Source organism: Nannobrachium achirus, assembly GCF_963921795.1.
Source record: "Nannobrachium achirus genome assembly, chromosome: 7".
Taxonomy (NCBI): Eukaryota; Metazoa; Chordata; class Actinopteri; order Myctophiformes; family Myctophidae; genus Nannobrachium; species Nannobrachium achirus.
The window spans coordinates 40640844-40785022 of record NC_137816.1 but is presented as its reverse complement, the minus strand read 5'-3'; the positions used below and the strand labels follow the sequence as shown (position 1 = coordinate 40785022).

The 144179-nt window shown below is 43.0% G+C and overlaps 4 protein-coding genes across 4 annotated transcripts; 2 read left to right on the top strand and 2 right to left on the bottom strand.

The window, feature by feature from the left end:
* Positions 1–4158: 4158 nt before the first annotated feature.
* On the top strand, positions 4159–8244 carry LOC308288760 (cytosolic 5'-nucleotidase 1A-like; the record flags this gene model as incomplete). Its single annotated transcript, XM_080730230.1, has 3 exons — positions 4159–4163; positions 6159–7161; positions 8239–8244. 3 exons carry the CDS (start codon positions 4159–4161, stop codon positions 8242–8244), a joined length of 1014 nt encoding a protein of 337 aa, XP_080586356.1.
* A 3626-nt stretch (positions 8245–11870) lies between these two features.
* LOC308288759 (mRNA export factor-like) lies at positions 11871–12968 on the bottom strand (the record flags this gene model as incomplete). Its single annotated transcript, XM_080730229.1, has 1 exon — positions 11871–12968. The coding sequence occupies one exon, from the start codon at positions 12966–12968 to the stop codon at positions 11871–11873; it is 1098 nt and encodes a 365-aa protein (XP_080586355.1).
* A 1663-nt stretch (positions 12969–14631) lies between these two features.
* LOC308288758 (zinc finger protein Pegasus-like) lies at positions 14632–15702 on the top strand (the record flags this gene model as incomplete). The annotated part of the gene is made up of 1 exon (XM_080730228.1): positions 14632–15702. One exon carries the CDS (start codon positions 14632–14634, stop codon positions 15700–15702), a length of 1071 nt encoding a protein of 356 aa, XP_080586354.1.
* Positions 15703–26286: 10584 nt separating this feature from the next.
* On the bottom strand, positions 26287–131040 carry LOC308288343 (semaphorin-4B-like). The gene is made up of 17 exons (XM_080729760.1): positions 130823–131040; positions 99679–100083; positions 73557–73717; positions 72822–72884; positions 67875–67973; positions 65103–65214; positions 54673–54789; positions 51280–51437; positions 38850–39031; positions 37089–37239; positions 35018–35228; positions 33289–33404; positions 31367–31524; positions 28622–28710; positions 28057–28234; positions 27312–27578; positions 26287–26661 (listed from the first exon to the last, which is right to left on the bottom strand). Exons 2-17 carry the CDS (start codon positions 99800–99802, stop codon positions 26319–26321), a joined length of 2529 nt encoding a protein of 842 aa, XP_080585886.1. The 5' UTR covers positions 99803–100083; positions 130823–131040; the 3' UTR covers positions 26287–26318.
* Between the last annotated feature and the right edge of the window lie 13139 nt (positions 131041–144179).

Here is a 144179-nt window from a genome sequence, read left to right as displayed (position 1 = left end):
GCCTTAGGGAATTTTTTTGCACTAACCAGTTTAAAAGCACCAAATTTGTCCCAGATGTAACTAACTTAAGTAGGGCATGCTCTATAGGAGGAAGGGTGCCCATGCAGCGACTCTTGGGGTTATCATAGTGGCCAAATCCGATGGCCACCATCTCAAAAGTTTTTTTTTTTTTACTATAACTATTGAACCAGAGGTTTTTGACCATTAGAAACATGTTGGAATACTTATCTTTATGACTGGGTGTATCTCAACCTCGATCTTTTAGTATCTACCAAGCTTTATATTGTATGTATGTGCAAATGAAGTATGTATGTATGTGCAGGAGAATTATTCATGTATGTGCAGAAGTATAGCCTACATGTATGCGCAAGTTGATTATTCAATTCTGGCCTAAACAGTTTCTCAAATTTGACCTTTCACTCTGTACTTGGTCTGATCTTTCTTTTTTACCTCTCAACCAAACCTATTTGCCAAAAATAGCCGATCTACAACCTCTCAACGAGGCGTCCAAGAACTACAGACTGGAGGTGATACTTTTGAGGCCATCAGGCTGAGGCAGTGAGTCACTCTGCTACACTGGCATTAACAATACAAAAATTGAATTGCATTGAATATCAAAGTAAAGGGGGTTACAGACGGAGCGCGGTTGGATCAGCGGCGGCTGCACCGCAGTGAGACACAAACAGTAAACGCTGCACGGTATTTCACAAAGATGAACACAATCCAGCTCTCGCCACCTGCGAGCGCATGCACGAACGAGCACGCGTGCAGGGATTTCACAGGACCGTGCCCGCTCGCTTGGCCGCCTATAAACTTCTCTGCGCGGCCAAAATAGGCCTAACCGCCCGCCTCTCATTGAGAATGAATTACTAGGACGCTGTGACCGTGTACCGTCTGGAAGGCGCTTATATGGCTTAAGTATATAGAACTCCTATATAGGACAGCGAAAAGCCTTGCTTATTTAGCACATTTGGTTGGAGCCCGCAAGTGTCGTTGACTGACACAAAAAGGGCATAGCCTATACATATACAGTATACATCAAGGTTACCATGACATATCTAAGAAGCAGAAGTTGCACCTACAAGAACATGGCAGATCATTGATACAGTGTGACCTCACTGTAGCCACAATACCACAACAATCTCCTCACAAAATAAAAAATATATCCTCAAAAATATCATCATCACTATCGTAACTAGTAAAAAAATTATTACAATATTATATTTGGTAAAAAATGTTATTAACATTAAAGGTAATACTGATAACATTTAATGTAAATAAAAAAATCTTCATTGGCAAAATCACTGGTGAAAAATGAAATAAAAGTAATGTAAAATATTGTCAGAATTATTGTTTTGTTTACAGCCGCCATCATCTATGTGTGTTTCTATTTCCACTGGGTAAATACCTTTTCCCCTAAAGAGATGTTCTGAGGCTGCCTTTGCACCACTATGTTGCAAACGGAACGACTGCTGCCTTGTAGACTTGAATCCGGGAAATAACTAAGCTTATGCTAGAGTTGTTGACATCTAATGGCAGAGTGCGTGTGGAAAGAAAACTAAATAAATGTACATGAAAACTAAAATAGAGATTAATACAAATAATTCATTGGTAGTAGAATATTTTCTTAAGGGTGAGAAAGTGCGAACATCGGAGCGTGGGGGAGAGGACAGACTAACATTAAACTCGCACCAAGCAAAGCGTAGAAAACACAACATTAACAATATTTGTAGTAGAGTCAGTGATTCTCAAAACATGTTAAAACTAACAAATAGTAATGATAATAAGTCCTGCTTCTAATATTATTAGCAGTTGCACCACCTACTACTGCTCGTATTAGAAGAATCCTATCATTGACAACGATAAATTAAACAGATAAATTAAAACAATTTCAAAAATCGTAACAATTAATAAAAGATAATCTAGGTCTACATTGGTACACTTTCGAAATTATTTGAACACAATAGCATACTCCTACGGGGGAACAGGCCATGTCCGCCTCAATGATCTAAACACAGGAATATATGTAATATGAAATGTTTGGAATGACATCTCTTCCTTGTAAGGGGTATTCATCTAATATGTTCACAGGCTTATCTTAACTTCTAACTGCACAGATTGTATGAATGAAAAAACAACAAACGTGAAAAAAATAACAAAATTATAAAATGGTATGAAAGGATACAAATGTGCAAGAAAAAAATATTTTTGAAAAGCATAAACGTTTTGGGAGAAACATAATAAAAGAGGATACAAATGTGCAAGAAACATACTGTAATAAAAGCCCTCTCCTGGACATACTGTAAGGGAAACAGACAAACTCCCCTGTCCCATTTAGGGCAGGGCGACACGGCTATGGAAGAAGAAATTCAACTGAAGCCTTTAAAGACTAGGCTGAATGCAACATCAGAGCAGCCATGTTGTTTTAAAAGTATCACATTGTTTGTCAAGAAGGAATTCCATTTGGGTCCTGGTAACTGGGGTCAGTGTTCCTCGCCAGATTCACCAAGTCGGTCATTCCCATCCACGTCCGCCATTGTCAATGAAGATAATTTGCTGGCCAGGTGACCTTGTATTTCTGTATTGTCCTTTTGTTTCGAATCGGAAATCCGAACTCCCTTTCTAGATGTTTTCATCTCCTCCACGTTGAGATGCCAGTTGCCACGGAACAGTATGGGCCTATTGTTGAGGATCTGCTGTACCGGTTCAGAGTCGTCAAACACCACAAAGCCAAAGTTAGAGACCTTCCCACCAGTCCTGATGTTGACCTCCAGGACCTTACCAAACTGCTCAAAGAACGCTGTGAGCTCAGCCTTGTCCACGTCGTGAGGGATGTTTCCCACAAAGAGTTTTTTAGTTTTCATCACCTCCACATTGAGATAGTTACCTCGGAACTTTATTGGCCTCTTACTGAGGATCTGCTGTATAGGTTTTGAGTCATCAAACACCACGAAGCCAAAGTTAGGGAGCTTCCCACCACTCTTGATAATTAGCTCCAGGACTCTACCGAATTGTCCAAAGAACTCAGTGAGCTCAGCCTTGTCCACGTTGTGAGGGATCTGTCCCACAAACAGTTGGTGGTCAGAGTGTATCCTGACATGAGACTCGCCCTGCTTGCCTTCACACACTAGCCTGGGTTCTCTATGTACAGGTGGAGTGCCAGGTCGCTGATCTCTCAGTGTCTTGAGGACAGGGGTTTCCAGCATGTCCTCCGTCACCACGTTCTCCCTCTCCAGCACCGTCAGATTCCTCTTCTCCACGTCCATTATCATGGCTTTAGCTTTCTCCTCTTTCTCAGCAAGAATAATCTCCACCTCCCTCAATGCCATCTCCCACTCATCTAGATTGTGTCCCCAATCCTTCAGTCTCTTTTCTTCCACAGACGCAGGCTTCGCCGGCTTTGCCGCCTTCTCCGCCTCCGCTGAGGATCCAGGACTGGCAGCCGCCGCAGAATTCAACTCCTCCTGATCGGCACTCGGTCTGGTGTCAGAGCTAGGTTTCTGTGCATGGGTCGCTGAGCCCTGTGGAACTCCGTTCATCGTTGACCTAGGTTTCATCTCCTCCACGTTGAGACGCCAGTTACCGCGGAACTTTATGGGCCTATTACTGAGGATCTGCTGCACAGGTTCAGAGTCATCAAACGCCACAAATGCAAAGTTGGGGAGCTTGCCACCACTCCTGATAATGACCTCCAGAACTCTACCAAATTGCCTGAAGAACTCCAAGAGCTCAGCCTTCTCCACATTGTGAGGGATGTTTCCCACAAACAGTTGGTGGGAGGTGGGTTTGATGGCCTCTGATTCCCCCTGCTTCCCTTCGCACGCTGGCCCGGGTCCTCTGTGTACAGGTGGGGTTCCCGGCGGCTTCTGATCTCTCTGTGTCTTGGATACAGGGGTGTCCAGCATTTCCTTCTCCCTCATTTTCTTCTCCCTATCTATCAAATTCTGCTTACGCTTATCTACCTCCGTTATCATGACTTTAGCCTTCTCCTCCCTCTCCTCAAGGTTCATTGCCAGCTCCCTCAGTGCCATCTCCCGTGCATCTAGATTGTGTCCCCAAGCCTTCAGTCTCTTCCCCTCCTCCAGGATTTTCTCTTCTTCCTCCATCTTACTCTCTAACTCCAGTGCCTCCTTGACTGTGCCGTTCTGACAAGTCGTCATGGCGTAATCCCAGTACATTTCCATTGCTTCTATCAGTTAATTCTTCTGAGTTGATACTCTTTTCTCACGTTATCCTTCCGCTCGCATCACAGCTTGTGGGATATATACAGATCAATTTAACATGCAATGACGTCACCAGCTCTGCACATTATAGAGCTACGAGTTTCTATTGAACAACACATATCATCAGTGGTGGAAGAAGTACTCCAAATGTTTTACTTAAATAAAAGCAGAAATATTACATGTAGAAATACTTTGATACAAATAAAAGTCCTCAAGTAAAGTACACAAGTATTGGCATCAAAATATACTTCTGGTATGGTCCAGTAGTTTACGAGATTAGCTCCAATATGAGGGTGAATATAATATCAAATAAACGTTTGGCTTTATGAAAAGCATGTCTATCCTTAACAAACCATACAGACTATCTTGCCTAATTGGCTTTTCTTTTTACTATTTTGAAAAAACATTTTAAAACAAAGATACAATTGGAAATTGCAAGTGTGGTTGCAGTTGACTCTAATGGGGAGCCAATCAGAGAGGGGGGAAAGGGTGACATCACAATATCAAGGTATTGTGATGTCTGATTGATTGAAGGGTTACAGCAGATGACGGGTAACTCGGACAAGTACTTCAATGGGAAAACCCTTAGAGAAAAAGGTTACATCACATGATGAGAAAGCTAAACAAGAACCATAGTCTGGTTGCCCCACAGACTGCACTCTGTCGAGGTGCCAACTTGCTCCTTGTGCACTCGTGGCCATATATGGCCTACTTGTGCTCCAGCAGAGCGCACAAGTACACTTGCGCCATGTTATTTATATCAGGTCGCACTTGTTGATGGTGACGTCACCAAGAATGTTGGTCCCTCATTGGCTGTTGATGATGACGTCACCATGAATGCTGGTCCCTGATTGTCTATGGGTGTAAACACAAACAAAGGACGTGACAGAAACACCGAACGCAGTACTAGCACGCTCTGCTGGCGCAAGTAATAACAATGAAAAATGAAAATAACTGATCTACATTGACACCATGTGAGCTTGTAGCTCTTGAACTATTTAAAAGAATTTAAGAGGGAGAAATGGCAGACATTTAGGGATTATTAGAAGTAGAGACATATGCGGGAAAGGTGGGAAAGTAATAAAATGCCAGAATTCTGTTTGTGTCAAGTTTGAAGGCAATTGGATAACTGGTGTACTATGAGCTGGTACTCAGCACACAGACCCGTGGCCAGCCTAATCAGCGCTCTCTGCCAGCTCTCTCAAATGCGCCTCTCTCCACTTGCGCACACGCGATTTTCGGCGGCGCCCCCCTTGAGATTGCGCTCTATGCGGTCGCTTACAGTATACAGCTTATACCTAAACGCAAATGAAAAGAATCTGTGCATGGATTTCTCCGGCCTCGTGTGGTCTACTCCTCTGATAGAGCTCTGGAGAGAGAAACCAATGCTTTTTTCTGTAGAAATATTTGTCTGGTGAGCAGAGAAGGAAATTGAAGTGGGCCTTACATATCTCCCAAATGTTTGCAGCAGATACTGTACAGCTGGGTTAATATTAGTAGAAATGAAATGGTCATTGTGTCTATAGTAGGTTTAATAGAAATCTTGGTCAGAAATCCTTGCTAGTTAATTAATGAATTTCTAATTAGGTAATTTGAACGTATAGATCTACTATTGTAACAATATTTTAAATAGGTCTTAAGTGGTTAATTCATAATGCATCTTTTCCCCTTCCTACTGTAGAAATAGTAGTGGAGTCAAAAGTTAAATATTTGTTTTTGAAATGTAGTGGAGTGAAAGTATCCAAAGATACGAATACTCAATTAAAATGCCCATACAAAAAAGATATAAAGTACAGTACTAACTGTTCACTACTGCTGGTGACGTAATATTATACATCACAAATGATCTATATACTGTATATACAGCCCCTAGCTAACAATCACCACTTTCTATATACGGATACATTTAGCAATCACTTGCTAAGCATTGTCCAGACCTGGCACCGTGACGGCACTTTCGACGGATTCGAAGATTGGAACAATTGGTCTACAATATCTTCAAACAAATGAGGAGGACCAAGAATGGCATGCGGCAAAAGCCTTCTTCGATACCCTCAAAACAAAACTCCCGCTGCCACCCAACCCGCACCATGCTGTTACCATATCCATCTCCCCTCAAACCCTTTTCAACATGGAGGCGGAGGACAGGGTTTATGAGATGGAAGGCCTGGAGAGATACTTAGACTATCAGGTGGAGCACGAAGACAAGCCTTTATTGCCAGGAGATGCTTTTCCATTCGTCAAGGCATTGATGTCGGTCAACGTACGGCTGAGGGAGATCTACCCAGACAGTGAAGAGTTGTTTGACATCGTCCTTATGACTAGCAGCTATTCCCAAGTGGGAGTCCGATTCATCAACAGCATTAGTCATTACAATTTGGCCATCGAGAGAATCTGCATGACTGGAGGGCAGGATCTTATTGACTACCTGAAGGCTTACAATACCAACCTTTACCTCTCCAAGGACACAGAGAAAGTCACTGAGGCTATTAAAGAGGGCATTGCCGCTGCCACAATCGTGTCTCATAACACTGATTTTGAGTTGAGTGAAACCCAGCTGAGAGTGGCCTTTGACGGAGATGCTTTACTCTCGGACGATTCTGAGATCACTGTGGACAAGCTCTTTGAGCACAAGAATGAAAACGAGAACATGCCACTTGCCCTGAGTCCCTTGATGGGTTTTCTGGATGCCCTGGGGAAACTCCAGAAGAGGTTCTATGCCAAGGACAAGCGTGACGTCTGTCCCATCCGCACCTTTATGGTCTCAACCTGCAGTGCCTCCAGCTCGGGGAACCGTGTCCTGAAATCACTGCGAAGGTGTGGCGTGCAGATCGACGAGGCTCTCATCACGGGTGGGGCCCCCAAGGGAGTGCTCCTTCAGAAAATAAAACCCCACATATACTTCAATGACCAAATGTTTCACATTCGGGGTGTCATGGTACAGGAACCCTTTAGTACCACGCTGGGATTGGACAGATTGCAAATTACAGATCGGGGAACCTCAACGAGTAGCCAAAGAAGGAGGAGTGATCCTTCACAGGGAAAAAGAGAACACCAAATAAAAAGACAAACTACACAAAGCAATGTAAAGGTACAGGGATTACGTGGTAGCTGAGAACACCTCGGTCAAGGAATCATGGTACTTGGAAAAGGATCTTGGATCTAGGATCAATGGGCTGTTTTTGTTGCCATTTTTAGCACACTACTTTGATGTTTAAGAAGGTTAAAAGAAACAGACGTATTTTAACACTGAAACATGATGGAGTTATATGCTTTCACTTTACATTTTGTGCAAAGGCAAGCCGTCTACATGTAGAAGACGATCTGTGAGTCTGTCTGTAAATCCCGCTGAGTGTGTGTCAAGGGCTAACCCCGAGCTATTAACGAGCTATGCCAGATTACTTGTGCGCTGCCAATAGGCCAAGGAAGTACCTCCACTCATTTTTGTTCACATGTTGTGAATTGTTTCCTTTTTGTTATACTTTTTTAAACTTAAATGTAGTACTGGAAGTCACTGGAAGTCGAATCGAGCTGAACACTGCCCAGATATGGAGATGAATAGACCAGATGAAGTCTTCCGTGCCACGAATAACAGTGGAGAGATCTATTTTTGAAAATTAAATTTTATATTATGTCTTCGATTGCACTTATATCTGAAGGTTTTTTTTAGGGTGGTGGAAAGCAATGACCCTTTGGGCACCCAAAGCAGCAGCCCTGACGGCTGCTGCTGCTTTGGGTGCCATGCTTTTGTCTTCAAAGCATGTTAGTTACGTACAGTACATTCTGTACTCATTTCTTCGCATTGTTATTGAATGAAAGATATTTTACGCGTTGGGTATTAGTTGAGGGCAGGCAAAGCAGTGCTGCATTGTTTGGTCTGTACAGGTGGTTGTGCCACCTTTTATGAAAAGGATATACATGTATTTGTTTTTATTTTTTTATCCCCGCCAGTGCCCAGACAAGGTGGAGGTTATATGTTTCTGCTCCTGTCTGTGTTGTCTGTGTGTCCGTGCAGGGCTAACTAATCTCACAAGCCGCCGGACCGATCAGCAGCCACGTGCACACATAGACATCAAAGGGGGCTTGAGCCGCTGCCCTTTTACCTGTGCCCTCTCCAGACCATGAATGCAGTTTTTAATAGGGAGAAAGAAACGCAAATGCCATCTTTCCATGACATACCTGAAGGCAGCATTCAGGAGAATTGCCTTGTCCGAACTCTCCTGAACTTAAATGCAGCATCTTATGTTGAAAGAATTGCCCTCACTGTGTAGAAATCCATGCCTTTACGCCACATATCCAGTATTGACTTGATTATGCTTATTTCAGTGTGGTATCACGCACCGAAAATAGCCGACCTCCAGCTTGGAGGTCGGCTATTTTCAATATTTTCACCAAAAGCCCTTTAAGAAATTTCAGCCCCTGCCTCTCTAACATTCTCTGCACGTCTCTGCCGATCAGTGTGCATAAAGTTTGTGTGCACACTGCCAGACGCAATTTTTTGACATGTTTGTTTTGTATTTTTTTTAATTACTTATCTTTTTAATGGTCTAATCTGACTAAAACGTTCCTATATGGAGATGTGCCAAATCTTTTATGGACGCTGCCAGTAGGAGCAAAGAAGTACCTCCACTAATTTTGAGTGGTGCTAACAGCTCATACATCTGGCTTTGTTTGTATGTACGTACAATATGTACCACACATTTGCCAAGCTTTGTGGGATGCTTAACTCATAAAAAGCACTGCTCACTTCACACTGGATGTAATCTTATGTCTTTTTGAAATATTTTTACAATGGAAGTCAATAGGGTTGTGATTGTGCTGAAATCGTGTCCATAGTTGGCTCATAGTTGTACCTAACCTATGTCATCATCTCTTTATGAGTAAGTAGTATTATGCATAATTATAATGAACTAGTAAGACGCCTCAGGGCGACAAGTGACCTGAGTCACGCCACAGGGATGTGGACATCAGGGATCTCTATATATGGGCATAAAAGGGATTTGTTTCCCTGGCATCACAGGGATCTCCATATATGGGCATAAAAGGGATTTGTTCTCCCTGGCATCACAGGGATTCTCTAACAGGGCATCATTAATATTGATGACATCGGGGAACTCCATATATGGGCATAAAAGGGATTCTGTTACTGTGACATCACAGTGAAGCCAGAGCGTGATGTCAGATCGGCAAACTCATTCTGGTAGAGTGGTTCCCCTGACATCACAATGACATCAGAGCGTAAAAATGTGTTCACATCTACACGAACACGGACAAGCTGTGACGTTTCTCATAAACTGCGACCTTCGGTCGCAAAATAAAGCAAATATTGTACAACTTGCTTTACAGATATAGAGTTACAAAGCATACATGAACCATTTATACTTAGGCTATTTTTCAGACATTTTGACTAAAAATTTTGTGCAAAATTTGAGTACCTTTGCATTTGGTACTGTAAGTATAAGATGCCAATATTTTACTCGAGTAATATTTTGAAATGTATGGTTCTGTTCAGAAGCAATCACATCAGTGCCTTGCATACATGTAGGCTATGTCTCCCACTCACCACCAGGTGGAGTCATTGAATAAAGTAGGCTACATCAGGGGTCTTAAACGTTTTCAGGCCAAGGACCCCTTAGTTGAGAGAGATGAAGCAGGGACCCCCACAACCTTTTCATAGATTCCATATAGTTTCATCGTTTGACAGCACAATTATCAGTCAATTTGTGTTTTCAGATATTTAACCACTTGAGCCGTCATTACCTAATACACTTGACCTTTTCTCTGTAGGCCTACTTGCTCTTTTTCCTCTCTACACCGAAAAATACCGATCTACAACTTTTTGGCTACAGTTCTACAGTTCAGAATATGGACACTAGGGTTCAGGTTGTTAATATAAAAAGGATTGGAAGATTTGGAGGACCCCCTAGGGGCCCGGGACACCCTGTTGAAGACCCCTGAAGTAAATCAGGGCTTATGAATGTGTCTAAATCAACAGAGTAACCATCTGCACAGCAGTTGAAAGATGGCAATGAAATGCTTAGTTTACAGTAGCCTATATCTACACTAACTATCTTATTAGTTATTACTTCAATCGTTTGAAATGTATTGAGTTTCTTGCATTTTCTATCAATATGCCAATATTCAATATGCTGGGGGGTGGGGAAGTCCTAGCTCTGGTCCATAGCGTTAAAAGGAGTTCTCCTTTTAAGGCTATGTCACGAACCATCCGCTGCGGCAGGAGCAAAGCCTGTGCACCTTCTCGTCTGGTCCAAAAGTAACAAAAACTGTTCGCTACTCACAAAAAAAAGGTATCAGTGGCGAGTTGAAAGCTTACTCTATACTGAGTGGAGTCAGTGGACGCACTGTGGGCGCCCCGGCCACCACACGCCTAAAATACATTTATAGGGCGAAATGAAAAATAATCCTCCGGACTACCTCTTCTAGTATTGTCCTCGCCATCACGGTGCAAACTCACTACTGAGTGTCTCCGTCCAGTAGATTATTTTTCATTTCGTCCTACATTTTCAATTTAGATTTAGGCCCTTATATAGAGTTCAGGGCTTCTACAACCCTCACAACTACGTTGCACCGCCAAACTGACTGATATGCCCATGTAGGCCTATGGATATCTCTGTATCTGCCAATCCTTGTCCGTTTTATACCCATATATGGAGATCCTTGATGTCATCAGTATATATGGCCATATACGAAGCAGACTGATTTGTTTGTGCCTGATGCCATGATGACACATTGAGGTTAAACAACGCACTCCATATTTCGGCGTAGCTGCATTGGGAACTCCTTATATGGTCATGGTGACATCATGACCATATCATTTTAAAATAGGATAACTGTCTGATATGCTTCTATTTGGAGATCCAAAATGACTTTTTTTTTCTATCGATTACTCACCCCATGGATACTTGAATTCATGTTTTATTTTTTTGTCGCATTCCTAAGACAATAATTTGAGGAGACTCTTTGTGTCATCAAATTATTGGCTTAGGAATGCGAATTCAAAATATCCATGAATTCAAGTCTCCATGGGGTGAGTAATAGGAAAAGAATCACCCAGTGTGAAGTGAGCGGTGCTATTTATGAGTTAATTTTATTAAGTGTCCCTCCCGCGAAGCTTGGCCAATGTGACTGACCCTGGGCGTACAAACAGATGTTACCCCCGAGACGTCAAGCATGGCCAAGTAGGTTCTGATGGCCATAAATACCTAATGGGTTCGGCCGTTCCGAGGTTGTCAGATTTGAGCGGGTCCAACTAGGTGTTGTGCCGAGCATTCTTGTATTCAGGTCATAGTAGGCCTAATAGTAGTGGCGCCATTCACTACGCTTTATTTTGAAGAGCCCCGGAAGCCACGATCGTGTCCACGTTGCATCATGGGATGTGACATTTTTTTTTGCTCACCAGCCGCCGCCGCAGCACCTGTTTACCTGCTTACCATGGTAACCAGCTAACACATCCATGGACATGATAACGGGACCGTGGTGTTGCACCACGACAATTCTTATCCCGTTCCTGGACGTTTATGGCATCAGAAGTGTTTAAACAAAACCGAGCATTTCTTCCAATTCTGCTTGAACGTATAAACCCTGTTTTCCCCCCACAAGAGATGCAACCTGACACGGCCAATCAAGCTACTTCTTGGGCTTCAGTTCTTCTGTGGCGTCTCGAAGGAAGATGCCGCTCTTCTTCTGGGGGTTATTGTACTCGTGTCCCTTGGACCAATCATAGCTGGAGGCGTAGGCGAATATTTTCCCGTTGCTGCTGAAACTGCAGGCAGTGATTGGCTGCTCCAGTGATTCCAGCGTCTTGGGTCCGAGTTTGGTGCGCTGGTCTTTGTCCCAGAAGCTGAAGCGTCCGTCTGAGCCCACGGTGGCCAGCGTGCCGTGTACAGGGTGGAAGGCGATGTCGTTGACAGCGTAGATGTCCTGAGGGGAGTTGTTTGTTGTGTTCCTGTGACACTTGAAGGTGAAGTTATCCCTGGTTGGGTTGACGGGGTCGATGTAGTGGATGGCAACTCTGCCCTCGATGCTTCCCAGGGCAAAGCCTGTGGGCTTGCTATGCTTGTCCTTGAAGATGGCAACGCATCTGTGCTGGAACTTGAGGGGAGAGTCTATTTTACGAAAAAGAGAAGGCTGGTTTTCTAGCCAGTAGACGTGCAGCCCTCTATCGGCCGTGGCCACCACTGCCATGGGGTAAACCACGTCGGCAGAGTGGCACCGCTCCGGTAGCTGCAGTGACAAAATGGGGTTGGGGGCGCGGGTGTCCCAGAACTTGAGCGTTCTGTCCCAGCTGCCCGTCATGACACAGCTGTAGTTGGGGGCTTTGATCCAGTGGACGGATTTGATGGGGCCGTCGTGTTGTGCAATCTGCATCGCCGTGTTGCTGTTCAGGTCCCACATCTTGGCCGTCTTGTCGCAGGAGGCCGTGAACACTTTGCTCCCGTCGTCGCTCCAGCAGACGTCCAGCACGGGACCGGCGTGCGTCTGACTGGCTTTGAGGACGGTCTGGCCGCGGTCCTGGACCTCCCAGCACCGCACATCGTTGGCCCAGGACCCGCCCACAAGGAAATTCCCTGGCATGGAGGCGGGACTGAACTCCAGGCAGCTGATGCTGTCGGTCGGGGGTGAGGCTACCTCAATGTCTGCTGGTCTGCTGTCTGCTGTTGATGGGCTTCGAAAGAAATTGCTCCCTGGGGACCCAAAGTTAGTGCTTGACCCAAATAAACTCATGGTGTAGCAAACTTACCAGTAAGACTGCAATGTGTGCATATACTGTGCCATTGACTCCACAATGGGAGCTCACGTCTCAGTAAGACACATAAATAGCACAATTATCTGAAACCTGCTCTATGTCATAGTGATGATGTCAGAGTCATCTCAATATTTCTTTGCATGGTATCAAACATGACACATGTGAGTGTGTGTACCGTATGTAAGTTGGTCTACTCATTTCCATATGCCATTGTGTCTGTGAGTGCATCAGCTATGTGTATATGCTTTCAGTAGCTAACAAATAACAAAAGTAAGATGTATTTGTATCTTAATTGTTATCTTGTATCCTATTTGTTTTTTGAGCTAACTGCTCCTACTTTGTGTACATGTATGAGTGTCCGTATGAGCACGGAACTCCATGTATGGAGATAAGTGACGTTACGGACAGAACGGTCCATACAAGGAGATATAATTGGTCGTGTTATGTTTTGATTTGAATGTTTTTCTTAAACCCATATCTTTGTTAGCTTCTATGCTTTACAGTCTTACAACCTACAGTAAAGACTACTACTCTTCTAAATAAACTGCTTTATTGTTGGGACTTTGTATAGCCTTTGTACAGACACGCAAGAGTGAGGACAGAATAGTACTGATGTGGGGGACGTGCAAACACAGACACATACACAATGCAAGTTGGGAATGCATGCTGTGCCCCAATTAATGCTGCCCGTTGTACGTTACCCGACTATCTTTCTGTGTTCCGTTTATGCCCATTTAGGGAGATCTCTGTATGGTCTGTCTTTCTGTCTGTCTCCCAATGTCCCTTGTATAACCATAATGGAGACCACTGTATGATCTATCCGTCCTTGTCCCTTTTATGCCCATATATGGACATCACCGATGTCATTAGTAAATGCCCATATATGGACATATCGGTTGGATTGGAAGTTCTTCTTCTTCTTCTTTCGTGTATCATCCTTGATGATTGGTTGACAACATTGTATTTCACAAGATGTCTTGTTACTTAGGGGAGGCCATGGGGCTGGCTGTTGTCTTCCCCCCTTGCTGACATCGGCTTAGGCAGGGTTTGAACCACTCACCTTCAGCACGAAGGGCATATGCACTAACCACTACACCAACGTCGCGCCCATTGGAAGTTCTGGTCAACTGGATCTCCACATATGCCTATATATGGGCATATCGTCCGTATCTGCGGTTATAGACTCCGACATGTCCTTGGCAATACTCGCACAGAGTTTGAAGTCGATCCGTCGGAAAGGTTAAGGACAGATTTGCACACTGATTGTCGCAGAGATTTGCGTCATTTATATTTAGCCAGCCCCATGGCCTCCCCTAAGTAACAAGAAATCTTGTGAAATACAATGTTGTCAACCAATCATCAAGGATGATGATACACGAAAGAAGAAGAAGACGTCACATTTACAAATGTACTTGTTGAAAATGCGTCGGTTAAAGTCGATCAGCTTGTTTAGGACAAATATCCTATTCCTGCTCTGTCATGGCTGGCCTCAAGAAGGGGCATGGCGATGTGATGCAACTCCATCACAGCTGGTGATGTCACAGCATGGCACGTTTTATTCGTATATAAGATCCTCGATCCCACTTCACAGCGTTCATTTATTGGGACACCTCAGAAGAGGTTTCTCACTTCGGATTGCAGATGGACAATATTGAGACAGACCCTGTGGATTTTAAGGTGCCACAATTCCGAAATTATCTGACAGAACAAACCCAGCATGTCAACATGATCACTGGCTCTGTTTCCGTAGAACAGGAAACGGGTGAATCATTCCAACCTGACACCACGAAGAGTGAACAGAATAGTCCTGGTCCCTCATCTGCTGAGGAGGGTCTGTCAGGAGAGGGAGAGGAAAAGGAAGGATCAGAGACCCAGACGGAGGAGGGATCTGAGATACGAAAGGATTGCTGGGAAAAGACGTTGGATGGAAACTATAAGTGTAGCTATTGCAGTTACACCAACAAGAAGGCTCGTCTGCGAGAGCACATCCGAATCCACACAGGAGAAAAACCCCACCACTGCCACCTGTGTTCGTTCACCTCGGCATACGGGCGAAATATCTCTCGCCACCACCGACGCTGCCATAATCTTCCGCCCACAGTGGGAGGGGAGCCCACTCCGCCCTCCAAGCGGAAGAGGTCCCTGCCGCACGGAAGGCGGCTCATTGTCAGATTTAAACCTCCAAAGAAGAGAGCGAAAAAGTCAAATGACCTCTCTAGTGAGCTGCACCACCCTTTGAATAATGATGAGTATAAGGACATGGCCAAAGAATCCCTTGACAGCAGTTTGGATGACACACCTCCTGTGTCCCCAGACGGGGCCTTCAAGGATGAGAAGCCCCCCATCGTCACACAGCATCAGGTCTTGGGTTCGCCACTCGCTGTGTCGACACCACCTCCGACTAGTGGGGACTCTTGTTCCCCAGAGCACAGGAAGTACAGCCCCTCCGGGGCCGGGCTCCTCGGCTGTGAACACAGCGAACAAACCTCACATATTTCCCACAGCCAGCCTGGCACGCCCGCCCAAGACCAACCTCTGCAACCTCAGATATGCCTCCACTGTGACATCCATTACACTGATAACATCCTCTATACCATTCACATGTGCTGCCATGGATATGAACACCCGTTCCAGTGCAACGTCTGCGGTCACCCGTGCAGGGACAAGTACGACTTTGCGTGCCATTTTGCTCATGGACGACACACAAAGTGACACTCCCCACATAGCATATCGTCGCTCGGATAGCAGTTACTATGGGACATCAGGGATACCTATATACAGTATGGGAATAAAAGAGATTAAGATTGACCAACACAGAGATCTCCAATAAAATAAACGGTTTAACAATATTAATGAATTATATGTACACTAGAGGTTTGCCTCTGTTTCGCCTGCGACGCCCGTTTCATAGTAAGATATTATTATGATGTCGCGTGAAACTTGACCAATCATAGAGATTGGCCAATAGTCTGGTTGGCCAAAATCCTAAAGATTATCAGACATACAGTATGCCCTTTTATGGCCATCTGATTGGTTATGGGCATAGATGGCCTCTCTGGTGGCCCTTATATATATATGCCTCAATATTATGACCTCACCCTTTGCCCTTCTCTGATTGGCTACAGGCCAACAGCTTGTGACCCCTTATTGGCTGCGGGCATAGATAGATAGATAGATGGATAGATAGAGAGATAATAGATAGAGATAATAGATAGATTGATAGATCGATAGATGGTTTATCCAAAGCGCTTTACATAGATTGTGCATTATATTCACCCATTCAAACACACATTCATACATCGATGGTGGAGGAAACCATGCAAGGCACCAACCTGCTCACCGGGAGCAACTAGGGGTTCAGAACTTCAGAGTCTTGCTCAAGGACTCTTCCACACTAACTCTGGGTGAGCCCAGGTTCGAATTGAGAACCCTTCGGGAACCCTCTGTGTTCTGATGACGGTTTCTTTCTTCGGAGTCTTACTGGTATAACTGTTCTTAGGAGGTCAAGCTTAACCAATCCTCAAGCTCGCAGCCTCACACCACTCTTCCATTGAACTCAATGGACTTTAGAGGTTTTGGGGTTACAGAAAAGGTCCATTGAACTCAATGGACCTTTGCGGCTACAAAACATGTTACAAGAAAAGGTCCATTGTAGTGGAGTAGAAGTAAAAGTATTGGAAATTGGAAATACTCAAGTAGTACAAATACTTCAAAAGTGTACTTAACTACTACTTAAGTAAAAGTACTTAGTTACTTTACACCACTGACAATATGTAATATAAATGGTAAGATGGAATTCATCAGGAACAGTTATTTCTAGTGTGAACCTATAAATTCCAAGTGTGCAAAGGTCTTCCCCGGTGTCTTTTCCAGAAGAGTTTAATTTTAAAAGTCTAATTGCCAGACCCATGAAATGGGTAGGCCTACATAAGCAAATGTCGGTCTGTCCGGGTTTTCTATATAAAGGGTATATATGATGATGACATGATGATGACATGTCATAAATGATGATGACAGACAGGGGGTCTGGCACAACCAGGTTGACCTGGTCTAGTTGCCAGACCCATGAAATGGGTAGGCCTACATAAGCAAATGTCTGTCGGTCCGGGTTTTCTATATAAAGGGTATATATGATGATGACATGATGATGACATGCCTACAAAAGGCATGATGTCATAAATGATGATGACAGACAGGGGGTCTGGCACAACCAGGTTGACCTGGTCTAGTTTTAACTAGAAATACTGTTCCTACGAAACAGTGTGGGCTTGCTCGTGACTATATTTTGCAGCATGCTAACTGTCATGTGAAGCTCAACCAATACTCCAGCTAACACCACTCCCAGATTTTATCACCTCAATTGCACCTCATTGGCTAAGTACCCTGCCTTTGTACTGTCGTGGCGGAACTTGTTAAATAAACTAGACCAGGTCAACCTGGTTGTGCCAGACCCCCTGTCTGTCATCATCATTTATGACATCATGCCTTTTGTAGGCATGTCATCATCATGTCATCATCATATATACCCTTTATATAGAAAACCCGGACAGACAGACCGACATTTGCTTATGTAGGCCTACCCATTTCATGGGTCTGGCAATAATGAAGATAACATAGTGTTCTCGCCTTTCAGGCGAGCCCACAATAATGTTTTCTTATTAAAAACACATTATTTCCAGCGGATTCAACGTATCCCACCGACTGAAACCCGTAACTCGTGTCAGTGCTACCCCACTTGCAATTTCACAGAATTGCACCTTTCTAGTTGTATAATTACTAGCACACTATCCAGGGGCGTCACAAGGGGGGGAAAAGTGGGACTGAGTTACTAGGGCCCAAGGTGGAGAGGCCTTAGTTATTTTATACTTTAGCTATTGAAAAATAGCAGATATACAAGCTCACAGCGCGACACAGAGTGCTGCGCTGCAAGCTTGTAGATCTGCTATTCTTGAAAAGTTGTGAAACATGTGTGCAAATCTTTTAATATATGTATTTTTAAGCAAACATTTGTAACAAACATTTTGCTTCTGGGGGATCCCTGGAACTAAATATTTTGACATGGGGGTCCGTGGCCAAATACATATCATTTTGGGGGTCCTTCACATGAAAAGGTTTGAGCACCACTGACATAGAAACATAGGTTTTTCAAAAAACCTTTGAAGGATTTGAAATATTCAAAGACTTGCACAAATGTTCACGATTTTTCAAAAATAGCAGATCTGTGAGCTTGTACATCTGCTATTTTTCAATAAGCACAAAATAATTTGTAATAATGTGTTCCCGCAAGCCCGCGGTTAATCCTTGTACCCAGTGCCCAGAATTTGGTGCGACACCCCCCCCCCCCCCCCCCCCCCCCCCCCCCCTCCCCCCTCCGTATGTACTATGACGTTGGTGCCTGTTATCAGAGTAGTATGACATGACAGACTGTTACTTGCTGTTAGGCAGAGACTTAGTATCTCCATAATTTGAATGTTTTTATAAATTAATTTCCTACTTTGTCAAAGGGTCACAAATATGGCAAAAATAGCCCTGTAGATGTGCTACTTTTGACATTTTTATGAAGTGAAGGTGTGGGTTAAGTGTGACTGGGCCACGTAGCAGCCCAAATTCTAGATATGAGGGCTGTATCGCGACCCTCACATCTAAAGTTCGGGCTGCTACGCGGCCCTCACACCTACATCGCACGCACCACCGATCCAACTGGTATACCCATAATCTTGACCCATCAGTCCGTGTCCCTTTTATGCCCATGTATGGAGATCTCGTCGTCAGTCCTGGTCCTTTTTATGCCCATACTGTATCTGATGTCATCACCAGTATATGCCCATATATGGGCAAATTGGGCATGCCCCTTTTGTGCCCATATATGGAGCTGACTGATTTCCATATATGGAATGAATTCTGTCTTGGCCATATGGAGCGTCCATATATGGGCATTGCCAAATATGGGCTTAATATTGATGACATCAGGGATCGCCATATATGACTGCTAGAACAGGTTGTCTAGGTCATATAATGGAGCGTGACAGTCAACAATGTGATGTCACAACAGGTCAGCTATAGACATTGAGGCGTTACGGACTGAATCACTGACGGACAGGATCTGCCGGGTTTCATAGTAAACTGCAACCTACAGTTGCAATTATTGTCACAGTCATGGTGACACGAGCGTGACATCAAGAGGTCCGCCGGCCAGCCCGGTCCCTCTGAAGCTATTTCTTTTCCCTGAAAAATAACGCTTTTGGACGTTCAAGGTTTCAACATGCACAGAAACGATATAGATGATGCAGCAACCTCGGTAGAATATATTTTTCCACCACCGAATGAAACACCCACACACACAAGCTTGAAAACACGTAATTCATTTATTAAAAAAATTAAAATAAAGTGCTTTTATGTACAATATAATAAAAACAACAGTCACAATATTAATGTATGATACAAAAAAATACAGTTCACGACATTTTTGTACACAACCGATTGATAATAATAAAAAAAAAAAACATTTTCATGCAGGCATACAAGACCACATTAGTAATAGTTGTTCAGTCAACTAAACTGGTGTTTAAGTGTGATGAGGATGATGCAGAGACAATGCTAACACTGTCTCTTGTCTGACGAGGAACATTTTAGAGCTGTGCTGCACAGCGCAGTCCAAAAAGCATGTAAATTCAGGCGCTTTCGGAAATACACTCCAGGAATGTGTTCTGGTTTCATAGAGCGCTCTAAATTAAGCTAATTTATGAATGGTCATTTAACGTTTTTTACATGTAGGCCTAAATGCATGTTGAATACTGTCCAGACAAGTCTTGTCAGGACACTCTTGTCTGACAAGAGTAGCCTACGTAACAAGCTGCAGCCGTCGCATTTTGCAATGACTTCTCAGGACAGTGGTTCTCAAAGTGCATTCCAGGGACTCTGTGGGTTCCTTTGGGGGGGTCTAAATAGACCCATACAAGTCTTTAACTCTGACAGTGTACAAATGGAACCAAACGAACCCATTAGGGTTCATTGGTTCCATTTGTACACTGTCAGAGTTAAGGGGAGACCTTGAAATTGGAACGTTTGAGAAACACCGTCGCAGGGAGTGGTCGGAGTGTGCACACTGAGTTCTCAGAGAGCCTATCGCTTCTAATTTCCAAAAGACCAGAGTACACACCAGCACTCTCACAAGCGTATTTCAGACTTCCGAAAGTCAAGTCCTCTAAAATGCTGCTGCAACATGGTTCTTGGTTTTGCATTTGTACAAAAATAGACAGCTGTTATAGGGCAGGCTATATCCATATATCCTTGCCGAGGTTCAGCAAAAATATGTGATATATTGCTATGTTGTAACTGACTTGGCTACAGTACATTCATGTTACAGTGCGGTATTAGGTTACGCATTTCTGCGGGGACTGCACAAGTAGACTATGCAATAGCATCACACATAGGTTTATCGTTTTGTCTTTATCAGATGCGTCTTTGATTAGTCTTAGATAAATGTAATTTAACCTTTGTCCAATATTCTATTATCTAAGAACTAATTTGGAATACAAAGAGTTGTAGCTTCATGGTTTTCATAATAAGACTAGCAGGTCAAAAGTTAAATTATCTACTGACTGAAGGCCATTAGCACTTCTGACACATGCGCTTTTGAGAAATGCCACTATTTTGGAGCAACATTTTAAGCTGTGTTGGCAGGCAAAGTTCTGGTGTCGCCCCAATGAAGAGCTACAATCAAGCCTTCCACCACACTGCCCCCTGCAGGTGAGTGAGCTCCAGTGGTGGAGAGTAAGCGATGAAGTACATTTATTGTGGAAGCGTATGACTTTCACTCCACTACATTCCAAAGTCAAATGTTGTACTTTTGACCTCACTACATTTCGAGGAAGCAACCCCCGGGACCAAAATGTATAATCTGCACTTTAAGTACTGTTTTACAAGCATCCGCTTGAATACTACATACCTTTCTAAAGCAAGTGCTTCAGTACTTGAACTCGAATACAAATTTGACAGAGCAACTTTCATTTGTGGTTGAGTAATATCCGACCAGGAGTATCTATACTTTGACTGAAGTACTGGGGTTGAGTACTTTTGAGTACTTTCCATCACTGGTGAGGTCACTGGCGGGTGAGCGAACAATGTGGCGCATGGCAAAAGGCAAAAATGACACCTAAAAAGGCATTGTGAAAATGTATTATTATGGCCCTGTTCTATCAAGCATCTCAGAATAGGTGTTTAAGTGGCATCAAGCACATTAACCCTGGCATCCCTGTTTTGGGCATGTCATTATAGGCAATCTGTAAGCGTTATGTCCTACTCTGGATTTGAATCCGGGTTCCCCGTGTGAACGACAACATGTCTACTGCTGAGATAACAAAGAAAGCCCGGTTGGGTGGAGGATCTACTGCGTTTTGAGCATCGTGCAATACCACTTGTCAACCAGTAGGTGTCCTACCAGACCCGAGGATCAAAATCTCTCAATCTCTTAGCTCTGTTGCCTGACAATAATGGTTCTCAAACATGTTTCATGTCCAAGGACCCCCAAATTTATAAATTTGGCCACAGACCCCCATTTGAAAAGGTTTTGTGTTAGGGACCTCCATAAAACATGCCAACATTTTTGGGAAATGGACAAAAAATGGTGTTTAAACCGCCTCTTAACCCCCTCAAAGACTCCTAGGGGTCCCCGGGGCACACTTTGAGAAGCAGTGCTCTGGTATAGTTAGGTAGTTTCACATCTATTTGAATAGCTAATGCTTGTGTGGTAAAGGTCTGTTGCCCATCGTTAACACGTTATACGACCAAGATTATTCACTGTGACAAAAGGCAAAGCTGGTGACACTACTTTGAAATGCTTGATAAATAGCAACCTGGACAATAAAAGGTGCACTCAACCCATTTTCAACCATATCTTCATATAATTGGTCCTCACTAATGCTCACTCTGTGTCTCACTGGTGGGCCCTGGACACTCGAGAAACCTGCCAACCAATGACATCATCGATAGGGATTCCAAGCCAATAGAAACTACAGCCTTCCTCTTCCTGGAAAGTTAGCATGCTAACATCTAAGTCATTGTTCTTGCACTAATAAAAAAAATGTTTGAAATCTTGTTTGAAATGACCAAACCTACCTACTGATGATGTCACTGGTTAGGTAGGCACAGGTTTCTCAACTGTCCACAGCCCTCCTCTGTGACACAGACAGAAATAGTAGTAGACAGAAATGGCACATTTAGCATTAGAGAGGACCAATATTATATGAAGATAATGTTGACAATGGGTGAAGTGTTCCTTTAAGAAGTGTGCAGTGTTTTGTGCAACAGGAGTAATGTATGGTGTTGTACGCAATAAAGCACTAAGAAAAATAATAATTATAAGAATCAGCAGTGTGCACTCTCTAGTTTCAAAACTATTTCTACAAGACATCTTGCACAAGGTCCCTTAAAAACACACAATATCAACTACACGTATATACACACACGCACACAAATAAACACTGACCACTGTTGCGCAGTATGCTTTCTGTGCAATTACTTTGTCAAAATTGTAGCAGACACACAGCGTTATGTCATCTCCTCAGTGTTTGATATACTGTAGCAAAATATTGTTTCTTTTTTTTTTTTTTTTTACTGGAATATATATCGAACCTGATCAATACACTAAACTGGTGATACATTCCACAACATTAATGCCGCCATGTTGTCTTTATGGCGCCGGAAATGTGAGTTATATCAGAATTCGGGGGCCGTGTCCACAGAAAAAGTTATTTAAAAAAAAGAATCTACCATGCATTTCTATGGTAAAGACCCACGTTTTTTTGGCAGAGCGTTCTGGGCGCTTCAAGCTGAAATAGTTAAAACGTTTTGGAGAGGAGCTCACGGTTTGATCCTCCTGGCTATGTCTGACACAACCCGGTCATTTACCACCTGAAATCCATGTTTACCTTTGTTTCCGCTAGGCTATTTTGCGCTAATAACGCAGATGACACAATCGTTCGAGCATGTTGTTCTGTTTTAACATTGTGGGGCGTCAATCAACGTTCTGTGTGTTTAGAACAAAGCTCTCTGGACATGAAATCCAAAAAAGAAAAAAAAGTGTTCTGTGGACACGCCCCCTTACAGAATAAAACAAATACTGTTTCCTACATCTTTGGAAAGTCTGCGTTTTAAGTCTCTACAAAATCTGAGCGATGTGGTTGCAATAGTATTATATTGGCTGTAATGGTCCCTGTCATAAGAACTGATTTGATCTTAATATATATTTTTTCCTTTTCTTGATCAGTCAAACCCTCTGCTTCTTCTCAGTAGTCGTGTTTCTTGTTAATTTTATTGAAATGTGCAAACCTGAATATATTCAACACCCCTGATCATCACTTGTGCTTTCGCATTACTGTCATGGCCTGGCAATTTGAATGATTCTGCTGAATGTACGAATGTATGTATGTATAAAACAGAACTAGGAATAACTGTGGTTAAAATACCCTTCTATCTGAACTGGATTGGATTTGGAAAGACAGATTGGCAAATTTTACCAATACAGAAAACGACATTTAAGTTGATTTCTGCAACTGTGATTTGAACCACACTCCTATGTGTTTTGAAATCTGATTCAAATCTGATTTCTAAAGATGCATCTCGGTCTGGACACTTGAACATTGATGCCAGATCTAGACTTTTGTTTTGACTTGTGTCACGTACAGAAAATAGCTGACCTACAAGCTCACGATTCGTCACATTGTGTTAAGAGCTGTATCGCAAAGCACATTGTGAGCTTGAAGGTCTGCTATATTCATCAAGTGACACAAGACATGGTACGACAGAATATAACTTCTCATGTCGTTACATTGGTTGCTGTGGTAACTTAGCATAGCAACCAACGCAGACAGGTCAACAATGTCTGATAACAGTGTGGACAGTCAGGCATAAAGTAAAGATCAGATTTGAGAGACTAGTTGGATTTGTCTAGAGCAGGGGTCTTCAACGTTTTCAGGCCAAGGACCCCTTAGTTGAGAGAGAGATGAATCGGGGACCCCCGCACAACCTTTTCATAGATTCCATATAGTTTCATCGTTTGACAGCACAATCATCAGTGTATTTTGGATTCATGTCAATTTGTGTTTTCAGATATTTAACCACTTGAACCGTCATTACCTAATAAATTTGACCTCTCACTCTGTACTTAGTCTGCTCTTTTTCTCCTCTACACCAAACCACCAAATCATGCCGAAAATAGACGATCTACAAGGTCACAACGCCTCGCTTGTAGATCTGCTATTTTTGGCTAAAGTTCTCAAAATATGGATGCTAATAAAAAAGGGAGAAAAATATTTCTATCACACAACGATTTGGAGGACCCACTGTAGTAACTCTTAGGACCCCCTGTTGAAGACCCCTGGCCTAGAGCCTGAACAAGGCATCGGATGAGATAACTAGAGATATAGTTTGTCCATCATACTTGCCAAACGTTTCCATAAGCGACCGTTATGAAGATGGTTTTGTGAAAGCCGGTTCTGATCCAACTCCCAACGTGCTGATGACAGTGATCAGTGCCAACAGAAGGCGAGGCGTGAAGTGGTTGTGAGGAAATGGCACTGTTTCAGTCAGATAAGAGTAAGACAATCAGAGATATTTTTGGCACAGTGTGCATAATGCTTTTGGTGTGACAACAGATGTGGGCATTCCATCGTGCCTTGGCTTGTCTGTACGTCTCGGTCTCCCATATCCTCCAAAGATCCTGTTTAAGGGAAGGAGTCTTTTCACTGTTACTGCAATGTTGTGTCCTTGGCTAATTTGTTTCCATGGTGACAAATGGTCTTATTGCCTCTACAGTTCAATGCTGAAGAACGTGGCTGGTTTCAGATGAGTGGAGGTGCGCTCTGCAGACAACCCGCATACTTTAATTTTTCCGGCCCAAGTTCGCGGCACAGTTAAACAGACGTCTGAGAAAGTCCAACTTGTATATCAGCAGCGTGCATTCAGGAGGGATATACCATAGTCCTGAAGCCTCAGAACGCCGTTCTTTGAGCAGGTTTTACAACTCCGACCTGTTTTCAAGTGTACGGGTAGAGCCAGACCGATATAATTATCTGCCATTATTTGACTTTTTTTTTTACATTGGTATCGCCAATTATAAAGCCGAGTACAGACCTTTTTTTTTTACCACTTCCAACCTGGCGTCAAAAAGATTTTGAAGTTATCAACATTTTTGTAAATCTTTCAATAGGGCTTAAGTGTGCTAAATAAATACATTAAAAAAGTTCAATCCATGTGTGTGTATTTTATATTTACTGGTTTGCTCGTTCATCAAAGATATCGGTCAAAACATTGGTAATCGGTGGTCTGGGTCAGGACTCTCCCAAATGGGGACCAGGTCCAAGAACCTGGCATCAGTCAGGTTCTAGTAACTGTCCTTTTCACTCCCACAGGATGATGAGAGCTCCATCTATCCAATCATGTGCTTTTTATCTCCTGGGTGGCTTGATCCCATAGCTTCATGCTTGACCACCATGCTCATACAATCACAATGTGCTTCTGACTCCATCCTACTGCCAGCATATCAAGGATGCTGCCGTGTCTCCATGATTAGCATAGCAGATGATGTTGCGTTGTTCTAGTGGTATGCTGAACAATAGCAGACATTGTCAGCAGACGTCACATGCACACACGCACGCACGCACACACGCACACACGCACGCACACTCACACACGCACGCACGCACGCACGCACGCACGCACGCACGCACACGCACACGCACACGCACGCACGCACGCACACACACACACACACACACACACACACACACACACACACACAGAACGTTAGTGGCTATGAGTGAGGACTGTAACTTTTCTAATCAGCCGCTATTGGCTCAATGATGCTGGGAGGGGCCACATCGCCGTTCTTTTCCCACGCCAACACACCAAACGACCACACCGGCTTTGGAGCAGAAATGGTTTGGGTAAATGTCCTCCTCTGTGCACTGATCACACAACTTAAAGATGATGACAAACTAAAGAGATGTGCTGTGATGTAGGGGGGTGGGGGTCGGGGTCTCCTCTCCTCTACGTCCGTGTCCCCGGTACAGATTCGGTGTTTGCATTTTTTTTTAACCACATGAACCCTAGCGTGTCCCTATTCTGGGCGAACATTCTGCGAAAAGAGCAGGCGAACATCCGGCGAAAATAGCAGATCGGCGAAGAGATTTGGTGTAGAAGGAAAGAAAAAAAAAGGAGGGTGGCCCCCGAGTACAGACCCCTGAGGGACCAAGGGGTCCCCCACCCCCCCACCCCCCGTCAACAAAGTCCATAGGGTTTAAGTGGTTAACGTCGTTAACATGCGTCGTTCATACGATGGAGTCTTTGATCTCGGAGCCCAGCCTGACGCGTGGCCGCGGGCAGGTGGGGGAGTACTCCACGTGACTCTCCTTCAGGTTGAGCGGCCGCCGCTCCGACGTCTCCGAGAAGCTCTTGCTGTTGTCGGGCGAGGACTCGTGCGTGGGCGTGCTGCAGATGTAGTTGTCGTTGAGCGTCTGGTAGCCCTTGTGGTCCGAGGTGGACACAGGGACCGTGTTCCCGTTCAGCGGCAGGCTCTCGGCGGGCTTCCCCCCCACCGCCAGCCGCGGCTTCTTCTGCTGCATGCTGGGACACTCGCCCTGCTTCAGCATGGTCTTCATGCGGTCCCGGTTCCTGCAAGGCAAGGCAATGTTTAAGTTTCTCAAACAATTGGTTTTCAACAAGGCAATTCAATATGCTTTACAAAAAACATTAAGCCAGAGGTTCTCAAACCTTTTTAGGCTGTGACCCCCAAAATAAACAGACATGAACTGGGGACTGGGGATTCCAAGTGCTTGTCACGGTTGGGCCCTGACAAGCACTTGGAATTGTAGGTATTACATTTAATGCGACTCGGTTCCACAGATAAATATTGTGAAAATAGCAGATCTATATGCTCACAACACCTCGCAATGTGAGGCGTTGTGAGCATGTAGATCTGCTATTTTCTCAATGTTCGCCTCTTGTTTATTTAATATTTGACAGTTTGGCCAGTTTGGTCTTGAAAATCCTTAAATTGTCACTTTATAAATGTACAGATATCCTGTATACACTTATACTGTGTATTGGTTCATTTACCGTTGAATGAGAAAAACCCCAAGTTTGAAAACCACTGCATTAAGCAATAGAAAAACTTTATGAAAGTACATTCCAATTCAGTAAAAAGGAAAGAAAAAAGTAAAATATGAAAAGGTAATGCAGAGCTGAAGAAAAATAAGAAAACCCATTTAAAAGGTAGCGGCAAACAAAGGATTTAGCTGTGATTTTACAGAACAGCGTCTGACCTGTAGACGACGAACAGCGAGAACACGACCAGCGAGAAGGCCAGCAGGGCGCACACCACGATCAGCTCGTTCCAGTAGGTCTTGGTGTGGATCTGTGTGGAGCGCGACTCGCCGGGCAGGATGATAGGCTCCTCCCGCTCCACGTGCGGCGTCCGCGAGTGTCCAGTCAGAGTGGTGCTCTCCTGGCGAGGCTCCGCCCTCACGCAGTAATTGGCCAGCAGCTGGCGGAAGCCCTCCTCCTCCGACCAGCATTCGTACGTGTCCAGCCTGTCGGGCCAGCAGGGGCGTCACAAGGGGGGGGGGGAAGTGGGACTGAGTTACAGTAGATATTCAAGCTCGCAGCACAGCACTCGCTGACATTTTTGAACAGTAGTGAAAATGTGTGCTTTTAAGTGAACATTTGTAACAAAAAATGTGCTTCTGGGGGGTCCCTGGAACTAAATATTTTGAGATAGGGGTCCTGACATGAAATCGTTTGAGCATCACTGACATAGAAACAAGGATTTGAAATATTCATAGACTTTTTGACGATTTTTCAAAAATAGCAGATCTACAAGCTTGCAGCGCGGCACTCGGTGCCGCTTGTATATCTGCTATTTTTCAATAGTTAAAGCACAAAATAATGCGTAATAATGCTAGTAAACTAATACACACACACAAAAAAAATTATGACATTTATTGATAAACAAAGTCAAACGAAATAAAAACAAAAAACTATGAAACATTCTGAAATACAATTAATTACCTTGTGTCAAACTGCGGTGGCGCTACAACCACGAGGTTTCCTTCTGCGGTGGCGTACAGGAACTGGCTGGTGTTGTCCCTGTAGTGCCACCTCCTGGTTGCCAGGTTGGAGCGCAGCCTGCAGGGCAGGACTCTGAAGGTGTTGGCTGGGATGGTGATGAGCTGGCAACGAGACAGAGCTGCAGGAAACAAAAGAAAAGAAAAAAAAAGAGTGTGGAACGTTTACGTATGTGCAAGTAAGTGAGATGTTTGTGTTAACAAAACATTTTTTTGTTCAAAAGTTAAAGGTCTATATCGTCACTGTCGGGCAGAAACCTTGTATCTCTACTTTTCTCCAGGTTTCAAATGTGTACGTCTTTCTCGCCAAGTAAAGCCCTGCTTCGTCACACAAGACTGTCGCACAAAACTAGTGAAAACCGATCTACAACCGATATACTAGTGAAAACCGATCTACAAGCACACGTTGTGTGCTTGTAGATCGGCTGTTTAAATCATTTTTAAAATGATGAATACAAAAACAATACAAGGTTTCCACCCGATAACAACGATATTTTTATTTGACTCACGCGAGGGTTTGGGTCTCCATCTGGAGCTGGGAAAGGTTCTGTTACATATAGCTGAAGTGTCGGCTTCTTCTACATCCTGCTGCCAGTGGCTGAAACAACAACAAAGACTAATTAGAAGGCGGGTTCAACAACCTGTATTAAAAAGGAACCTTCAACATGCAAGGGATAATGAACAGTCAGCTGGTCATTATGGAGAAATAAACCCCGACAGGGTGATTAGGCCCCGACGCAAAGCACCCTACTTAACACTTTGACTTTCTTGTTCACGGCCGTTCAAAGTGTTTTCTTTCACGCGGAGAAGAAAAAATACAACTGCGATGATCTGTATTGTAAGCTATGGTCCATAGAAAACAGGACGTTTTGACCAAACAAGCGATATGGGAAAAGAAGTGGAGATATATCCATGTTTCTGATTTATACAATCCAATGGGAGCTGGAAGTCCGCAGAATTCCATTTCTGCTAGGAATCATGGGAAATTGAGTTTTTTCACTCAATCGTGGCCGTCGCTGCGCGGGGGCTATGGGTTACCATGGTAACCAGTTAACGCCACCCTGGACGTGATAACGGGGACGTGGCAGTGGATGTGTTAATAAAGAAATGTAAGAATTGATCCAAAATGTAATAATAAAATGATTAGACTTATTTTAACAGGATCTAACTGCTTATGGTAAAGAAAGTAAAATCAACCTGCGCTATGCGTCCAGTGCTTATAAAAAAAATAAGGCATAAGTGCTTTGATCGCCTTTTATGCGCTAAATGACATGTTTATGCCCACATGAGACTGGGCACACAAGAAACAGCAGATATTCAGCCACATTTCTTCATTCTGGTCTGATTAAAACAAAACAAAAAATCCATTCCTTCTGTGCCAGTCGTGGCTCCCCTATGAAAGATATCACGCTAATATGGGACTTCGGGGATTTATTTAATTTAACACATCGAGTGCCCGGATGTATGACGTGTGTGTGTTGCTGGTGCCCATGGCAACGCGTCATTCTACCTACCGGCGAGAGTACTGGCGAGAAAAGTAATCAGAGTAAATGTAATCGGAGTATGTCCTGTTTATTTCGCGAAAATCTTTTCTTTCAGTCAGGACCGTTTTTTATCATTTCTAAGCCACAGTGTTTGTGTTACGGCAGGTAGAAGAGGCTGCCGTTTTGAAATGAAAGTGATTTAAAAGCTAGATTAGGAGAAAACATCACTTTTGTGCAGCCGGTAAACAGGAAGTCAACGAGCCACACAGCACGTCCGGGTGACGTAATTGCGCGCTGCATGTTGGGAAATGGAGTTTGTTTCATCACCGCGGCAGCCAAGTGCAGTAGCTACAGTACAGTATAGTTTACTGTACAACGCGTCAAACGCGTCGTGGGCCTCCAGCGACATCAAAGAGATTGGCTTGTAGACACCACGTGGGCACCCGATGTGTTAATTTAATTATAGGTTGGCATGAGCGGATTTTCGCCTGCTGTAGTTTGTGCACATTAGACTAGACCCATGGCTGGTGTCGGCATGGAAAGCAAATTCACAGGAGCATGGATGGATCTCTTTCAATTTTTAAAATCACTTCACAATTGACCGATCTATGAGGAATCAATCCGCTGTTTTTCTTTGCTTCATATAGATGCGTGATCGCGATGCATCGCGCCAAAGGAAAAAAAAAGCTCTCGAAGCACTATACATGGCATGTTGACAGCTTTTAGGTCTAAATATGTTTTGTTTTTTTTTGGACACATGTATGTATGTGCAACAGTGCGAGGACGTGTTTGTGGGTGGCTGCACCACATGCTGTACCGTATGAATTAAACAACAGCTATAGGCCTATTCCTTTAGATCTACGTCAGTTTTGGTCTAATTTTACAAATGTAAATTTCTAAATAATAATTGAAATGTGTTTATTATTACTGTTCTCAATATCAAACAAAATCAGCCAATATGCAATGAGACAAATAGTTATGTGCACATGACAAAAAAAGTATTATATTATAGCCTTCTCTCTCTCTCTCTCTCTCTCTCTCTCTCTCGCCGCACACACAAAAACACAGCGATGCTTCTCTCTCTCTCTCTCTCTCTCTCGCCTTTTTTTCTCTATACACAAACAATGTCGGTTCTAATAAAACAGACCTTATTGAGCGTGAGATATTTGCAAGTGTGATATCACTGTGATATGTGAATAAGCATTAGCCCCTTCATCCTCCCTGTTCAAGAACAGGGTTTATGCCAGTTAAAGGGAATGACGAACAAACTTTTGATTGGTGAATTTACCTACCGGCCAAAAACTGCAGCAACGCCATCCACTCTTCGGGGAAACACACCCATGAATAATTATTCTGTGCGCTTGGCGCACAATTTGAACAGCGAAAATGTCATAATAACCTGCTGATCGTTATTCATGCGTCAAACACGAACGTCGCCTGCCGGTATCTCCTCAGCGCGCCCGGTATTTTCCGCCTTCTTAATCGAGCCCTATGCCTGGTGCATCCAGTGCAACACGGTCGGCTCGCAAAACTCTGGTAGGAACTAGGAAGTACTGATCAAATATGATTATGAATCAATATTCTGTTTGTGGCCACATAAAAACATGATTTTAACACTTTCTGTACACTTTTTTGGAAAAAGTCTTCCTCCTAGTATAATCATAATACCTGATCATCATGTTTTTTTTTGGGGGGGGGGGGGGGGGGGGGAATCATGGCACCGCCTCTTTAACTATTGCCAAACCCGGTTCTACACTCTCCCTGGCTCACCTGTCAGGCGGAGCCATTCTGACGTCCCGGCACAGCCTCCCTGTCCAGGCGCAGTAAGGGTCCCTGGACAGAACACACTCCCCGCAGCTCACATAGTTGGAACAGTTGGCTACTGGCACCTCCACCAGCCCAGAGTGGGACGATACGAACAGCAAGCCCTGCACACACACACACACACACACACACACACACACACACACACACACACACACACACACACACACACACACACACACACACACACACACACACACACACACACACACACACACACACACACACACACACACACACACACACACGCACACACACGCACACACACACACACACACACACACACTTCAGTCAAAACATTTTGGTCAAGATATACAATTTATTGTGATAATTGCATGTTATTTGGCGGGGTATCTCTCCTCCCGTGAGCCGTGACATCACAGAATCATCTGACCACTTAACAAGAGAACTCTTTCAAGATGTTCAAGTGGGCCTTGATCCAGGAAAGGATCACTGGTCTAGACAGGTGCCAGTCATTATCTTTTTGGTTGAAACTGGCTAGTACCTGCTGGATTTTAGGTAGTAATTAACATAAGATATTTTAGGGATTTTTATTTTTATTTTGTATATGAAATGTTCAAAACATTTGGGGGGATCTATTGTAAAACATGTGTTAACAATAGAAAAATGGATAAAAGAAACTACCAAACCCACTTTATGAAGTGATTAAAAGTTAACTGAAACAGAAATCATGATAAACTATAAACTATTTAAAAAAAAATATATATAACTGTCATCTGTCACCTGTTGTGAGTCATTGAACGTTACATAAACAGATTATGTTGCGGTTGTGTATTACATAACGGTAGATAAGAATGCAATATAATTGTTTTTGGCCCGGTGAGGTTCTGCTTATGTAAGAGGGAGAGAGAGGGTAGAAGCGCAGCGGTGGAATTTCATAAACTGGCCTCTAGAACTTCCAGGAACATCTGATGGAATTCTCCCAAGAGAACAGAGGACACCTGAAACTGTTACTCAACACTTATTTATTTATCATTATTATTATTTTATTTAGTAAAGTAAAAGTAGTGTTTTGTAATAATAATCTAAATCTACAATAACTTCTGTAATTTTGCAGTGGATTAAAAAGTACAATAGTTGCTTTTGAGATGCAGTGGAGTATAAGTAAAAGGTATTACACATGGACATACTCCAGTCTCCAGTCCAAGTAAAAGTATCTCACATTTGTACTGAAGTCCAGTACTTGAGTAAAGGTATTTGGTTACTTTTCACCACTGTGTTTGGTTGAATGTTCCCCGGAGGACAGAGCACATCTGGAACCATTTCCCACTTTAATAAATCATCCATTTCCTCCCCACTTCCAGAACCTTAGTGGGAAATTAATAACTATGAAGTAATGCATGTATACTGTAGGTAGACCCTAGCACTATGAACGATGCTGTGAGTACACATATGAAATATAATACTTAAGACTCCCATATGAATGGTAAATGTATATAGCGCCTTTATCCAAGGTGCTTTACAGAGATTGTGCATTACATTCACCCATTCACACACACTTCATACACCGATGGCAGAGGAAACCATGCAAGGCACCAACCTGCTCACTGGGAGAAACTAGGGTTCAGAGTCTTGCTCAAGGACTCTTTGACACCAACTCTGGAGGAGCCCAGGATCGAACTGGGAACCCTTCGGGAACCCTCCATGTTCTAATGACGTTTCTCTACCCCTGAGCCACTGCGTATGAAGAGTCGCTTAACCATGTCAGATTTATACTTCAGCTGTTCGAATATAGCAGATCTACAAGATAGCAATGTGTTGCGATGCAACCCGTTGTGAGCTTGTAGATCTATTTAAGAAAAAGGAGAAAAAAAAAGATGAATATTTTAGAAAGGTTTTTGACGTACCCTCTGTGGGTCCAGTTCCATGTGTTGCACAGGCTCCGCCTCAGAGAACAGAATCATTTCTTCTATGATGTGCATCTTATCGTTGGTGTTGATGGCCTTATGCAGCTTCCCATCATCTGGGAAAACCAGGGGAACCATATACGGTAACTTTTATTAATGCAAAACAATAACTGCATGCCATTTAAGTACTGTATAGTCGCTGTCGTATGGAAACCTTGTATGTCCAAAACCGTTATATATAAAAAAATATATACTGTTTTAAAAATGAGGTTCTATTTTCACTACTTTTGTGCAACATTCTTGTATGATGAATTAGGGCTTTAATTTACGAAAGAACAAACTATTTCTTGAAACTTGGAGATATGAGGTTTCTGCCCGACAGTGACGATATACATTATTATAACAATGTTAAAATGGCAATCTCCAACTTTTTATGTCCTGCCCTCTGTCTCCTGCATGAGACCACATTTCTACCGCTCATCCTGGTGTTGGGTAGGATACGTACTAGTTGACAAGTAGTACTGCCTTAAGCTCACAAACTGATCTTGTGGATGAATTGAGTACATATAATGGAAACAAGCCCAGAGGACCTTTTGTGTTATACTTTTAGCATAGATTGTTAAATTGTGTTATACTTTTAGCATAGATCGTTAAATTGTACTTGTACTGTAAATTGTGCCGTACTGTTTTGAACATGTTAATGAAGAATGCAAACAATCAATCAATCAAGTTAATATAATGTGTTTCTATTCAAAAATGACCACAAAAAGCATAAAAAAAGCCATTTTCAGACCGACACTTTGTTTACATTCTAGTCTGTAAACAAAGTGTCGGCCCTACAATGAAAAAGTTGACTAGGCTCCTTTAACTCATACAGTGCCAAACAACTTTCAGATCAACTATCTCACTATGGACTTCCCTGCCAGACGACTTTTGGCGACTTTTACTTAGAAAAAAAAAAAAAAAACATTTTTTTTTTTTTTTTTTTTTTAAGAAATTTTTAATTTTTTTTTGGACCCCATTAAATCTAGTAAACATGATTTCAATCGCGATTTTGCATGTTCCACCCCCATACAACCCCATCTTTCATACAGGGCAGCCATCTTTGCTTACATAATGTAAAACACTAGAGTCACATCTAGTTAAAAAAAAAAGTAAAAAAAAAAGTAAAAAAAAAAAAAAAGAAAAAAAAAAATTGGGGGGGAACTATTGTGGTGGAACTATTGTGCCGCAGCGCACGTTTCCGGTCGGACATATTTGACCGCCGGACGCACTTCCGGTTAGGAACTCCGTGTGCCACGTGATCAGTCCTAGCCAATTGGAGTGCTGCATTTGGTCGTGTCTACCAAATACTGCTGGCTGCAGTTCTAGAATGTAATATAGGATTTTTTGTTTGAAAGCTGTGAACAGCCTGCACAAACATGGTGCATGATCTGTGCATGGGCGTGCATGATCTGTGCACTATAAATTACATGGGAGTCTATGGAGATTTTATGGCAATAATGCCATTAGAAGGCATATTTAATTTGGCAGTAACTGAGTTAAGTTAAGTTACTTTTATCGCCACACCACCAGTTTGGTGGCATTTAGTTTCAGTACTGAATGTCAATCGATCAATCAATCAATCAATAAATCAATCAATCAAAATCTTTCCATGTCAAGCTGGGAGCGGTACGTGTTTAGCCTCCCTCAGGAGAGACCATATTTTGCGATCAGTAAACTGCGCTACCTGTTCCGATGAAGAGGACGTCGTATGCTCTCTCCATGCCCTGGATCTTGTGCACGGCGATCTGTGTGTACCGCACGCTGCGTTTCAGCAGCAAGGGGGCGCTACGGATCACGCTGTCCATCAAGAAATGGTCCTTCACAAAGTTGAGCACCTTGTCGGGCATATGTAAGGACGACTGTATGCCCATCTGCCTGGCATGGTTGGTCACACACTGCATGGGAGAGAAAGGGAGAGAGAGAAACTCAATATAATGGTTTTGTTTACCCGAGTAAACACTACAACTTACTTTCACTTACTAGCAGGCACGTGCACACAGACATCAAAGGGGGCTTGAGCCCCTGCCCTTTTATGTCTGTAAAAAAGTGCCCTCTCCAGACAATGAATGCCGTTTTCACTATGGTGAAAGAAATAAAAATGCCCTCTTTCCATGCCATACCTGAAGGCAGCTTTCAAGAGAATTTGCCACGTTCAAACTCCCCTGAACTTGAATGCAGCATCTTATGTTGAAAGAATTGCCCTCACTGTGTAGAAATCCATGCTGTACGCCACATCTCCAGTATTGACTTGATTATGCTTAGTTTAGTGTGGTATCAAGTACAGAAAATAGCCGACCTCCAAGCTCACAACGCGTCCCAGCGCGACGTGTTGTGAGCTTGAAGGTCTGCTATTTTCAATATCTTCACCAAAAGGCCCTTTTAGAAATTTCAGCCCCTGCCTCTGTAACACTCTCTGCACGTCCCTGCTTACTAGTGCATAAAGCATAATGTGGACAATATTGGTATAAGCATTAACCACATTAACAGTATTTTGACATGGGAGATTTTGATCTTTGCAGATCAGCACGTTATGTTTTCAGAATTAATTTGATGTTGACAGTAAAAACTATGAATATTCCTAACATTGATTAGCATTGTCAGTTATATTGTAAAAAAAAAAGAAAAGAAAAAATGTCCCAAAACCTGATTTTAGACAATAGTCTTGGCAGATGTAGTAAATTCTTATGTTGTATTTTGGTTAATGTGCACCGGCCACAAAAAGACAAAGAAAAAATTAAGATATCATGTTGGTCCCTCATCTGACCAACATGTTGGTCCCTTGGATGTTTGAAAACCACAGCTAGAATTTAGGGATCTTATCACAAAAGCATGTGAATGCAACCAGAACATTTTTTATGTGCATCAGTGATGTTGGCTTTCATAACAAGGCTGTGGTCTTTAAACAGGCTGACAGCAGGCACGGGATCTTCATCCACGGGTCAAGCGCACAACGTCTACACTTACAGTGTACGGTACACGTGTACTAAAATGGCTGGAGGCAAGTCTCTGTCGGGTGGAAACCTCACCAGTAATACCCTGAAGAAGGCGTTTGCCGGAACGCGTTGGGTGTTTTTTTTCCTGAGTGCCTGGACCTGGATTTTTGTGCCTCTGTGGCACATTTTGTCCTTTTTCTCTCATTGTATTCCCTTTCATGAGCACCGGTGGTTTGAGGGATACCAGTAGCAAACCTGCTATCTTCTTTCTCTGGAAACCTCATATGTTGACATTTTCCGTATTCAAATTAAGCAAAAGTAGCAGATCTACAAGCTCAAAACGCGCCACGCTTCGAGCTTGTGGATCTGCTGCTTTTGTGTGACGCTGTAGTGTGATCAAGTAGGGCATTGGCTCTCAAACTTGGGGTCGGGAAAAAAAATCTCACTCAACGGTAAACAAACCAACGAACATTGTGAAAATAACCATTCTAGATGCTCACAACGCCTCGCGCTGTGAGGCGTTGTGAGCATGTAGATCTGATATTTTTACAATATTTATCTGTGGAACCGAGTCACATTAAATGTAATACCTACAACTCCAAGTGCTTGTCAGGGTGGGGGTCCCCAGTTCATATATGTTTATTTTGGGGGTCACAGCCTAAAAAGGTTTGAGAAGTAGGGCATTCATCTAAAAAAAAGAAAGAAAAAAAAATATATATATACCTGTATATATAATATATATATATATATATATATATATATATATATATACTGTATGGAGATGAGGAGGGGGATAATCAGAAATGAGACAGACGGACTCACAGCTCCAGGTCGTGGTTCGGGTACAGGGTGGTTGTAGGTGTACCACTGCTGGGTCTCTCTGTTCACCTCTCTGTAGCGTCCACTGAACGCCCTCTCCACCTGGGCCATGGTGAACGCACACACCGCTGAACTGCCCGACGCTCCTTTATACCTGTGATGTAACACAACAACACACTGCTGAACAGCCTCGACAAATCTTTTTACCTGCAAATCGCAAACAATATAAAAAATATATTAGAAAATTTAGAATATTGTGTAAAAAATCATTGCAGATGCCATAGCATCCCAAATCATAAATGACTGCAGGTTACCATTTCTAATATATACATCCTTGTCTTGAGTAGTCTTGTGTAATATTGTAATATTTTGAAATATGGACTTTTGATATGCATGAGCTGTATGCCATAAAAATTCAAAGTTTAAAAATAAATCACTGAATGTCCACTGTATCTAGAAGGTATATGAAATTTTCAAGAAATATATGAAAGTTTCAAGAAAAAGTACTTTTAAGAAGGATCTGTATTTTGCTTGTTTTCAGGTTTTTATTCATTTCAACAATCCATAAAGGATGTTTTTGTTTAGATTCGAAGAAAATGTTTTGGGCGGAGACGTGAGCAAACATAAGACTAAGTTGGTGGTATACATTCATTGTCAATAGCAGCTATGGTCAGGTGCAATGTTTTCGGTAAAACTATGTTGTTGGAATGGGAACATAATCAATTTCTCCCTTCTTTTTCCAGTGTGTGTAAAGCAGGGGTTCTCAAACATTTTTAGGCTGTGACCCCCAAAATAAACATATTTGAACTGTGGACCCCCGCCCTGACAAGTACTTGGAATTGTAGGTATTACATTTAATGTGACTGGGTTCTGCAGATAAATATTGTGAAAATAGCCAAACAACATACTCACAACGCCTCGCACTGCGAGGTGCTGTGAGCATGTAGATCTGCTATTTTCACAATGTTCGCCTCTTGCTTACTTAATATTTGACAGTTTGGCCAGTTTGGCATTAAAACGGTCTTGAAAGTCCTTAAATTGTCACTTTATTAATGTAGAGATACCCTGTATACACTTATAATGTGTGTTGGTTTGTTTACCGTTGAGTGAGGGAAAATAATTACATTAAGTTAATCATCTGGGGACCCCACAAAATAATTTGAGGGCCGGACCCAAGTTTGAGAACCACTGGTGTAAACAGTAGGCTATTCATTGTCTGGGTTCTATGTTAGCAGCGAAGCTGAGGCAGAGAAAAGACATTCAAACCGTACACTTCGGTACGTGTTTGCTGATGGCGAGACATATCGCCGTGTAGGGCTGTCACGATATGACATTTTACATGACGATTAATTGTCACTCAAATAATTGGCGATTAACGATGTAATTGTGTTTTTGACGTTGATAATTACATTTCTGTTTGGCTTTTAGGCTTTGAAGTTGCACATGGCAATCATGACACATAACCTAAATATACAAAAAAAATACTGACATATTTGACAACTTTATACTTAAAAAATAACATTGATAGTGGAAATAGCCGATCTACAAGCTCACAACATCGCGACGCGTTGTGAGCTTGTAGATCTGCTATTTCTACTATTTTTTTTAAATATATGAACATTTTTCAACATGGAAACGATTATGATGATTATGAAAAATAATCAGGATCATTTAAAAAAAATCACGATTAGACGATTATGTAGTAATTGTGACAGCCCTATATTCCACAATGTTTTCCTAATATGGTGCAGGCCTCCTGCTCACCACTGGGAGGTGAAGACTCCGTAGAACACAGTGTTCTCCCAGCTGTCTCCGGTGGGCTTCAGGACAAACATGTCCTGGATGATGTTGAAGGGAAAGCCGTCGTCGGGGAGAGAACACAGCAGCTGAGCCTTCAGGAAGGTGGTCCACTTCTTCTGCAGCACACGCTCTCCTCCCTTATCGCCCTGCCAGGACACCAGGAAGGAACACACCATGTCAGGCACGGCTTCTCAAACCGCTTAATTTCACGGACCAGCAGTTTGGCCACGAAACCCTCATAGCTCTGAGAGTGTACAAACCACATGGACGAAAGGAACCATTTGGTTTAAATTAGGGATGTCCCGATACCACTTTTTTGCTGACTGAGTACAAGTACGAGTACTTCATTTTGAGTACTCGCCGATACCGAGTACCGATACGAGTACAATTAATAATACAAAATGTCTTTACATTTTTTTATCAGATGTTCCTCACTTTCTGGCTGTATATAACACATTAAATTGCATTGCTTTCCCAGAACATGGCACAACTGCCACACATTTCACTTTTTTTTTCAGGTTTAGCCCATGGAAATTCCTGTACTGTGCATGATCTTCTAGTCCTGCTATGCTCAAACATTTTGTATTTTTACTTTTGATACTTTAAGAGAGAGAGAGAAAGGCGAAGTGGCGGAACACACAGGGTACTCGGGCGCTTTGTGAGCAGTATCGGACAAGTACCGATACCGCAAAATAGGCCGGTATCGGGGCGAGTACCGATACCATGAGTACCGATACCGCATCCCTAGTTTAAATTGTACACACACCCAGAGTCAGTGGTGGAAAAAATAGTATGAGTATAAGTATCAATACTGCAATGTAGAAATACTACATTACAAGTAAAAGTCCAGAATTCAAAATGTACTTGAGTAAAAGTACAAAAGTATCGGCATCAAAATATACTTAAAGTTCCAAAAGTAAAAGTACAAAATGTTTTAAAATGGATGATCTACAAGCTCACAAACGCGTCGCAAGCTAGGTATAAAATAGGGCTAAAGTGGATTAATGTATGTTTTATGATATAATCATTTATATCTGCAGTAACAAGTAACTAAAGTTTTCAAATAAATGTAGTGGAGTAAAAGTACAATATTTGGATCTGAGATGTAAGTATTGGAAATACTCAAGTAAGGGTGCCCTCAGACCAAAATACCTATGAGAGTGGAATCCGCGTTCCTCCAATGCATTTCAATGATAAAGGAGTGTTTTTTTGCAGAAATCCTCTGCTGGCATGAAACCCCTTCACTCTCATTGAAATGCATTGGCGGAACGCGGATTCCACTCTCATAGGTATTTTGGTGTGAGGGCACCCTAAAGTCAAAATAACTCAAAAGTGTACTTAAGTACAGTACTTAAGTAAATGTACTTAGTTACTTTACACCAATGGCTCTGAGAGTGTACAAATGGAACCCGTAAAAGGTACATGGTGGTTCCCAACTATCAATCATTTAGCTGGAGACCCCCTGGAATCCCCATTTGTTGTCTACACTCGCATAGAGTTACAGACTCTAAACTATCAATAATTTAACAGCTGCATGGGGACCCCCTGGAACCCCCTCAAGTCTCTGCGGGGTCCCAGGAACCCACTTTGAGAACCACTGACGTTTGGGACGTTGGGGAGTTACAGAAAGAAACATCCCGAATACGTTAGGCTGTAGTTTCTATTAGCTTGGAATCCCCATCGATGAGGTCATTGGTAGGCAGGTTTCTCAGCTGTCCAGAGCACACCAATCAGACACAGAGTGAGCAGACACACATGATGTATATACTAGTAAGACACCTGAGGGTGGAATGCGACCTCAGGGTGACATAAGGGCGAGGTCGTGCCAATTCTTGACCATCTGGCCAACCACAGCGTTTCTCTGACGATTCTAGTTGTTGTCATTCTGGGGGGAGTTTGTTCATGTTTTTGTGAGGGTATCAACCCTAGGAGACAAGGGGAGAACATGCAAACTCCACACAGAAAGGCCCTATCGCTCACACCCTAGGTTGGGCATAAAAAGTATGTCATGTGACATCACTTCCTGTACAGACAGTCAGACAGACAGCCATTGACTCCGACCTAACAATGGCTACTGTCTATGACGGTAGTCCCATATGACATATTGGACTAGACTATCTCCATTTATAGTGTTATCCACATCTCCATGTTTAGACAGCCATTGACTCCAGCCTAACAATGGCTACTTTCTATGACGGTAGTCCCATATGACATGATGGACTGGACTATCTCCATATATAGTGTTATCCACATTACGTGTAGCCGCCCTGTACAGGAAGTGATGTCACAACTCGCTGACATCACACTGACATCACAGAGGATACGGAAGGAAGGTCACGAGGATACGGAAGGAAGGTCACTCAAGCGACACGGTTCTTCAGAGTATATGCGACCTTTGGTCGCAATAACGAGCATTATATGAGGACCAGTTATATGAAGATAAAGTTTATGGGTGAAGTGAAATGAAGTATCTATGAAACCACATGATCAGCAAAAGAAAGAAAGTGAAACTAGAAGCAGTGCTCTTCCGAGCACAGGTCTCCACCAGGTAGCTTATTGTGGCCTCCAGGTGGAGGAAAAAGCAAGGTCTTATGCACTCCTGATCAGCTCAGAGACAGATGAGTAGGCACTAGGCAGGGATCAGGCGTCTAGAATACGATAAAACGAACTGCACACCGTCTACACTGGCACAATAAGGACACCTTTATTTGGGCAACGTTTTGGCTAATAGACCTTCTTCAGGCATCTCGGATTGTAGGAAACTGCAATGGAAATGAACGGGAGTTGGATGCCTGAATATTGTGAAATGTTAAACATGTGTATCTCTGGACGTCTGGGGAGTCACTGGGAATGTCTGAACCCCTGATAAAATAGCTCAACTGGAACTGTCATGTTTACAGCAGAACCCTGTTTATCTGAAGCCCAGCGAGAATGAAGGTCATTTGGAGAACAAAAAACATAATCAGTTGTGTAAAAGAATGCATGCTGATTCTCAATCTATTTAATTTCAAGGACCACCAGATTGATGTACATTAGGCCACAGACCCTAATTTGATATGATTTCTTATCTACCACAATTTGCAGTGTAAAATCCTTATTGTTGATTTAACTCTGAGAGTGAACACAGAGTGTACACACTTCCCCAATTGGACCCCTGGCTGTCCCCGGACCCGACGCCTTTTGCTTAAAAGAAAACTGGAATATGACTGTCACAGACAATAAGTCTAAAGTTCAATGTTTAGAAATCCATTTTTGTCCATGGTGCCCAGTCCTATGAACCGAGAACACATTACTAACATAAATACCTCCTGAACAACAGAGGATGTTTCGACAGCCAACTGTCATCACTGTGGCCTTGGAAATAAAAGAGCTGAAAAATACAAACTGCAGGTCTTCACATAAAATATGCTTTTGTACTGAGCTGGTGAAAGTTGTTGTTTAGCAGCAATAAGTAAATAACTGCTTTGAACCCAATAACAGATGGTTCATTTGAGTGAAGAATTCACTCCCATCAAGCTGTCACAAAACCAGAGGAAAGTAAGTACATTTACTCAATTCCTGTACTAAAGGTACATTTTTTGGGCATTTTTACTTTGCTTATGCATTTAGTTTTGATCACATTCAGTTGAAAACGTTACTTAAGTTACTTTGTAGATTTAGATCGAAAAAAGCACGTACTCCCTGTAAATAAAGGTAAATTGCCGATCTACACGCTCACAGCGTGATATGATGAGCTTGTAAAACGAAATCTGAGAACTTCTTCCAACCTCTGTAAAAAAACACCAACGTACGTGCTGGTAAACACACTTTAGGACATTCTTCTGTTGTGATGAAAAACTGTCAGGAACAAGGAAAAACAAGAGGAGGATTAAACAACAACAATGGGACTCGTCCAACCGCAGAGCGCCTCTCCCCGGACCTCCAGGACACACCTCACTGCTAACACCATCCCATAGTGCTAACACCATCCCACAGCACCCAAATACCTCACTGCTAACACCATCCCATAGTGCTAACACCATCCCACAGCACCCAAATACCTCCCTGCTAACACCATCCCATAGTGCCACACCATCCCACAGCACCCAAATACCTCTCCAGAATTAAAACGTGGAGAAGCAGTGTTCAGTTTTTATGCACCACATATCTGGAACACACAAACATGACGATTTCCTTTGCAGCTGCCTTTTAGACCAGGGGTCTTCAACAGTTTCAGGCCAAGGACCCCTTAGTTGAGAGAGAGATGAAGCAAGGACCCCCACAACTTGTTACTAGATTCCATATCGTTTCATCTTTTGACAGCATATTTTGGATTCATGTCAATTTGTGTTTTCAGATATTTAACCACTTGAACCGTCAATACTTAATAAACTTGACCTTTCACTCTGTACTTAGTCTGCTCTTTTTCCCCTCTACACCAATGCTCTTTGCCGAAAATAGCCGATCTACAAGCTCACAACTCCTCGCAGCGTTGTGAGCTTGTAGATCTGCTATTTTCGGCTAAAGTTCTCCGAATATGGACGCTCACGCTATGGTTCAAGTGGTTAATATAAAAAAGGAAAAAAAATGTTTCTATCACACAAAGATTTGGAGAATCCCCTGTAGTAACTCTGAGGACCCCCTAGGGGTCCCCCTGTTGAAGACCCTTGTTTTAGAGATTTCCTTTTATAAAGACTTTTGCACTGTAATTTCTCATATTTCTGTTTGTACTTATTTTTACTACATTCAAATGTCCTCACAGTGGGTTTATTTTGTCGCCTTGATATTGCTTTCTTGATAATCGAAGCTTTGTGTAAAAACACTTTTAATTGCCTCCTTTCTGAAACGTGCTATAGAAATAAACTTGTCTTTCAGTGGATAATTAAATGCACAACTATTCTATTCTGGCTTTGTCCTCCGGGGGTCAGTATTGAACCCAAACAATCATCTTGTTGACCAGGGAGGAAAGGTGAAAGCACATGGGACCATAGCAGGCCCTGCCAGCCAATTAGCAGGCTACAGTAGTAGCACATTCCTGCTCTCTCAGCTGTCTGCATGTAGCCATTGTTGGACTTGTGTACTCAGTCACCCAACCTCCCCTAACCCAGGGGCGTCACAATGGGGGGAAAGTGGGACTGAGTTACCAGGCCCCAAGGCCTTAATTATTTTACACTTTAGCTATTGAAAAATAGCAGATATACAAGCTCACAGCGCGAGTGCTGAGCTGCGAGCTTGTAGATCTGCTATTTTAGAAAAATCGTTAAAATGTGTGCAAATCTTTGAATATGTATTTTTTTAAGCAAACATTTTTAACTCAAATTTTGCTTCTGGGAGGGTCCCTGGAACTGAATATTTTGAGATGGGAGGTCCGTGGACAAATACATATAATTTTGGGGGTCCTTCACATGAAAAAGGTTTGAGCACCACTGACATAGAAACATAGTTTTTTCAAAAAACCTTTGAAGGATTTGAAATATTAAAAGACAACACAAATGTTCACTATTTTTCAAAAATAGCAGATCTACAAGCTCGCAGCACGGCACTCGGTGCCCCAGGGCCCAGAATTTGGTGCGACACCCCAATCACCCTCCAATCCCCTAACCCGCACCACCCCCACACTTCCATGCCCTCATCACCCCTGAGGCCGGCTTTACACTGCAGTCAAATCCAGACCAAATCCGATTTGGTTCTCAAATCTGATCTTTTGGCCCGACTTTTCACACTGCATTTGCAAGTGACACAGATCTGATCTGTGCGTTCTGACTGATTTTAACAGCGTCAGCCCAAAGCTGCCCTGCGTCTACATATCTGCTTTGGTTACCGTGGTAACGACGTCGGCGTCATGACGTCACGTCACAACGTTGACGCTAGTTGATCACATGTTCAGGAAATGCGACATAACAGACAAGAGACAACAAAAACTTTTTCTCTCCTTTTCTTCACTCTTGCGTTTCGCTATTCTCTCTGGTTGTATCTATTTAGCTCACATGTTTTCTCTCTCCTCTCTTGTTTTTCTCATGTGCTCAGCGTGCTGTAATATGCGCTGTAATCAAATAGTAAATAATCACGCTCTGTAATGACGTCGGGGCTCCGCGCTCGGGTTGCGCAGCACAAGTGACGCTTGGCCAGTTTGATGTGGCTTGCATATAACTCAATGGGGTGGATGTGGTTGCTGCTTTCAGACTGAGTCAGATGTCCTCAGATCCGGATCGGATTTGAAACTACCTCTGGATGTGGTTTTTCAAAATCGGATTTCATGTGACCTGCATGTGACATGTTTGGATTTAGACTGTTTTTAAAAAATCGGATTCCACTTTTGAAGTGACTCAGATCTGATTCAGGCTAGATTTCAGTGGCAGTGTAAAGCCGGCCTGATAGCTGTCCTCCACAACAGCAGATCCCACTTTGAGAACCAGTGCTCCAGAACACACTAGCCTGCAAGACACCCAATAAACTGTGTCTTAAAGAGGTGGTGCCATAGTTTTGTACTTTTTCTGTTTTTCATGTGTCTAGGAGAGGTTGAAAGTACTTCATTGAGAAATTATGTATTCTCTTAGTATTTGTTTGTTTTCTCTTGGAGGCTGCCCCTTGTGGTCAAAAGTGTCAGTTAAAAAACACAGATACTAAGTGTGTCACAGTATCAACTCCTCCCCTATTTACCATTCACCCAACACTGTGGGGTGTGGCTATATCAGCTGGGTCACCACCCACCATGCCATCCATGCATACTTAATGAACTGGGGGTGTGGCCACATAAAAACCCAATTTTAACTCTTTCTGTATACTTTTTTGGAAATAATCTTCCTCCTAGTATAATCATAATACCTGATAATCATGTTTCAGAGGGGGGGGGGGGGGGGGGGATCATGGCACCACCTCTTTAAATCTGTTTTTAACCATAAAAAGGTTCAAGGAGTTTATTTGTCATTCTGCACAAGTACAGAACGAAATTTGTTACCCAGGTCCTGGACATGGCAACATAATACCTAAAATGAATTGCACTTGCCGGCTAAAAGTTCAGTTCATAATGCAGAGTTCATAAGTAATCTCACAATGCAAAGATCACAGTTTCAAGGTCCAGAGTTCAGAATTCTCACAGCTACAGGGAAGAAACTATTCTTTAGCCAGGTGGTTTTGGCAACACAGCCTCCTGCCCGAAGGGAGGAGGGCAAACAGACCATGAGCAGGGTAGGTGACATCTTTCATGATGCTGGTAGCTTTTTTCTTACAACTCTTAAGGACCAGGACAACTTTCTAACATTCTACAATAGTTTTGTCCCTCTCAGTATAGTAATACAACACACACACACACACACACACACACACACACACACACACACACACACACACACACACACACACACACACACACACACACACACACACACACACACACACACACACACACACACACACACACACACACACACACACACACACACACCTGAATAAACAACAGATGAGGGGAGTGGAAGGGAGGGGGTCAGTGAGAGCCGGGGACGGGGAGGAGAGACAAAAACAACTTGTGGAGCTACTTGGCAAAGCTAACCCAAAACAGTAGTTAGAACTCCATGAAGAGAAACGTATGCGAGGCCTGTGATTTATCCTCATCTGCAGCAGTGGTGGACAAAGTACTCGCTCACAACGCGTCGCTTCGCACCAGGCATTGTGAGCTTGTAGATCGGCTATTTTCACTACTTCTTAAACATTTGTTTTCTAGGCATTTCTTCGATTTTTCTTTTATTTATTCATGAAATTACTTAGGAAAAAAAACAATTAATTCGTTTTTTAATTCATGTTTTTTTTTTATGTTTTGAAATAACAATCTTTAAAAACAAAATTTAGGAAACAAAAAATTCAGGGACCCATAAAAATGTGTCCACGACCCACAAATGGGTCCTGACCCAGTGTTTGGGAACCAGTGTGTTAGAACATACAAGGTTTCCACCCGACAGCAACGATGTGAGGCGTTTCATGCATGGTTATCTTGCTAGTGACAAGTCCTCCTCTGAAGTCGACACGTTTGCTCACATAAATCATGCACACCTCAAACTGTTCAAATATTTGCAACCGAATTCAAACATGTGTGTTTTTTCTTCTCTCTCCTACGGCCTGGTACAGAGGAGGCGGTGGGTGCAGGATTCCTTCCGTCCGCTGTCAACATCAATGTGTTAAACATACCAGGGTGGGGTCCTCATAGCTCTGTGCTACCCAGTGGTGGACAAAACACTCACCCCCAGTATGTGAGTCAAGTATAGATACTTGATAATAATACCAGTAAGACTCCCTAATCGGGAAATAAGCGACCGTCAGGTCGGCATGTACTGTATACACAATTGGCAAGCAACCTCATGGTGGCGCTAGAAGAGGGGCATGTGAGAAATCAGGAGCGGAGGTTGTGGTTTGCCAGCCAAGGAGTGCAAAGTTTGGCATGGACAGGGCCAACGGTGCCGGAAATAAGAGTACGACCAAAAGTGTGACGTGACGGACAGACTGACTGATGGAGGGACAGCTGGTGGAGGTTTTCATAGTAACTGTGCAACCTGACGGTCGCAATAATTCTAATAATAGTTCATAAAAACTGAACTGAACTGAATAATATAAGTATTTCAAAGTATAAATTACAAATTACATTTTCAGATTAATATCAATGCATTTATGTGTTAAAATGCAGACATTTCCCCTAAAATGAGAAAACACTTTCAGAACTTTTCAATGATTTTCATAAATGTAGTGGAGTGAAAGCTTCCAAAGAACCATACACACACACACACACACACTGCTGCCCACTGCCCTTGCTACTGCCCACTGGCTAAAGACAACAGGGAGGGGTCTTCTTATAACGAAAACTGATCTGAGTTCAGTGTTAACTGTGCATGGAGTACAGACAGTGAGCTGGAGGTGTCTCTCTACTGGTCTGAGGTCAGACAGTGAGCTGGAGGTGTCTCTCTACTGGTCTGAGGTCAGACAGTGAGCTGGAGGTGTCTCTCTACTGGTCTGAGGTCAGACAGTGAGCTGGAGGTGTCTCTCTACTGGTCTGAGGTCAGACAGTGAGCTGGAGGTGTCTCTCTACTGGTCTGAGGTCAGACAGTGAGCTGGAGGTGTCTCTCTACTGGTCTGAGGTCAGACAGTGAGCTGGAGGTGTCTCTCTACTGGTCTGAGGTCAGACAGTGAGCTGGAGGTGTCTCTCTACTGGTCTGAGGTCAGACAGTGAGCTGGAGGTGTCTCTCTACTGGTCTGAGGTCAGACAGTGAGCTGGAGGTGTCTCTCTACTGGTCTGAGGTCAGACAGTGAGCTGGGAGTGTGATCAGATGGGATACACTCTATGGACTCTGGCACAAAGTAATGTGAGAGAAGAATTCTTTCCTTTTACAGCGGATACTCTGAAGTGTGATTTAAACTTAAACCCTATATACTTCTTGACCGGGGTCCCACAGTGCTCTATACTCTTTCCCCTGCACACCAAATCTCTTGATCAGAAATAGCTGATCTACAGTATAGGCTTGTAGAGTAGGGACAATAGTTGAAGTTGTTGAGCCATTAGCGTGTTGTTGTTGTTGTTGTTCTTTCTCCCAAATTAGCCGTTATGCCAATTGATTCCTCCCCAGTCCCCACACACATACATTTCTGTACATTGTCACTGCTGTTGTATCCTACTGACTCACCTACCAGTGAGGAGACCCCACCGGGAGGACTTAGAGCCTTCGTCCTATTCCTCCCCCCCAACACTCCCTGCTGAATGCCACCCCAGCCCGTATGATTACGTGCAGTGCCAAATGATCACTCTCCCTGCCCGATGGCTTCCCTCCCCCGAAAATGAGCAAATTGCGTTGGCTCGACAAAGTCAGATGCACCACAGTGAACCCACGACCTGGACAGTTACTTTACCACGGCGCCAAACTCTGCTAAACACAGTCAAATGCTTTCACACACACCTATGAGTCTATGGCATCACATGCAGGCATAATGTTCACTCATTAAATGATTGAACATTATGCTGTTCTGTTAAGAATTCTTGTGTTTGATGAGCTAACGGTTTACTCTATCCCTGTTTCGGTTCCATAATGGAGGTCAGATGTTTAGATAAATATATCTTCATTCTTTTAAGCATTAACAGTATTCACACTAAAACATTTTGTCCTGAAAATACTGGTGTTTAAATGAACCAATAAACACAATCGTCCCAGTAAACTAATGTGAATAATTGCAAGGTAAACTTTATAAAACATAAAAAAGAAATGTAATAAATAGTAACCTCTAATACGTTTACATATACTGGACTCAATGAATTTCACTACCAAAAACTTGTAGTGAGGAAGGACAGATATTTCACGACAGACGGTGGATGCTTACTCCATACAACATGCCACCTGAAGTCTATGTCCAATATGTTTATAAAAAAGGCTGCATTCAACCAGTCTGGGTGAATTCATAAATTGGTCCGGTGCCCCTACTCCTACTGTACTCCTACTGTACTCCCACAGGAAAACAATTCAAAACGATGTCAGCTGCGGACAAGAGGCTGCTGTGCTGCATTCCATTGAGATAATGGAGGTGTATTCTAGAGCAGCAGGAGTCATTGTGCCGTCGCTATACTGTAGTTCATCTGAAGAAAGACAAGTTAGCATGCTGAAATAGAAGCCATTGTTCTTGAATCAATAAAGAAAAACAACAACAAAAACATTTGAATTATTGTTTGATGAAAAGACCGCTGATGATGTCATCCGTAGACACATCTCCAAACCATCCACAGATGTACTGTAAATGGTGGCATCCTATAGTGAGTATTAGTGAGGACTCATATAGGATAGTATGTTGAAAAAAGGTGAGATGCTCCTTTAGGGGTTGACTCCACAGAAAGCATGTTTTTGAGCTGCCAGTGACTTTCTGCCATGCATTTCTATGGTGAAGACTCGCTGGAGGGCCAAGCGAGCGTCACGTTTCAGAGCTCTTTGCAGAGCCCTGGGTGCTTTCAAGCTGAAAACAGTTTCAACTTTTAGGAGAGGAGTTCCGCTCATTAATGTCACTTGTTTAGGCCGACCACATCAAACCGGAGGAGAAGAGTGACAACGTGGAACACTGTCCTATGTGGAAGATCAACGTGAGTTCGATCCTCCTGGCTGTGTCTGACAACGCAGTCATTTACAGTACGACCTGACCTTGAATCGTGAGAACCATGAGAAGTCCATGTTTAACGTTGGTTTCAGCTAGGCTATTTGTGCTGATGACACGACACGTCGACGCGCTGTGAGCTCGTATATCTGCTGTTTTCGTATATCTGCCGTTTTCGGAGGCTGGGTTGACATGCTTTGTCTGCACATAACATGGAGGGGATTTCATGCATTTCATACAGCCGGTAGAAGCACCCTAGAATAACAATGAGTCCCGCAGAGCGCCATCTATAAACGTGCAGCCGGTGGGATGGGTGCAGACGGGACGGGTGCAGCTGACATTGTGAGGGAGATTGAAGGAGGGGGGGCTATGTGGAAAGTATCAACCTCTTGTTTAGATACAAAGACCCAGCTGGTTGAACCCGTTTGTGGTTGAAAAACAGCTGCCCTCCATTTATAGCACGAAAATAGCTAAAATAGTTATTTTGTTATTTTATTTTAAATGCACAAAATAGGGACGCCAAGTTCAAAGTGGTTAAAATAGAATGTTTGCTAAAATAGAATTTGCTTCTGTATTGGGAAATGAGTACGCAAAAGTAATAAAAGTAATAAAAGTTTTGTGGTGCGAGTGGCTCAGAGGTAGAGCGTCCACTTAGGAATCTGAAGACTCCCGTTTTGATCCCCGGCTCTTCACTGTTAGTGCTAGAAGTGTCCTTGAGCAAGACACAGCACCCCTAACTGCTCCCGGTGAGCAGGTTGGTGTCTTGCATGGTTTCCTCTTATCTGCCGTCGGTGTGTGAATGGCATATTGTAAAGTACTTAGGATAAAGGCGCTATATAAATCGCCGTTGTCGGGTGGAAACCTTGTATGTCCAAAACCGTCAGTTTTGCATTTATCATTTGAAAAATTATTTAAACTAGTGAAAACAGACGATCTACAAGCTCTTGCTTGTGCTTGTAGATCTGCTGTTTTCACTACTTTTGTGCGACAGCCTTGTATGATGAAGCAGGGCTTTACTTTGCGAAAGAACGTACAAATTTGAAACTTGGGAGATACAAGGTTTCCACCTGACATCGATGAAATGCACCATTTACATTTCATATATTGCAATAACAACGTGTGGTTGTCACAAAGTCCCCAGGCACACCTGAACTTGTCCCATGGTGCACCAGTGTGCTGCCCTCCACACACACACCGTTAGAAACCACTGGATTAGAGGATAAGCCAAACAAGCTCTACTGTACTTAGACGCTGTCTTGCCGTTACGTGTCGCAACCGCGCCCCCCTCCCCCGCAGTTCTTACCTTACACACGCGAGCGATCCTCGACACAATGGTGTTGTCAAAGAAGTCAAACTCCTTCCCGGCCTCGCTGAAGAAGAAGTAGATCTTGTCATCGTCACCCACAGAGTTCCCTACTGGCTGGCTCTCCTCGATGTAAGCTGATCCCACAAAGGATGGGTCTGTACACAAAATAAAACACACACACACACACACACACACACACACACACACACACACACTTTGGTGTCAGGAGAGAGCATGCGGTGCCAAACAGGAGACTCTCATTACATTGTGCATCGCGTTTCGAGCACGCCGTGTAAGAAGAGGGGATTCGCGGCTTTCACTGAGGTTACACTGAGAAGGAATAGTTTGACACAAACAGCATCCCCCCCCCCCATATCATTTCAGTGATGGAAAGTAACTAATTATATTTACTCAAGTACAGTGGTGTAAAGTAACTAAGTACATTTACTCAAGTACTGTACTTAAGTACACTTGAGGTATTTGTACTTTACTTGAGTGTTTCACCATTTCCAATACTTACTCCACTACATCTCGGATCCGAATATTGTACTTTTACTCCACTACATTTATTTGAAAGCGTTAGTTACTATTACTATTATAAAACATACATTAATCCACTTTAGCCTTATTTTATACCTAGGCTATTTTCAAACATGTTGTACTTTTACTTTTGGTACTTTAAGTACATTTTGAAGCCAATACTTTCATACTTTAACTCAAGTACATTTTTAATTCTGGACTTTTACTTGTAACGGAGTACATCTACAGCGCAGTATTGATACTTTTACTTAAGTACAAAATGTGAGTACTTTTTCCACCTTTGCTCAAGTACACATTTCAGGTCACTTTACTCTAGTAATTGTACTATTTACTCCACTACAATTATTTGAAAACGTTAGTTGCAAGTTACTTGCAGATTTAGGTATTAATACCAAACATAGATTTAAACAATTGATCCATCATTTATACTTCATCTATACGAAAATAGCCTATCGGCAAGCTTTTTGATCGTCCATTTCGAAAAGATTTTGAACATTTTTGAAAACATTAGAAAAACACACTGATGACAATACTTTTGTACTTTTACGCAAGTCCAATTTTGAATGCAGGACTTTTACTAGAGTTTTACTAAAGAGGTTATCTTACACCACTGAACAGTATAATTGTACTCAGATGCTTCCGTGCATCAATCGACCCCAACAGATCAAAAGACAACAGAGATGTTTGTGAGCAAAGTGCAGCTGGTTGTGGCAGAACGCGCTGCCAGACAGGGATGGTTTTGAAGTGCATGTGCTGCTACTGATACGCGCCAAGGCTCGCCGCAATCAATGGTGTCAAGTAACTAAATTACGTTTACTCAAGCATTCTTCTTAAGTACTTTCTCCTTTTCTTGAGCATACAAAAAGGGCAAACCTTTTTACTTTTTCCCTCCATGTTTATTTGACAAACTGTTTGTTTAGTAGTTACTTTGCAGATTTAGAATCTGCAAAGTATTAATGAGTAATGAAATCTTTTTCTTTTTTTAAGCGAATGATGATGCATTTTGCATTAAGCAGCATCATATGATGCAAAATGCATCATCATTCATGCTGAATGAAAAAATATCTCAAAACACAGATTGAACACAAAAAATAACTCAGGATTGTGTTGATCGTGTCCCAAACAACAATAAAATAAGATCAGGTTGTTCCAGAGCTGAACTTGCCCTTTAACAGAAACTGTCAATTTCAGCAGCGTAAAAAGGACAATCTTTGCCCCTGAGATGAAGTGGAGTATAGGTATAAAATAAAGAATTAAAAAAATACCTACCTTACTGTACTACAATACTTGAGTAAATGTACTTTCCACCAGTGGTGTAAAGTAACTAAGTACTGTACTTGAGTACAGTTTTGAGGTATTTGTACTTTACTTGAGTATTTCCAGTTTTCAGTACTTTTACTTCTACTCCACTACATCTCAAAGGCAAATATTGTACTTTTATTCAACTACAATTATTTGAAAACTTTAGTTACTCGTTACTAGTTGTTATTAGATGTACATGATTATATTATAAAACATACATTAACCCTATTCTAAACCTAGGCTATTTGAAAATAACCGATCTACAAGCTCACAATGCGCCGCGATGCGACGCGTTGTGAGCTTGTAGATCTGCTATTTTCAAACATTTTGTACTTTTGGTACTTTAAGTATATTTTGATGCCAATACTTTCATACTTTTACTCAAGTACATTTTGAATTCTGGACTTTTACTTGTAAGGGTGCCCACACACCAAAATACCTATGAGAGTGGAATCCGCGTTCCGCCAATGCATTTCAATGATAAGGGAGCGTTTTTTGCAGAAATCCTCTGCTGGCATGAAACCGCTTCACTCTCATTGAAATGCATTGGCGGAACGCGGATTCCACTCTCATAGGTATTTTGGTGTGTGGTCACCCTAAGGGTGCCCTCACACCAAAATACCTAGAGTGGAATCCGCCATGCATTTCAATGAGAATGGAGCGTTTTTTGCCGAAATCCTCTACTGGCAAAAAACGCTCCATTCTCATTGAAATGCATTGGCGGATTCCACTCTAGGTATTTTGGTGTGTGGGCACCCTAACAGAGTATTTCAACATTGCAGTATTGATACTTTTACTCAAGTAAAATGTACTTTTTCCACAACTGCAGAGGGGGCAGTTACTGAAGAGCATGTGCTGCCACTGATAGGAGCCAGAGCTCAGCAGTCTGCATGCATTACAGCACCAGGCATCACTAATGATCACCACTTACTGGAGCTTATCTGTGCTGTGGAGGAGACCTAGCGGTTCTCAAACATTTTCATACCAAGGACGCCCAAATTGATATGCATTTAGCCACAGATGGCCGCAAAAAGTTAAAATGTTAAAAATGTGCTCTACAAACAAAAGGGGACATGTTGTGAGCTTGTACAGTCGATCAGTGGTTCTCAACCTTTTCAGGCCGTGACCCCCAAAATAATCATATTTTAACTGGGGATCCCCCACCCTGAAGAGCACTAAGAGTTGAGGAATTACATTTTGCATAACACGGTTCTATTGTGAAAATAGCAGATCTTGCGTTGCGAGGCGTTGTGAGCATGTAATTTCATGTAATGTTTAATTTGTTTTTTTAAAAAGTCCTTAAATTGTCACTTTAGAAGTTTGCATATACCCTCTGTACACTTAAACTTTATGTTGGTTTGTTTACTGTTGAGTGAGAAAACAATGTTTCACATTAAGCTAATCATCTGGGGACCCCCCAAAATAATTTGGGTCCCGACCCACAGATTGAGAGTAGGTTGCAGTAGATGTGTGGAGTAGACGGACACAGGAGGGGGAGAAAGGGACTGAAATGGGTCACAGAGTCAAGTAGAACAGCAGTATGTTCACCTTGCAGCCAGTTGAGAGAGTTCTCCGTCTTCAGGGCAGTGCTCTGGCCCAGGCTCTTATAAATGACCGGCTCGTTGCCCTGGAAGTTGCTGACAGTGCCACTGTACAGTTCACCGTCTGCAAAGAGAACAACAACAACATGTAGCAGTGAGTATATGACAGCCAGTGGTGGACAGTAACACATTATATTTACTTGAGGACTGTTGTGAGACAATGCAGGGGGGGGGGAAACACAAAACACACTCTAGCATAGGGGTCTTCAACGTTTTCAGGCCAAGGACCCCTTAACTGAGAGAGAGAGAGAGATGAGAGAGAGATGAAGCATACATATTGTATAAATGTAATATTCAGATTTTCATCGACTTGTTTGACAGCACTGTCATCAGTCTATGTGGGATAACATTTTTTTTTTTTTTTACATTTAGCCACTTCAAACGTCAATACTGTACATAATAAACTTGGTCTTTCACTTGGTCTGCTCTTTTTGACCTCTACACCAAACCGATTTGCTGAAAATAGCAGATCTAAAAGCTCTCAACGGCTCGCGCTGCGAGGCGTTGAGAACTTGTAGATCTGCTATTTTTGGCTAAAGTTCTCCTCAGTATAGGGATGCCAGGGTTCAAAGCTTTAAATTTAAAATAATTATCCCATCACACAAGGATTTGGTGGCCCCCCTGTAGGAACTCTGAGGACCCCCTGTTGAAGACCCCTGCTCTAGCATCATGTTTATTATGTCCTCATCTTCATTCAAATAGGATTCCTTTTAAAAAAGAATCTCTGCAAACAATGTGTTCCTGATATTGCTGCACTGTGAAATTCACCTGCCCGTCTAGCTCCATCAGTCGGTAGAGACTCTTTATCTTCAGCCCCATGTTAGTTAGGCACAGGTCTCATAGGACCACAATGGAAACAAGTCCCCAGGGCCTTTTTCGCGTTCTCCTTTTAGTGTTTCACTGTACCTCCGTGCTGTTAGTTTTGACTAATAAAGTATTCAATCAATCAATCAATCAATCAATCAATCAATCAATCAATCAACCAATCAAAACAAGTGACATAAACCAGTAAGACTCCCTAATCAGGAGACCGTCAGGTCGCATGTATCGCATGTATACACAATAATGTTGGTGGTGCTAGAAGAGGAGCATGTGAGAAATCAGGGGAAGTTGTGGTTTGCCAGCCAAGGTGTGTGTGTGAAAAGTTTGGCTTCATGGATAGGGGCAATGGTCGCAGAGATAAGAGTAGGGCCAAAAGTGTGACGTGATGTGACGGACAGACTGACTGAGAGACGGTGGAGGTTTTGATAGTAACTGCGACCTGGCGGTCGCATTGACGCGCGCACACGCACGCACGCACGCACGCACGCACACACAATCCTATGTGAAAGCATAATAAACATGAGTTTACTGTCAATATTCCAGGATGACCTCCCACTTGGGTAATGACGCCCCCTGGCGATCATTCAGAGAAACTACTTCAGCTCCCGTACTAACGTAGGTAGGAAGGGCCTGTCACTCAAACCGGAGTGACCCGCCTCCAGGCTATATAAGCCCCCGGAGGCGGAAGTAACATCCTCTTTTCACTCTCTGCGATATCACATTCAGATAAGTTGAAACTCAGCCTTTGTATTATTATTCTTCGCGCATTAGCCTAAAGCGGTGGCATTGGAGTCGCCCACCGGCGAGTGTTGAATTAACCCGTACTTAAGAATACTTATTCTTGTCCCGTCCTAAAGCGACGGTTATTTCCTTCTATAACAAAGGATTATTACTGCTTGTTCAGGCCTCCGCCGAAGCAAGCGTGGCATAGCATTAGCCGTTAGCTTGTTAGCTCGTCTGCTATTTGTTAACGTTAGCTACACTGCTTACCGCTTGTTCAGGCCCTGCCCGAATCAAGCGTGGCCTAGCCTTAGCCGCTAGCTTGTTAGCTCGTCTGCTTCTGGTTAACTCTATCTACAGTGCTTCGCCATGGATCCTCTGGCCTTCCTGCCGAGGCAATGTCCAGGCTGTCCAGGACTCATCGACGGACAGGATCTTCACCCTCTCTGTGTCGGCTGCATGGGCGTTGCACACGCCTTCTCTGCACTGAGTCCTCAGGGGAGAGCAGGACCTTTCTGTGACTTCTGCGTGGCCTACGACCACGATGTACTGGTACACCGGTTCTACCTAGCCAGGGCAGGCCTCGGGGCCTGCGCTCCACCAGGTGGGTCCACTGCTCTCAACCCCACAGCCCAGTCTTTCCTTCCCCAGGCGGCCCGCACCGTTGGTCAAGGTGCGGCGCTGCCTTCCGGAGATCCGTTTGGCAAACAGCGCGCCATTCCAAGTCAAGATGGCGCCGTGCTACATGAGACACCGCCTGCCGCGCAACCGACCGCAGCTAGCTCCACTGTCACTGGAGCTGGCGGGTCTGGTGAAGTCGCCGCTAAGAAGGCGACCAAGAAGGCTAACATCCCTCCGGTAGCCTTTTCCCCTTCGGGCGCGGTGCCCAAAAAGAAACGCTCGGATGTGACCGTCGGGGACGTTCCCCTCGACGTGAGCATCACCAAAACAGTCCAGACTTTCAGGCGAGAGTCGGACCTGAGCTCCTGTCAGAGCGAGGGTTCTGGTTCTGAATACTCTGGATACACGGCCGAGGAGGAGGAGGACTCCGTCGAGGACGATGGTTCTCGACTCACGGTCACAGTGAAAGGTAATGCCCCTGCGGCTCCAGCACGTCAACTGGACGCCGCAGGGAGCTCCCAGGCCTCCTCAGGCACCACTGCCCCTCCACCCGCCAGTCAAGCGGGTGAAGCGGGAGCAGAGGACGTCGATTCTGCAGCAGAAATGCTGGATCATCTCACGGTCTACATGAGAGCTCTGGCCAGAGTTGGAGAGGAGTTGCCACCTCCTCTCCCCTCTGAAGAGGCCGAGGATGATGACGAAATGCCCGGGCAGGAGCCTTCGGTTCCCGCCCCGTATGTCCTCTCCAGGCTGCCGCTGGTAAAAGGTTTCACCAAGGCCCTCCATTCCTCATGGAAGACACACAAAGACCCCAGGAAGCTGCCTTTTTCTGTGTTGGATTTGGTGGGAGGTACGGAGGCAGGCATGTCCACCTGCCCTAACCTGGACCACCTGTTGGCACAATCTTTTCTGGGTTCCGTCAGACCCCAGTACAAGGATGTAGGCACGGCTAAAAACGGGCCGTTTGTCGGCCCCGTCGGCACCAACCCGCCGGGGTTCACTGTCCTGGAGGACAAGCTGCAGTCGGACAGGGCTCGTAACGCCTACCGGTCCGCTGCTCTGGCCGCTAAGGACCTGAATCTGATCCAGCTCTTGCTCGCTTCCACCAAGGACCTGGTCAAAGGTCTGCCCACGGGGGAGCACACAGCTGAACTGAACACTTTATTTGACATCATGCTGAAGGTCAATTGGCATGCGGTTAAGTGGATGGGCAGGTCCATGGACTACAACCTCCAGTCTGAGAGAGCCCGCTGGCTCGACTATGTCGACCTCGAGCCTAAGAGGGACGTGGGCGAGAAGCCTCTAGGTCCTCGCGGGGAGATGTACAAGTCTCTCATTAACATGGAGAACAGTCCCACCACCCTCATGGGTGGGGGCTTGGAGCTGCTGCAGGGTAGAGTTACCTTCTTCAAGGCGGCTAAGGACATCGTCGAGTCCACCACAGTGCCACAGGAAGAACCGCAGCAAGCTAGGAGGGCGTCCCGCTCCTCCCGCGTCAAGGAAAGGGGCCGCTCTGCTTCTTTTAAGAAGCACTCGTCTTCCTCCAGGGGAGCCTCTGCAGCCAGGGCGCCTGACAGGCCCCGCAGCAAGGTTGTGGTTCCCGAGCGCGCTCAGCCGCGCCGCCCGTCCAAGGATGGCAGGCAGCAGTCTTCCTACCGCGGTGGCCGCGGTAGGGGACAGCGCAAATGACACTCGGAAGAGGGGGATTGTGCTGGGGCGGGGGTCCGAGGTGTCTCTCGGTCCCCCTCCCCCCAAACGAGGGCGTTTTTCTGTACCCCGTGTCGGGGAAATGAAAATGTGGAATTTGATGCCTCCTGTGTCGACAATAAATATGTTGAAAGAGCAAAGTCTGTCTCTGTCCAACTCTCTCGCACTAGCACAGACGACCCCATCGTGCATGCCTCCTGTAGTAATGATGAAGTCCTGTCAGGACTCGATAATCAATCACAGGTTTTATCGGCAACCAGTAATGTTAATGTCAAACAATTATGTGGTTCCTCAAGCGCGCGAGTGGGATATCCCTCGCGTCGACAATATGACTCCTTTATGCATGCCTCCTGTAAGAATGATGGAGTCCCGTCAGGACTCTTTAATCAGTCAGAGGTTTTATCAGCAACCAGTAATGTTAACGTCAAACAATTATATGGTTCCTCATGCGCGCGAGTGGATTTTCCCTCGCGTGAGCGATGCTATGAATTTAACCTTGAGTCAGAAATTCTGTCGGCCTACTATGAGCCCGGGTCAAGGGACAAGCATAAAGGCCTTAGAGCAGGTATTAAACGTAAAAGTTCCTCTCCTGTCAGGGGAGAATGCTTTAGTTGTGGGCGAGTCTGTTTATCAGTCGAATCGCTTTGCTCTTCCTGTCGCTCTATCGAGCGAAAACCGAACGCTTCCGGTTTCACCGGATACGGATTCGCTAGCTCCCCGCTTCCGGTCCGGCCGCAAAAAAGCTCCGCTAGTCAAGCGGTACAATCAGAAGGTGTTCCCGCCTTACGGCCTATTGAACCCCTGCGCTCCGCATCCGGGTGTTCCGGATACGGATACGCAGGTTCCCCACTTCCGGTCCCGCCGCAAAATAGCTCCGCTAGTCAAGCGGTACAACCAGAAGGTGTTTCCGCCATGCGGCCTATTGAACCCTTGCGCTCCGCATCCGGTCGTTCCGGATACGGATACGCAGGTTCCCCACTTCCGGTCCGGCCGCCAAAAAGCTCCGCCGTCACGGAAGCACAGTGGTGGGGTTTCTCTCGCTCAAAACACGCTAGCACGCTGCGCGCGCCAGTGGAAGTTATGCAACCCGAGCCATTGGGTATTTCGAACGATAACCAGGGGTTACAGGTTACAGTTCGCAGACATACCCCCGCTTTCGAGCAGGGTTATTCATACCAGGGCGCGTGGTTTAAAAGCAAGTCTTTTGAGAGAAGAGATCAGCTCATTGCTAAGCAAGGGTGCTATAGTGGAGCTGGACAGGACCCAATCCCGCATGGGATTTTGGAGCCGTTATTTCCTGGTGCCCAAAAAGGGGGGGGGGCTACGTCCCATCCTGGACCTAAAGGCACTAAACGTGTACCTGAAGAAATACGTTTTCAGGATGCTAACTGTACCCACCATGTTACGGTCGGTCAGGCAAGGGGATTTCCACTGTTCAGTGGATCTGAAGGATGCTTATCAGCACGTCCAGATTTATCCCCACGCAGGAAATTCCTACGGTTCGCCTTCGAGGGTCGCCTGTACGAGTATACAGTACTCCCTTTCGGTCTGTCACTGAGCCCGAGGGTTTTCGTGAAAGTGACCGAAGCAGCCATCGCCCCGCTGAGACAGCAGGGCGTCAGGTTGGCGACGTACATCGACGATTGGATGATTTCAGCGAGCTCCGCCCACGAAGTGGCGCGTCACACACAAGTGGTTTTGGCTCACCTGAAGGCCTTAGGTTTCATAGTCAACCACGGCAAGAGCATGCTGACTCCAGCAAGTCGTCTTACATTCATTGGGGTCCTTCTGGACTCATCCGACATGTCGGCCCGTCTCTCAGAGGAGAGGGTGGACAGGTTTCGGGAATGTCTCGACTCCTTTCAAGTGGGCCAGGAGGTCACTTACAGGAGTTGCATGGTACTGACGGGAATGATGGCTTCCGCAGTACATCTGTTGCGTTTGGGCAGGTTTCATATGAGACCTTTTCAAAGATGGATGTTATCCCTCGGGATCCCGCCCTCCTTGAAGTACAAGAAGGTTACGGTTTCCCCTTCCTGCGCGATCGCCCTGTCTCCGTGGCTGGTGGAGGGGTTCCTCACCAGCGGAGTCTCGATTGGCGAGGTGGTTTCCCGCAAGTCGATCACGACAGACGCCAGTCTCAGTGGATGGGGAGCCACTTTCGAGGGGCGCACAGCGCAGGGGCTTTGGCCTCTGGAGATGAGGGGTCGTCACATCAACTATTTGGAGTTGATGGCTATACTCCTGGCGCTCAAGCATTTCGAGCCTTGGATTTTGCATTGTCACGTCCTGGTCAGGACAGACAATACGACGGCCATGTTTTATGTCAACAAACAGGGGGGCCTGTCGTCGTTGCCACTGGACCGTCTGGCTCGAGAATTGACGGTTTGGTGCTTGTCGCGCCTCAAGTCGATCAGGGCCTTACACGTCCCAGGTCTCCTCAACAGCGGAGCAGATCTCCTGTCCAGGGGAGGTCCTCGCTACGAGGATTGGTCTCTCCACCCCAGGGTGGCGAGCCAGATTTTTCGCAAGTTCGGTCAGCCAGTGGCGGACCTGTTTGCGTCAGCGGAGAATACGAAGTGTCCGTTGTTCTTCGCGGTGAAGGGCAGTCCTCCCTTGGGGTTGGACGCCTTAGCGCACACGTGGCCGAGAGGTCTACTGTACGCGTTTCCCCCCTTCGACTTAATCCGACCCACTCTGGAGAGAGTCAGGAGGTTCGGTCTGGAGATGCTCCTGGTGGCTCCCTACAAGGGCACGTGGAGATCGGCGATCGCCCCTCTCCTTTGCGAACCGGGTTGGCAGCTGCCTCAGTGCAGGGACCTGTTGAGTCAGGCCAGGGGGGAGATCTTCCACCAAGACCTGCAGGTCCTAGACCTGTGGGTTTGGCACGTGAAAGGTTAAACCTGCTGGCAGCCGGTTTTTCTTCTGAAGTGGTTGCTACCATTCAGAGTGCTAAGGCGCCCTCTACGAGGGCGTCTTATGATGGAAGGTGGAATGCCTTTGAGGACTGGTGTGAGTCGCGTGTTCCACCTGTGGTGGCTCATGTGGCGTCAGCCCAGGAAATTCTGGAATTTATGCAGAACCGCTTGAAAAGTGGTCTGGCATTTTCTACCCTTAGGGGGTATTTGGCGGCTATTAATGCCTGTCACCTGGGGGTGGCGGGCAAGGCACCTTCTAAAGTCCCGGAGGTCATCAAGTTCATGCAAGGAGTTGAACGTTTGAGGCCGGTGACTAGGTCTTTGTTCCCAGTTTGGGATCTGCAGGTGGTTCTAGGGGGCCTTTGTCGGGCTCCCTTTGAGCCGCTTGTAGGGATGCCTTTGAAACTTTTGAGTTTCAAGACGGCTCTTTTGCTGGCTTTGGCCACGGCTAAAAGAGTTGGTGACCTGCAAGCTCTCTCGGTGTCTGCGGAGTGCATGCAGTTTATGAACAATGATCTCAAGGTGTTGCTCAAGCCTCATCTTAAGTTTGTTCCTAAGAACATGGTGGTTCCTAAGGAGCCTGTTGTTCTTCTGGCTTTTCATCCTCCTCCGTTTGTCTCGGTGGAGGATGAACGGCTGAATTGCCTTTGTCCTGTCAGGGCATTGAAGGCCTACTGTGACAGGACTGCTGGTTCTAGAGCTTCTTCTCAGCTCTTCGTGGAAATGGGCAATGTTCTTGTCAGAAAGCCGGTGTCTAGACCCACTCTTTCGAGGTGGATTGTGGATGCTATTAGGCTGGCTTACTCTAGTGCGGGTGTGGAAGTGCCGGCGGCACTTAAAGCCCATAGCACTAGAGGTGTGGCTACTTCGTGGGCACTGGCAAAGGGAGTCTCCGTTCAGGAGATTTGTGTTTCGGCGAATTGGTCTTCGCCTTCTACCTTTGCAGCCTACTATCACCTGGATATCGAATCCTCTTCGCTAGCGCATTCGGTTCTGGGTGCAGTTGCCTCCTCTACGTCATAGAGGAGTCGGATCTTCCCCTCCCACAGGTGGGCATGTAGCCACCTGGGGTATTTTGGGGGGACCCTGTGTTTTCCTTATATAGTGTGTCTTACTTATAAGGCGGACTTGTCCTTTTCATTTAGTTGAATGAGGCGGACTTCGGTCTGTCAGGGTCTCTCTTTATTTTCTCATGCCTTCACACCCAGGTCCGGTGGGCCTGGGACCTTCTGGGTGATGGGTCACGCCCGTTTGGGCTGTGCTCACCCGTATGAGGGGTGTGTGGGGGTATGAGAGTAGGTTGTGGCTTAGAGGGGAGTTTAAGAATCCCAAGTGGGAGGTCATCCTGGAATATTGACAGTAAACGGTAGGTTCCGTACGGAACCATTGTTTACTTAGATATGGAAGGATGACCTCCCACGTAATGCCCCTCTGTTTCACTGAATGTGGCAGAGAGTGGTATTAAGAGGATGTTACTTCCGCCTCCGGGGGCTTATATAGCCTGGAGGCGGGTCACTCCGGTTTGAGTGACAGGCCCTTCCTACCTACGTTAGTACGGGAGCTGAAGTAGTTTCTCTGAATGATCGCCAGGGGGCGTCATTACCCAAGTGGGAGGTCATCCTTCCATATCTAAGTAAACAATGGTTCCGTACGGAACCTACCGTTCTATTTAGGTCTCTCTTAAGTGCACTAAAGAGGAGTTAGTGGGTTGATGGCTTGAGTAGAGACCACCCACACTAAGGTCTCACAGGGGTCTCATTGCCTCATCCATCTTCATGTTTTATCTCGCTCAGTGTTTGACAGTGGTGGTAGAAGTATTCAGATTTTTACCAGCAATAACACGATGCGATGCGACCCATTGTGAGCTTGTTGAAATAGGGTTTAATTGGTTGATGTATGTTTTTTGCACTAATAATCTAAACCTACAAAGTGACCAGCAACGAAAGTTGTCAAATAACTGTAGTGGAAGAGTAAAAAAGTACAAAGTTACTTTCCACCACTGGTCAGAGTTTGAGCTGTGTGGGTTGGTCTGTAAAGTAGGCGGTTGAAACAGTGGCGGTACAGGAGCAGGTGTCCTAATGAGCAGGGGTGTCGCACCAAATTCTGGGCCCTGTGTACATTAACTATTGAAAAATAGCAGATATACAACCTCACAGCTCGCACCGAGTGCCGCGTTACAAGCTTGTAGATCTGCTATTTTTGAAAAATAGTGATTTCAAATCTTACGTTTGTTACCACTGTTTCTGTCAGTGGTGCTCAAACCTTTTCATTTGAAGGACCCCCAAAATGATATGTACAGGTATTTGGCCACAAAATTTAAGTTACAAATTTCCACTTAAAAAATATACATATTCAAAGATTTGCACACATTTTCACGACTTTTCAAAAATAGCAGGTCTACAAGCTTGTATGTATATATCTGCAATTTTTCAATAGCTAAAGTATAAAATAATTAAGGCCCCTACACCTTGGGCCCTTGTAACTCAGTCCCACTTTTCCACCCTGTGTGACGCCCCTGCTAATGAGGACCCATAGAGCTGAACATGGTCAACAAACCAAACATGAACTCCTCATTAAGAGAACCCATGCTGGCTAGATCAAAGTGACACATGGAAACATAGTTTCAATGCTCTTCTCTGGCCCCGTCCCAGACAGCAACACGACTAACTGCTGGATATGGTCAGGGGAAGCACTAAATAAAAATGCAATCCGGAACTTAGTTTAAGAGTTGTGAGCTTGTATATCGTCTTTGTCGGGTGGAAACTCGACAGAAAACTGTCCAAAACTGTTACTTCTCAGAATTCATATTCAAAAGTAGTATAAGTAGCAGATCTACAAGCTCAAAACGCGGTGTAAATTTACGAAAAAACACAAAGAGTTGAAATATGGAGATTTTCTGCAGCAATGATATGTGCTATTTGTGTCCTATAGGTTTCATGTGATATTAAGCTACTGCATACAGACTACAGTATGATGATGGTGGATCTGTACTCTTAAGGCCCATTCATACTCCGATTTTAGGTGAGTAGCTAGAGAGTAAGGGGCGGCAGTGGCTCAGGGGTAAAGAAACCGTCATTAGAACACAGAAGGTTCCCGTAGTGTTCCCAGTTCGATCCCGGGTTCGAAGAGTCCTTGAGCAAGACTCGGAGTCTTGCTCAAGACTAGTTGCTCCCGGTGAGCAGGTTGGTGCCTTGCATGGTTTCCTCTGCCATCGGTGAATGAATGTGTGTGTGAATGGGTGAGTGTAATGCACAATCTATGTAAAGCACCTTGGATAATGGCGCTATTTATTTATTTCGAGTAGAGAGTTAACATTATGTAACTCGTGGTGAGTAGCAACTCATCGCTCACCCCGATACATCTCTCTGCTTTTACTGACAGGTTGGGTGGGCGGTCCCACTGGTTTTACAGGTATTGGTTTTGCACATCTGAACCAGAGGGAGGCGGGGTCAATTCCTTAAGGACATCACCTAAAAGTATGATGGCCTCCACTTGTTATCACCATTTAGGTGATAAGGTTATCACCTAAAAGTTGAGTTGCTACTCACCTAAAATTGTAGTATGAATGAGCCTTTAAGGTACTACATACCGACTATGATGGCGGTGGATTTGTACTCTGGGTTGAAGGGACAGCGGCTGCGTCCGTCCTCCATCAGCACCTCCCCCGTCTCGTCTCTCTCCAGGGTGAACGTCGACGTGTTCTGCCAAACGCACAGAGAATAAAACATCACATTCGCTGTTGTCGGGTGGAAACCTTCCATGTTTTTTCCCCCCCGTTTTTTATTTCAATTAATTAACAATTAACCTAATACAAAACATAAAAGTTGAAACATCTACGTAACATTTCAACTTGTTTTAATTTATTGTTTTCTTAAACTCTCTCTGCTCTACATCATGCTACTGCAACGATATAACAGGACCACTGCTGTGGTTGGGTGGGCATATGGGCTAAGTGTTGTTTTGTTTTAGTTTTTCTTGGGTTGCACAGTCTGTGTATAGTGGTGGACAGGGACAGAGTCATGTCATTTCCTGGCTCCAACCTAGCACTGTACTTATTCTTCAGGTATGTCAGTGTGGGGGAAAAGAAACACTCACAGCGATAGTTTCAAAAGGTAGAAACAAACAACAACAATAAACACATGTCACTGCTTTTACAGTATACTCTGGGAATTGTGCCTGACAAGTGACAACTCATCCAGAACTTCACAAGGGCCTGTGCTCCACACATGTCAACGTCTTAATGAGCTGATTCTCTTCTGTAGTAAAGAGCTTTTGGAATTGGAACGAGCGTCCTCAAATGACCACTGATAATGACATGTCTTTAATTCCCCTGTCCTCATATCACAAAAATACTAACAGTTGTGGTCTAAGTTTCACCAAAATAAAATAAATATAATGAAAAACAAAAAGACAAATCTTCACTTCCCTACATTACTGAATGCATGGCCAGGGACCACATGCCATACCGTCACGGCCCACCAGTTGAAAACCCCTGGTGTAGGGATCTTCAAAGTTTTCAGGCCGAGGACCCCTTAGTTGCGAGAGGGATGAAGCAGGGACCCCCACAACCTTTTCATAGTTTCTATATAGTTTCATCGTTTGACAGCACAATCATCAGTGTATTTTGGATTCATGTCAATTTGTGTTTTCAGATATTTAACCACTTGAACCGTCAATACATAATAAACTTTTCACCTCTAAACCAAACCTCTTTGCCGAAAATAACCGATCTACAAGCTCACAACGCCTCGCGTGAGCTTGTAGATCTGCTATTTTTGGCTAAAGTTCTCAAGATATGGACTAGGGTTCAAGTGCATGCTTATAAAAAAGGAGAAAAAAGTTTCTATCACACAAAGATTTGGAGGATGCCCTGTAGTAACTCTGAGGACCCCCTAGGGTCCCGGACCCCCTTTTGAAGACCCCTGGTGTAGAGGTTAAAATGAGGGGGGCAGACAGTATAAAATACTGTACGTTTATAGGGTTTAAGTCATTATGCAGACAAAACTTTAGCTTTAGTATGGCAGGAAAATGTGTCATTTCCACCATTTGAGAGGTTTGATGCAATTTCGTTTCGATCCTTTTGTGATCATGAGTTGCAATTTTCCTCATTTTTATTCTTCTTTTAATCCCATTTTTGAGTCATGTCTGGAGTTTATTGTTTAACCCTCCTATCTTATGTTTATTGTTGCAAGCTTGTCCATGAAGCCTTTTCAGGCGTCTGGTAAGGCACATCAAAACAATGTTTATTATTATTATTTAGCAGTCCTGCGTGTATAGCTGGTAGGAATGTCCAGAGACAGACAGACTTGTGTTCTGGAGGCCGTCAAACATCATGATAAGTGGGGAGACAAACAACTCCAAGCCAAAAAGCCAAGATGCTGGTTCTCAAGGTGGGGTCAGTTGACCACCAGGGGTCCCAAATGGACCCTTGAGGGCCTGTAACTCTGGGAGTGTACAAATGGAACTAAATGGTCGATTTGGTTTGATTTGTACTCTCTTAAATAGTTAAATAGTACTGAGGATTTTGCAGTGTAGATTGGGGTTCCAGCATAGTTTAGTTCAGGGATTCTCAACGTTTATTTAATATCAAGGACTCCCTGTTTGATATGCATTAGACAGACGATGGACCCCCATTTGATATCAGATCTGGGACCCATCACACCAAATCTACAAGGTAAAATCTTCAGTGTTAATTTAACTCAGAGAGTGCACTGGTGGTCCCCCGGACGTCAAGTTGAGAAACAGTGAGCAAAGAAATGCCTGGAATCCCGGTTCAGGACCCAGAGTGCTGCACAGCCTGTCTCCTTCCCAGTAGAGAGATATTATTCTTTGGACATGACATCAGAAAGGCAGAGCTTCATTCCCGGCATCTCTCTCCAAGTGCACTCGCCCTGCTATCACGGCAATCAGTGTCACCCCGTTTTGATGCTGCACTACCAACACTCCTAAACAATGATTCTTCTACAGACCGAACACACCCAGGGATCTGCTGCTTCTCACTTACTGAGAACAACACATGATTTCGTCAGAAAAATATAAACAGTAGAAACAGACGGCGGTCACACAGAGTTCGTTCACACGACACGTTGAATTGCAATGCCATGGGAGTCTATAGATGGGATATTCTCACTATATACTTTTTGAGCTGTGCCTACCGCTACAACATTTGACCGTGTGCAGCCTTAACATGCCCAAAATCTAGATGGATTATTAATAGATTATGTTATAAATAAAAGTATTGATTATTTTATGTTAAATACAATAGATTAGTTTGATTGACTTTTACCCCCTCGGAGAAGCCATGTTTTGGGGGTTAATACTGTAGTTAAAAGATTAAAAGGGTTTAAAGATGTTGACTTACAATGTAGGCACATATGGGGCTGAAAGCATAGGTTCCACACACATAAAGATGAGTGCTGTTCAACCGCAGAAGAATCTTGATGTAATTGAAGCAATCCGTCTGCAAAGAAAAAAAAGAGTGAAAAAGAGTGTGTGAGAAATTGGTCACAACTGAGAACAATAGAAGTGAAAGAAACTAACAGACATCTAGAGAGTTGCACTGTCCTTTTCATCTTCTTCTCCAGATGAATGTCTCATGAAGTATGAAGATAAATTGTCTTTTCAACCAGTGGTTCTTATTCATGTCAAGGACCCTCAAATGTATATTTATTTGGCTGCGGCCCCCGATCTGAAAATATTTTGTGCCATGGACCAAGATCCAAGATGTATGCAGGCAAAATGTTTCAAAAGAATATTATGATAGCCCACTTTGAGAAATACTGTTTTAGTAACCTAAAACAGGACAGGGTCCTAGCACTAACCATTTATTGGAGAGTGACCGCAGTGTTGTCAGAAAGGGTTTGAATTAACTTATATATAATAAATAAATAGATTTCCTGTAGATTTGTGGTGCCTGCGTCATATAAGTGTTTAAAGAAGTTGTCAAAAACACATTTATGTGGAATGGTTATTGGTTATATACAGTACCAGTGCAAGATCATGAAAGATCATGATTTGTTTAATTAAGCAATATTACACGAGAGGGCTGTGCCAGCCTTGCTGCAGGAACGAGCCGAAGTTCCGTAGGCAGGGCTTAAGTGCAAATAACCGTGATAAGGCAGACCCTTGAGTGTAATATTGTGATTATACAACAGTTGCCCTTAAAAAAAACACGTCAACTTCATTTCATTGTAATTAAGATATTCGATAGGAATTTGTAATTTTTTTAATGCCTCATTTAGCTACTATGTCCCTGAAAACTGTGCATAGTGTGGGGAGAGGGAGCGCTTCAGCTCTTTTGTTTAAAGGTGATACACCATGCATTTAAAAAGTATTTATGTCATATTGTTTATGCCCCAAAAACATTTTTCAAAAGGTTTGAGGCTAAATTACCACTCCTGAATAGAGAGCCTCTCTCATTTTTGAGTGGCTCTCAGAGCATTTTCAGCTGCAGTACCACCTTTGGCCTGAACTGCGCCACCACCCCCCCCCCCCCAATTTTTTTTTTCAAAAAACTTCTTTTTTTTCTGGAAAAACCCCACTAGATGCGCCCCTGAGCAAACAGAGGTCGTTTTGGTATTGCAGCTGGAGAGCCTCATTATAGTAGAGCTAGAACAAACAAAAAGAATGGTCAGAGTGTTTGTTGAGGGTTAAAACCTGTCTAAGACTCAATTTTGAGCATATATTTATACAAAAAATATAGTTTTAAAAGCATGGTGTAGGCCCTTTAATGAGGCCGTGTGGTAGTGCTCATTATTTGCACGGGTAGAGAGCCAAATCAACCAATCAGATTGCTTCATCGGAACTACCTGTTGTATAATTGACCACAGTTACACGGTATAACTTAAATATGTACAGAGGAATAGGTAGACGCAGCGCTGGGGAGAACTTGGGAGCATCACACGACAACAAATGCTGAGTGTGCTTTGTCTTTGTTGTACTGTAAGGTACAGATTAGCAGCTCTTGTTGCCCTTGGAGAAACAGCTGGTATAACAACAACATTAACAGTCAGTCAGGGGGAGGAAAGTCACTGTTGCACAAACAAAAAGAAAAGAGCAATTCCCCAGGAAAGTCTACACGCAGTGAATCTGGTTTTCACTTGTTCAAAGGTCTGTCAACACAGAAGTATTAAAGCCATCTTAATGGGGAAATGCCGGTGGAATAGATGTCAAAGTTCTTAGCCATTTAAGCCCTATACACTTCATTGCACAACTAATAGCACAAATTAGCTGTCAGGCTGAAACCGCACATCTCTATGTTTCACTTTCAAATTTAAATTAATGCCCTACTTTATCATTCAAATGTAGTGAAAATAGCAGATCTACAACCAGGGGCGTCACAAGGGGGAGGAAAGTGGGACTGAGTTACTAGGGTCAGAGGTGGAGGGGCCTTAATTATTTTATACTTTAGCTATTGAAAAATAGCAGATCTACAAGCTCGCAGCACGGCACTCAGCTATTTGTTGTGAAAAAGAAATCATGAAAATGTGTGCAAAACTCAAATTTTGCCTGGAACTAAATTATTTTGAGATGGGGGTCCGTGGCCAAATACATATCATTTTGGGGGTCCTTCAAATGAAAAAGTTTGAGCACCACTGACATAGAAACATAGGTTTTTCAAAATAAGGATTTGAAAGAACATTCATGGGGGGCCCGCAGTGAATCCTTGTACCCAGGGCCTAGATTTTGGTGCGACACCCATGTCTACAAGCTCACAACGTGTTGTGATTAGAACAGCTATTTTCACATTTTTTTACTTATATTGTTTATGAGCGGTGCTAGCCACTCCAATACGTCACTTTATCAAATAAGTATTTGATAAATGGTAAATGGTAAATGGTGCATTTATATAGCGCTTTTAATCCAAAGCGCTTTACATAGATTGTGCATTACATTCACCCATTCACACACACATTCATACACCGGTGGCGGAGGAAACCATGCAAGGCACCAACCTACTCACCGGAGGCAATTAGGGGTTCAGAGTCTTGCCCAAGGACCCTTCGACATTAACTCAGGGGGAGCCCGGATTCGAACTGGGAACCCTACGGGATTTATACCCTTCGTGCTCTAATACCAGTTTCTCTACCCCTAAGCTATGCCGCCCCCGATAGACTGTCCAAGTGTAAGTACGTCCCTATCCGTATGTCCGTTTTCTGCTTGGACAATATAAGGATGTGACATCATGTGCAGGGTCTATACATCATCATCATACTGTACTTAGCATGCCACTCCCAAACTGTTTCTTCAGGAACAGTATTGTCTAGTGTGAAGTGGTATGATTTTTTACAATAAAAAAATGAAGCTGCGTCCAAAGCGGCAACTATTTCTTCTGTTCTAGTCGCTTCTATCGCTTCACTTTGGTCGCGCAGGTCCGCGTTGGTAAAAAATCATGTCTCGTAGGCTCCCGTTGGAATCAAGGCGAAACACCCGGAAAAAATCGAACCTCTGTTCGAAGTGGAGCTGTGTGTGTGTGTGTGTGTGTGTGTGTGTGTGTGTGTGTGTGTGTGTGTGTGTGTGTGTGTGTGTGTGTGTGTGTGCAACAGCGCCCCTCCCTTAACATGTGTGGTCAGAAAAGGTTACTGCAGGCTACAGACAGACAGACAGACACGGAGACAGACAGACCCACACACACGGCCACGTATAGGGAGCTTGTGTTCCACACAGCTCCAAAAAGGGAGTCCCAACTCCAAACACCAAAAACATGTCCGTGTCTCCGGACAACATCAACGCTGATTGGCTGTCAGGACGCGATGGGTGGAGTTGGGGTGAAGCGAAGGTCACTTCAGTTGGATTTTTCCAAGTGGGGGATCCCGTTTGGATCGTTCGCGCCGCGCCTGTTCACGCCGCACCCGGTCGCGCGCCGTCTCGTCTTTGCATTGACTTTGTATGTAATCGCGCCGCTCTAACCATCCAGGTTTGAACCCACACACTAAAAACGGATGGGTTGAAAATAACCCGATCTGGGTTGTATTATAACCCACCCCTGGGTAACTATTGGACCTACCCAACAGTAGTAAATCTTACACAGAAAAATGGGTAGGTCCTTTCTACCCAGCACGTAGTAAGATATTCTACCACATCCTGGGTAGAATTTTTTACTCAGCTCTGGGTCAACCACTATTATTTAGTATATATTTTACCCACATGTGGGTAGTATATTTACTCATCGTAAATGACCATGCTAACATTATTTGACATTAACATAAGATAAGATTTGTTTCAGGGTTTTTTTCTCAGATCATTTGTTCCAAGTATAGCAATATCAACATAAAGTTACATAATTGTAAACATATGCAACAATGTTGATAAGCTATAATCAGAGTAGTTTAGAGTAGATCAACATAATAATATCAAATGTATCATGGGTTCTTCTCTTTCAGAACAGTAGGGGGAGGGAGCTCAACGATAAGCTAGCAGCCTAGCAGTTACGGTTAGGGTTTTGGATCAAATACTGACAAATGAAATTCTGACATATGACAGTCAGCTTGCCAAGGCAGACACATGGATATGATACATTTAGCATTTTTAGCTACCAAAAGCTTAGAAATATCCCTGAAAACCTTGAGAAATGCTTTTCCCAGCATGCTTTGCACACCAGGTGACCAACTTAAGTTTAAAACTACCCAATACTGAGTAAAACAATTTTACCCAGCAGTTGGGTAATGTATGAGCTGTACAAAACAACCCATTATACCATTATAATAACCCATAATGGGTAAACCATTTTTTACTCAGATTTTGGGTAGATGAATCTACCCAGCAGTTTTTAGTGTGCAGCTTGACAGTGATGGTTGAAGAGGATCTCAGTGACTGAACTTGGTTCATTTCCTTCAACTCAGTAAATGAGGTTGAATATCACTAGAGAAGTGCATTGCAGGCCACTTATATGAGTTGGCTGCCTGTGATGTAGGATAGTAGGATAAACAGCTGTAGATAATAAAATGAATAATAAAGTGCAAGTAGTGACAATAGTAGAGTCAGTCATTGGCAAACCTAACTCTAACACACCCATTACATAAGTAGCTGGATCAGCCAAGCAAGTCTTTCTTTTTTTCCCACATAGACTGCCATGGGAAGTCACAAATCGCACTCACTCTCTGACTCACCTACCTCACTCAACTCACTCACTCAGCGTGTGCGTGTTTACTTAACGAACATTCTGGAAATAACCTGTGACGATAGTCAGAAATCTTGGTACGTTCGTCACACATATATGCACATTGCTTGTTAGCCTTTAGATGGCGCCAAACTCACAAAAGAAGCCTATATCGGAGTTACACTTGTTTCCAAAAGTAAACGTTCCTACCTGTAGGTTCTTTCCTTTGAAGCTGCACTCCTCTCGCTTCCCGGCAGGGGTCCCCCACGTCAGCTGAAGATGAAAGCGTCAAACTCGAATGAATACAATTTACAATTTCGGCCTTTAGCAGTCCAGAGCGACTTACAAGTGTGAGATCGAAATAAGCAGAGTAAGCATGAACTCTAGTCAATGAACAACAAGTTGAAGTTTTGGTTTAGTATTAGTGGAGTAGGTAGCATGCAGTGGACCAGTGGCATTATGTACCAGCAGGTCCTGTGATGTCCACATACAGTATATTTACATACAGTCAATGGCACAGACACAAACCATTCTGACAATGACGTTTGCATTCATAACAGTGAGAATAAAATATCCCCAACATCCATTATCCTGGGGCATAACATTTGCCAAAAAATAGATCTATAAGCTCACAACGCGTTGTAAGCGTTGTGAGCTTGTAGATCGGCAAAATTTTGGCAAAGAGATTTGGTAGAGATTGAAAAAAGAAAACGTATCAAGTATGTTATTCACAGGTCCGTTTGACCAATTAGAGGGTTTAAGTGGTACCGGATATACAGCTCAGCAAATAAAAGGTGAATTGATCCCAGTGCAAGACGGAGGATGATTTCACGATAAATTAAATCTCCACAATACGATTATCGGGGGTGTTTTTTGATCACGATAAACGATAATAACGATTATCGTCACATCCCTACAGTACATACGAGAGAGCACAGCACTCACGTTCTTCTGCAGCTTGGCCTTGCTGATGTCAGACAGACTGAGGGCGAACAGGGCCTCCCGGGCGCCCACATACAGCATGTCGTCCTCCTGACTGAGCAGCAGAGACGTGTAGTTCAACACCCCTCTCACCGAGAACCTTTTGGCTGTCCTGTCCCTCGCATCTGAAACACACAAACACACAAACACACACACACACACACACACACACACACACACACACACACACACACACACACACACACACACACACACACACACACACACACACACACACACACACACACACACACACATGGTTAAAACCACACAACGCCACTTTTATTTTTGTGAATGGAATGTTATTTTTAGTCCAATCTGTATGGTAGAGTTTGTTAATACAACATAACTAACACAACTGCGGTGGTTGTATTAGGTCTTCCTCCTGGGGCTTATATTGAGACATTTAGACCCTGTGGTATGGTAGGACAACTACTGGTTAACAAGTGGTACTGCCTAGAGGTAAAAGAAAATAATATTTTTCTCCCCTGAGCAAGCAGGCGTTCTCTTTCGGCTCGGTAGTAACATTTTCGACATAGAGGACCAGGGTTCCAATCCCTGCTAGGACATGAAGGTTACAGACTAGTAATGCCATAATATTACATCAGAACAAGATGGTAAAGAACATAACACCTCGCTCCAAGCTACAAATCCACACACACACACACACACACACACACACACACACACACACACACACACACACACACACACACACACACACACACACACACACACACACACACACACACACACACACACACACACACACACACACACCTTTGCTGATAATAGACGCTCTACAAGCTCACAATGTGTCACTTGTGAGCTTGTAGAGCGGCTATTTTCATTGAATGTTCACCACCAGAGTAAGGACGCTTACACACTGCAGTAGGATCTGTTTAAACCACATCCAACCTTACTCTTTTTTTTCCCCTTCTTTTTTAAAGCAGATTTAAAACCTTGTCTATTGACACAATTTGTAATATGAAGAAGTATATGGCATAAGTTGTTCAAAGTCTTTTTAACGATTAGATTGTTGGTATGAGATGGATAAAAGGACAAGTGTGTTGAATTATGTCATGCCCTACAGTATGTATCTTACACTGAGGCAGCCACTAGCTAGCATCATTTCCATGTGAACGAGCCATGTAAACACTTTCCTGTCCCGGCTGGTGCTCTGGCTATAAGTCAAACCCCTCCACCTCTATCCCCGAACAGCCCGGGTGATGAGAGGAGATTTATTATACATCTAGTTTTTCTATTAGCACTTTACATAGCTTTATAAATAATCCAGACTCCTGTCTACAGTGGCATCAGCAGCCATCCATGGTGAAGAACTGAAGATGAACTGGATTCCGGTGTTTATCACTTAAACCCTGTACTCGGTTGACCCTCAGGGCTCTATACTAGTAGTGACTTTTCTGTTTTTTCTCTGCATTACATATCTTTGCTGAAAATAGCCAAAAATGTTCTGCGAAGGTTTTTCCACTATTATGGAGGCTGGGGTTTAAAGGGGAATACCACTAATTTTCTGTTTGAGTTTGAACTATTTTGTTACTGTGTGTGGAAATAAGAAAAAAAGTCCCCCCATTCTGTGTTGCCTAGAACTGGAGGATTGATTGTGGGGTCATGTGATCAGTGACATCATGAAGATGTACTCTGCAAGCCAAAGAGTACATTTTCATGATGTCACTGATCACATGACCCAATGACCATGGCCATGACACAAACGAGTGGTATTCCCCTTTAAGTGGCTAATAGCAGACAAGTGATTTCACAATGTCACGTGACTGTTTAGGTGATCTTTCATTAAAATATTATTAGTATGCTAGTGGTGCAACAGTTCCTCAAACTTATCGATTTAAGTTAAAAACAATTAAAAAAAATTCAAGGCGAAAGGTTTCAAAACATTTAAAGAAATTCAGAAAATAGCTGATCTACATAGCTTTTTTCACAGTTTTTTGCATGACATTGTTGTGTGATGATGAAGTATACAATAATGCTTAGTTGATTTATCGGTGTATAAAAATGTATAGTACATAAAAATAATGGATAATTGCAGCCCTACGTGGTATTGAGGTCTACATGCTGACTGGAGATGAAAAGAAGCCACATACAGTATGTGTGTCTACAGTGCACACATCACTCTGCCCTTTGCATTCTTTACATCTCTGTAAATGTTTATCTACTCGCTGCAATTCTAAACATTATGAAAACACTGAATCTACGTGCTTCCTAATCTACATGCATGCAATGGGACACACACTCCATTCGCTGTCCAAATATCATTCCTGGCTTGTAGCCTATTTGTGGTCGTAAACACTAAAGCCTCGAACAGAGTCGGGTCCGCGGTGTAGTGCGGTGTAGTCTTTTTACTACACCGCACTACACCGCGGTGGATAGCCTTCCACTGCGGACCCGACTCTGTTCGAGGCTTGATACTGGCTTACTTTAATGGCAGTGGTGGAATAAAAACAATAATTAATTAATAAAGTAGTAGAAATTCTCGGTTATAACATTGCTGTCAGGCAGAAACCTCCATATTCTAAATTATTAAATTAACGCACTACTTGATCATACTACACTACAGTGTCACAAAAAAACATTTTCAGCTGCGCTGGTTTACGTTTGAATTTGAATCTTGAAAAGTAACAGTTTTGGACATACTGTATGAGGTTTCCACTCGACAGGAACGATAGGTAAAAGTTCAGCATTCACAATATTACTGAGTAACAGGACAAATATATTGGCTTAAAAATGATATAGCCTGAGGAATTAATGTAACATAGGACCACTTCACCGTTGAACACAATGGACACAGCTGCCCTGCCTCTTCTATTGGGTTTTGAATGGTGTCCACTGTCCAGTCCACATTCTTAATACTTAAAGCACCAAAAGTAAAAGTAGGCATTATGCAGAATGTCCGAGTCAAGTTGTCAAATATTTCAAAAATAGCCAAAGTAACTAACACAGGGCTTGATTGGTTAACTCTCCTACTGCCAGATTATTTATTTATTTATTGGGTCTGGCGCCATCAAAAAGCGGCTTACCTTTGCGACGTTATAGTAGATAGACAGACAGACATTTATTTATTTATTTTTATTTTTTTTGGTTGTGCAATAGTGCACTTTGGTCTGCCAGGCAGCAGAGGGCGGCGTCATGCGAGAATGAATGTGAATTGTCCTGCTATGTGTTGCCGTACATTCAGAGCAGTCACTGGCTACAGAGCCTCCGGGCCAGAGGAAATCAACAAGGAAGTGAATTGTTCTCCGTTGATCTAACGCATAATGGATTTTTTTACACCATCACAGCGGAAAATGTGTTTACAGTAAACGGCCGCGCGACGCCTCATCAGCTTACAGTCATCAGACGAACGAACCGAACGAGCGCCGTATTGGCATCGACGTTCTGTAAAAAATGGGGCGAGCGTTATCGTTCGAAGCGTGGGGAGAGTTAATGTATGTTTTGTTTTTAATAATCTAAATATTTAAAGTAACGACAAAATCAAGTTTTCAAATCATTGCAGTGGAGTAAAAAGTACAATATTTGTCTTTGCAATGTAGTGGAGTAGATGTAGTAAATGTTTTAATACAAGTCAAGTCAAAGTAAATGCGTCTACTGCCCCGGGTCACCAAATTGAATTCAGATTCCAAGACATTTGATTGTAAATAGACGATCGGTTTAGCATGGGCGCTCCAGGTGGTGGATTGGATCGTAATATAAATGGAGCCAATAAAGAGCAGTAAATGTTTACAACTCAGGACTTAAACTCTTCAACATGCTCACAAACACATCCTTGCTGTTGGCTGGAAACCTTGCATGTCCAAAACCCTTCCTTTTTTTAATCATTAAAAAAAGAAAGAAAATACATTGTGAAACTAGACAATCTACAGCAGGGGTCTTTAACGTTTTCAGACCAAGGACCCCTTAATTGAGAGATAGATGGACCAGCAGGGACCCCCACAACCTTTTTTTCATAGATTCCATATACTGTAGCGTCATCGTTTGACAGCAGAATCGTCAGTGTATTTTGGATTCATGTCAATTTGTGTTTTCAGATATTTAAACCACTTGAACAGTCAATACTTATAAAACTTGACCTTTCACTCTGTACTTAGTCTGCTCTTTTCCCCCTCTTCACCAAAGCTCTTTGCTGAAAACAGCCAATCTACAAGCTCACAACACCTCAGAGCATGAGGCGTTGTAATCTTGTAGATCTGCTATTTTTGGCTAAAGTTCTCCCAATATGGAAAGTGGACACTATGGTTCACGTGGTTAATATAAAAAAGCAGAAAAAAAGTTTCTATCACACAAAGATTTCGAGGACCCCTTTAGTAACTCTGAGGACCCCCTAGGGGTCCCGGACCCCCTGTTGAAGACCCTTGATCTACACGCTCACAACGCGCCGTGAGGTGACGCGTTGTGAGCTTGGTAGATTTTGTAACGACACTCAACATAAAACGTTGAAATGTGGAGATACGTGGTTTCCGGCCCCGAGAGCTCTAGGAAACGCTTCATGGTACACCAGAGGCACTCTGGCTGATGGTTATCTGCTCCTTACAGGAGGCCAGGACAGCTGCACTGCAGTACACAACACTATCTGGTCCAACGATCACATCCTAGGACCGCTGGGGTGCTGCATCCGTGTCACTCTAGATTTTCACCACTATAACCTAGAAGTTTAACCATTATTTTATGCTTCAACTTAAAAATAGCAGATATACAAGCTCACAGCGGAGGCACTCTGTGCCGTGCTGTGAGCTTGTAGATCTGGTATTGATACTTTTACTTCCAACAAGTCCAACAGCTGAGTACTTCTTTCACCACTGTTAAGGCTGTTTCCTTCCAGACCATCATCTTCTGTGTGTGTGTGTGTGTGTGTGTGTGTGTGTGTGTGTGTGTGTGTGTGTGTGTGTGTGTGTGTGTGTGTGTGTGTGCGTGCGTGCGTGCGTGCGTGCGTGCGTGCGTGCGTGCGTGCGTGCGCGTGCGTGTGTTTGTGCGTGTGTGTGTGTGTGTAAATCTTTGTGACATCTGGAGGCCATGAAGACGAGGTCTGTCATTAAAATAACAGAGGCTGAGGAGAGACGGGATACAAAACTTCCTATTGTCATTCTGAGGTCATTGTAGAAAAAACAAACAGAGTGGAGCAGGGACGTGCAGAGAATGTTAGAGAGGCAGGGGCTGAAATTTCTAAAAGGGCCTTTTGGTGAAAATATAGAAAATAGCAGACCTCCAAGCTCACAACGCGCGTGAGCTTGGAGGTCGGCCATTTTCGGTGCTTGATACCACACTACACTATAAGCATAATCAAGTAATTACTGGAGATGTGTCGTTGTGGCATAGATTTCTACACAGAGAGGGCAATTCTTTCAACGTAAGATACTGTATTTAAGTTCAGGAGAGTTTGGACAAGGCGATTCTCTTGAATGCTGCCTTCAGGTATGACATAGAAAGAGGGCATTTGCATTTCTTTCACCATAGTGAAAACTGCACTCATGTTCTGGTGAGGGCACTTTATACAGACAGGGTAAAAGGGCAGGGGCTCAAGCCCTCTTTGATGTCTATGTGTGCACGTGCCAGGAGTGGAGAGAGAGAAAAGAGAGGGAGAGAGAGCGAGAGAGAGTGTGTGTGTGTGTGTGTGTGAGAGAGAGCGAGAGAGTGTGTGTGTGTGTGTGTGTGTGTGTGTGTGTGTGTGTGTGTGTGTGTGTGTGTGTGTGTGTGTGTGTGTGTGTGTGAGTGTGAGTGTGTGAGTGAGAGAGAGAGAGAGAGAGAGAGAGAGAGAGAGAGAGAGAGAGAGAGACAGAGAGAGAGATACAGAGAGAGAGAGAGAGGGAGCACGTTTTTCCTGTATGGAGCGTGGTTTTGTTTTGAGGTAAATGATGTCTGCTAAAATTACCTTAATGCTGTGGAGAGGTTCAGGTTTAATTCAGCTCATAAAGAGACTTGGTCCCAGTGGATGCTTGTCATTGGCAGACAAAAGCTCTCTGTGTTCTCAACAGGACTGTCACACACACACACACACACACATCCCCCCTGGGGGGCTTCAGAGTCCACGAGAACCATAGACCACTGCTTCTCAAAGTGGGGTACGGGACCCCCATGGGTCCCAAATTTGATAATTTTGCATCAGAAATCTGTTTAACCACTTTAGCCCTATTTTCGGCTTAGAGGTCTTCGGATCTGCCCGATATCCGAAATTACCCGGGGTCCGCCCCGCCTCGAGCCGGGTAACGGGGCCATGTATGAGCAGTAAGGTCGGGGCCGGGTCGGAGCCGCCGCCGTATGTCCCGGGTCCTGGGTATCTGATAGTGAAATCGCCGGTTCCTGATACCCAAGGGGAACGGAGTCAGCCGAGATTGAAAAAAGATGCGCACAGGTGCACTACAACGATTTCGCCACAAGATGGCCCTAAATGATACAGCATATAATCTTTAGCCTGTAGTGAAATAAAGTTGTTTAGAATTCAGTAGGAGGACACTGTCTGCCTGTGTCTGGGGCAGTTATATTATTATTATCAAAGATTTGATATTAACGTGTTGGTTAGTGGTTCACAATGGAGTTGTCATCGTGTTTTGTCATGCTCTGCAAAGCATAATGGAAACTTCAAAGCAGACTATAATCAACAACATGCGACAGAAAATGATAGCATTAGCATTGGCTAGCCAAAGAAGAAGGAATAAAGAAAACATGGATTTATTTGTATTTACAAACTGTCTGAATTGATTGACTTACTGGTCTGGGAAAACATCATGTTGTGACGAGAGACGCAGCGCCGCTGACAGCAGCAGCTGCAACCATGGCGACGTTTAGGTAAGAAAGAAGTCTCATACAACTCTTAATATAATAATGTTGGCATTCCGTCATTTCGGGGCCACAGGTTCGGGTCTCGGACCTCTTGTTCTGCGTGGGTATCGGATCTAATTTGCCTAATAATAGTACAGGGCTGTCGGACCGGGTCCGTCACGTTTCGGGGCTGCTCGGGTAACGGTTCTGAAATTCCAAATTATAGACAGGCCATATGGGTCCGTCTCCATTTTCCCCGGGTCTCTTTGGGTTCGGGTAGTTAAAATTGGACCCGTGAAGACCTCTACATAGGCTATTTGAAAATGGGCTGTGATGCGATCATGCGACCTGTTGTCAGATTATAATTAGTGTACGACCGATATACCCGATATGGCCTTATTTGGGCATATCGGTTTATATCGGTATCGGTAAAATTTCCCGCCGATATAATAAAAACTAAGCCTAGCGCATTGAACAGTGTATGAGGGCTCTGAATGATGTAATGACCAGCATTGTCCAGCAGAGCGCGCCCTGCCACATGCCACATATAAGCAATGAGCCTTCAACCTTTCAGTCCATCAGCCCTCTCGACATGACTCTTTTTAGAGACGTGTAATCGATTCAAAGATGCGCTGCAGCCCTGCATGATTATGCACCAAATGCAGTGAGGTGGCATATGGCATAATAAACTAGCCGTTCAGTTCAGTGTGGATTCCAATGCAGTGATTCAATGTCGGGTGGGATTTGTCTGTGTCACTCAACGTCCATGCTATGGTTCTGCTAGCTACCAAACAAGCTAATACTCTAACGTTCCGTCGACCCCTAGTGCCTCGCCGCTAAAGAGTCATAACGTCTGTGGTTATGTGTTAAAGAGTCATAAAGTCCATGGTTCTGTGTTCCTTCCCCAATAGTAGGCTGTGTATAATCCATAGACTGGAGATCATAATAAGTGCGCTTCCCTCCTCCGTTACTGTATGGTGAATTGACGTTGTTTGTGTCAGCCGAGCCCATGGACGGATTAACCCCCCGCGAGGGCCGAGCCCAGGGACGGATTAACTCCCGCGAGGGGGCCCCCCCTAAAAATTATTATTATTTTTTTTTTTTTTAAATATTTTTTTCAAAACCTTTTTTCAAAAACTTTTTTTTTCTTCCTATTTTTTTTTTTTCAAAAATATTTTATATCGGTATCGTATCGGTATCGGTGATGGGCCCCCTCTCTTGTATCGGTATCGTATCGTTTAGAAAAAAAGTCTATCGGTCGGACACTAATTATAATAAAAGCTCTTTCGAAAATAGCAGCTATTATCTACTATTTTCAAAAGATCTTGAAAAACAAATAAAACTAAATTAAAACACAGAAGTTGTATACTAGACAGAGATGAAAACAAAGATGTTGCGTAATCTAGAAAACAAAACAAGTTCAGGCCAAATAGTAGATTTTACCAGGTGCACCTTCAGTCCTTCTGGCCCTTTTAATTAAATGTACACAGCACATCATCCACCGGCAAATACATTTTGAGGTCCTTGATATGAAAGCGTTTGAGAAACACTATCCGAGGGCAGCTAGCAGCATTTTCGAAACATCTCATGTCGTGCGCGTGTGTTTTTTCTTTCTTCGCAGAGTGCTGGGCTTCTAATGGGAGCTGCAGCAATTATAGTCCAGGCCTGAGATTTCACATCCAGCCTCTGCATCTATTCATCAACTCATTTCATCTGCTGGTGTCCCCCAAACCCAGGCTAAAGTCAAGCAAAGCCACAGCTAAAACCCAGCCAAGCTGCGGCTAAAAGCCTCATCACATCACACCTACTATCAATATGGCAACTTCACTACGGTTTTATAATGTTTTGTGTTGTTTATTTATGCAAGTTATTGCTCTTATGTTGCTTTGTTTTAACTTTTGGCTTCCTAAGTCGTCTTGTAGCACTATTTTTATAATGTCGCTTAAGTGAAGTTTACTCACTTACTGGTGTTAAAATGGTATTTCACTTGAAAGCATTTCTGAGGTCATTTTAACGTTTACTCTGCACGCCCCCCCCCCCCCCCCACACACACACTCCCCCACCCCACACACACACACACACACACACACACACACACACACACACACACACACACACACACACACACACACACACACACACACACACACACACACACACACACACACACACACAAATTCAAAAATAGCAGATGTACAAGCTTGCAGCGTGGCACGAAGTGATGCGCTGTGAGCTTGTAAAATTAATCAAAACATCAATCTAAAAACTAGGGTGCACACAAAAGTCGGACGTTAAAATTACCCCAGAAGTGTTTTAAAGTGAAATTCCCCTTTAATACACGTACCAGAGCTTTAAACAAAATGCCCCTGACCTTTTTCAGGCTGGGAGCTGATCTGGGTGACAGTGTTTCGTCCTGGAATCGATCCATACTCCATTTGTCATCATATACATGCTCAGAAAACAACAATCCAAAGTAGGCCATCCTACTTTGGATCCCAAACTGTGGTTCAAAAAAAAGAAGAAAAAAAAGAAAAGAAAAACGCTGCAATGCTTTGAAGAAACACCTGACAACTGCACCACCTCGTTCTGCCTTCTAAACTTAGTACACTGCAAGACATTGAAGACAAGGAGTGGTAACTTAACTCTGAGAGACATTTTATCTCAAAGTTGAACACTTCAGCCTAATTAATATAATTTTTATATTATACATTGCCGTACAATGTGTGTTGTGTAGCTAAAATAGACAATCCCATAAAAGCTTACAACATGTTGTGATGTGACGCATTTGCAAGCTTGTAGACCTGCTATTTCTACCATTCGGGGCGGCCGTAGCTTAATGTTATCCAGACAGAAGGGTTGTCTGATATCAGAAGGTCCGGGTTCACCCCCGGCCTACGTCTCAAAGTGTCCCTGGTCAAGGCACTGAAGCTGAAAGTGAACTTCCCCTGTGGGGTTGACAAAGATTTCGTCCACAGTACGTGAAGCACAACACTCATGCTAACAGTTTTAATAACAATGCAGTGATGTAAAGTCAATGGTAAATAATACCCACTCGGCAACCAATTAGGGTGAGATTTAAAAGATGCAGTCGCAGGTGGTTCTCTGTTGCACACAGCTGTGAAGTTGGGATGTGGTAAAACAAGGCAACTAATAGGAAATAAGAACCGTGGGAGCGGCTGCACATTGAGCGCAGAGCAGCCTCTCTTCAATGTAAAATGTTTTTGAATGATGATCGTTACTGTCGGGCAGAAACCCTGCCTCGTGAATTAAAGCCCTACTTGATCATGCTACAGCTTCACATATGGGACGATAATCACTATTATCGTTCATCGTGATAAAAAACACTCACGATAATCGGATCAAGCAGATTTAAATGTATCGTGAAATTATCCTTAAATTAATTGTCATGCACTGGATTTAAACGCTATGATTGGTAAAACAGACATGGAAATAATGTATTTCACTCTCTACCAAATCTGTGACCCAATTCTATAAATGTCTTCTAAATACTTCAAAGGATTGCATGTTTCTGTCAGTGGTTCTCAAACTTTTTCATGTCAAGGACCCCTAGAATTATATGTATTCGGCCGCCGACCCCCGTCTCAAAATATTATGTATCAGCCAGGGACCCCCCAGAAGCAAATATTTGATTTACAAATGTTCACTTTAACATATATGCTATTTTACAATAGTATATAAAGTAGTATATAAGTATACTAGTAAGACACCTGAGGGTGGAATGCGACCTCAGGGTGACATGCGACCTCGCCCTAAAGGGCGAGGTCGCGCCAATTCTTGACTATCTGGCCAACCACAGCGTTTCTCTGACGATTCTAGTTGTTATCATTCTGGGGGGAGTTTGTTCATGTTTTTGTGAGGGTATCAACCCTAGGAGACACGGGGAGAACATGCAAACTCCACACAGAAAGGCCCTATCGCCAACCCCACCTAGGGTGTGAGCGATAGGGCCTAAACATGGAGATGTGGAGAACACTATATATGGAGATAGTCCAGTCCATCATGTCATATGGGACTACCGTCATAGACAGTAGCCATTGTTAGGCCGGAGTCAATGGCTGTCTGTCTGACTGTCTGTACAGGAAGTGATGTCACATGACATACTTTTTATGCCCATATATGAGTCATTCTGTACCACATCTCCATGTTTAGGCCAAACAGGTTCGCTCCATTTCTCCATGTATAGGTCCAAATGACCAACGTCGAGCTTGACAAGGAGGATACCGCACATTGTACCTCATCCACCATTTCTTCTCTCTCCTTTTGGTATCTTTATCCTCCTCCTCCTTTTTTTCTTTTTTATTCTTCTCTTTTTTTCACAGCCGCCCCCATATTTATTTTAGAAAATATATATTAAATTCTAAGAACGTTTCGAGTACCAGTTTGATACAAGAGCGAATAAGCGCTACACTTCTGGAATCCTGTGCGTCGACTTAAAGTCGGATCCAGGCCTAATAACTTTATCTAGCCGCCCCCGTTGCCACCTCCTTTTCTTTTCTGAGACACATTGTACCTCATCCACCCTTTCTTCTCTCTCCTTTTGGTATCTTTATCCTCCTCCTTTTTTTGTCTTTCTTAGTCTTGTGTATCCTTCTCTTTTGGCTACTGTCTATGACGGTAGTCCCATATGACATGATGGACTGGACTATCTCCATATATAGTGTTATCCACATTTCGTGTAGCCGCCCCGTACAGGAAGTGATGTCACAACTCGCTGACATCACACTGACATCACAGGGGTACGGAAGGACACTCAAGCGACACGGTTCTTCAGAGTATATGCGACCTTCGGTCGCAAATAATTCCAGGTCTAAATGGGTTAATAAATATGCACACTGTGATGTGCACGTACTGTATATGTGCACGTGCTCACACAGAACACACCACAGTATAGGATTAGCCAGACATCATTAGAGCACTGCATCTCAAAGTGGGGTCCCTGAGGGGGTTACAAGCAAATTCCTCTATACATGGGACATTTTCTAGGAATCTTGAGAAGATGATTGTGAGGACTTTTGAATATTTGTGAAACATTTTTTTGACAACACAAATCTTGTATAGGGGGGTGGTCGTCCCTGGCACAAAATATTTTCAGATCGGGTCGACAGCCAAATACATTTAATTTGGTGGTCCTTGACATGTATCAGTTTGAGAAGCACTGCATTAGAGGGTGCCAACTTACTCATGCCAGCCTGTTTGGCAGGCGTCATGTTATAGGGGGAGAGGCTGCAGCTCACTGTTCAGTCGAAGAGTGAGCCAGCGAGGGAGTGTGTGGGGTTCATGTACGTAGGTGTACCGGCCCCCCAGGCTCTCTTAAAAGGCCCCGGATTAACTAAATGCAGCCAAGTCACAAGACATGGGGGCACTCAGGACAGAGAGGAGAGGAGAGGATAGGACAGGAGAGAATAGAGAAGAGGACAGAGGAGAGAGGAGAGAGGAGAGGATAGGAGAGAATAAAGAGGACAGAGGAGAGGGGCTGGGAGGAGAAATCACATAGCCAGCACAGCTGATATTAATTTCAAATCACTTAATCATACAAACACAAGAAGAACCGTGATCCTAACTCTCTGTAGCTCTGTCCAGTACAAGCACACATCCACCCAACAATACACACACACACCTTCCAAGGCTCTCACAGTTTCACATGTGAGGGTCACTTATTACAGTTTATACTAGGCCTATAAAAGCTTAAAGGAGAATTTCGGGCCAAAACGGCTATTTTACCTTTCAAAGTATTTGTTTGGTGCCCAAAAACATGGTCTACTTGTCCCGTTTTGAAAAGATGCAATATATAACATTTTTGGTTGAGCTGTCCTACCCCTATCCTTCTCCAATGCAAGTGAATGGGACGCAGAAGTACAGCGAGACTTGGCGAGAGACGGGATTTCAACGGGAGTTCAAAGTTCTGCGTTTTAACAACAACAATGGCGCATCCCTGGAGAAGACTACGAGGAGAAGACACGCCCACACCACGGCTATGCGCCATGACACTTTCGTTGGCAAAACTCGCACCGGAAGTTCGATGAATAACATTGGAGTCTATGAGAGTCGGCTGGGACAGCTCATGAACAAAACAAAATTCTGAACGATTGCGACCTTTGTTATATAATCGCTCCAGGAATATAAAAGAAGTCACATTACAGGTATTTTTTCAATCACATGCTTTTCGATATGCACAGTACATAATGTTATTGAGGCAGCTAAACAGCGGCAAGTATAGTTTCTGTCTCAGAGATATCGCGAGATTTGGATTCCAGACAGTGAATGGTGGAGTCTCGCGATGCTAGCTAGTTCAGAAATGTACTTTGTGCTCTTTAGAATGCCTCTATAAAGTTATACAGCGTACACACCGAAAAGCAACACAGCAGAAAACAATGTGTGACATGCTGGAGATGTAGTACCTTGTATGTGTCGGCAACTGATGTGTTTTGCGAGAAAATGGACTTTGAAGCGAGAAAAATAACCAGATTAACAATATATCCAATCCAACTGTTTGAAGCCGTTTGGGTAGGACGGCTCGACCAAAAATGGAATATATTGCCATCTTTTCAAAACGGAACAACTGGACCATGTTTTTGGGCACCAAATAAATACTTTGAAAGGTAAAATCGCAGAAAATCTCCTTTAACATTTATACTCTGTCATACGTCTAAGTACAATAAATCAGACTTTACCACATGAACATTAGCCTCCCTATTCTGGGACAAACATTACAAGGTGACCTTGTAGAACAGCTATTTTCGGTGAAGTGATCTGGTGTAGAGGGAAAAAGAATGTGTCTGTATGTGTGTGTGTATGTACTGTATGTATGTGTGTATGTGTACAGTAGGTGTGTGTGCATGCATGCGACGGCTGCACCTTGCAGATAAGAAGTGATGATGATTGACAGTCTATATGTCAGTGTTTGCTGTGTGGGGATTATGCAGCCGAGAGGAGCTAATGATGACACACACACCCACACACCCACACACCCACACACACACACACACACTTTACGTTTTACGGTATATCCCCGTGGAGAGCTCAAAAGCAATTTTCCGTTAAAAATACCATTTGTACCATTTGTGTGTGTGCCACTTTTCACCTCACCCCTAAACCCTAGGTGGCTAGTCCTAAACCTAAACCTCAATCTTTTACCAATTATAACCGTACCTCTAAAACCTGTTTTTGGTCCATACAGATGCGCGCACGCACACACACACGCACGCACACACACACACTCTTCAAAACATGAGGTAAGTACATACAATAATGGAGGCTTTTAGCAGACACTCAAGAGCGACCATGGCACTGTGGGTGTGTGTATGTGTGCGTGTGTGTGTGTGTGTGTGTGTGTGTGTGTGTGTGTGTGTGTGTGTGTGTGTGTGTGTGTGTGTGTGTGTGTGTGTGTGTGTGTGTGTGTGTGTGTGCGTGTGTGTGTGTGTGTGTGTGTGTGTGTGTGTGCACTATGAGCAGGGACAGCCGTGATGTGCTGCTGGTCTGTAATTATCAGCTCTTACAGTGACATCCCAGAATGCACTTGGGTTGGTGGCGCCCGCCCACCCGTTCAGAGCTTCGGTCTGTCTGTCCGTCCATCTGACACCCTGCAAACATTAAACTCTCAATGCTCGAGTGTATGCACACACACTTACACATGTTGTATGTCTGTCTTTGTCTGTGTGAGAGACAGAGAACGAGAGAGACAGACATTGACTGACAGAAGGAACTGATATAAAACGACCCCACCTGCATGCCATACTAGGCTTGTCTGCACCTGTCGTTTACAGATTCCAGCAGACATTAGGGGAGCAACAATTAATCACAATGATCGATTTAATCAATTGATTAATTATAATTGATTAAAGAATTATCAATTTTGGTGGGGAAAAAAATTTAATGTAGCTCGTTTTTTAAAACTCTACAAGACACACACTTGTATTTACTCTATTATACAATTGATTGTAGCTGAATGATGATGACTCCGGGAATTCCAGTATTTCCAAATTTCCCTCAATAGGTTCTAAATCCAGGAGAGTGTTTATTTTATTTAGTTGGATATCTTTATCTACCACACATCACGTCAGGACTGGCTGCCAGGTGGACTTAACCTAAGATGTGTGTGTTTGCCCACACAACCATGTCTAAATCCACAGTGTGTGTGTGTGTGTGTGCGTGTGTGTGCGTGTGTGTGCGTGTGTGCGTGTGTGTGTGTGTGTGTGTGTGTGTGTGTGTGTGTGTGTCGCTACACAACCATATCTAAATCCACTCCTCTTACACAGAGCTTGCACAGGGATTTTCTGATTGCTGGAGTCATGCTGAACCACCTGGCAATTCATCCATCTGCCTTACCATTATTTATTGTGCGTACATACATACTTGTGAGGACCAAATATCACGCCAGTAGTGTGCACCAAAAATAGAAGATCTACAACAGTGGTTCTCAACCTGTGGGGTCGGGACCCCCAGGGGGGACCCCAAATTATTGTGGGGGGTCCCCGGATGATTAACTTAATGTGAAACATTGTTTTCTCACTCAACAGAACAGAACTCCATGTATGGGCATAAAAGGGATTCCGTTAGTGTGCCATCACAGTGAAGCCAGACCATGATGTCTCTGGGCGACGTGAACGTGTGTGAGACGCGGGACGCGTACATATTGACATCACTGCATGATGTCACAGTGATGTGTCAGGGGAACCACAGTGTCAGGCGTGACAGAGATACGGATAAGACGTGCCGGTTTTCATAGTTAACTGCGGCCTATGGTTGCAATAACGTTATCTCTTAGCAAAATGTACCCGGACGAGTCCCGATGAACCAGTCGATTTGACATACAGCCCAATTAGGGCAAGAAAAGCGGTAACAAGTCATAAAATCAACATTCTAAAATATTGACGTCTTCACAAGTATAGTACAAACGTGTGTGTGAGTATGTATGTATGTATATACCGGTATATGTGAATTCATGGGTTGCATTTGTAGTCCTCCACCGGCCATGATGAGGACCAACACAGGTGTTCTGATTGGTGTAGAACATTAGTTCTATGCCAATCAGACACATAGAAACACCTGTGTTGGTCCTCAACATGGCCGTTTAGGACTATAAATGCAACCCATGAATATATGAGTGAGTGAGTGCACATCTTCAGTGTATCAGCAGAGGACCTCACTGCTCTCTGCATGCTCTCACTTTGGATTGGATTTAAAAGTCTCAGAGAGCTACCAAAGCATTTCACCCCTGAGTGTGTGTGTGTGTGTGTGTGTGTGTGTGTGTGTGTGTGTGTGTGTGTGTGTGTGTGTGTGTGTGTGTGTGTGTGTGTGTGCTTCTAGACAGGTTAAAAAGGGAACAGGGGTTACCCTGTGCTTCGCTCTGAACTCAAGTCAGCACAAAGTGGAGGATAAATAAGCAGTGGAGCATCACACAGGTCTGTCTGCTGTCACTGCCAGGCTTCCTGCACTGCAAGACTGTATTTTCACACACTCACAGTTAGAGGAACACTGGGGGATTGTACTAGTAGTGTGCACTGCATACACACACTAGAGGTGGGACATTCGCCAACGATTCAAGTCTTTTGAACGTCTCTTTGAAAGGAACGATGGGATATGGTTCGCAGTAGGGAGCCGCTCTTTTTTCTTTTCGAAAAGTAAAAGTACAAAAGTATTGGTATCAAATGTACTTAAAGTACCAATAGTAGAAAGTACTCATGCAGAACATCCCATTTCACAGGTTTTCCAATGAATAAAATGTAGACAAATCATTTGAAAATAGACGATCTACAAGCTCACAATACGTCGCAACAGAAATGTATATAGGCCTATGACCGATATGTATATAGGGTTGAAGTGATTTGTAATTCTATTCAAAATCTCCTAAGTAACTAGTAACTAAAATGAGTCTTTTGAACGGCTCTTTGAAAGGAACGGATCCCAGAGAGCCAGCTCACTTCAAAAAGCCATAAATCCCATCTATAACACGCACATTATGACCAGCTCAGTGGCCTTGCAGTCAGAGTAGTGATGGGTAGAGAGAGGCCACATGGGAGACAGAAGGTCCCAGGTTCGATTCCCGGCCATGGCGAGGTGTCCCTGAGCAAGACACTGACTCCATCTACCCCAACCCCTCCTCAGTCTGACCACTGCAGAAGCACTCAGCTGGGTGAAGCTCCAAAGTGAATTTAATCCGCGGGATGAAATAGGTCTAATTATTTATTATTAACTGGCGTTCCTTCATGCCTTCCTTCAGCAACTATCAACTCTCCCCATTCTCGTCTAATCAAGCATTACGTTTATCTAAATCTGCGACGCCTGCAGTCTGTGTCTGTACATATACGTTCCCTGAAGCGAGGCATTCTCTGTGTTCATATACGCTCATATACCTTCCCTGAAGCGCGGAGGAGGCGATGAAGCCATTTGTCTGGGATGCACGGTGCTTGGCCACAGCAATTATGTGCCATTGTTGCTGCGGCTACGCTGCTATATTGAGGCGCTTGTGACTTGTGCCACCTCAGCTGGAAGCCAGCCGAGGCGCTTTGGTTTTTTTCCTTTCTTTCAGGAGTGGCAGGCGTGTCCCTGCCCAGCTTTAGGTGGGTACCGGAGCATAGCTAAAACCTCTCACACTCGCACACACACACACACACACACACACACACACACACACACACACACACACACACACACACACACACACACACACACACACACACACACACACACACACACACACACACACACACACACACACACACACACACACACACACACACACACACACACGTATTACTAAACTCGTGAGGACGTTTTAGGACAGTGATTTATTTTTCTTTTACATTTTTAACCGAAATGTAAAAATGGTAACCCCGAAGGCAAAAATAGCTGATCTACAAGCTCAAGTCGCTTGTTGTGAAAGTTTAAATCGGCTGTTTTCGGTGTGAGACATCAGTTATTAAGTTATTTAAGTAGTAAATCCGGCATATAACTCAAGTGCCTACTCCTTAACTTAAAGGACAACTTTGTTTCTTTACAACGAGGGTTCATATTTTAGATTGTAATTAAAGAAAAGAAAATATGTGTTAAAATGTTTTCATTTACTTCTTTCTATCCTCTTAGCTATTAGAATTTTGAGTTCAGTGGGTGGGGGCATGCGTACAAGTGGCTAAATATGTCTTTTTAGACACAATAAGCCCATTCCCAGGATGCACCGCAATCTTTCATGGACAGATGTGACTTATGTGGGCTAGTAGTGTAACTGTAAATAGTAATAAAGAAATCACCGGCTTATTGTGTCTAAAAAGACATTTTATTTAGCCACTTGTACGCATGTCCCCACCCACTAGGGCTGTCCTCGACGCAGGATTTATCAAGTCGATTCGAGTCGCGGGGGTTAATCCGACGCGTCGACGAATCGTTTATGTAAAAAAAAAAGAAAAAAAAAAGTGGTGCTTTAAGCTTTTAAACCACGTCAACGTAATACAATAAAACAGCAATATGTTTTAAGCCTTTAAAGTGAATTAGATCCATGAACTACCGTGCATATTGAGACATGATAGCGGTGGACACTGGACATTAATGACGATAAGATTGCGTCCAGCCCTGCGTAATTTGCCGTGCGTAATTGTGAATTGTGGAGCAGAGTAGAACAGGAGAGAATAATGCATCTATTTGACAGCATGTCGTGTATTATTTCCACAAGTTGTATTTTCTCAGAGCACCGCTGCTGTATCAAAAGAGCTATGTTGCCGATCTGGTGCGAGATAATAAAAAGAAAACAGTTCGCCCGTCGCTATTCCTCAGCCTGAGTCCAACCACCACACACCCACGGCAGTGAGTGAAAGTTAAAGCGCATCGCGCTGGCTCTGCTGCTTCTTTGGCCAGCTCTCAAGTAGAATAACAACTCGTCGACGCATTTCCTTTCCAAGCGGTTAACTTCAAAATAAGAGCTCCCTGTTATATGATCAAGGCAACTTTCAAGTCACGTGAACTGATTTTATTTTTAAGTCTAGTAGTAGGAAGTATGGACTCAATAAGAATTACATGACAGTCACAGTCCAGCGCTCTCATACCGCACCACAGTATACTGGTGTGATAAAAAAATATATATATTTTTGACGGCTCGACTCAAACAATTGGCGTCGATTCCGGGGGCTTAAAACGACGCGTCGATTCGTCGATTTTTAGAGGACAGGCCTACCACCCACTGAAATCAAAATCGTTAAAATCACTAAAACAATGGGAAGTAGTAAATGAAAACCTTTTGACACTCATCTTTTCTTTTCTCTAATTACAATCTAAAATATGAACTCTTTTGTAAAAATACAAAGTTGTCCTTTAACCCCAACCTGAACACATTATCTCTTGTATACTTGATACAGTCTTTTTTTCATTCTAACAAATCTCTTTGCCAAAAAATGACGCGTTGCGAAGCGCTGTGAGCTTGTAGATCTGCAATTTTTTGGCAAATGTTCCGCCCAAGGATAATGGACGTTGGGGATATTTTGATTATCGTGATAATATCGGAAATAGCGATTTCTTTGGTCAAAATAATCATGATATGAAATTTTCATATCGTCCCATCCCTAGTGAGGACCAGGAAAATATTCCTCACAATGTTTGTGTGTAGAATTCAACTAGTTGTGGGGACACTGTATAGTACACAAGTATAGTAACTAACACACACACACACACACACACACACACACACACACACACACACACACACACACACACACACACACACGCGCACACAGTCTCTTTCTGCTCTACAATCTACAAAGTGCCAAGGTCAGTGGATTAGCATGCATGAGAGAAAGCACACAATGTCTCCTGAAAGGGTGTGTGTGTGTTTTTGTGTGCGTGCGTGCATGTGTGCACTGTGCAGTACCATTTACAGTGGGCACGCACTGCACGCTCGGTTTGCTGGTCTCGCTCCAAGGAGCGTTTTGATTTATTAGAGTGAATGCAGAGATTGAAAACATTCCGTCCCGTTGACCTGCTTTTAAACTTACCACAGATATGATGAGGTGTCGCACTACATAGCATTTATATTCCATGTTATTGTTTGGAAGATCCTTGCAGGCCATACCCTTCCTTTGGTATTTTTACTAGCGCTCCACTGTGTGTATCTGAAGAAGCTTTAAATACATTACAGTCTTAAATGTAACTTCTCTGTTTAAGTCTCCTGCACAAACTGCTGAAATGTTTACCACTGTCCTAATAGTACCTGCCTGCTTGCTCTGGGGAAAAACTGAATTTGTGTCAAACCAGAAACAGGACTCAATGGTCATGGCTAACCAAGACACAGGATCTAAATGTCTCAATAGAAGCTCAGGGAGACCAAGGAGACAACCAAAATACAACCACTTTATAAATATCCACTACAAAAAGTTATAGAATACAGCTTTAAAGCTGCAAAAAAAAGTATATATCTTAATGAATAAAAGGTTATTTTAACCAATCAATCTGATTGTAATATTGTTTGTTAAAATAATTTAAATAGCTCTATATTGTGATAATAATCATTGCTATAGACAGGTCTCTCCGTCTCTCCAGCTCTTTGGTAAACAGAAAATACATTTTCCGATCGGGATACCAATTTCATCCAATCGGGAGCGAGAACACATACAGGATGTGGATTAAACAAGTCAAATTGGAAATGATTACACAAAAAAGTGAGGGCCTTGTAGGGATTACTATATCACAATACAGAACAACAACAACAGAAATCAGCACCTTTAAGTCAAGACATATCAGCCTTCATGTCCACGGAGACATTTAATGCAGTGGTTGTTCTGATATGGGAAGCGTGGCCACGTTGCCTCCTGGCCTGTGCACTGTACCATGATCTTTTCGGGGTCCGCTCCTCTCTCGCCCGCCCCGCGGTAAGAAGAGCCATAATGAAAAACAGACGTGGAGTGAAGTGCCCTGCCTCACTGCAACGACCACAAAAGCTCCACTCATTACACATGGTAGATTAACTTGCTCATTAGGGAGAGGAGAGGAGAGGAGAGCGAGGAAGAGAGAGAGACAGAGACAGAAAGAGGATATGTATTTCCAGGAAAAAGGTCATGGAGAAAGCAGGGGCGTCACACCAAATTCTGGGCCCTGGGTACAAGGATTCACTGCGGGCCCCCCATGAATGTTAACTATTGAAAAATAGCAGATATACAAGCTCGCAGCGCGGCACTCGAGCATGTAGATCTGCTATTTTTGAAACATCGTAAAAATGTGTGCAAGAAAGTATGTCCCCTAAGATGACCCCTAAGATGATATGTATTTGGCCACGGACCCCGATCTCAAAATATTTCGTTCCAGGGACCCCCCAGAAGCAAAATTTGAGTTAGAAATGTTCGCTTAAAAAATACATATATTCAAAGATTTTCACACATTTTCACAACTTTTCAAAAATAGCAGATCTACAAGCTCGCAGCGCGGCACTTGGTGGCGCGCTGTGAGCTTGTATATCTGCTATTTTTCAATAGATAAAGTTACTAGGGCCCCTCCACCTTGGGCCCCAGTAACTCAGTCCCACGTTCCTACCCTTGTGACGCCCCTGGGAGAAAGAAGGGACCTCTCTCTCACACTATAGAGGGGCCCCCTCCTCTCCCCACTCCCCTCATGTTCTTGTTGACTATATAAACCCACGTGTAGGTTCCAGGGGTCTAGAGGTCCCCACACTTTGCATGTTTTGAGTGTCCGTTGCCAGGCATTCAATTGAAGACTGTTGTGCAACCGTATATGAAAATATAACACATACACACAATGCAAACACAAACAGTGGAGCATACAGTGGCAGTGTGTTAGTTAGAGCAGTGGTTCCCAACCTTTTGTCCTTACAGTGGGGGGCCTCAAGGAACATCTGAGGAGAGGCAGAGGCACACCACATGTGCATTGTGCACACACACCCACAAACACACGTATAGCAAAAACACATGTACGAATCGCTACGCATTGTGATGTTGTAAATTGGCTACTTTTGCTATTTTTTTAAACTTGTTGAAATATTTTTAGATTTTCTTTCAGCGGAGGAAAGCAAAAATCCAGAATGATTTATTTTTGAATGTATTAACTCTGGGGGTCCCTGGCAGTGCACAAAACATTTTCAGATGGGGAGGGGGTTCCGTGGCCACTCACAGTACATTATCAATTTGGGGCTCCTTGACAGTGTGTTGTAGACCAGTGTTTCTCAAACTGTTTGGGCTTCAGTACCCTCTTTTCCTGACAGCTGAATAAAAAAAATAAAAAAAAATCTATATAGACAACATTTTGACTTGAAAATACTGACATCAAAAGTCCAGTATTTATGTCAATATGTTAACAATAAAAGTAAGTGCCTGTTTTCTATTCAGTAACAGCTAGTCAAAATTCATACTTAATTTGGTTTAAAACCTTACGGAGCAGCATTTTCACATACATTTGTGAATGTTTTATCATTAAACATAACAGTAAAATAAATGTTTCCATTTTCTCTGAAGTACCCCATGTAGTACCTCTGCGTACCCCCATTTGAGAAACATGGTTTAGACTAATCTCTCGAGACAGCCTCAGACCGATAGGTGTCGCCCTTTCTTCTTTGACGATGGGTTCCCAGATTGGGTTTAGACTAGTATAGATGTTGTGATCGTGATGCTGTGCATGGATTCCAGTAGGCCATGATGTGTTGTGTTGGCTGAAAGCTGAGGAAAACAATCCTTCACTCACTTTAATCTGAGCAAGAAATGCCAAGTTCAGACACGTAGTGATTACACCAAGAACAGACACGCCCACGGTACGCACTCACCTAGCGTAAATACATACAGCAGTTGTACACACCCCACCCACTGTAAACACATACAGTACTACAGTACAAAGAACTCCGTACACACTCACCTACTGTAAACACATATAACAACTACAGTACTAACCACTGTACACTCTCACCTACTGTAAAACAAACTACAGGTACTTGCTACAGAATGGATATAAGTCATATATATGGACATATGAATTATGTATAACTAAGAGTTATGAATCATTTTTAATTGATTCATGAAAATGAATCAATCAAAAAGAGTATTTTGTGTGCACTAATTTCCCGATACAAACAAATTTTGAATCTATACCCACTTTCAACCTGGTGTCCCTATTTTGGCCATGTTATTTCGGGGCAGAAATATGAAGTTTATTATTATTATTATTTTAAATAGTGATATTAAACACTCAAGCTCACAGTGAGGCGCATTGTGAGCTTACAGATATGTTTTGTGTGTGTGTGTGTGTGTGTGTGTGTGTGTGTGTGTGTGTGTGTGTGTGTGTGTGTGTGTGTGTGTGTGTGTGTGTGTATTGTACTGCTGGAGTGCCTTGGAAACAGAACGTTTGAAAACACTAAGGATTTCATGGTACAAAGCTGTCCAAATAATAATAATAATAATAATTGCAAAATGAGATGCTAAAACCATGGTTATGTATTTGTTGACACAGTCTGACTATAAATCAGTTTTCTCTGCAAACCACATCTCAACAGCTGCCTTGTTTATCAAACACCCACAATGCATCAGTCAAAGCTGTTAGCCTGTTGAGCGTAAACAAGTAGAGGAAGGACCAGTGTCGTGTTTTTAAATTACTCATAATGCCTAACCCAAGGTTAGAGTAATGAGCTGTGAGTGTGAGTGTGAGTGTCAGTGTGAGTGTGAGTGTGTGTGTGTGTGTGTGTGTGCACGCGTGCGTTTACATGTGCGTGTTATAATTAGACATAATGATGAGATTAGGCGTAAAAAGGCCTATATCCCTGATTCTCTGGCAGCCATGCATGGCCATGAATTAGGGGGTAAAGTTATTTTACAAACCATTGCACTCAAATTCAGCATCATGTCTTTCGGTGGCAAAAGGCAGCAGCAACGCTACTATGGGTTTCAGGGTGTGAAAGAAAGTCACTTTCTGGCCATTTGGTGTGAATGCATCACAACGCACGTATTAGGTCTGCTATTTTTATGTTTTTGAACTTGGGCTCCTCCTACATAAGCCAATTCAACTTTAATCTCGAGTACATTTTGTTATTATTATTGTTTTTTTTTCTTCTTTTTTTCAAAAACTAAAATAAAAAAGTAATCGATAAATGAAAGGTGCCGCATGCATTAGAAAGACTAGTAGAATTAGGGATGTGAGTGTTTTATGATTGACACATCATTTGCTTCAATGTGTTTATATAGGAAGCGTGATGGAAAATGAATGTCAAATATCGAAATATTGAATCAAGCAACTAATAAACTGTCTACTCTGGACACAACCCCCAAGTTAGACGTTAAAATTACCCCATAATATTTCACTTTTAAGAGTTTTAAAGTGAAATATCCCTTTAACCACGCATCCGTATTCTAGGGAAAACGCTTGTGAGCTTGTCCATCTGCTATTTTCAGAAAAAATATATTTGATGTAGAGCGAGACAGAAAATACGATAGAATAGAGCTGTGAGGGATGTATGGGGTTTAAGTGGTTAAGTAGTCAGATGTTGTGCCAAGCTCATATCAGTTCATGTTGTTCTATCCAACACCCTCAGGGCAGCTGCCACCACAACATAGCATCTAGAATATTAATATGTCATTAAAAGTCCCCAGGGTACAACGTTTTAAATTGCATGTATTTTATGCCAACTTATTGATAAATTGAGGTCGCACAGCATCATGCTTCTGTGCATGGAAACAGTAGATCTGCAATTTCCTCCACTTTGGAATCGGCCTCATGGTGGCGCTAGAAGAGGGCCATGTGGGAAATGGGGTGGAGGTTGTGGTTTGGCAGTCAAGGAGTGTGTGTGCAAAGTTTGGCATGGATAGGGGCAACGGTGGCGGAGATATGAGCAGGGGGAAAGTGTGACGTGACGTGTGACGGACAGACAGACTGACAGCCGGTGGAGGTTTTGATAGTAACTGCAACCTGACAGTCGCAAGTCAAGGTTTTGGTTATCATCATTATGTGACACGGTGTCTCAGACTCTTTCAAGGACGCCCTTTGATATGCATTAGGCCATGGACCCGTTTGATTAAAAATATATATACATACACATACAGTATATATATGTTACAGTCAGTTTGGGTAACTCAGTGAGATTGTGGTAAGAGCGCTCGTTTTGTAGTTCACCACACACCAATCACCACCAGATGGCGACAACAGCCAGTCAGCCATTCACTAGTGCAGGCGCTGACGTCACTCGTTTGCGACTCTCTTTCGTTTATTTACTAGCCCAGCTCGGCTGTGTTTAGCCATTAGCTTACTATGCCTTACTCTAACCCTAACCCTAACCTTAGCGACCGCTTGTTCCACCCCGCGCCGCACGACGAGCGCTCCATTTCTCGATCTAACAGTTTCTCTATCTAACCATGACATATACATATACATATACCGTTTATAAACCAGTAAGACTCCCTAATCGGGAGATAAGCGACCGTAGGTCGCTTATCGCAACAAATAGGGCAACAATGTGTTTTTCCAAAATCTTCCTGATCCATGTTGATGACATGAGTGTAGACATACTGTGTGGTGATTTTCGTGATTTTAGGGCAAAATCTGTAGGAGCAGTGTCCAAAAATGTGTTTTAAAAATCGGCCTGAAGGTGGCGCTAGAAGAGGGCCATGTGAGAAATGAGGGAGTTACGGCATTTGATGTGAGCTGCAGTGGAGCACTGGGGGCGCCACCACTTTTGCATCCGTTCTGGAGCACCAGGAGTGGGTGGTCCCCAGGAATTCCCCGTGAGCAGCCCCGTTGGGGTGGTCATTTTTGCACATTTGGTCATTTTTTACACCTGGGGGTCCCCCAGGGACCTGGGGGTCCCTGGAGCTCCGGGGGTCCTTGGAGGTTGTAGTTTGGCAGGTAAGGAGTGTGTGTGCAAAATTTGGCATGGATGGGGGCAACGGTTGTGGAGATATGAGCAGGGCAAAAGTGTGACGTGTGACGTGTGACAGACAGACGGACGGACGGACAGACGGACAGACGGACAGCCGGTGGAGGTTTTGATAGTAAATGCGACCTACGGTCGCAATAATCATGTTAAAAAAGTATTCAATCAATCAATCAAGTTGGGACCTCAATTGACTGTACAATCCTCATTGAGAGTGTACAAATGGAACCAAATAGACCCATAACGATCCATTTAGTTCTTGTCTATCAATAATTTATCTGAGGACCCCCTTGAACACCCCCACTGGGTTTAGAACCAGTGTATTATAGACAGACACAGTACAGACCCCTCTCAGTGTTGGGTTCAGAAACGTCCAGTGTAAACAGACCTAGCATAGGACATACTGTTGTCGTTACAACACCACTCCATCGGCTGACTTACTGTACGGGAAGCTGATACGAGGCGTGACATCATCCTCACTGGCCGTCAGCGATTGGAGGAGGCAGCTGGCCAATAGCAGCGTGGCTCCCAGAGAACAGCGGACGGCCGTGGCCGACATCCACATGGTGGTGGGAAGCCGTCACACGGACATACACACACACACACACACACACACACACACACACACACACACACACAGTGTTCCGCTCAAGACTCCTTGGAATTCATGAAGCTTCTTTTTCCAAAACACACTGTTTATCTTCTAGCTCCCGTCCTCCTGTGGGGAAGGGGGTGAGGGGCTGGTCTCCCCCTGCAGTCCTTACAGGCTGTTACTGTGCTTCAAGACAAGGGCAGGGTGATCTTCCACCGATGGACCCTCACTGAACCCCCACCATCACTGGAGAGCTGCGCAGAGAGGAGAAAAGAACGATTAGCCACGGTTTGATCCCGGAATAACGTTTGAAAGACACAATCGATGCCAAAGTTTACTTTACTGTAGGGTTTCTCCTCTAGTCGTATGTGGAGGTACTACATGTGGTACATGAGAGAAAGTGGAAAATGGAAATAAAATATATATTTTTTTATTATTGTTAAAAGATTGACAAATGCTCCATTTCTTATTGAGATTTGATTCTTCAAACGGTAGGAATCATTCATTCAAAGCATCATGTGCAAGAGCAGGAGTCTTGGGGGTGCCTTGGCCAGAAAATGTTTGAAATGTTTGAAAATGTTTGAAATGCACTGCACTAGCGTAGACATCAAACCTACATTATCTGATGAAATAACACAGTAGTTATGTAAAGAACATACTTCAATCCAATCCAACATCAGTCCAACAAATACCGACATTTCGTGAGCTTCTGGGCAAAATGCCAACATAACAAAAACAAATATTGTCGTTCACCCTGTCACCACTCTGCCATGGAGACAAACAACAACTATGACCACTCAGACCATCAAGCAGCAGGCTCAACCAACTCACACATCATACGTTATCATGGGGTAAAGCCACACAGGGTTATGGCCAGAGCAGAGAGCTCACATCTAATTTGCTCTGTGGGAGATAAAAGCCATTTTCATTTTGTACCCCTGCATTTAATTAGGCTGTCATCAGCCTACAGAGAGAGAAAGAGAGAGGGGGGAGAGAGAGAGAGAGATCTCCATGAAGATGACATGGGAGTTTGGCTTCCATTTTGCGGCGACATGGGGAAGCAAATGAAAGAGAGGCTGATTCAAAGACGACTCTGTAATTTATCTGAGGACGCACAGCGAACGCAGCTGCTGCCTTGATTTTATTGGCTTTAAAGTGAGTCTGAAGCCAAGGTGCCAGCAATATTGCTGCTGTCGGGCAGAAACCTCGTATCTCCATATTTCAACTTTTCATGTTATTATTTCATGAATTAATTGATGCACCTCGTCATACAAGTGTCGCAAAAAAGCCGCTCTACAAGCTCACATTGTGATGTGTTGGGTACTTTTTATGTCATTTTGAACGGGGAAATTGAAAGTGGTTAGTTCTGTCTGTGGGTTTTATAAATATTGAACCAATGAGAAGCATTAACAAGATCGTGAGACTAGATTGCGTCGATTGGAAGACAGCTTATTTTTTCCAATTCCTGAAAAGTAATATTTTTTGCATACACAAGGTTTCCACCCAACAGCTACATGCAACATATAAATGATATGCTGAGTTCAGGGGTTTTATTTTAATATTTAAATGCTCCTAGTTCTTGGGGGAATAAAAATAAATGAGAGAGAGATCGCTATAAAACATCAAATAGTGTAGCTGCTAAAGAGCACCTGTTCCGACTCTGTGTGTGCGCCAGGCATTCTCTCTATAGGTCTTCCAACCATCATAAACGTCTCAATGTAGTCTAAAGCAGGATCTTCTGCCTACAGCAGGCCTGGAAGACATCAGAGAACAGGTACACCACTTCAAATGGTGGACAGTAATGAAGTACATCATTTACTTCAGGGCTATACTTAGGTAACTTTAGGTAACTTACTCATAGATAGATTCATAAACTTGTTTGACAGAACTGTCATCAGTCCGTTAGATTCGTGTTTGTGTTTTTCTTTCAGACTTTTAAACACTTAAATTGTTGTTACTTACTAAACTTGACCTTTCACTCTGTAATTGGTCTGCTCTTTTTTACCTCTACACCAAACTTAATTTGCCAAAAATAGCCGATCTACAAGCTGCTATTTTTGGCTGAAGTTCTCCTCAGAGTATAGGGATGTGAGGGTTCAATTGTTCATTTAAAATAATTATCCTATCACACAAGGATTTGGTGGCTCCCGGACCCCCTGTTGAAGACCCATGAAGTACCCATCATTTACTTAAGTGCTATACATACTTTGGTAACTTGAGTACTTTTGCCTTTATTTATTTGCAGTGGTGGACTAGGTTATTGCAGAGGCCTGACAAACCTGAGTGGGGTGGGAGGTAATTAATGTAAAAATGTTCCATTATCCTGTTCTCATCTTCATGCTTGAACACAGTTCGCCAACATAAACACAAGGAGAGCACATGGCGTTCCTGGGTGACAGTTCTGTCACTAGTAGTGACACAGCAGCTCCCACCAGGACTTCATTTCAATATTTACGACATCCAATAAAATGTACGCTGGGAGAGGACAATGGTTCGCAATGTGCACACGTGTGTGTGTGGGGCGCGCGCACACACACACACACGCACACGCACGCACGCACGCACGCACGCACGCATGCAGCGTGTGTGTTAGCCAAGTATGAATTTATGGCTATGTCCACTCCCTCCCTACCTACAGTACACCCACATTGTTGGACTAATCACCCATGCTGTCTATCTGTCTGCCTCTTTGAGTGACTTGACTGAAGAGCAGTGTGGCTGACAGACTGGTATGTATTCATATTGAATGTCTTGCTAACTGGGCAGCAGGCAGCATGGTTGGACTATGTGGGTGGCAGGATGGCAGTTGGCAGGCGGGGGGTCGTCTGGGCAGCTTGCAGACAGTGTGCCTGATAGACGGGTATGTAGATGAGCTGGCAGTGGCGCGCGTGCATACACACACACACACAAACACAATGCCTGTCTGAGTTATGTGACTAGCCAGCTAGATGGGAGGCTGGATGCTAAGGACCTTTACTGTACTGTACTTGAGTGCAATTTTGAGGTTCATTTACTTCACTTGACTAGTTTACTTTACATTTTTCAATATTTTATGCTACGACTACATTGTATCTACAAGCATATATTGTACCTTTTACTTATTTGAAAACTTTAGTTATAGTTCCTTTACAGATTTAATTCTTATTACAAAACATACACAAACCACTTAAAGATGGGGTGCCATGATTCTTTTTCTCCCCTAAAACATGATGATCAGGTATTATGATTAAACTAGGAGGAAGATTTTTCAAAAATGAACAGAAAGAGTTAAAATTGTGTTATGTGGCCACACCCACCAGTTCATTAAGTACGCCTGGTTGTCAGGTGGGTGGTGACCCAGCTGAAGTTAGCCACACCCACAGTGTTGGGTGAATGGTAAAAGGGGAGGGGATGTAATTTAATCTGTGCCTTTTGAGGCCCAGTCTTTCAGCTTTCAGGAAGTAAACACAAATACACAGGGAAGACAACTCTGCACATTATAACCCCACCCAGTGGCCTATTCAAATAATGTTAACTTCATAGACACATACAAAACAGAAAAATACAAAACTATGGCACCACCTCTTTAAAGGAGAGTACCACTAATTTTCAACATTGAACTATGTCATTAATATACCTTCGAGTTGTAAAATAAGAAAAAGGTCACCCGCTTCTCAGCAAGCCAAAAAGTACACCTTCATGATGTTACTGATCACATATTTTTCTTCCTATTGCCAAAATAAAAGTCTGGGTTTCCGAGGCTACTGATCACATGACCCCTAATCTGAGTTCCCAGAAGTTTTTCACCACTAGGGGGGCGAAAAGAACTTCTGGGAAGAAACCATTATATCTCTGGGCAAGAAGTCAGCCCAGCACAGAATCTGAGTATGGGTAACTGGATGCAAAGATGGCACCGGAGGTTACCCATCTAAATAAAAGAAATCACAGTGGCAACGCCTCTGCAGCCCACCCACATATCGAGGCGAATCCTCCAAGACTACATGACCCCACAATCAATCCTCCAGTTCTAGGCAACACAGAAAGCGGGGGACTTTTCTTATTTCCACACAACAACTCTAAGGTATATTAATGACATACATAGTTCAATGTTGAAAATGAGTGGTACTCCCCTTTAAGCCGTGTTTTATACTTATACAAGCTTGCAGATCTGCTATTTTTGTTGGTGTTAATACTTTTGTACTTTTAAGTACAAATCTGGATAAAGCACTTTTACTATAATAATAATTCTAAACTGTGATGAAGCTACTTTTACTTATCCCTGCATGCGTCTAGAGCAGTGGTTCTCAAATTTGGGGTCTGCACTTTTCTAAAGTGACAATTTAAGGTCTTTCAAACTGGCCAAGCTGTCAAATATTAAGTAAGCAAGAGGCGAACATTGTGAAAATAGCAGATCTACATGCCCACAAAGCCTAGAGTCTAGACTAGACAGGCCATCAATACCAATGAGCAGGGAGGGTCACCTTAGCCTGGCTTAGCCCGACTCTATACTAATGCAACTAAATAACTGCAGTATAGTATAGCATCCCCACCTTGTTTTAACATGGTTGGATTGTGTCTAGCTGAGCTAGGCTAGGGTCACCTGGCCTCCCTAGCTGTTCTGTCACACTGTCATTCAGCTTGGTCTCCATAGTAACGGGGACATCAGCACTCTCATTTACATCTCTTGTCTTCTCCTCTACGGATCAGCAGGTCACACTAACCTCTCATTATCAGGCTTTTCCACATCGTAGAAAGCCTAGTTTTCTTTACAACCCAGCGTGATCCAGCCTAGGCCAGTGGCTGTCAAGACTTTATGTTCAAGGACCTCCAGTTTGATATGCATTAGGCCACACACCAAGTGTCTGTCTATATATTTTATATGAGACCTAAATACTGTCAAATGCTAACTCACCCTTCCATTTGTACACTCTGAGTTACAGACTCATACATCCTCAGGGACCCCTGGCCCTGGGGGTCTAAGAGGGCCCCAATTTTAGAACCACTGGTCTAGGCCACACCTACTTTTTTATTCTAGAATGTGGTTTCAGGTTGGTGGCGCATTGTTTTTGTTCCCCCACTTAAAGATGTGGTGCCATAGTTTTGTACTGTTCTGGTTTTCATGTGTCTAGGAGGTTGACAGTGTTTCATTAGACCCCCTGGTGTGGTTATTATGAGCAATTATGTATTCCCTTTCCATTTTGGATTTCTTTCTCGAGGCTGCCACCTTGTGGGTCAGCCGACCAGGCATACTTAATGAACTGGTGGGTGTGGCCACATAAAAACCTAATTTTAACTCTTTCTGTACACCTTTTTGGAAAAAATCTTCCTCCTAGTATAATCATAATACCTGATAATCATGTTTTAGGGGGGGAAAAAATCATGGCACTTCATCTTTAAGTGCCGTATGGAGTAGTCTGGTCTCTCCAGCCGTCCTACACGAGTTGTATAAAAGACGGACATACAAACAAAGTGTATTTCCCAGAAATACTCGAAGGAAACTTTCTGGCTCAGCAAATTACTCATTTAACGTGGTTGAGGGGGATCCGCTCTCGTCTAGACCGGATCAGAAAACTGCAAAAGGAGTTGATCCCAGTCGAGGGTCGCACCTGGACCCCTCCGACCGACACGACTCCTCCTGCTGCTATGGAACACCAACACACGTCTCTTCTTTCCATTCCCTGTCATCTTCCTCCCTGTCTGCCTCTGTCTCTTGGCTGTCACACCTGACTGTCCCCTTTGCTCCTGTGCGTCTCTCTCCAGCTGTGAACTCTGTCACCCCTCACTGTGCCACGCTCTCTGCTACTGCTCGACTGAATGAAACCCAAGTAGGGATGCAACTATAACACAACATATTTTTGTATATGCAGATATTCATTGCGTTATGCATCATTTCATTTTGCTTTTCAATCAACAACAACAACAAAAACACTCTATATCAAGAACTCCATTAACCACAAGCGTTACTTTATGTTATGTCACACAACTATCTAACATTATCTACCAGCTCACAACGCGCCACATCGTAGATTTGCTAGTTTTCTTTTTAATGTTTTGAACTTTTCACTTATAATGACATGCCCAAAATAGGGATCTAATCAATTAATTTATTTATAAAATAAATTGTTATTCATACTTTATTTTATATATAATCAATTAAGAATATCGGAAGGATTAACTGTTACACGCCTAAACAGAAACACTTATGGACTGAGAACATAATGCAGTAACATGTGCTTCTTCCTCTGCCTACACAGACTGGAACATTCAGCATGGCAACACTGTGTGTGTGCGTGTGTGCGTGCGTGCGTGCGTGCGTGCGTGCGTGCGTGCGTGCGTGCGTGCGTGCTGTGTCACGCCGCCATCGTCTGCATCTCCTTCCCAGGGTAGATGCTTATATAACTGCACAGTTATTCTTTTAACATTTAATGAGCTACAGAACGTCTCTGGGGGGCTGAGATGCACACAGACATATTTTTGGGGGTTAATGTTGTAAATCGGCATTATAACTATTTAAACCGTCTAGTCTAAGTTAAACAGACTTGAGTTGTAATTGTACTTGGACTGCTTTTTTTCCGTCTACACCAAATCTCTTTGTGCCAAAAATATTGCAGATCTACAAGCTCACAATGTGTCGCTTATAGTGAGTTTGTAGATGTGGTATTTTTGGTGAATATTCCCCTCTGAATAGGTTCAAGTATCATTTAGACCAGTGGTTCTCAAACTTAGGGTCGGGACCCCACGTTGGTTCCCCAAATTATTTTGTGGGGTCCCCAAATGATTAGCTTAATGTCATTTTTTTTCTCACTCAACGGTAAACAAACCAACATACAGTATAAGTGTATACATGGTATCTGCACATTCATAAAGTCACAATTTAAGGACTTTCAAGACCGTTTTAATACCAAACCGGCCAAACTGTCAAATATTAAGTAAGCAAGAGGCGAACATTGTGAAAATAGCTACACGCATTGAACTATGTCATTAATATACCTACATCTACATCTACATGCTACATGCTCACAACGCCTCGCAGTGCGAGGCGTTGTGAGCATGTAGATCTGCTATTTTCACAATATTTATCTATGGAACCGAGTCACATTAGGTAATACCTACAATTCCAAGTGCTTGTCAGGGTGGGGGTCCCCAGTTCAAATATGTTTATTTTGGGGGTCACGGCCTAAAAAGGTTTGAGAACCCCTGATTTAGACGTCTCATGATTCACACTGTCAAAATGCAATCATATACTGTATTCTGTGGCTGCCTGCTCTCCTATCAGTAAATACACTATTCAATCAAATCACACAGAGAGCTTTCTGGCGTGTATGGCTAGGAAATATTATATAAGTATCATAGATGAATTATCCATGTTGTGCTATGAGACTAGATATAGATATAGTCTGGGGCTTTATATATCACAATAATGGTACTCAACCCTCATTTTATGCTTTCAATTCAAAAACTGTATTTGGTTAAAAAAAATGTGTCCACATTTTCCAGCCCTACACGATACAGATCTAAATCCATTTACCACTCTCATACTCTGTCAAAGATACCAGCTCAGTGGTCTAGAGTGGTTAGTTTCTCTGCCCTGAGACTGGGAGGTCAGGGGTCAATCCACAGCTGAGTCATACCAATTTTTTCCCACCCTATTTTTTACCCATCCTACCTGGTTCACGTTTCCCCCACCCCATTCTGAATTCCCAGACTTTTTTTCATATAGTGTCATATAAGAACTGTGTTCCAACAAACAAATGATCTAAGCGGTTTGACGAATCAACTGATGGTGAGAAAACGCAGAATTAGTTAAATTTTCGCTAGAAACAGGCTTTATCAAATATGAGTGAACCGTCATAAACCATACAGAGCCACCACCTCAATATCGCATAGACCGTTTGTTTATTTTAGGACCACAATGCTTACAGTATTTGAGACGATTTTAAGATGACCCGATGTTATTCTCCATAGAGAAATTACTTCTATGAACTGGGGGATGAGCGAGTCACGTCATGACTTCACTGCTCTATGCTGCCCAGCCCAGGTGCTATTATCTTCATAAGAATGAAAGAGTCAAGACAGAAATCCTGGCTTCAATGCCAGCATGCTCAGGTCAAGTGTTTCAAAATATCGGTTTTGGGTCTTTTATAACATGGTTACGTTTAACAAAGGCACATTCCCATGTGTCGCGTCTTTGAAAAAGCACTTTGTGTTGCCAAGCCAGAGGAAGTTGGAACGCTCAGTAATGAAATTGAAACGTGTGCAAATGTGAGAAGGAGAAAAAAAAAACCTGCAGCAGGTTGGGAAACACCCGGCCAGCAGGTATCTGGGGAATCCAGACCACAGAATGAGCGGTTACTGTGAATGTTTATTGTCCTTACCCAAAACCAGAGGGAGTTCTGTTCAGTGTGAGCAAGAAGCACAGAGGGCTCAGTGGTACTCAAAAGTAGGGGTGGGACGATATGAAAGTTTCATATCACGATTATTGTGACAAAAGAAATTGTGACTTACGATATTATCGCGATAATCAAAATCCATTATCCTAGGGCAGAACATTTGCCAAAATGTTTAAGTTGTACCAGATATGCAGCTCTGCAAATAAAAGGTGAATTGATCCCAGTGCATGACGGAGGACGATATCACGATAAATTAAATCTCCACGATGCGATTATCGTGAGTGTTTTTATCACGATAAACGATAATATCGCTTAGCGTCCCATCCCTACTCAAAAGTTTTAATTTCAAGGAACTCCATAACTCCCATAATAATGAGTGTACAAATGGAACCGAACAGACATAAGGGTCCATTCGGTTCACATTTCTTTTTACAGACCTGAGGGTCTATTTGGAACCCCCTCAAGGAACCTTGAGTGTCCCTCAAACACACTTAGAGAACCACTTCTATAACTCAATTTAAAATGTATAGGTTTCTTATTGTTTTTTCCCCAGGTCAAATGGGGGTGAGTGGCTCACAGTCTCAGCCTGAAGACCAAGAAGCCCAACATCTCCAAGAGGGATACCCCTTTAGCCTAGTGCGGGAGACCCGGTTCGAATCCCGGGTGTTATACGATCATCATCACATCCCAGACATTGGTCCAGAGCCGTTGCTGCACAGATTGGGGTCCCATCCGTGCCCGCTATCCCAGCACCCATCTGCTGCTCCTTGTATGTGCAGTATGGAAGGTCAGTCTGGTGCCATATTGCTGCGGGACACAGCTTCATTAGTCTCTTGACCTCCCCTTCTCTATTTATACCTTCATATGTTGACACACACAGAGGGAGGGGGCGGGGCCACACTTGCGATTGGGTCACGGCAAGTTCACCGGCGAGGGTCCTGGCCAGAATGCCGAGCAGCTGGCCAGCTCAGTGGTCCACAACATGTTAGCTTGAAACTGTATCTCCCCAGGACCCCAAGTAGTGAAAATAGCCGATCTGTGTGCCAATTTTGCATGACATGTACAATTAAGTATAGAGCTTAAAGACAACTTTGTTTTTTTTTACAACAAGGGTTCATATTTGTGATTGTAATTAATGAAAATAAAATATTAGTGTTAAAAGGTTTTCATTTAGTGCTTTCTATTGTTTTAGCAATTTTAGTATTTTGATTTCAGTGGGTGGGGGCAAGCGTACAAGTGGCTAAAATATGTATTTTTAGACACAATAAGCCAGCAATTTCTTTGTTACTATTTATACCAGCCCCCATGAGTCACATCTGCCCATCCAACCTGGGGGCATGCATACATGCATACAGGTGGACATGAGGTTGGATCAGGGCGGTCATCCAATCAAGTCTAAAGCACAAGAGACTGCAATCAAAATGGACAGTATGCAGTACACAAAGACTTCAAAGTATATATTTTTAATGATTTTTCTCATCTTTTTGCTGTCATTGTAGGCGTATTTGATTTGAACAGTTTAATTTGCAAAATCGATTTGAACCCCCTGCGTTTAAAAAAACGGGCAGCAGGCGGCTATACTTTATTCGGTGGTCGATACACAAGACATACAAATCTGTTTATTATGTTGACAAATAACTGTCCTAGTCTAGCATCATACTGAAACTTTAGTCAGTATGTGTGTGACAGTATAAATACATTGTATTTAGTATGTGTGCGTGTATATGACAGTGTAATAAGCATGTGACACAGTTACAGTGTATTTAGTGTGTGTTTGACAGTGTAAACTGTAAAGGCAGTGTGTGTGTGTGTGTGTGTGTGTGTGTGTGTGTGTGTGTGTGTGTGTGACTGTGTTTGTGTGTGTGTGTGTGTGTGTGTGTGTGTGTGTGTGTGTGTGTGTGTGTGTGTGTGTGTGTGTGTGTGTGTGTGTGTGTGTGTGTGTGTGTCAGTGTAAATGCGTGTGTAAAGACAGCATGGAGCTGTTGTGTTGTTTTGTGTTGTGTTGACAATGCCACGGCATGGGAGTGACATGACAGAAACTACCCACTGAGGACACTGTTTGCAGGCTGAAAAGCGCAGGCTGTGCGAGCAAGCACTGCCTTTTTTTGTGCAACGGTCTGCAAAGCATCGTGCAGCCTGTCTGTCAATCACTTTCAGGTCCAGCCCGATCACTCAGGAGTTGTCTCTAGTGTAATCTCTTTGTTTGCCTTTCAATTCATTTGATTGGACAGTGAGGGGAAAAAAGCTAATGCGATACAGGGCGTTTTTTACTGCTTGTCATTTATTTAAATCTTTAAACAAATCCAACTTTGAGGTGCCTTGAAAAGTGCAAGGTGATGCAAAAGCAGCTGAACTAAACGCTTCGTTCACACCGATATCAATTACAAAGAGACGCCCACAGAGGCTGAAGCAGTGTCCGGTGTGATCGGCCTCTGAGTGGGTAATTTGACACACCATAGTAATCTGCCTACACATCACGATAGTTCAGTTCAAATCATGTAAAGGTAAATGAGAAATATACTTTCTCTGACAACGTCTATAGAAAATATGCAGCTGATGGATATGAATTATGATAGATAATTGTATGATTCATGTATGAGGCTCATATGACCATAAAGGTACATTCTGTGAACTACTGTCTGAACTTACAGTATAGGTCATTGTTACCCTGAGACCATGTTTTGGTTGTACTGTAAGTTCTGGCTAGTGGAAGGTTACCAGGACTCTACGTGTCTCTGTCTTGTTGTTATGATATGGGAACCAATCAATGAGTACCACGATCAAACTGTCATATACTGTATTCTTTATATACTGTATGTCTTACCGCCATCTTTGGAAGAGAGAATAGAATGCTGCCACCAGGATGGTAGCTCAAAGCTCACTGTTTGTCTTCCTTGTCTGCTCTCTTCAAAATACAACCATTTAAGATATAGTCCTTGGCTGTCTCTGAATCTTATTTTGGTTATGGATTTATAGATCCATATTTATTTTATTTAAGTTAGCTAACGCAGCGATACAGATGTTTTTGAGTGGTGCAAACTGCTGTGTGTCTAGGGTTGGGGACGGTAACCGCCGTACCGCCGTATACCGAGGCCTACCGCGGTGTCAGGGTCCTTACCGCTGTCAAAAAAGAAAAGAAATAGTCTATTTTTTATTGAAAAGAAGCAAGTTTTAAAACGGGGGAGAAGCGAGGACCGCATGCGCTCCATGCCGCTCTGCTCTGGGCCGCGTACCACAGGTTTGGAAGCCACATACGTCACTCACAGTCTACACACAGCAGCAGCCTCGTAGTAGGGAGCACGGAGAAGCGTAAACTTTCTCTGACTGTAATCCACACAACACAAGTATGTTAATACATTCCTTGTGTTGTGGCAGTAGTACCTTGTGGCATTTTCTTTTTTATTCATACGGATTACAGGCGGAGCGCGGACCGCGTGGACTAAAACCGAAAATGAAACTATCTTTTACTTTTCCCACCGCGTCGCGACGACTCGCCCGTTGTGCCCCGTCGCCGATTTTATAACCTTTTCTGTCAAGTCTTGTCACTAAAACCTGTATATATCAGCACTCAATCGCTGCGATTTCAGACGTGAGTTAATCACTGTACACGATCTGACTACCCGTCTCCGTCTCTCTTCTGGTTTGTTCACACACAGCAGTCTGTATCTTAAAAGCCCAAGTAGCTACCGTTACTATGGTAACCCGACAGTGCAGATCTAAAAGCTCAGAACGCGTCGCGGATGCGACGTGTTGTGAGCTTGTAGATCTGCTCCTTTCAAAGCCAGACCCGCTGTGCTGTACGGGGAAGTATAACTCGGGCAGTCAGGCTGTGGAGAGGCGACTTTTGGGAAGACGATTGCAATATTTTGGCTTATCGCCGAACCTTAATTAATAGATACGGGGGTGCGGTAATTACCACAATACCGGCGGTAAATGGGAAGACGGTAACCGCGATAACAAAATGTCGATACCGAGCCACCCCTATGTGTGTCAGCTAAAGAAATGTAAAAAAGAATTGCTGTCCGTGACTAACATCACAGACAGAACGGCCAGGAGATATGCACATGTGTTGTGTTTGCACCGCTTACTTCGCACAAGGCGTTTGTTGCAACAAATTTCTAATTATAACAAAGGTAGTGTAAACAGAAATACTGCATCACGATTATGCCAACCAGTTGCTGTTCACGTCTGCATCAGTGCCCATGCTCATGTAGTTTATGTAGTGAGTGTAGACTTTGAAGGAATTCAAAGTCACAGTCACCTTGACCTTTCAACCTTGAGGCCAAGTGGAAGTTTTTTTGCCAAAATATGACTGGAAATTCCCTCGTGGTTTTCTTGCTGAAAAAACAAGACTTCTTTCTTGTCTTTCACAATTACAAATATCCAGTCTGGCTTCGTAGTGCTTTCTTTCAGTTTCAGAGTTACTGGGCTTTAGAAATCCCCTCTGGGAAACCAGAGCAAGGAAGGGGTTAAAAATGTGAGACAGGTATACAGTCTCCCTTACAAGGTAAGGACAGTACAGTACATCAGTGGTTCTCAAACTTGGGGTCGGGACCCCAAATTATTTTGTGGGGTCCCCAGATGATCAGCTTAATGTCATTTATTTCCTCACTCAATGGTAAACAAACCAACACACAGTATAAGTGTATACAGGCAGGCATTGACACTAAGGCTTGCCCACCCCCCCCCGGCAGGTAAATAAAACATCAGGGCAGGTGAAGTTTGCTTTCAGGTTGCCCGACAGGGCAAGTGCTCAGACACAAATGTCTCTAAACACAACACGAGATATCTGTCTAAACACCTGAACATGGCCAGTGCGCTGTCTTCTGGTCTGTGGAATGTAAAATAAGAGCACTATTTACCTAATGTGCTGTTTTTACTGTTGCTACATTTAAAAATATAAAATAACAAGTGTGAAACCATAGACATATTCAATCATAGTATTTGGTATTTGGATTTGGAGGTATTGAGGTATGACATTTTATCGCACAGCCCCAGAAAGTAAAGAAATAAGTGTTAAATTGAGCGGTAATTAAAATTGTACCTATCATTTTATAATGGACGATTTACATTTCGGGCAAGTGGGCATTACCTTCGGGCAAGTAGAACATGACCTGTGTCAACCCCTGTGACCTTAGTGTCAACCCCTGTACAGGGTATCTGCACATTTATAAAGTGACAATGTAAGGGCTTTTAATACCAAACTGGTCAAACTGTCAAATATTAAGTAAGCAAGAAGCGAACATTGTGAAAATAGTGAGCATGTAGATCGGCTAGTATTTTCACAATATTTATCTGTGGAACAGACAGAGTCACATTAAATGTAATACCTAATTCCAAGTGCTTGTCAAGGCGGGGGTCTCCAGTTCAAATATGTTTATTTTGGGGGTCACAGCCTAAAAAGGTTTGAGAACCACTGTAGTACATGATTGTATTGTATATGGGGACAGCAGAGGGTCAACATATTCCCCATAAAATGCCCAGAAAGGGGAGACATCATGTGTCGTGAGGTTAACAAGGGTTATGCTGTCCTGTCTCCTGTGTCCCCTGGGAATGTCTCTCCACAAAGACTGTTGACTCACGCGGTTTTCAAAAGCTTCCGCCTAACAGTCGGACGCGCTGAAAATGCAGAGACACGACCGCAGATGTCCCAACTCCCCCCTACCTCTGGTTTGTCTTTACAGTCCTATACTTGTACTTCTGTAAATCAAAACAATATAGCTCAGTTGTTCAAAAAAAAAGTTTGAGTTTGAGAAACACTGATCTACATTCGCTTGCTCCTTGGCAGGAATGGAAATTCAAAAAACATGTTTTATGTGAACAGAAATGACAAGACGACACGGACAGCTTCCATTTGCGACTTTCAGGCAGTGTAGTTACAGACTCTGTAGCATTCGAAGAAAGTGGAATAGTCTGGCGGCTACTACACACACAGGGAAGGGGACAAACAGACCGGGGAGGTTTCAACCAGGGGCGTCACAAGGGGGGGAAAGGTGGGACTGAGTTACTCAGGGCCCAAGGTGGTACAACTGGTCATATGATGCTTTGTAGCATGATATTGCATCATCTAATGCATCATATGAACAGTTGTAGCATGCTGAAATACTAAAATATCTAAAAACCCAGATTGAACACAAAATATAACTCAGGATTGTGTTGATAGTGTCCCAAACAACAATAAAATAAGATCTGGTTGTCCCAGAGGTGAACTAGTCCTTTAACTATTTTATACTTTAGCTATTGAAAAATAGCAGATATACAAGCTCACAGTGCTGCACGAGTGCCGCGCTGTGAGCTTGTAGATCTGCTATTTTTTTAAAGTCGTGAAAATGTGTGTAAATCTTTGAATATATGTATTTTTACGTGAACATTTGTAACTCATATTTTGCTTCTGGGGGGTCCCTGGAACTAAATGTTTTGAGAAGGGGGTCCGTGGCCAAATACATATCATTTTTGGGGTCCTTCACATGAAAAGGTTTGAGAAACGGTCATAGAAACATAGGTTTTTCAAAAAACCTTCGAAGGATTTGAAATATTCAAAGACTAAATGGGCTAAACCCCCTCCCCCTATGAAGAACATTCATGGGGGGCCCGCAGTAAATCCTTGTACCCAGGGCCCAGAATTTGGTGCGACATCCCTGGTTTCAACATCCCAGCGTGCTGCTCTGGGCACCAGGGGAGCAGAGAGTGATTCAGGATTGTTGTGTTAAAAATAAAGTGTGAAGCTGCCGGCTGCAGCAGTGGTGACAGCATCAGAGACAGCGGCGGTGACAGCAGCATCATGTGACGGCACCATGTGTTGCTCGTAGTAAATTCCTTCTGGGTGTGAAAGCAGTGACATCACCCGACACCAAGCCCTGAGTCAGCAGCAGCAAGTGAAAGTGAGTCGTGTGCAGGAAATATCAAACCTACAAGCTCACGACATGTCTAGCAGACCAGCAAGCTCACCAAGCATCGAAATGCATGGCAATACTGGCTCACTTCGTATAGGCAATGTTGACGATGCGTGGTGGTTTTGTAGCTTTCGTTGCTGCTAGCATGAACGCAGCATTAGTTTTGTGTTGGCCGTTTAGTAGATTCTGTAACTGGTAGTGTGAAATAGGGCTGGGCGATATGACTTCAAATCAATATCACGATTATTTCAAACTTTTGCCCAGATTATGATTAATGAACGATTAATAAAAGAAGTCAAACGTAGGAGCGGTTAACACCGCTCAAAAATAATGGAAATATCATCTACACGCCCTCTAGTGACGCGTTGATCAGCTATTCTCACTGTTTTTGTACAGGACCTACCAACCTACCTACCTACCTACCTACAAAACAAAATCGATAAAAAAAACCTATAAAAAATGCTTCATGTAAAAATTAAAATAAAACAGCATCTCAATAATCTGTTTATAAGTGGGTTCTATATCGGTTTTGATATCTTTTCAGTTAATTACACAGCCATACTATGTGTGAACGCAGAAATAGTTTCAAAAGTTGTGGAACTTTCCATGGAAGCTTTCAGTGGGTGCGGGCAAGACGTTAACGAGTCACCGGAACTTTAGAGCAGGAAGTGAAAAGCTATTAAGATATGGCAGACCTGAATATTCCTACAGGAGTGGGTAAATGGGTCAATGTTTTCTTATAAACTGACTTGTGTTTGGCAATAATAATACCATCAGAAAACAATCAGCAGGATATCCTCTGCTAGAGACTTACACTTTCTATAATGTACACCTGTCATCATAACTCAACAAGCTGCCCTGTCGTTCCATCAATACGCCACGTTTAGCAGGCGTGACGCCATTGTATTTTCCAAAGGAAATTCCTTTTGAGAGTGGGACTGAAATGCTGATTAATGAAGAACGAATTAAAACAATGTTTAACAAAAAAACTATCAGAACAATCAACCACTCAAGTTTTATACTTTGGCTATTTGGAAATAGCAGATCTACAAGCTCACAACACATCCCATCACAACGAATTGGAAGCTGAGCTTGTAGAGCTGTTATTTTCAAATACTTTTTTTTTGCAAACATTTGAAAAAAAAAAATACATTTCAAAATGAGATGTCAGGCTTATGTGGTTAACAAAAAAACTCAGGGAGCCAGCACAAAAGCAAAAACATGTTGCTTTTTCTTTCCACGTTATATGAAAGAAAAACAAACACAAACACACGCAAACGCTAGCCTAAACCACAGAGGAATAAATCATATTCCTCTGTACTGCTCCAATATCATTTTGTACCCTGCAGTTCCACTGCTCCGTTCACAAGTGAACCGTCTGGATGTCAGGAAACAACACGAGCAGCTTCTGACTCCAAACGCTGGGTCCCAAATTATTTTGGGGGGTCCCCAGATGATTAGCTTAATGTGCAACATTGTTTTCTAACTCAACAGTAAACAAAACAACATAAAGTGTATAGACTATCGAGGGTATCTGCACATTTCTAAAGTGACAATTTAAGGACTTTTTAATACCTCTTTTAATACCAAATGAAACATTGGCCAAATTGTAAAATATCAGAAGCAGAAATTTTGAAAATAGCCGATCTACATGCTTGTGAGCATGTAGATCTGCTATTTTCACAATAGAACCGTGTTATACAAAATGTAATTCCTCAACTCTTAGTGATTGTCAGGGTGGGGGTCCCCAGTTAAAATATGATTATTTTGGGGGTCGCGGCCTGAAAAGGTTGAGAACCATTGGTCTAAGTCTAACACACAACATCTGGCCCATGAGGATCTGCTCATCTAGAGCAGTGGTTCTCAACCTGTGGGTCGGGACCCCCAGGGAGGTCCCCAAATTTTTTTCGGGGGTCCCCAGATGATTAACTTAATGTGCAACATTGTTTTCTCACTCAACAGTAAAAAAACAAAGTTTAAGTGTATAGAGGGTATCTGCACATTCAATTCAATTCAATTTAAGGACGTTTTTATACCTCTAACATGACAAATTAAACACTGGCCAAATTGTCAAATATTAGAGGAAGAAATTGTGAAAATAGCAGATCTACATTCTACTGTGAGCATGTGGATCTGCTATTTTTCAAATGTAATGCCTCAATTCTTAGTGCCCGTCGCCGTCGGGGTGGGGGGCGTCCCCAGTTCAAATATGATTATTTGGGGGGTCACGGCCTGATAAGAATGAGAGAACCACTGATCTAGAGGCCTGGAGGCCAGTGGTGGAAAGCAACTCAGATTTACATTTACTCAAGTACTGTACTTGAGTAAAATATTGTTGTTGTTGTTGGGCGCCCTACTTGATCAGACTACAGCATCACACAAAACCATAAAAAGTAGCAGATCTGCTATATTTTGAGTTTGCCGAACTTGAGAAATAAATAATGAGTGTTTTTCAAAGGTTTTGAATGCAGTATTTCTACGTCGCTACTTTTAGTTAAGTACGTAATATGAGCATGTCTTCCTCCACCACTGCCTCCCTGGAGGGAAATGGCGTCGACAGACACCAATTTGAAAACATGCCGTTATTTAACCAGGGTCATTGAACACACCCCACTTCCAGGTCAACACAAACTTTGCTTTGATCATGCCAAGTGGCTGACACACAATCACCATTTTATGACTTGTTGGACGAGAGAAACCATATTCGACATCAATTCATCACTGAGAAGTAGTCTGGCTATGCCAGGCTACAGTGTGACTGTGGTAGAGCCAGACCAATATATCGATTTGGTCGAGGCTTGTTATAATGTATCTGTCATAACAAGCTTCTAGATTGGTTATCAATTTTTCTTTTTAGCGGTGCATAGCGCGCCAACATTTGACCAAGTGAGTATGTCTGTCTGTCTGTCTGTCTGTCTGTCTGTCCGTCCGTATGTATGAGTAGGGCCTCAACAGCTGCAATACCGCTGGATGACCACCTTCTAGTGGCGCTGTTGAGCAGCCCACGGCTGGGATTTTTACTAATCAAATCGGGTTTTTTGTTTTGTTTGTTTTTTCAAAATGTTTGTGGGAGAATTGTTTACCTATTTTTAGGGGGGGTTATATTGAAAATATGTACTTGCAAACTATTAAAATCAAAAAACTCTATGTTTGGGAAACATTGAAACTCAGCCCCTTGGAGTTACGTCACACAAAAACAGCAACAGGAAACAAATCAAATAGCTGGGAGAAAATAAATCATAAGCCAGTTTCCAGGAGCCATCACATCACCAGTGTGTTCTTCCTCAGCTCATTGGATGGTCAGTGATAGCTGGTTCCCTGGGGACCCGTCAGGAGTGCATTATTGATGTGCAGGTGTGTGATCTACCACAGAGATGATATGAAGCTAGTGAGATCTTATTTATTATTCATAGCATCCTGTAAGCATTGATCAGCAGCAGGCTGGAATGCATCCTGCTGTGATGAGTCCCTCGCTTCTGCACTCAAATGAATATATCAGCATCTTCACTTTAAACATCTTCAACCTGGCCTGGCCTCCCTATTTTGGGCATGTCTTTATAGGTCTTTGTATAAAATAGCAAAGATATCACAAGCTCTCACACACACACACACACACACACACACACACACACACACACACACACACACACACACACACACACACACACACACACACACACACACACACACACACACACACACACACACACACACACACACACACACACACACACACACACACAAAATAACAAAGAATATTTGCCGGTTGAATGGTTGGAACATGTCAAATGAAATAAGATGATCTTCACAATGTATCTGTGTGGAGGCAAGTCAAATTAAATGTAAAGCCTCAACTCCTACAAGTGCTTGTCAGGGTCAGGGTTCCCCAGGTGATTATGTTGGGGGGTCACAGCTGAGAACCACTGCTATATGACCTATTTTGACACCAATGGCCGGCAGTGGCTCATGATGAGGTAAAGCAAATACCAGTATGTCCTTCTGTCCTTGAGCAAGACACTGAACCCCTAAAGACTCCTGATGAGCAGGTTGGTGCCTTGTACGGGTTTCTCTGCTGTCGGTGTACGGATGTCAGATTTGTCTGAATGAATGGGTGAATATAATGCACTTTGGATAACCGGTACACCATTTACCATCATTTACCAATGAATGAGGTAATTTAACCCAAACATAACCCCCGCTACAGCTGGTTTCCTCGCCACCATTTAGGACATAACTGATCCTGATTGTGACTATAGAGTATTAATTCAGTTTGTCAGTCTGTTCAGTCACTACACAGACCCATGTAGGAAGACATAATATGATATACTGGGCCAGTTAGCATGGCACTCATGACTCAACATCTATTTGTCAACGTTTCTTTTTATATGCAAATGTGAAGGGTAAACCATGTGCCCCAATTGAGTTTGCATTACCGATTACCATAACGTCGCTGTCGGATGAAAACCTTCTATGTCCAAAACTGTTACTTTTCAAAAAAAAAAAAAAAAAAAGAACCCGTGTCCCAATGGATCCAATTTGGTACTCGCAAGATCTTGTAAATACTTTCCATTGGTTAAATATTTTAAAAAACGCAGACACACGTTAAGAACTTTCAATCTGGTGTTCCTATTTTGGAGATGTCATATTATATATATACATCTATTTATATATATATATATATATATATATACACTGTATAAATATACACACACACACACACACACACACACCTGTAGATCATTTGAAAAATTGTGAAACAAAAAATCTACCAGCTTACATTGGCACATCACCGCATGTTGCAAGTTTGTAGACCTGCTAATTTCACTACTTTTCCATGACACTATGACAAAATGTAAAAAATGGAAACATGGAGATACAAGGTGTCTGACCAACAGCTCTTGGACAGATTGTGTTAATTGGATAATTACGCCTACTGTTTCCATGGTAACCTACATATCGTGCTGTGACACATGTATTTATTTACTTATTTATCCAGTTGAATACATATTCAGATGCCTTTTCCTTTAATGTACATACTAATGCAGTCAGTAGCAATTATCATATCAAACAGAGTGAGTGAAGCGCAACTAGGAGAGGAGATAAGTGCTTATAAAGAGAGAGCCAGGGTCACCCCGTTCACTCCGATACCGCCGTTGCCTTTGCCTCGAATTGCTCAAGGCTGGTGGCGAACAGTGGGGGATTGTTTCTTGGAAAACTCGCAACGTGTCAATAATGAGTACCTGTTCACCATGGTGGAGTCTAGGGGTTTGAGTCTATCAAGGTGCATCCAGCATGGCCGACGATCTATATGTAATTTACAATTTAGACATTTAGCAGACTCTTTATCCAGACCGACTTACAGTAAGCAAGGTAAATCACAAACATGAAATGCAGAGAGACAGTGGATTGTGTCAGTAATCTAGGATCCAAGAACCAGCAAACAATATAATATCAAACAATAATAATCTGTAAACTCTAGAAACTATAGGATGCCAGTTAAACAAATCTAGAACCTGTCATTTATCTAAATAACATGCCATCGAAAAGAGTATAGGACATGTGGAGCGTTGTGTTTTAGGGAAGGTTCAGACATAAGAACACAATTGGCCCGTGTCAAAGGGGAAATTCAGACCAAAACATATCCCCCCTTGAATGTCCATGTTTTCATTAATGTTCCTACATGGTTTGGTGGATTTCTGTTATTATTGCTCCGAGTTTTGGTCTGGATTTCCCCTTTAAGGGCAGGGAAGCCGGGCGGGGTGGGTGATATTTGTCACTGCACCTCCTCCTACGGGCTGAGGCAGAGCCCATCAGCGGGGAGTGTTAAAGGGGAGGAGTGCTCCCGGTGGGGGCTCCTCACAGACAGGCGAGCCAGTAGGCTACAACAGCAGTGCCAAGCAATTGGGATGAATGCCATGACAACTAAATTGGGAGAAAAATGTGTAAAAAAAAATATTTAAAGCTTAAACAATAACAACAATGGAGCCATTGGAACATGGGTTCTTTTTAACATTTCCTGAAAAGTAACATTGTTGGACATAGAAGGTTTCCACCCGACAACAGGAAAAAAAGAAAACTGAACAAACCTTAATGATAGTGAACAAAAAGATGACACTAATCCGTATTGTTTTTCACGGGTCAGGGAGCAGCACACAGGGCTATTAACCCAATGGCTCATTTTGGAATAAAGATGTGCATTTATCCTCTGGAAAAAACTCATGAGTTTCAAATCTTCGCCGTCGGACGGAAAACTTTTAGCTTTCTGGAATTGGAAAAAAATAACCTCCTGTGTTCCAATGGATCCAATGACGTTATTATTTTAATCACAAGCTCTTAATAATACTTTTCAATGGTTCAATATTTATAAAACCCACAGCCACATTTAACCACTTTCACTTCAACAACATAGCAAAAATCCTTCAGATCTACAAGCTCACAATACATCGCATCGCGAGGCATTGTGAGCGTGTAGCTATTTTTGCTACTTTTGTGTGGTACTGTAGTATGACGAAGTAGGGCATTAATTTTCATCTTAAAAAAAATTCACGCCATCTTAAAAGCGGCGTGAAAAGTTTAAACATAGAGGTACAACAAGGATTCTGCCTGACAGCAACAATAAGCTTGTAGATGCACTTACATTATTAATTCATAATGTTATGTACGGTACGTTTGGGTGCCATGAGTCTGTTTCTAGAAATATAGCGTCAAAAGTGCAATATTTGTCTTTGAAATGAACTAGGATGAAAGTCATAAGCTACCAAAAAAAATAACTGCACACCACTTAACTGCACACCACTGCATGTGGGTTTCTCACCTGGGATTGTTTAACTCATGACTTTCTAATTGATAGAAATAGTAAACGCCAAACGGGCGTGACGTGTGCCAACATCCCACTCTTCTCATGTCAGCGGCGTCTATACTCTGTGCCGCAAACAACGTGGCATCTGAGAACCAACACGCAAATCGCAACAACGGTGGCCTTCATGAGGTGGGGATCACGGCGCGTTAGCGTCGCCACTCGTCTGCTAATTACGCCGTCAAAATCCCCAAGCCTTGGCCCGCCACAAGTGGGCTTAAATTCTTCTCATGAATTATACATGGGCGTCGTGGCAGCACAATTAATCCCTACGGGCTTAAAGCGTTTTGAGGACTCATTTCTTTACGCGACAAGACAAGCGGGGCGAGAGGGATTTAAGAGGCGGGGGTCGTATCAGATGACTGTGTTCTGTTACTGTGGCCCTCGCTTCACCTCCAACGCAACTGTTGTTCACTGCAAGTCCGTCCACGTGTTCAGGTACAATGTGATGTTGTTACCAGTGGCATAAAGTAACTAATAATAAGTATGTTAATGTACATAAGTAATGTACGGTACATTTGGGCTACCGCAATGTGTTGTGAGCTTGTAGATCTGCCATTTTTGAAAAAAGTAGAGAGTGAATTTGACTTTGCTTGTAACAGTATATTTCTACACTGTGGCATTGCTACTCACTAAAACACCTGAGTACTCCACCACTAAGTACAATGTGATGATGATGATGATGTTACCAAATGAATGTCAATGAACCCAGCTATTAAAAAAAACTGAACTCTTCCCATTACCTATTATCCAGGGGGGAAACGTGATATAGTGTGTTGGAGCTGTGACGTGTGTGTGTGTGTGCGTGCGTGCGTGCGTGCGTGCGTGCGTGCGTGCGTGCGTGCGTGTGTGTGTGTGAGGCAGTAAAGGTGTTTACACTCAAACTGGTGTCTACTTCAAAGGAACAAAGTGCAGGGCCTCCAGTGTTTTTGTATCAGGTGGGACCCTGAGGCTGTGTCTTTGTTAGAGACAATAAGACACGTAATAAATATGTAGTAAACTTGTCAACCGTCGCCTCTTCTGACAACAGACATGCTGCTGGGGCTCTAATGGAAGTGACAGATAGGCTTAGCATTAGCATGCCACGCAAGGATGCAGACTAGACCAGTGGTTCCCAAACCTTTTAGCTCTCACGAGTCACGACCCAAAAGAGAAATTGTACTGGTTTGTTAACAGCCAGCTTCAAACCAGAGCCCGGGACAGCAGAACACCTGGCTGAAGCACCGCCAGACAATCATAGGAGGCTTCTGGGTTCTACAAGCAAAAGCCCATTCCCAAGATGCACCGCAATCTTTCATGGGCAGATGTGACTTATGGTGTAAATAGTAACAAATAAATTGCCGGCTTATTGTGTCTAAAAAGGCATATTTAGCCACTGGTACGCATGCCCCAACCCACTGAAATCAAAATACTAAAATCACTAAAACAATAGAAAGAAAGCAGTAAACCAGACCAGTTGCACTTTATCCTGTATCCTGTGTAAGTTCTCTCTCCTGATTGGTATTCCGACCTGAAAATGCATTTTTATCTCCGCCAGGCCGAAAGGGCATGGGGAGACGAAAGGCATGGGGAGACTATGTTTTGCACCCTTCCCGTCCGTCCGCGTGTGTCTGCGTGTCCTTCCGTCCGTCCGTCATCTGTGAACAGCTAATCACTGGCACCGTTGGCATGATGGCAGCGAATCTGTACACACACACTCCCTGGGTGCCAGAGCAGAACCTCTGCCCCCAATTTCTCACATGGGCCTACACACTACACAGTATCTCTATAGTCATTAAACGAAACGGGTCTTTCAGATTTTTCATATTCCATCCTGATTGACTAAGATTGGCTTCCAAATTATGCAAGGGTGCTCCCTTTTGAAGAAAACGCCTCAAATCATGAACACGCACAGTCCCACTAGGCTGAGGAAGAAATTCCACTTCAAATCAGCCTCATGGTGGCGCTATAACAGGCCAATTTGTGTTTTTACCTATAACTCCACTGATCAGTGTAAAACATTGTATGTGCACAACCTAGAGGCCAAGGAAAAACCTTTGCCCTGCATATTTCACATCTTCCTTTTATAGCGCCACCAGGAGGCCGATTTATGAAAAACACTTTTTTGGATATTACTCCGTCAGATTTGATCCCAAGATTTGATCCCAAAACCAAAATCACACAAATCGGTACACAGTATCTCTATAGTCATGTGATCAAGATGGATCTGTCCGATATTTCATATTCCATCCTGATTGGCTAACATTGGCTTCAAAGGTTGGCAGGATTGGTCCATTTTGAACAAAATGCCTCCAAATATCACACAAAGATTGTTATCTACAGGAAAACTAACTGCATAAAAGAAAACTCTGAAATTTGCTCCCAAAATTCTCCCCTCTGCTATTTTCTCAGAATGTTCACCCTAGTATAGAGACGCTTCATGTGGTTAATCTGTTTTCCCTCAAGGCTAAATGATCAAGTTTAACACATCATCACAACCAAACTGTAAGCACTGGCTGGAAATTACAATACCATCACTGTCAGGTGGAAACCTTGTTAATGTCCAAAACTGTTACTTTACAGGAAATGAACCGGTGTTCTAATGGATCCAGATAATATTTAGTAACAAGATCTTGTTAATACTTTTATTTGGTTCACTTCAAAACAAAATTCACACATAACCATTTCCACTTTAACGGTTGCATTGTGAGCTTGTATATTTGTGCGGCTATTTTCGCTACTTTTGTGCTACACTGTCATACGAAGAAGTACAGGATTCATTTACGGGGGGAAAAACACAAGAAATGAAGATACAAGGTTTCTGCAGGACAGCAACAATGTACAGCTTTGTTTAGATATATATTTTTTTTATTTCCTGTCCTAATACACTTATGTCCAGAGAGCCAGGGGCCACAAAACGCAATCTAGACTTTCATATCACTGAAACTGAAACATCAGATGTGCTTATCAGCAGATTCACATGGAAAAACATTCCAGAAATGCAATGTCTGGTTTTCATTTAGGCCTACTAGACCCCTGGCTCTATCTCTCACTACGTGCACGTGCATGTGTTTTTTTCCCTCAACTTTTCTTTCAAAACAAGAGAGGGGAAATTGAGAGATTGTTTATCATGTGAGATTTCATATTGGACAGGGGACAGACACATTACATAATATCCAAATATAAATGAGTGAAATCTCTTGCGTGTTTGTGTAGCTGTCCTTCGCATATCTCAAAAAACGTTTTTTCAAACTTGTTTATCGCCAAGTATAGAGCCTGGTCTGATACACCTACCTACGCAAATATCCATATATATGTTACTATATCAATATGACGTCATACGATGATGGATACTGCTCTAAGTACTCTGACAACAGGTCTACAACAGGTGCTCTCATGTACAACGTGAACGTGTACCACAGATACAGTGGGTGCTCTCAACATGTAAAGCCGACACAACAGGTATTGCATAACCAGAGGGGCATGAGTCCAAATGACCATCTTCTAGATCGGCTATTTTCTCTGTAGAAAAACTCTTTCATTAGTAATCGAGGCACAGATAGAGGTCAGATTAGACAGACTACAAATGCCTTTCATTAGCATAGAGCCAGAAGTACTTTACCTGTATTCATTTAAATTCAAAGAGCTTTATTGGCATGAGAAAACATACATATACATTGCCAAAGCAAACGTAATCCCCCACCCAGTGCTGTAGTTTCTAAAGCCCAGCACCAGTCTTTCTACACCAGTCTACAGAGTCATGCGCATGCTGGTATTAAAAAGGCAAATGATGCGTTTATATACAGCCTTTCTCCCAGGCTTGTTTACATTCACCCATTCACACACTGATGGCAGAGAGAAAGATGCAAGGGGAGGAACCAACCAACTCATCAAGAGCAGTTAGGGGTTCAGCGTCTTGCTCAAGGACACTTTGACATTAACCCAGATGGGGTATTAATTGAACTGGGAACGTCCGATTCCCAAGCAGCCACTCCTGACTGAGCCACTGCTGCCCCAGACAAAAGCAATGGGGATGACAGACGCAGAGACAGCCGATGAAAACAAATGCAAATGTTTTAGCATTAAGGGGTATGTATGTAACTTTGCACTGTGATTACATGACAAAACAATCAATATGTGTGTACTAGTGGTAGACAATCCATTAATTTAGCCTACGTTTACAGTTTAGGCATTTAGCAGATGCTTTTAATCCAAAGCGACTTACAATAAGCAGACAATACATCACTATAATAAACAAGATAATATGTCAGAACATCAGCAACAATATGACAAATGAATATCAATCTAAAAAACAATATAATCAATACAATATAATAATACAATATAATAAAATCAATCTAAAAAACAATATAATCAGTAAGAAAAAAAGGTTCTAACAAAGCTAAAAAACAAATGCTAACTAGCTTCATGTATGGTCATTGAGTGTTTCAGTAGTGCTATGGGTTTAGGTAGAGTCTGAAAAGGTGAGTCTTCAGTCCACGGTGAAAGCTAGCGAGTGAGTCCGTTGTTCTAAGTGCGACAGGGAGTTTATTTCACAGCTTGGGGGCCAGGAGGGCAAACTGTCTCGGACGAGTGGATTTTTGTCCTGGGGTTTTTAGCTAGGGTTCTGCCAGCATCCCTGTGTTGGCTGATCTAAGTGTTCTGTCAGCATCCCTGTGTTGGCTGATCTAAGTGAACGGGTGGGGGTGTATGGGTTGATCAGGTTTTGGAGGTACGGAGGAGCCATACCTTTGGCTGCTTTGAAGGTCAGCACCAGTGTTTTGTATTCAGTGCGGGCCGCAACCGGGAGCCAGTGGAGGGAGAGGAAGTAGGGGGGAGACATGTGAGAACTTAGGCTGGTTGAAGACCAGTCGTGCCGCGGCATTTTGGATCAGTTGGAGAGGTTTAAGTGCACATGACGGGAGACCACAGACCAGTGAGGAGAGAGTTACAATAGTCAAGTTTTGATACGACAGATGTCTGGATGAGGAGCTGGGCTGACTCCTGGGTGAGGAAAGGTCTGATTTTACGGATGTTATAGAGTGTGAACCTACAGGACCGGGTGACTGATGCAATGTGTGCCTACGTGAACGAATCACGTTCACGGTAATGATCTGTTCAAACGATTCGTTCACCTTCACCGTTCATAGCGCAATTGTCCCGTGAAAAACCATTGCGTGAGCGTTTTTATTAAACGTTGGCCAAAGTTACATAGTACCCTTTAACTGTTCAATGTCAGCCTATGTGTGTGTCACTGTGAGGTGTTAATTATGACATGTCACATGTTAGAACTGCACTGATACTGTAGTAGAGGAATCTTGGAAGCAACGTTGCTGCTCTGGTCAAATTATACTCCAGAAAACCTCAGAGAAAACTATGCTGTGGGATGATGTTTACACCCTTCACATATGTTTATGTGCGAAGACTTAATGAGGGCAAAAAGAGTTTTCCACATCATTATATGGAATACAGGGCAAACCTTTCATTTTCACATAATCGCTGCGGGGTGGAAACCTTGTATGTCCAAAACCATTACTTTTCAGGAAATACAACCTGTAATATTTTTTGATTGGTTCAATATTTCTAAAACCGACAGCCCACTTTCAATTTTAAACTTTGGCCACGCGTTCCCGGCTTGTAGATCAGCTGTTTTCACTACTTTTGTGCAGCACTCTTGCAGAACGAAGTAGGGCACTCATTTATGAAAATACAAAAGGTTGAAAGTGGATAAAGGTTTCTTCCCGGCAGTGACCACATAATGAATCTAGAGCATGAGAGGTTAAACTGATGTGCTGGTGGCAGAGCATGATAACAGTCCTGGGTGTCCCCCATGCATGAAATAAAAGGGTATAATCTGACCACATAAAGGGTACAATGATCTGGACTCCAATAAAGCAGCGGTTCTCAAAGTACCCAGCTAAATAAGTGGTCTGTTTGGTTTCACTTGAACACTCTCAGAGTTATGGGGTTCCTTGGCCTAATGCGTGGGTTTTCAACAGGGGGTCCTCAGAGTTACCAAAGGGGGTCCTCCAAATCTTTGAGTGATAGAAAGTATTTTTTCTTCTTTTTTATATTAATCACTAGTGTGGTATATGGACACCTATTCTGAGAGCTTTAGCCAAAAATAGCCGATCTACAAGCTTGTAGATCGGCTATTTTTGGCAAAGAGCTTTGGTGTAGGGGGGAAAAAGAGCAGACTAAGTACAGAGTGAAAGGTCAAGTTTATTAAGTATTGAAGGTCAATCAAGTGGTTAAATGATGAAACTATATGGAATCTATGATAAGGTTGTGTGGGTCCCCGCTTCATCTCTCTCTCAACTAAGGGGTTCTTGGCCTGAAAACGTTGAGATGTGTAGTAAACAGGGGATCTTTGAAATTAAAACCTTTGAGAAACATTGTCCGAAGGGGTCCAATCCGGCCTCCTCCTGGCTGCAGAGAGATGACAGTTTTCCCACATTTTGCCAGTGGAGGGGAAGGAACGACAAAGGGCCTCTGGGCCTCTGAAGACCCGGGTTCACTACATTCCCAGCAGCTTTTTTCCCCCCTGCCCGCTGTCTAAATACACACTATGAGCTTTACCACCCGTACGCTTTGTAATAATAATCTAAGCCTAAACTAGAAGTTTAGACCCTCCTGGCCCCCCAAACTGTGGAATAAACTCCCTGTTGCACTTAGAACGGCAGATTCACTCCCTAGCTTCCGTCCGTGGTCTGAAGACTCACCTCTTCAGACTCCACCTTAGCCCATAGCACTTAACATAGCACTTGCCTACACTCAGTGACCATAAATGTGTTTAGATTTCCGTATTGATGTTTTATCTTGCTTATTGTAGATTGCTCTGGATTAAGAGCGTCTGCTAAATGCCTAAATTGTAAATTGTTGTGGGGTAAAAAATACCAACTACCGTACAATATTTGCCTCATGGGGTGTATTGGAGAAGTATACATTTGTCAAAGAAATAGGAATAAGTCAAGTCCCACAAAATTGTACATGTACGGTATAATATAACTCAGTAAATGTACTTAGTTACATAGACTCTGCTTTCCACCAGTGACTATAACAACATTCTGGGGGCCATAAAGTGACCAGCCCTAGCCCCTCCCCCATCCTCTCACACACACACACACACTGACCAGGCCTCAGTTGTTAAAGTGGGTGTGGAGTTTGGGCGGAGTGTGTTTGTTTTGGGTGGGTGAGATAGAGAGGAGACCCCAGGACAACATGTTTCATCGGAAGAAATTATTAACATATGAATCAGTCAAGAGAGGGAAAGAAAAACAGCAATGATAGCCTGTTAAAGAGATATTGTATCTGAAGCTGGTTCCAGCATACACTCTACAATGAAGTCATTCCAAACATTAGTATTGTGTGTATGCGTGTGTGTGTGTGTGTGTGTGTGTGTGTGTGTGTGTGTGTGTGTGTGTGTGTGTGTGTGTGTGTGTGTGAGAGAGAGAGAGAGAGAGAGAGACAGTATGTTGGTTTCTTGCATCCCTATTCCCTAATACTGCAGAATGATGTGTCCATGTGCAGTTAAGCTTTTCAACTTCAGTTATTGAGCCCTGCAAATGCATGACAATGTTGATACCCAGCAATGAGGCACAATTCAAAGCAACACCAGGAGATATGACAAGAATGTTAGTGGAACGAACACATGTGTCATCATCATTTGACAGAAAGAGGGAGAAGTCAGGGACAATGTTTTTCATTGCAATCACGTGTCCACACAGCCTGCTGTACTCACAGCATTTTATAAACACTAAATGACTAGCAGCAATAATCTTTCCCATGTTACTTTAGGACAAGAATAGCAAATAATTACAGCATAAACAAGTCATTTATAGCACTTTAAAGCACTCCTCTACAGAGTCAAATGTGTGTGAGATGTGTCATACAAGTCAAATTAAATACTAAGAGTTGTCTTTTAAAGTATTAAAAAGTACAAAGCTCAAAGAACAATTTGTTTTTGTTTTTATATCAATGCATTGCTGAATTGTAAAATCTAAAGTTAAAATAGCAGATCTACAAGCTCACGAAAGCTAAATAAAGCTTTGGTGATTCACTCTGACAGTTCCAGGACAGATGAGTCAAAAGTACAATATCTTAAAGTGAAAGACATAAGTTTCCAAAATAAAGTACAGTATGCCTACTCAATTCAGTAGCCTAAATATAGGTCTATAGCTACTGTCCACCTCTGCTGTACAGTATGGTCACCCTTGTCCAGTGGTCAGAGCAGATAAAAAATAGTCAAGACGTCAATTATTCCATCAGGTTTTGTTCTCTACCTCCACAATGTGATGTTGGACAGGCAGGAGGAGACCCAAGACATTTCAACAATTCACTCTAATAATCTATATCATTGCAGTGACTCATATCATGTCACAAGTAAGCTGAACGCATTTGCTGTTAAAAGGGTTTTTCTAGTAATACTGATGACCGTGTCAGTGCTGTCAAACAAGTCTATGAATGAATCTATCTATGAAATCGATGAAAATGCATCACACACATTTACACAATATGTAGAGGGGTCCCTGCTTCATCTCTCTCTCAAGTTCAACTAAGGGGTCGCTGGCCTTAAAACGTTGAAGACCCCTGTCCCCTGGTGTAGAAGAACCATCAGTGACCGCACCAGCCGAGTCTACCTATTTTCCCTCAGAAAAAAAACAACACCAGACACTGGAGTCAAGTCATCCGACTTTGCCAAACGCACCAGACCAAGTCTAACAAAATGTATGGGGGCTGCATGAGGGACCATCGCCGTCCGTCACCGTCAGTACACAAACTTACTACTAGTCAAATGCGGCACAAACTTAACCCGTCATGTCATTTGAAAGCAGAGCAACGAGAGGGCAGCAATGTAATGGAAAACACAAAGTGCTCTGTCTGTGTGATATCTTACCGAGTAACCACGGTCCAAACACGGTGAAGAAGAAAACACATCAATCTCCTGCCTCTTCACTTCAGCAGCTGCTGTGCCTTCCATACATGGCTTTAAATCCACTGTCTGTCCCGCAGCCCGCTGTATTCCATGCAATGAGTTGTTCACCTCGTCTGCCCGTCCACCATCATTCACAACCCGGGCGTGTGCGTATTATTCCTGTGTGCGGCGCGCTTGCGTGTAACGGTGTGTGTACGTGTAGCGGTGTGTGTTGCTTTTGCTTCTACTACTACAAAGCAGGCTACACTAGTACACACTGAGGTTTGTTTGAGCGCTTTGGTCTGTACGAACTTGAAGCCCCACCTCCTTCTCCTCCTCCTACTCATCCAACACACGCACGACGCACGCACGCTGCCTCTTTGATGGTGGAGGAGACTGGAACAACTCAGCCCCCCTCCCCCTCCTCCCTAGTACACGACTCACCCTATGGCAGGGGTCTTCAACGTTTTCAGGCCAATTAAGGACCCCTTAGCCTTTAGTTGAGAGAGAGATGAAGCAGGGTCCAGGGACCCCCACATTGGCCCACAACAACCTTTTCAAATATTCCATAAAGTTTCATTGTTTGACAGCACAATCACCATCAGTGTAGTTTGAATTCATGTAAATTTGTGTTTTCAGATATAACCACTTGAACTGTCAATACTTAATAAACTTGACCTTTCACACTAAAGGCCCATTCCCACTGGGCCAGATAACAGATAAAACAATCTCTTTCTCCAGATATTTTTCCATTCAAAGTGGATGGTATACAGATAAAAAAATATCTGCCACAGATAAAATAAATATCTGTGGCAGATATTTTTTTTATCTGTATCTACCATCCACTTTGAATGGGAAAATATCTGGAGAAAGAGATTTTTTTATCTGTTATCTGGCCCAGTGGTAATGGGCCTTTAGTCTGCTCTTTTTCCCACACGAAACGCCAAACCTCTTTGCCAACAATAGCCGATCTACAATCTCACAACGCCTCGCAGTGCGAGGCGTTGTGAGCTTGTAGATCGGCTATTTTTGGCTAAAGTTCTCAGAATAAGGACACTAAGGTTCAAGTGGTTAATATAAAAAAGGAGAACAAAGTTTCTATCACACAAAGATTTGGAGGACCCCCTGTAGTAACTCTGATGACCCCCTCGGAGTCCCGTATACGTACCCCCTGTTGTAGGCTTTATTTATCAAACTTTTCATGACAAGACAAGGACCCCCAATATCTATTTGACCATGGAACCCCATCTCAATTTTGTTAGTGCAAGGGACCACCATACAAAATTTGTATTGTTAAGATATTTCAAAAAGATTCCATATTTTTCCACTTTTCCTTTTCTTTTTTGTTTTGATAAAAGGTTAAAGCACTATATTCTGATTGTAATTGTAAATTATAATTGCTATAGACTCTTTAATAAACATAAAAACAAAAGAATCAGGTGGGTTGCAAAATTTCAGGAGAGAGGGTTCCTTATCGAGGCGCAACTTCTTATAGAGGCCCTATACATTTTAGCGTGACCTTGTTTTGCTACCTGAAACTAACACAAATCTCTGGAGTAATGTCATCAAGATCAATCAGTATCAGTCACATTTCTTAAATTCCATTCCATTTGACAATAGGATTGGATTCCAAAGTTTGCCAGAGGGCCCGTTTGGGAAAATAGGCTCAAATCATGAACATTGAGGGGCCTATAAACAATTTGCCACAAATTGTTTGTTGCCAAAACATGATTCCACTAAATTAAGCACAAATAGACAGGTCACAATGACCGTTACTCAGGGTTTTCATTCTCCCTGCTGTTTGCCTGTAATTGCCGCCACAATTTGTGGGTGGCAATTGTATGAACGCAGCACCCATGCCCAAATGGATCAGTGCTTGATAGATACACCTGCTTGCTGTCGCAGCCCATCCTATACTCCGGCAGAAACAACCAGTGTCTACAACGTCACAGAGACGCGTCACCATGGGAACCAAAGAGTTCAGTAAAAGGGGTGGGAACCCGTCGCCGATGGCTGTTTGCTTAACAATTTTGACTGCTACGGTGATTGCATCATAGCAACTGTACTTCCGCCTAGCTTAGCTGTCCTGAAAACCGTCCTGGTTTAAATTCCCTACTGTCTGTCATACAAACTCTATTAACCCTGCAGCTTCCTCATGTCCTTCCGGCTGCACTCCAACAAACACTGGCCTGCATGGGAAGGCAACTCGATCTGGCGGAGATCTGCACTCGGAGGAGTGCACTTTTCTAGTTTTCTATATTGCTCTATCACCCCAACCCTCTCTCTAAAATGGTAAATGGTGCATTTGTATAGCACCTTTATCCAAGGCGCTTTAGAGATTGTGCATTACATTCACCCATTCACACACACATTCACACACCAATGGCGGAGGAAACCAACCATGCAAGGCACCAACCTGCTCACCGGGAGCAACTATATATAGCGTTCAGAGTCTTGCTCAACACTTCAACACTAACTCTGGGGGAGCCCGGGATCGAACTGGGAACCCTCTCTGTTCTAATGACGGTATCTCTAACCCTGAGCCGCCTCTCTTCCTCTCTCTTTCAGGTGAAATAACCTACTCATAGATTTCAACACAGAGAAAATCCATTTGTTCTGTCTTCACATCAGTGATAAGCCCTCTCTGTCCACACGGGGCGTCCCGCGCCGTCACTGTGTCTTATTCATCAGACGTAAGTCCGGCGATGGAGGAGAACTGAGAAGGTCCACCACAAAGAACATTACAAGAGATTAACAAAGACATACAGAGCTGAACACAACCGGGTCCAGTCATTCATGTCACCTCTTTTTGTCCCAAAGACATGAAAAGGCTGAGTATATAGACGGCAAGTTCTTCTTTAAGACTCGAGAACAAAAAAGGATTGTCTGTCTGTCAGTCTGACCCCTCTTTTCTGTCCGTCTGTCCTCCAGTCCACAGAACAGTATACAGTGGAAAGTACATTTACCTATAATTTAGTATGTCAAAATTAAAATGAAATATAATGAAAAAAAATTTTTTTTTTACATTTTACATTTTAGTATAGCTACCTTTACTTAAAAAAAATAGCCTCACTCGTATTGCAATCAAATTATTGTCTTAGGAATGTGACAAATAGCCTACAAAAAACAAGGATCTGACAAGAATTTTGACCTGATGGTGAAAACTGATAATCCAATTTATACCTCGAGCAAGCAGGCATGCTCAATGGTAAAAATGTCAGCACTTAAGCAGGAAACCAGGTTTAAATCCAAGGTAGAAGAGGAAAGTTACACAGTGCTGCGTTAAGTAAACAATCAGAGTACTTCTCCCACCACTCAACCCACAACTCAAATTATCATCATTATCATGTTTTTTGTAAGCTCTCACAAAACCATTTATCACAACCCGAGGGGGAGAAGATAACAGCAATAAGTATAGGCTTAAAGTCCCTTGTTTTCTGTGAAGTGAAACACTGGCAATAATTTAGCAGTGACCTCAGAGAGACAGGATAACGGTAATAAATCAAAGGCGATAATCAAGGCTTACCCAGAATGTCCCCTTGTGGGAGAATAAAGTTTACCTTGACCAGGGGTGGAGGAGTACCCAGATTTCAAAGTCCTTAATTCAAAATCTTACTAAATCAAAGTACAAAGGTACTAGCATCAATTTATATAATATTGTTGTTATTTGTGTTCTTTGTTATTTTTCTTACTTTGATCTTTGACTTGATTTTTTGGGGCTTTTATGCCTTTATTGACAGGACAGTAAGCTGACAGGAAATGGGGAGAGAGGTGGGGAGTGACACGCAACAAAAGCCGTTGGGATTGGGACTCGAACCTGCAACACACTGACAGGCCACATTGTAGCCTAGGAGCCTGGACTGCTACACCAGCGGTCCAGGGCACATTGATCATCTTTAAGTTTAAATATGTTTTTTTTTTATTATTATACTTTTATTTGTACATTTGTCTTAGTTGTTTTGCTAAAAGTAAAACTCAAATAAAGTGTAAAAGGTATTAGCATCAACTTCAGCTATATTGAAAATAGCAGTGCTAAAAGCTCTCAACGCGTCATATCTTCTATTTTGGAAAAGATTCTAAGATTTGTTTTATTATCAATTTGATATGCTAAGTAACTCGTAAGTGTCAAATAAATGTAGAGTAAAAAGTACTATATTTTCCTGATGTAGTGTGGAGTAGAAATATGAAGTTATGAAGACTTGGAAATTATGTTGTAAAGGTACTTTGAAATTGTCCTTAAAGGAGTAGTTCATCACTTTTCAACCTGTCTTCATATAATAGGTCCTCACTAATGTTCATGATAAAATATCACAATTTTTTTCTACGCTGTGGGAAGTACAATCCATCGTCTTGTGACATCATCATTTTCCAAAAAAGAAATGTAATCAATATTTTTGAATAAAATATTAGATTTTTATTATCGCAAGAACAATGGCTTCCACTTTAAAATTGCAACTTTTCAGGAATAGAAAGCCTGCAGTTTCTATAAACTGGATTGGCAATCGATGATGTCACAAGACGATGGGTTTCTGACCTGCCCACAGCCCTCCTCTGAGAAAAAAAAAAAGAAAAGCTATTTTTGAGTGAGGACCAATTATATAAACATAGGTTGAAAAGTGGTGGAGTGCCCCTTTAAGTATTGATTGATTGATTGATTGATTGAAGACTTTATTAGAAGTTTGCATAGGAAAAGGTACAGTTTCATGACGGTACAGTTCACTGGTACAAGGTCTACTAAAAGGAGATCCATGAAAAGACTAAGCTTATTTCCACTGGAAACCATTAAAGTATCTCATATAACATTGAATGACAGACAAATAGAACACAGTACTATGCAGTAGATATGTAAAGAAAAAGAAAAAAGAAAACAGTAAGTCTAAACAAACAGTATATACAAATAGGGGGCAGGGGAGGGTAGGGTTGGGCTAGGTTCGTTTCTTTTTTTTTTACCAGTTGCGAACGGCTGCTGCCTGTAAGTGGTTTTTCAGGGCAATTTTAAAGGATGCTAGTGATCCACACTCCTTTATGGCCTTCGGTAAGGCTTTCAATTACAATACTTAAGTAATTGGTAAATGTACTTTACTTTACACCATGCACAGACCATGACCTTGCTTGAGGCCATTTTGAGAGCCAGGCCCAGACAGAATGTTGTTGTTTTATTCTGAAAAGATTGTCACTCTTCCAAACCAAACAGAGGAGCGACCAAATCAAAGGCTCTCTCCTTTAATCTGCTGAGGCTCTTGAATCATGGATTACTTTGGGGAGAAGATAATCGTCCAACTTCTCCAAAAGTCAGGCTCATAACAACAGGGAGCAGGTGAGCCGCTCAACCAAATTAACCACTTAGTGACAGTGTAACATGTTGTTAAAAGGTTAAATCTCTATTAATCTCTTGTAGACTAGTACAGGTCTCTCCAGTTCTTTAATAAACAGAAAAGTCAAGATACCAATTTAATCCAACCAGGAGAGAGAACCTCTCAAAGATCATTCATCATCTTACATTTTATAATGTTCCAGTTCCAATTTTGTCTCCTCTTTTTTCCCCTCACTCCCATTTCATTAGTTTATCCTGTATACTTTATGAGTTCTCACTTTTACTACATTTATTTCTATATTGTGGTATTACTATTACTTAAAGGGACTACACCATGAATTTCACATTTTACAATTTTTTCTTGTTTTTTGGTCTTATCAGTGTCTCTTCCAGCCCCCCAAAAAACCTAAGCCTTGCATTTCATTTCAGTGATTTTCTGAATGGACGTGTCTGAACTCTTTTGAAATCTGCTCTCAGCGTAGGTCACCTTTGGGCTCATTTCCTATTGGGCCCCCTTGAGAAGGGGGCGGTACTTTTTGGGAGGCTATATTCTATTGAGACTATGTGGTGGGCGTAGGGTGACCAGATGTCCCCCTTTGCGGGGGACAGTCCCACATTTCCATGACTTTTCAGGTGTCCCCCAAATTGAGACTCTGTCCCACATTGTGACTGGCAGGTGTTGATATAGGTGCGCTGATTGTTGCTGAAGCTCTTAACATGAGATCACAGCAAGCTAGACTGGACCACACTGGACTACTGGAACACATTATAGAGCAGAGCATTGTAGTGTAAATCTCTCTCATTGTCTGTTTTCCCTGCAAGATAAGCCTGTTAATAAAATAACATGAGAAATATCCCCTATACGGGGGTAATTAACAAATTAATAGGCAGTATTTGGGCTATATGGTCGAATATGGCATCAAAGCATTTATTAGCAACTTAGGTAATAATTTCTTATTAACCCCCCGCCCGCCCGTCCCACATTGTCCCACACAAGCAGTACTTCTGTCCCTCAAATGGACAGTTTGGATCTGGTCACCCTAGGTGGGCGGGGTAAAGTGGTGCTAAAATTGGAACGATACAGAGAAGATTAGCATGGTGCCATGCTAAAATTGGAACGATACAGAAAAAATTAGCATAGTGCCATGGTATCTTCTCTGTATCGTTCCAATTTTAGCCCAAAGACAACGCCCCTTTGCCAACAATGGGTATTTTAGTATTGCATCTGAAATGGCTTGGAATTAGAGACAGACAGAACCTGACATTTCAATATCTGAGTGGTTGTTTAGGCTAAAACCTGTATAAAACCGTATTATGGACCAATATTTATATAAAATATATATTTTTCAAAGCATGGTCTAGCCCCTTTAAGTAAAAACATTAAGCGGAGTAGGCCTACTTCTTTCACCAGTGGCATTCGACACAGTGTTGAATCTCATGGCTCACTGTAGGTGGTATAGGTCTGCAACCGACTACAATCTTCAAACCCTCCCCAAAACAGTCCGCCTTGTAGTTTCACAGCTTGCTATCGGTGCAAATTAGCCCCTTCGCCCAATGCTGGGGGGGGGGAAGTGGCAGCATATCAAAGAGTGCGGTTGGTAATCTGCAGACATGAAGATGTTCATGACACAGATCCGTGAAGCTGCAGAGGTTTGGGGGAAGAAGCACTTTGATCAACATTAAGTGGTCTCATGTGGGGGTGAGGAGAAGTGTGTGTGTGTGTGTGTGTGTGTGTGTGTGTGTGTGTGTGTGTGTGTGTGTGTGTGTGTGTGTGTGTGTGTGTGTGTGTGCGCGTGCGCGTGCGCGTGCGTGTGTGTGTGTGTGTGTGTGTGTTCTTTTTAATTGGATAATGAATGAATGATTTCTGGTTAAGACACACAAGGACAGAAACACACACGTTGTATAATGGTGAAATGAAAATAGCCAATCTATAAGCTCACATTGTGTCACAATGATGTAGATCTGCTAGTTTCGAGAGAGAAAAAATAATAATGAAAACAAAGTGTGTGCGCGTGCGTGTGCGCGTGCGTGCGTGCGCGCGTGTGTGTGTGTGTGTTTCTTTGACTTTAAAGTAAACTCTTTGAAAATGTTGGCCTACAGGCCTAAACATGACATGCCCAAAACAGGGACAAGTTGGATAACTGGGTTAAAAGTGGTTCAGACGAAGAAACACTGCAGAAAATCCCCAGTGAAGACTGAATTTCACATACCGGTAGCTTGTGGACCTCATCAGATCAACCCCCAGTAAACATGTGAACACACCGGGGGTGCATGTACACCAGCCATTAGTATTGGGCCCCCCTCCATATTTTGATGGACTTATTGAATAATACAGGATGTTGGACATGTCAGCTTCCAGATGTGGCTTTTTCCAATCCATGGCTATGCAGCTGTGGCCTGTGGATTACCAGGATGAAAATGTACTTGTTTTTAATTGATTCATTTAGCGTTTATATTTTCCATAACTGTTTTTAGTCCAACATAAACAATCACAAACTATTATGACACTTTCCCTTATCATTATAAAAGTCTGTATAATGTTGCATATATGATTACGTTATGAGTGCTTATATCATACAGTGTTATGAGAAGATTGCAATGCTATAGCAGATTTTCAGACGCTTATCGACACACTTATCAAGGCTGACGTCAGGCTGGTGTGTGGGGGCCTCAGCATCCACAGCCCGCAGCTTTAAGTGCGTTGAGCTGCACCCCAGGCATGCAGGGGTGTCGCACCAAATTATGGGCCCTGGGTACAAGGATTCACTTCAATTATGTTGTGCTTTAACCATTGAAAAATAGCAGATATACAGAGTGCCACGCTGCAAGCTTCTAGATCTGCTATTTTAGAAAAATCGTGAACATTTGTGCAAGTCTTTGAATATTTCGAATCCTTCTAAGATTTTTGAAAAACCTGTTTCTGTGTCAGTTGTACTTTTTCATGTGAAGGACCCCCAAAATGATATGTATTTATTTGGCCACAGAGCCCCATCTCAAAACATTTCGTTTCACGGACCCCCTAGAAGCAAAATTTGAGTTACAAATGTTCGCTTAAAAAGTTAATATTCAAAGATTTGCACACATTTTCACGACATTTCAAAAATAGCAGATCTACAAGCTCACAGCGCGGCACTATTTTTCAATAGCTAAACTATAAAATAATGCGGCCCTCCACCTTGGGCCCTATAACTCAGTCCCACTCCCCCCCTTCCCCCACTTGTGACGCCCCTGCAGGTATGGCTGTGACAATGACAGAGCAGACTGGGCTCTGTGCCTCCTGAGTCCTACTGCGTAAAGAAAACACAACGCTCTATAAAAGTCTGCATGACTCATCCTGCGTCATCGTCTTGTCCCAACAGCCTGGCAGTCCCAAAAATGTCCTCATGTCGCGTCTCATTCAAACCTTCTCGCTAACACTGGGGGAACGGGGGCTTCTCACAGTGAAATATGTTGATGATTTTTTTTGTTTATTCATACTGCAAAGGAGGTTAATTAAAAGGTTGTGTATAAGTGATAGAACTTTGTTGGAATAAGAGTTAAAAAGCTCTATATTCTGAGAGTTTTTACTTAACTTTTTTAAGTAAAAAACTAAAATCACACCTAGTGTGAAGTGAGCGGTGCTATTTATGAGTTAATTTCATTATGCGACCGCTGGCCAATCACAGCGCGTCCTGCAAAGCTTTGCCCAACACACTTTGAGGCCGTTTGTGCCAATATACTGTAGGCCATGTCAGGCCAGATGCAGGCCGCACTTCAGAGCCCGGACATTTTTTGGGGAACCGGACAAAGACAGATGTTGGAGCTTGGCTCCTTCCAGGAATTCTATGGTCAGGATACCAATGTCATTTCCTCTGGACAAACAACACGTAAAGGATAGTATTGAGTATTTTGCTTGTGTTTGACATGGTGGTGAGTTACTTGTAGCATTGACTGTTATGGAGTCTTTTGTTTGGGCACTGTATATTGTATTATAGTTGTGCTTAAGGTTTGCTTTTTTCACGTTCACTGTTTCACGTTAAGCATTGACAGTTTTTTGACACTTATATATTCTTCGTTCCCTTTCTTTGTTGCTTGCTCTTTAGTCTTTACTGTACTCTGTTCTTTTTTATTCTTTTCATACTTCTCTGTAACTTTGTAAATATCCTTATACTGCTGTGCTGCCTCTGGGGGACAGATTTTCCCCCTTGTATTTATCTATCTAAACAAGTGAAATTGGAAGTGATGAAACCAAAAAATGAGTGGAAAAAAAGAAAGAAAAAGAAAAACACTGAAGCTGATAAATGGGTTCTCTTTCCAGAAAACAATTCCTTCATGTACTTGTCCAAGTGAAAGATGTTAAGCCTGTGTAGCCTATGTAACCAATGAAAAGTAGGAACAAGAGCTTGTGGCTTTTTTGTCTATTGCCTGAAAAGTGATGCTTTCGGACATATATAAGGTTTCCACCGACAGCGACGATATGGAGCCAACACAGCAGCCGTGAGTGACTATGAGTGTTCATCACTGTGTCACCACAGATGGCACTTCATGTCCTTATCACAGACCCCCAACTTCTAATTCCTGACTGTCCCCAGCCTACCTGACACACACGCACGCACACGCACACGCACGCACCAACAGATCTGTGTGTAGTTGAGGTGACAGGGAAAATAATTAGGCAGGCAACACAGATCATGATATCAGCTTTAATTAGCTCTCACTTTCAGTCCTGACATATTGTCATCTGAATGTGACGGGTTCTTTTTTCTTACTCCGTAAAACAATGTCAAGGTTTAGACGATTTCCTTTGTTTAAATAACCTACAGTATCAATGCATTGCTGTATACAAGTTTTGACATTAAAAAATAAAGAAAATAATATTATAGGTGAAAACAGCAGATCTAAAAGCTCACAATGTGCAGACAAGCGACACATTGTGAGCTGGTAGATTTTTTTTCCCTTCCTAGAAATGCAGTGGAATCAAATTGGTCTTTGAGTGAAAGTCATATGTAGCCAAAAATATAAATAATCAAGTAAGAAAGAAAGAAAGAAAGAAAGAAAGAAAGAAAGAAAGAAAGAAAGAAAGAAAGAAAGAAAGAAAGAAAGAAAGATTTTGGCTACACAATAATGATGTTTCGTTTTTGCCTGTTGTGATGTTCGGAATAAACACTGCTGATTGACTGGAAAGAAAAACAAGCAAGAAAACAGCCAGAATGAAAGCAAAGAAGGTAGGAAAGAAAGAAAGAAAGAAAGAAAGAAAGAAATGCACAGTGAGGTAGGGGTATACACTGATGTGGTAAAGGTGACACATGACAGCAGAAGCATGTGGCACCAACAAACCATGGGCATATTTACTCGTACTGTTCTTAAAGGGGTATTTTACTTTAAAACATTTTAACATCTACTCTTGGCTTTTGTGTGCTTGATTCAATATTTAGATATTTGATATTCATTTATGCTCACTTCCTAGTTCCTATATAAACCCATCATTGACTTCAAAGTCCAAGTTATCCATAGGCATGTTTTCATTATAGTTCCGGAACTTTTCCTGCAAAATAATTAGCATAATGATTAGCAACTTGCCGGGAGTTTTGTTTTTTGGGTGTTTTCACATGCCCTCATTGGCAGCAACAATGCTGGTGTTGCCGTAAAATACATCGTTTTCGTGTTAGACTCATTGAAAACACACATCTGTGCTTCTGGTGACTGATATTTTCCTTCTAACGTGTGACAGGGCTGTGGTTTTCCCCCCTTTTTATGGTCTTTTTCTTTTGGAAAAGACATGAAAAATGGCTAAATGTGGTTGACATGTATTTTTAATTAAAGTTGTGATATTATGAAGCAAATAAATACGGTACAAAACATGTCAGACAGTCTACATTTCTGCAAAGGAAAAACATGTATCTAATTCAGTCTGACCAGGCAGAAACAGCGATAAATATCTCAACCGGATATGAATGATCAGAGGGGGGATATCAAAAGATTTCCTCTCTTCACCCTTAATAGCTTACCGCACCCCACAACATATACCCTTCACACATGCACACACAGACCCACGCACGCACGTGCACAGTCGCACATGCACGTGCACAGTCGCACACGCACACGCACACGCACACACACACACACACACACACACACACACACACACACACACACACACACACACACACACACACACACACACACACGTGCAGCGGCGTCACAAGGGGGGAAGAGTGGGACTGAGTTACTAGGGCCCAAAGAGGAGCAGCCCTAATTATTTGATACTTTAGCTATTGAAAAATAGAAGATAACAAGCTCACAGCGTGACACCGAGTGCCGCGCTGTGAGCTTGTAGATCTGCTATTTTTGAAAAGTTGTGAAAATGTGTGCAAATCTTATATATATATATATGTGTGTATTTTTTAAGCATTAACATTTGTAACTCAAATTTAGCTTCTGGGGGGTCCCTGGAACTAAATATTTTGAGATGGGGGTCTGTGGGCAAATACATCTCATTTTGGGGGTCCTTCACATGAAAAGCTTTGAGCACCAAGAAACAAGACTTGCACAAATTTTCATGATTTTTCAAAAATAGCAGATCTACGAGCTCGCAGCGTGGCACTCGGTGCAGCGCTGTGAGCTTGTATATCTGCTGTTTTTCAATAATTAAAGCAAAAAATAATGCATAATAATGCGTTCCAAGTCTAAATGGGTTAAACCCCCTTCCCCCTATGAAGAACATTCATGGGGGGCCCGCAGTGAATCCTTCTACCCAGGGCCCAGAATTTGGTGCGACACCCCTGCACGCGCGTGCACGCACGCACGCACACAAAAATCTGTATAGTGCTTAACATGGACTCTATAGAACATTATAGACTAATGTATGTGGTTTAATGTGGGTTTAAGAAGACATTCCCTGGAGGGCCTGGAGCAGAACACAGATGATAGCGCTGATGGTGGATAAACTTCCTTATGTGTGGATGTAACTGTGTGTCTACTATGTGTCTGTGTGTTCAATACAGCCGGATTTATTCCCTGGTAACACAAGTTACATCTACTTGAGTACTGTAGCTACTTATGTAAATGTTTTGACTATCTGTCTGTTTGTCTGTAGGCTATGTGTCCGGATACTTTCACTCCACTACATTTCAAAGACAAATAATACATTTAAAGAAAAAAGGTACATGAATAAATACAAGCTCACAACGCATCACAGTGCGACAAGTACAGTAATATTTGACCAGGAAACGCAGCCTATCTGTACTTTGACTCAAGTACTGGAGTAGAGTAGGCCTACTTTGTCCACCGCTGGTGATGGTCGATGGAGTTTATAATGTGTGGATGTGTTACTGTGTGTCTGGGTTCAATACATGGATTTATTCTCCTCTGAAGGAAGCAGCTTGGCTTCTAGTCTACATCGTTGCTGTCAGATGGAAACCTTGTACAAACCATTCCTTCCCCATTCCTTCCCCCCCCTCCATTATAGTCTAAACTGTGAAAATAGATCTACAAGGTTATCTATTTTCATTACTTTTCTGTATCTGCAGTACTTTTCTGCATCTGCAGTATATGGGCATTCATTTAGGGAATAATAAACATCAAAAGTTTAAATATGGAGATACGAGATTTCTGCCCGACGGCAACAACATGCAGCAGCAAGAACAGGGCAGAGGTGAAGGTCCTGAGAAGGAGTGTGTGGGGGGTTGGTTGGGGGTTGGGTGGGGGTGTGTGAGGGGCGGGGGGTGTTTTACATTTCTGCCTCCAGGCACTCTGAGAGTGAAATAATAATGAGTCCTTGATTATTAATGTCTTGAGGTATGGTCCAGAACTAAAGGGAAATGCCGCTCAAATGAATGTGCTTTTTCAACCAGTAATGTCCATGTTTTTGCATATCTAAAAATAATAATAATAATTATATATAATTATATATATATATATATATATATATATATATATATATATATATATATATATATAAAGGGAAGCATAAATCAATGAAGTAAATAAGAAATTCGAACAATTTCCAAATTATTGTACAATATTTTCTTTCTCACAAATATTGAA

Bases quoted from the DNA above. Each gene is read 5' to 3' on its own strand.
- LOC308288343 (XM_080729760.1), bottom strand. From the start codon at position 99,802: ATGTGGATGTCGGCCACGGCCGTCCGCTGTTCTCTGGGAGCCACGCTG. The intron at 67,974-72,821 runs GTAGGAACGTTT...TTTTCTTTGCAG, and splicing joins TCAAAGGAAAGAACCTACAG to ACGGATTGCTTCAATTACAT. The intron at 27,579-28,056 runs GTAATTAATTGT...CTGGCCCGACAG, and splicing joins CCACCGCAGTTTGACACAAG to GCTGGACACGTACGAATGCT.